The following is a 144,179-nucleotide window of genomic DNA, read 5'->3' as shown; positions in this document are numbered from 1 at the left end:
ACTAAACAAGGTCTAAACCAGAAACTAAACCAGGACTAACACAGAAACTAACCCAGGACTAAACCAGGACTAAACCAGGTCTAAACCAGGACTAAACCAGGACTGAACCTTTATTTAACCCATTGAGATCGAGACCTCTTCTCAAGGTGACCTGAGGCAAAGTAGAAAACATTTAGAAAAAGGAAAACACTTTTTTTTTTTTAAAGTTTCCTTTTTTGTCATTTAAAATCACAAGTTTCAAATTTGAATGGATAAATTCAGATTTTTGCACATATATCGGCCTTAAAATGTCCAAAATATCAAATAATGATCCACCTGTGTCCCAGATTAAAAGAAGAATATGTCTTCTTTAACTGTCTGCAAATACATGACAAACAAACAAACAAACAAACAAACAAACAAGCATAAATGAGTTTGTCTTTGTTTTTGACTCATCTGTGTGGACTGTCCGTTCAGGAGCTGCCGAAGGTCCCCGTCCCTCCTCTGGACCGGACCCTGGACACGTATCTGAAGTGTGTCCAGCACCTCGTCCCCGAAGAGCAGTTCAGGAAGACCAGAGCCGCCGTGGACACGTTCGGCGCCCCCGGTGGAGTGGGAGAGCTACTGCAGAAGAAACTGCTGGAGAGACGAGAGAAGACGGACAACTGGGTGAGAAAGTGTCTCAGAACGAGCACGAGCCGCTTATGGAACACGTATTTTAATAAGAAATGTCCAAATGCGATAATTAAGTTAAAATTTCTACGACACATTAAACGAGACATTTCACTAAAACACAGTGAAGACGATTATATTTCAGATTTGACCAAACATTTTGCCTGTTTGTCACAGTTTCACCATTGTGTGAAGTTTATAATTGTACTTCCTGTTTGGACGTAGGTAGAGGTGATTCCACAGCTGTTACCATAGCAATCAGACTGTAAACAAGAGCTAAACTCCACATAAATGACACAGTTCTGATCTGACACAATAAGACCATAAAACACCTTTATTTAGTCCAACTATGGTTTAAACTGTCAGAAAATGTCAGTGTAAACTGTCTCTGATCGTTGTGGTGTTTGAGGTGGAACTATTAAGCGTGGGCACGCCCCCGGACCATAATTAGCGCCTCGTTAGCTACGCATGTTGGTTTAAGACTGAGATAACATAAGCGCTATATTGTGGTGTGATGTACTTGGCATTTATTTACTTTATACATCTAACTAAATACTAAGTCAAAGTAAACAGATTAATTGCTGTATTCATTAACTGGAGCGTGTATTTTGTATTTGTATTTTATAGTTGTTAAATATGTCCTGGTGTCTAATAACCCCTTCAAGAGTGGGTAGACCCCCTTCAAGTGTGGGTAGACCTCCTTCAAGTGTGGGTAGACCCCCTTCAAGTGTGGGTAGACCTCCTTCAAGTGTGGGTAGACCTCCTTCAAGTGTGGGTAGACCTCCTTCAAGTGTGGGTAGACCTCCTTCAAGTGTGGGTAGACCTCCTTCAAGTGTGGGTAGACCCCCTTCAAGTGTGTGTAGACCCCCTTCAAGTGTGGGTAGACCTCCTTCAAGTTTGGGTAGACCTCCAAGTGTGTGTAGACCCCCTTCAAGTGTGGGTAGACCTCCCTCAAGTGTGGGTAGACTCCCTTAAAGTGTGGGTAGACCCTGTTCAAGTGTGGGTAGACCTCCTTCAAGTGTGGGTAGACCTCCTTCAAGTGTGGGTAGACCCCCTTCAAGTGTGGGTAGACCCCCTTCAAGTGTGCGTAGACCTCCTTCAAGTGTGGGTAGACCCTCTTCAAGTGTGGGTAGACCTCCTTCAAGTGTGGGTAGACCCTCTTCAAAAGTGTGGGTAGACCCCCTTCAAGTGTGGGTAGACCTCCTTCAAGTTTGGTTAGACCTCCAAGTGTGTGTAGACCCTCTTCAAGTGTGGGTAGACCCCCTTCAAGTGTGGGTAGACCTCCTTCAAGTGTGGGTAGACCTCCTTCAAGTGTGGGTAGACCTCCTTCAAGTGTGGGTAGACCTCCTTCAAGTGTGGGTAGACCTCCTTCAAGTTTGGGTAGACCTCCTTCAAGTGTGGGTAGACCTCCTTCAAGTGTGGGTAGACCCTCTTCAAGTGTGGGTAGACCTCCTTCAAGTGTGGGTAGACCCCCTTCAAGTGTGGGTAGACCTCCTTCTAGTGTGGGTAGACCTCCTTCTAGTGTGGGTAGACCTCCTTCAAGTGTGGGTAGACCTCCTTCAAGTGTGGGTAAACCCTTTTCAAGTGTGGGTAGACCCCCTTCAAGTGTGGGTAGACCCCCTTCAAGTGTGGGTAGACCTCCTTCAAGTTTGGGTAGACCTCCAAGTGTGTGTAGACCCCCTTCAAGTGTGGGTAGACCCCCTTCAAGTGTGTGTAGACCCCCTTCAAGTGTGGGTAGACCTCCTTCAAGTGTGTGTAGACCCCCTTCAAGTGTGGGTAGACCTCCTTCTAGTGTGGGTAGACCTCCTTCAAGTGTGGGTAGACCCCCTTCAAGTGTGTGTAGACCTCCTTCAAGTGTGGGTAGACCTCCCTCAAGTGTGGGTAGACCCCCTTCAAGTGTGGGTAGACCTCCTTCAAGTGTGGGTAGACCTCCTTCAAGTGTGGGTAGACCCCCTTCAAGTGTGGGTAGACCCCCTTCAAGTGTGGGTAGACCTCCTTCAAGTGTGGGTAGACCTCCTTCAAGTGTGGGTAGACCCCCTTCAAGTGTGGGTAGACCCCCTTCAAGTGTGGGTAGACCCTCTTCAAGTGTGGGTAGACCCCCTTAAAGTGTGGGTAGACCCCCTTCAAGTGTGTGTAGACCTCCTTCAAGTGTGGGTAGACCTCCTTCAAGTGTGGGTAGATCTCCTTCAAGTGTGGGTAGACCTCCTTCAAGTGTGGGTAGACCTCCCTCAAGTGTGGGTAGACCCTCTTCAAATGTGGGTTGACCTCCTTCAAGTGCGGGTAGACCTCCTTCAAGTGTGGGTAGACCTCCTTCAAGTGTGGGTAGACCTCCTTCAAGTGTGGGTAGACCCTTTTCAAGTGTGGGTAGACCCCCTTCAAGTGTGGGTAGACCCCCTTCAAGTGTGGGTAGACCTCCTTCAAGTTTGGGTAGACCTCCAAGTGTGTGTAGACCCCCTTCAAGTGTGGGTAGACCCCCTTCAAGTGTGGGTAGACCCCCTTCAAGTGTGCGTAGACCTCCTTCAAGTGTGGGTAGACCCTCTTCAAGTGTGGGTAGACCTCCTTCAAGTGTGGGTAGACCTCCTTCAAGTGTGGGTAGACCCCCTTCAAGTGTGGGTAGACCCCCTTCAAGTGTGGGTAGACCTCCTTCAAGTTTGGGTAGACCTCCAAGTGTGGGTAGACCCCCTTCAAGTGTGGGTAGACCCCCTTCAAGTGTGGGTAGACCCCCTTCAAGTGTGCGTAGACCTCCTTCAAGTGTGGGTAGACCATCTTCAAAAGTGTGGGTAGACCTCCTTCAAGTTTGGGTAGACCTCCTTCAAGTGTGGGTAGACCCCCTTCAAGTGTGGGTAGACCTCCTTCAAGTGTGGATAGACCTCCTTCAAGTGTGGGTAGACCTCCTTCAAGTGTGGGTAGACCTCCTTCAAGTGTGTGTAGACCCCCTTCAAGTGTGGGTAGACCCTCTTCAAGTGTGGGTAGACCCCCTTCAAGTGTGGGTAGACCTCCTTCAAGTGTGGGTAGACCTCCTTCAAGTGTGGGTAGACCCCCTTCAAGTGTGGGTAGACCTCCTTCAAGTGTGTGTAGACCCCCTTCAAGTGTGTGTAGACCTCCTTCAAGTGTGTGTAGACCTCCTTCAAGTGTGGGTAGACCTCCTTCAAGTGTGGGTAGACCTCCTTCAAGTGTGGGTAGACCTCCTTCAAGTGTGGGTAGACCCCCTTCAAGTGTGGGTAGACCCTCTTCAAGTGTGGGTAGACCCCCTTCAAGTGTGGGTAGACCTCCTTCAAGTGTGTGTAGACCCCCTTCAAGTGTGGGTAGACCTCCTTCAAGTGTGGGTAGACCCCCTTAAAGTGTGGGTAGACCTCCTTCAAGTGTGGGTAGACCCCCTTCAAGTGTGGGTAGACCTCCTTCAAGTGTGTGTAGACCCCCTTCAAGTGTGTGTAGACCTCCTTCAAGTGTGTGTAGACCCCCTTCAAGTGTGTGTAGACCCCCTTCAAGTGTGTGTAGACCTCCTTCAAGTGTGTGTAGACCCCCTTCAAGTGTGGGTAGACCTCCTTCAAGTGTGTGTAGACCCCCTTCAAGTGTGGGTAGACCTCCTTCAAGTGTGTGTAGACCTCCTTCAAGTGTGGGGGGCAGCGCAGTCAAACTAGTAATACACATCACAGAGGGATTCAGCTCTACTTCCTGTCATTTTGAACTTTCAAAATTTCTTCACAGACTGCAATTAAACTTATTAAACTAAATTATTCATACCATCAAACCAAGTCTTTAAGAATGTGTTTTAGTCTGTGTATGTGTTTATGATTATTTTTTTATAGTTCACATGTCACGATCAGTTGAATAATAATTGCCGTTACCAGGACTACAACGATTTAATCAGACTAGTCCATAAACGTGTATACAGGCTGTAAAATGAGGAGGAGGATGATGATGATGATGAGGATGAGGAGGATAATGATGATGAGGAGGATAATGATGATAATGAGGATGAGGAGGATAACGATGATGAGGAGGATAATGATAATGATGATAATGAGGATGAGGAGGATAACGATGATGAGGAGGATAATGATGATGAGGAGGATAATGATAATGATGATAATGAGGATGAGGAGGATAATGATGATGAGGAGGATAATGATGATAATGATGATAATGAGGATGAGGAGGATAATGATGATGAGGAGGATAATGATGATAATGAGGAAGAGGAGGATAATGATGATAATGAGGATGAGGAGGATAATGATGATGAGGAGGATAATGATGATAATGAGGATGAGGAGGATAATGATGATAATGATGATAATGAGGATGAGGAGGATAATGATGATTAGGAGGATAATGATGATAATGAGGATGAGGAGGATAATGATGATAATGACGATAATAAGATAAGATATTCCTTTATTGTCCCACATGGGGAAATTTCATAATGATTATAATGATGATAATGAGGATGAGGAGGATAATGATGATGAGGAGGATAATGATGATGAGGAGGATGAGGAGTATGATGATGAGGATGATAATTATATGATGATGATGTGGATGATAATGATGAGGAGTATGATGATGAGGATGATGATGAGGATGATAATGATGAGGAGGATGAGGAGGATAATGATGATGATGAGGATGATAATGATGAGGAGGATGAGGAGAATGAGGAGAATGATGAGGAGGATGAGGAGAATGAGGAGTATGATGATGAGGATGAGGAGGATAATGATGATGAGGAGGATGAGGAGGATAATGATGATGATGAGGATGAGGAGGATAATGATGATAATGAGGATGAGGAGGATAATGATGATGAGGAGGATGAGGAGGATAATGATGATGAGGAGGATGAGGAGTATGATGATGAGGATGAGGAGGATAATGATGATAATGAGGATGAGGAGGATAATGATGATAATGAGGATGAGGAGGATAATGATGATGAGGAGGATGAGGAGTATGATGATGAGGATGATAATTATGATGATGATGATAATGATGAGGAGGATGAGGAGGATAATGATGATAATGATGATGATGATTAGGATGATGATGATGAGGATGATAATGATGAGGAGAATGAGGAGTATGATGATGAGGATGAGGAGGATAATGATGATAATGAGGATGAGGAGGATAATGATGATGAGGAGGATGAGGAGGATAATGATGATGAGGAGGATGAGGAGTATGATGATGAGGATGAGGAGGATAATGATGATAATGAGGATGAGGAGGATAATGATGATAATGAGGATGAGGAGGATAATGATGATGAGGAGGATGAGGAGTATGATGATGAGGATGATAATTATGATGATGAGGATGATTAGGATGATGATGATGAGGATGATAATGATGAGGAGGATGAGGAGGATAATGATGATGATGAAGATGACGATGAGGATGATAATGATGAGGAGGATGAGGAGAATGAGGAGTTCGATGAGAATGAGGATGATGATGATGCTGAGGAGGAGGATGAGGAGGAGGTTGAGGAGGAGGATGATGATGATGTTGAGGAGGATGAGGATGAGGAAGATGATGATGAGGAGGATGATGAAGATGATATAATAAAATAATAATAATAATAACCTTTTATAACATGGACAGCAACATGATCCAACCAAAATGTCCAAAATAATACACATTTTCAGACTTTATTTGAATATATTCACCATATTTCAACCTTTATTTGCCCAAAAACCTTTAAAAAGTCTCAATAAACAGTATAAAAAAATCGTTTGACCACTAAAATAATCGTCCTTCTTGACCCTAAATTCACCCACAGCTCGAAAGTGTGAAGTCCGAGCGCCAGTTGTTTGTTCGTTTGTCTCAGTTTTGACAGCGTGTTTTCAGAGAGATTTACGACGGCGTCTGCGTCTCGCTCCGGGTCAGTCCAGCTCTGATCCATCACTGCCCACTCCGCCTCCACCCAGACTCCGCCTCCACCCACATGGGCTTCAGTCTGGTGCCCACATGCGGGGCCGGAGCGGGAGCGGTGCAGGTCGGGCCGGAGATAACGCCAGGTTCAGACAGAGATCCAGCAGCCCACATAATCAGAGCGAAGAGAAGAAAGCAGAGAGAGTGTAGTGGCCTCAGAACACCGGGGTATAGACCAGGACTAAAGCAAGACTAAAGCAGGTCTAGACCAGGACTAAAGCAGGATTAAAGCAGGACTAGACCAGGACTAAAGCAGGATTAAAGCAGGACTAGACCAGGACTAAAGCAGGACTAGACCTGGACTAAAGCAGGACTAAACCAGGTCTAAAGCAGGACTAGACCAGGACTAAAGCAGGACCAGACCTGGACTAAAGCAGTACTAAAGCAGGACTAGACCAGGACTAAAGCTTGACCAGACCAGGACTAAAGCAGGATTAAACCAGGTCTCAACCAGGACTAGACCAGGACTAAACCAGGACTAAAGCAGGACTAGACCAGGACTAAAGCGGGACTAAAGCAGGACTAAAGCAGGACTAAAGCAGGACTAAAGCAGGACTAAACCAGGACTAGACCAGGACTAAAGCAGGACTAAAACAGGACTAAAACAGGACTAAAACAGGACTAAAACAGGACTAAAGCAGGACTAAAACAGGACTAAAACAGGACTAAAGCAGGACTAAAACAGGACTAAAACAGGACTAAAACAGGACTAAAACAGGACTAAAGCAAGTCTAAAGCAGGACTAGACCAGGACTAAAACAGGACTAAACCAGGACTAAAGCAGGTCTAAAGCAGGAGAAGGAGGAGGAGAAGGAGAAGAATGCGGCGCAGAAGGAAAAACACACGTTGCTTTCCCTCTGTGGTGATTGTGATCTGGTCTGTTCTTCAGGTGTACGATTACTGGCTGGAGGACATGTACCTGAACAACCGTCTGGCTCTGCCCGTCAACTCCAGCCCGGCCATGGTGTTCCCCAAGCAGAACTTCAGAGACCTGAAGGACGCGCTCAGGTCAGCGTCCCACACACTGTCTGTACCTGTCATACACATACATCATAGTTTTCGTGTAGTCGAGCAGGCATTTGTGCAGAAAACGTGGACAAATCTGTAGAACATGACAGGAAGTGACATCACACAAGGGACACTCGTACAGGAAGTGACATCACACCAGGGACACTCATTCCAGTCAAAGTTTATGCAGAATTTACACAAAGAAACAACTTTTTTTGACTATTCAATGTACAGTATTTTATAATCGGAAACACCTGTAATTAAATAACTGCAAAAGACAAATGCGTTTAATCTGCTGCACTGTGAGCATCTCTATGGAAACAAGGAAACGACGGGCTGGAAAAGTTACACAGTGCAACTTTTTACCGCCGCATCTTATCGTTTTAAAGATGTCCAGGACGGAATTACGAGCTGACAAGCTGCAGGGCTCCTCCCACCTCTGACAAATCCCACCCAGTTAGTCCTGGTCTAGTTCCCGGTTAGTCCTGGTCCAGTTTTCCCGGTTAGTCCTGGTCCAGTTTTCCCGGTTAGTTCTGGTCCAGTTCCCTGTTAGTCCTGGTCCAGTTCCCAGTTAGTCCTGGTCCAGTTCCCAGTTAGTCCTGGTCCAGTTCCCGGTTAGTCCTGGTCCAGTTCCCGGTTAGTCCTGGTCCAGTTTTCCCGGTTAGTTCTGGTCCAGTTCCCGGTTAGTCCTGGTCCAGTTTTCCCGGTTAGTTCTGGTCCAGTTCCCTGTTAGTCCTGGTCCAGTTCCCAGTTAGTCCTGGTCCAGTTCCCGGTAAGTTCTGGTCCAGTTATCCCGGGTAGTCCTGGTCCAGTTCTCTTTTAGTCATGGTCCAGTTCCTGGTTAGTCCTAGTCAAGTTTTCCCGGTTAGTCCTGGTCCAGTTCCCCGTTAGTCCCGGTTAGTCCTGGTCCAGTTCCCGGTTCCTCTCGCGCTCCTCCTCCTGGTCTTTATCGATCGGATTCTTAAGTTAATAACCCCCCTGAGACAAACGAGCTGCCGCACTTTGACAGGAGCATCTTATCTGGCGAGCTCTAACACGATTATGGCGAGCTCCGAGGTCGCCGCACGGCTATTTATATATATATGGGACAGATGACATTAAAGGTGCACTGCGTCACTTTTCTGCTGAAGGTACAAACCATCCATCTGCTCGTCTCACAGTGTAACGTCCTTCAGTGTCTATCAAGCATCAAGCATTATAGCAAGAATGTCAAATCTGCTCCTGTAAAACACTCAAAGCGCAACAAAAAAAACAGTAAAAACACTGCTAAACGTCTACAGCTGCGTGATGTTTAATCGACCGCTGATGCTAAATACGTCTAAATGAAACGTTTCTGAGTCTGTTTTTTGAGGATAATGAGTTGTGGGCAAGTTGAAGCGTCCTTTACCTCCCCCGCTGTTGGCAAACAAGCTAGCTACAACGGAGAAACTACTTTATGTGGGAAAAATGGAAACCGAACGTGAACTTGAGCCACATGGACAAAAATGAGGCAAAACAACAACAATATATTAATAAAAAAATTAAAATACATAAAATAAAATAAATAATAAAAAAATGAATTAATAATAATAATAATAATAATAATACTGATAATGTGCATCCTGAGACTGACATGTTGTGTGAAGGAAACGCCGCTCTTCAGTGAATGTTCTTCCTGTGAGTCATACTTTTCCCGTGGTCCTCAGGTTTGCGACGCGCATCATCCGCGGCGTGCTGGACTACAAGACTCGCATCGACGCGTGAGTTCATCATGACCTCTGAGAACACAAAGCACACATTATATTAGCTTTGGTTTGATTGGAGGAAACACGACAGGATTATTACCAGTCTAAGGTCCTCGCCCCGTAGTTTTTCTCTCCCTTAAGAATTGATACGTTACACAGTAAACCGGGTCTAAACCAGGTCTAAACCCGGTCTAAACCTGGTCTAACCCTGCTCTCTCACTGGTCTAAACCCTGCTCTCACATTGGTCTCACACTGGTCTAAAGACAGTCTAAACCCTGATCCAAACCCGGTCTAAACCCAGTCTGAACCCGGTCCAAACCCTGGTCTCACACTGGTCTAAAGAAGGTCTAAAGATGGTCTAAAGACGGTCTAAACCCTGATCCAAACCTTGTCTAAACCCAGTCTAAACCAGGTCTAAACCTGGTCCAAACCCTGGTCTAAACCCGGTCTAAACCCGGTCTAAACCCGGTCTAAACCCGGTCTAAACCCTGTTCTCAACCTGGTCTCACCCTGGTCTAAACCCGGTCTAAACCCAGTTTAAACCCTGGTCTCACCCTGGTCTCACACTGGTATAAACCCTGCTCTCAGCCTGGTCTCACCCTGGTCTAAACCCGGTCTAAACCCAGTCTAAACCCGGTCTCACAGAAACGACCTGCCCGTGGACGTGGCGCGTGGGCAGCTGGCCGGGACCCCCATGTGCATGCAGCAGTACAGACGCCTCTTCAGCTCCTACAGGTTTCCAGCACCAAACTCGGACTCGCTCTCGGTCAAAGTGGACTGTGCCGGACCCGAGCACATGATCGTGGCCTGCAAGAACCAGGTACCAACCCGACTGCTTTCATTTGTTCAAACCAGACTTAAACTGAACAAGAGAAAGTTCAAAGAGTTTCAAATACAACAATTACTGTCAAAATGGAATTGCCGGGTAACGTAATGACCTCTTTATTCTCCCCAGTTTTTTGTTCTGGAGACGCTTGTCAACGGTGAAGCCATGACGGACGCAGAGATCTTTTCACAGCTGGACAAAGTCATGAAGATGGCAGAAAACCCAAAGGAGAGAGCGCCCCCTGTAGGCCTGCTGACGTCCGACGGCAGGAACGAGTGGGCTCAGGCCAGAGAGGCGCTGGTCAAAGGTGCGTTTGTTTTACACCAGAACAGGGCCAAACAAGGACTAGAACAGGACTAAACAAGGACTAGAACAGGGCCAAACAAGGACTAGAACAGGGCCAAACAAGGACTAGAACAGGACTAAACAAGGACTAGAACAGGGCCAAACAAGGACTAGAACAGGGCCAAACAAGGACTAGAACAGGACTAAACAAGGTCTAGAACAGGGCCAAACAAGGACTAGAACAGGGCCAAACAAGGACTAGAACAGGGCCAAACAAGGACTAGAACAGGGCCAAACAAGGACTAGAACAGGGCCAAACAAGGACTAGAACAGGACTAAACAAGGTCTAGAACAGGGCCAAACAAGGACTAGAACAGGACTAAACAAGGTCTAGAACAGGGCCAAACAAGGACTAGAACAGGACTAAACAAGGTCTAGAACAGGGCCAAACAAGGTCTAGAACAGGGCCAAACAAGGACTAGAACAGGACTAAACAAGGACTAGAACAGGACTAAACAAGGTCTAGAACAGGGCCAAACAAGGACTAGAACAGGGCTAAACAAGGACTAGAACAGGACTAAACAAGGACTAGAACAGGACTAAACAAGGACTAGAACAGGACTAAACAAGAACTAGAACAGGACCAAACAAGGACAAGAAAAGCACAGGTCCGGTTTCAGTCCCGGTTCAGTCCCGGTCCAGTCCCGGTCTAACCCGGTCTCCCTCTCTCCCTCAGACCCAGTGAACCGGGCCTCCTTGGACCTGCTTGAGTCCAGCTTGTGCCTGGTTTGCCTGGATGAGCCGTGCAGCCCTTTAGACCAGAGCGACTCCAGCCGAGCGGCCACGATGCTTCACGGGGGAGGAGCCGAGCGCAACGGCGCCAACCGCTGGTACGACAAGTCCATGCAGGTAAACAGAGGATGGTGAATCTGCCTCATGTCCCACCCTGCTCTCGCTCAAACGTGTCGGTGTTTCAGTGTGTGGTGGGTCTGAACGGCGTCTGTGGAGTGGTGTGTGAACACTCTCCATTTGAAGGGATCGTCCTGGTTCAGTGCTCCGAGTTCCTCCTCAAATACATGTGAGTGACAGATCCACACGTTCATCTGGTCGTCATGACGACACCACATGAGGTCTTGGTTTAGTCCTGGTTTAGTCTTGGTTTAGTCTTGTTTAGTCCTGGTTTAGTCCTGGTTTAGTCCTGGTTTAGTTTTGGTTTAGTCTTGTTTAGTCCTGGTTTAATCCTGGTTTAGTCTTGTTTAGTCCTGGTTTAATCCTGGTTTAGTCCTGGTTTAGTCTTGGTTTAGTCTCAGTTTAGTTCTGGTTTAGTTCTGGTTAAGTCCTGGTTTAGTCCTGGTTTAGTCTTGGTTTAGTCTTGGTTTAGTCCTGGTTTAGTCTTAGTTTAGTACTGGTTTAGACCTGGTTTAGACCTGGTTTAGTCCCGGTCCAGTCTTGGTCTAAAGATGTCCTTCCTGTGTCCAGCATTGGGAGTCCGTCGAAGATGTCCACAGCGGTCAGTGGTAAAACTCTTCCTGTTCCCAAACGACTCATGTGGAACGTTTCACCTCAAGTTCTCGGGTTCATCTCGGCCTCAGCCACCAGAATAAACAAGTAAGTTTACTTTACTTCACAAGTACTTTTACTTTACTTTAGAAGTACTTTTACTGCTCATACTATTTTTGTAGTCGAGTAGTAGTTGAACTGAACACGCACAGATGACTTAAACTGAAGTGGTTGAATTTGAGTGATTTGTTTCAAAGGAAATAAAATACTAACTTAAAAATGTCTAAAATGTCATATTAAAGCTTCTCTTGTTTTTCTAATTCTCACTTAGTTTAATGGTGCAGAACCTGTGGTCAATATTTATCATAGTTTTACTTCCGTTAAGTTGCAGTTTGTGAAGAAATGTTGAACAAAAGCGTTTAAAAAGACAGGAAGTGGAGCTGAATCCCTCTGTGATGTCATCAGTGTGCGACACAGAGACAGTTTAAACCCTGGTTGGACTAAATAAAGGTGTTTTATGGTGTTATTGTGTCAGATCAGAACTGTTGTGTCATTTATGTGGAGTTTGGCTCTTGTTTACAGTCTGGTTGCTATGGTAACGGCTGTGGCATCACCTCTACTTATGTCTTATCTGTGCTCACGTCCAACCAGGAAGTACAATTATGAACTTTACACAAACCGTCGAACAAATGGGCACATTTAAAGTCATTTATAATCAAGCAACACGATTAAACTGTAGTTTTTGTCCCATAAACAAGAGAAATGTTCCCAACTATTCACATAGTTTTATTTCCACCAGAGACATTGTTCTGAAGCTCAAACATCAAACTCATTCTTTATATTTGGTTTTCTTGCTTGTTGCAGATTGGTTAAGAATCTGGACATGGACGTTTTCACTTTCAGCGCTTACGGAAAAGAGTTCATCAAGAAGCAGAAGATGAGTCCAGACGCCTACATCCAAGTGGCCTTACAACTCGCCTTTTACACGTGAGCACTCGCCTTTTACACCTGAGCACTCGCCTTTTACACCTGAGCACTCGCCTTTTACACCTGAGCACTCGCCTTTTACACCTGAGCACTCGCCTTTTACACCTGAGCACTCGCCTTTTACACATGAGCACTCGCCTTTTACACCTGAGCACTCGCCTTTTACACGTGAGCACTCGCCTTTTACACGTGAGCACTCGCCTTTTACACGTGAGCACTCGCCTTTTACACCTGAGCACTCGCCTTTTACACCTGAGCACTCGCCTTTTACACGTGAGCACTCGCCTTTTACACATGAGCACTCGCCTTTTACACCTGAGCACTCGCCTTTTACACCTGAGCACTCGCCTTTTACACCTGAGCACTCGCCTTTTACACGTGAGCACTCGCCTTTTACACCTGAGCACTCGCCTTTTACACCTGAGCACTCGCCTTTTACACCTGAGCACTCGCCTTTTACACATGAGCACTCGCCTTTTACACCTGAGCACTCGCCTTTTACACGTGAGCACTCGCCTTTTACACCTGAGCACTCGCCTTTTACACCTGAGCACTCGCCTTTTACACCTGAGCACTCGCCTTTTACACCTGAGCACTCGCCTTTTACACCTGAGCACTCGCCTTTTACACCTGAGCACTCGCCTTTTACACATGAGCACTCGCCTTTTACACCTGAGCACTCGCCTTTTACACCTGAGCACTCGCCTTTTACACGTGAGCACTCGCCTTTTACACATGAGCACTCGCCTTTTACACCTGAGCACTCGCCTTTTACACGTGAGCACTCGCCTTTTACACCTGAGCACTCGCCTTTTACACCTGAGCACTCGCCTTTTACACGTGAGCACTCGCCTTTTACACATGAGAACAACTCGCCTTTTACACATGAGCACTCGCCTTTTACACCTGAGCACTCGCCTTTTACACATGAGCACTCGCCTTTTACACCTGAGCACTCGCCTTTTACACATGAGCACTCGCCTTTTACACGTGAGCACTCGCCTTTTACACGTGAGCACTCGCCTTTTACACATGAGCACTCGCCTTTTACACCTGAGCACTCGCCTTTTACACATGAGCACTCGCCTTTTACACATGAGCACTCGCCTTTTACACCTGAGCACTCGCCTTTTACACCTGAGCACTCGCCTTTTACACCTGAGCACTCGCCTTTTACACATGAGCACTCGCCTTTTACACCTGAGCACTCGCCTTTTACACGTGAGCACTCGCCTTTTACACGTGAGCACTCGCCTTTTACACGTGAGCACTCGCCTTTTACACCTGAGCACTCGCCTTTTACACGTGAGCACTCGCCTTTTACACGTGAGCACTCGCCTTTTACACGTGAGCACTCGCCTTTTACACATGAGAACAACTCGCCTTTTACACATGAGCACTCGCCTTTTACACCTGAGCACTCGCCTTTTACACATGAGCACTCGCCTTTTACACCTGAGCACTCGCCTTTTACACATGAGCACTCGCCTTTTACACGTGAGCACTCGCCTTTTACACGTGAGCACTCGCCTTTTACACATGAGCACTCGCCTTTTACACATGAGCACTCGCCTTTTACACCTGAGCACTCGCCTTTTACACCTGAGCACTCGCCTTTTACACCTGAGCACTCGCCTTTTACACATGAGCACTCGCCTTTTACACCTGAGCACTCGCCTTTTACACATGAGCACTCGCCTTTTACACGTGAGCACTCGCCTTTTACACCTGAGCACTCGCCTTTTACACATGAGCACTCGCCTTTTACACGTGAGCACTCGCCTTTTACACCTGAGCACTCGCCTTTTACACATGAGCACTCGCCTTTTACACCTGAGCACTCGCCTTTTACACATGAGCACTCGCCTTTTACACATGAGCACTCGCCTTTTACACGTGAGCACTCGCCTTTTACACCTGAGCACTCGCCTTTTACACGTGAGCACTCGCCTTTTACACCTGAGCACTCGCCTTTTACACCTGAGCACTCGCCTTTTACACCTGAGCACTCGCCTTTTACACATGAGCACTCGCCTTTTACACCTGAGCACTCGCCTTTTACACATGAGCACTCGCCTTTTACACCTGAGCACTCGCCTTTTACACGTGAGAACAACTCGCCTTTTACACCTGAGCACTCGCCTTTTACACCTGAGCACTCGCCTTTTACACATGAGCACTCGCCTTTTACACCTGAGCACTCGCCTTTTACACCTGAGCACTCGCCTTTTACACATGAGCACTCGCCTTTTACACCTGAGCACTCGCCTTTTACACGTGAGAACAACTCGCCTTTTACACCTGAGCACTCGCCTTTTACACCTGAGCACTCGCCTTTTACACCTGAGCACTCGCCTTTTACACCTGAGCACTCGCCTTTTACACATGAGCACTCGCCTTTTACACCTGAGCACTCGCCTTTTACACCTGAGCACTCGCCTTTTACACGTGAGCACTCGCCTTTTACACATGAGCACTCGCCTTTTACACATGAGCACTCGCCTTTTACACATGAGCACTCGCCTTTTACACCTGAGCACTCGCCTTTTACACATGAGCACTCGCCTTTTACACGTGAGCACTCGCCTTTTACACATGAGCACTCGCCTTTTACACCTGAGCACTCGCCTTTTACACCTGAGCACTCGCCTTTTACACATGAGCACTCGCCTTTTACACCTGAGCACTCGCCTTTTACACCTGAGCACTCGCCTTTTACACCTGAGCACTCGCCTTTTACACCTGAGCACTCGCCTTTTACACCTGAGCACTCGCCTTTTACACGTGAGCACTCGCCTTTTACACCTGAGCACTCGCCTTTTACACCTGAGCACTCGCCTTTTACACCTGAGCACTCGCCTTTTACACCTGAGCACTCGCCTTTTACACATGAGCACTCGCCTTTTACACCTGAGCACTCGCCTTTTACACATGAGCACTCGCCTTTTACACCTGAGCACTCGCCTTTTACACGTGAGCACTCGCCTTTTACACCTGAGCACTCGCCTTTTACACATGAGCACTCGCCTTTTACACCTGAGCACTCGCCTTTTACACGTGAGCACTCGCCTTTTACACCTGAGCACTCGCCTTTTACACATGAGCACTCGCCTTTTACACATGAGCACTCGCCTTTTACACCTGAGCACTCGCCTTTTACACATGAGCACTCGCCTTTTACACGTGAGCACTCGCCTTTTACACATGAGCACTCGCCTTTTACACGTGAGAACAACTCGCCTTTTACACCTGAGCACTCGCCTTTTACACCTGAGCACTCGCCTTTTACACCTGAGCACTCGCCTTTTACACCTGAGCACTCGCCTTTTACACGTGAGCACTCGCCTTTTACACCTGAGCACTCGCCTTTTACACATGAGCACTCGCCTTTTACACCTGAGCACTCGCCTTTTACACCTGAGCACTCGCCTTTTACACGTGAGCACTCGCCTTTTACACGTGAGCACTCGCCTTTTACACCTGAGCACTCGCCTTTTACACGTGAGCACTCGCCTTTTACACGTGAGCACTCGCCTTTTACACCTGAGCACTCGCCTTTTACACCTGAGCACTCGCCTTTTACACATGAGCACTCGCCTTTTACACCTGAGCACTCGCCTTTTACACATGAGCACTCGCCTTTTACACATGAGCACTCGCCTTTTACACCTGAGCACTCGCCTTTTACACCTGAGCACTCGCCTTTTACACCTGAGCACTCGCCTTTTACACCTGAGCACTCGCCTTTTACACGTGAGCACTCGCCTTTTACACCTGAGCACTCGCCTTTTACACCTGAGCACTCGCCTTTTACACCTGAGCACTCGCCTTTTACACATGAGCACTCGCCTTTTACACCTGAGCACTCGCCTTTTACACATGAGCACTCGCCTTTTACACCTGAGCACTCGCCTTTTACACGTGAGAACAACTCGCCTTTTACACCTGAGCACTCGCCTTTTACACCTGAGCACTCGCCTTTTACACATGAGCACTCGCCTTTTACACCTGAGCACTCGCCTTTTACACATGAGCACTCGCCTTTTACACCTGAGCACTCGCCTTTTACACGTGAGAACAACTCGCCTTTTACACCTGAGCACTCGCCTTTTACACCTGAGCACTCGCCTTTTACACATGAGCACTCGCCTTTTACACCTGAGCACTCGCCTTTTACACCTGAGCACTCGCCTTTTACACGAGAGCACTCGCCTTTTACACATGAGCACTCGCCTTTTACACATGAGCACTCGCCTTTTACACATGAGCACTCGCCTTTTACACCTGAGCACTCGCCTTTTACACATGAGCACTCGCCTTTTACACGTGAGCACTCGCCTTTTACACATGAGCACTCGCCTTTTACACCTGAGCACTCGCCTTTTACACATGAGCACTCGCCTTTTACACCTGAGCACTCGCCTTTTACACATGAGCACTCGCCTTTTACACCTGAGCACTCGCCTTTTACACGTGAGCACTCGCCTTTTACACCTGAGCACTCGCCTTTTACACCTGAGCACTCGCCTTTTACACGTGAGCACTCGCCTTTTACACCTGAGCACTCGCCTTTTACACATGAGCACTCGCCTTTTACACCTGAGCACTCGCCTTTTACACGTGAGCACTCGCCTTTTACACCTGAGCACTCGCCTTTTACACATGAGCACTCGCCTTTTACACATGAGCACTCGCCTTTTACACCTGAGCACTCGCCTTTTACACATGAGCACTCGCCTTTTACACGTGAGCACTCGCCTTTTACACATGAGCACTCGCCTTTTACACATGAGCACTCGCCTTTTACACCTGAGCACTCGCCTTTTACACCTGAGCACTCGCCTTTTACACCTGAGCACTCGCCTTTTACACATGAGCACTCGCCTTTTACACCTGAGCACTCGCCTTTTACACATGAGCACTCGCCTTTTACACCTGAGCACTCGCCTTTTACACATGAGCACTCGCCTTTTACACCTGAGCACTCGCCTTTTACACGTGAGACAACTCGCCTTTTACACCTGAGCACTCGCCTTTTACACCTGAGCACTCGCCTTTTACACATGAGCACTCGCCTTTTACACCTGAGCACTCGCCTTTTACACCTGAGCACTCGCCTTTTACACATGAGCACTCGCCTTTTACACCTGAGCACTCGCCTTTTACACGTGAGAACAACTCGCCTTTTACACCTGAGCACTCGCCTTTTACACCTGAGCACTCGCCTTTTACACCTGAGCACTCGCCTTTTACACCTGAGCACTCGCCTTTTACACATGAGCACTCGCCTTTTACACCTGAGCACTCGCCTTTTACACCTGAGCACTCGCCTTTTACACGTGAGCACTCGCCTTTTACACATGAGCACTCGCCTTTTACACATGAGCACTCGCCTTTTACACATGAGCACTCGCCTTTTACACCTGAGCACTCGCCTTTTACACATGAGCACTCGCCTTTTACACGTGAGCACTCGCCTTTTACACATGAGCACTCGCCTTTTACACCTGAGCACTCGCCTTTTACACCTGAGCACTCGCCTTTTACACATGAGCACTCGCCTTTTACACCTGAGCACTCGCCTTTTACACCTGAGCACTCGCCTTTTACACCTGAGCACTCGCCTTTTACACCTGAGCACTCGCCTTTTACACCTGAGCACTCGCCTTTTACACGTGAGCACTCGCCTTTTACACCTGAGCACTCGCCTTTTACACCTGAGCACTCGCCTTTTACACCTGAGCACTCGCCTTTTACACCTGAGCACTCGCCTTTTACACATGAGCACTCGCCTTTTACACCTGAGCACTCGCCTTTTACACATGAGCACTCGCCTTTTACACCTGAGCACTCGCCTTTTACACGTGAGCACTCGCCTTTTACACCTGAGCACTCGCCTTTTACACATGAGCACTCGCCTTTTACACCTGAGCACTCGCCTTTTACACGTGAGCACTCGCCTTTTACACCTGAGCACTCGCCTTTTACACATGAGCACTCGCCTTTTACACATGAGCACTCGCCTTTTACACCTGAGCACTCGCCTTTTACACATGAGCACTCGCCTTTTACACGTGAGCACTCGCCTTTTACACATGAGCACTCGCCTTTTACACGTGAGAACAACTCGCCTTTTACACCTGAGCACTCGCCTTTTACACCTGAGCACTCGCCTTTTACACCTGAGCACTCGCCTTTTACACCTGAGCACTCGCCTTTTACACGTGAGCACTCGCCTTTTACACCTGAGCACTCGCCTTTTACACATGAGCACTCGCCTTTTACACCTGAGCACTCGCCTTTTACACCTGAGCACTCGCCTTTTACACGTGAGCACTCGCCTTTTACACGTGAGCACTCGCCTTTTACACCTGAGCACTCGCCTTTTACACGTGAGCACTCGCCTTTTACACGTGAGCACTCGCCTTTTACACCTGAGCACTCGCCTTTTACACATGAGCACTCGCCTTTTACACCTGAGCACTCGCCTTTTACACATGAGCACTCGCCTTTTACACATGAGCACTCGCCTTTTACACCTGAGCACTCGCCTTTTACACCTGAGCACTCGCCTTTTACACCTGAGCACTCGCCTTTTACACCTGAGCACTCGCCTTTTACACGTGAGCACTCGCCTTTTACACCTGAGCACTCGCCTTTTACACCTGAGCACTCGCCTTTTACACCTGAGCACTCGCTTTTTACACATGAGCACTCGCCTTTTACACCTGAGCACTCGCCTTTTACACATGAGCACTCGCCTTTTACACCTGAGCACTCGCCTTTTACACGTGAGAACAACTCGCCTTTTACACCTGAGCACTCGCCTTTTACACCTGAGCACTCGCCTTTTACACATGAGCACTCGCCTTTTACACCTGAGCACTCGCCTTTTACACATGAGCACTCGCCTTTTACACCTGAGCACTCGCCTTTTACACGTGAGAACAACTCGCCTTTTACACCTGAGCACTCGCCTTTTACACCTGAGCACTCGCCTTTTACACATGAGCACTCGCCTTTTACACCTGAGCACTCGCCTTTTACACCTGAGCACTCGCCTTTTACACGAGAGCACTCGCCTTTTACACATGAGCACTCGCCTTTTACACATGAGCACTCGCCTTTTACACATGAGCACTCGCCTTTTACACCTGAGCACTCGCCTTTTACACATGAGCACTCGCCTTTTACACGTGAGCACTCGCCTTTTACACATGAGCACTCGCCTTTTACACCTGAGCACTCGCCTTTTACACATGAGCACTCGCCTTTTACACCTGAGCACTCGCCTTTTACACATGAGCACTCGCCTTTTACACCTGAGCACTCGCCTTTTACACGTGAGCACTCGCCTTTTACACCTGAGCACTCGCCTTTTACACATGAGCACTCGCCTTTTACACCTGAGCACTCGCCTTTTACACGTGAGCACTCGCCTTTTACACCTGAGCACTCGCCTTTTACACATGAGCACTCGCCTTTTACACATGAGCACTCGCCTTTTACACCTGAGCACTCGCCTTTTACACATGAGCACTCGCCTTTTACACGTGAGCACTCGCCTTTTACACGTGAGAACAACTCGCCTTTTACACCTGAGCACTCGCCTTTTACACCTGAGCACTCGCCTTTTACACCTGAGCACCCGCCTTTTACACCTGAGCACTCGCCTTTTACACATGAGCACTCGCCTTTTACACCTGAGCACTCGCCTTTTACACCTGAGCACTCGCCTTTTACACCTGAGCACCCGCCTTTTACACCTGAGCACTCGCCTTTTACACATGAGCACTCGCCTTTTACACCTGAGCACTCGCCTTTTACACATGAGCACTCGCCTTTTACACCTGAGCACTCGCCTTTTACACATGAGCACTCGCCTTTTACACGTGAGCACTCGCCTTTTACACCTGAGCACTCGCCTTTTACACATGAGCACTCGCCTTTTACACCTGAGCACTCGCCTTTTACACGTGAGCACTCGCCTTTTACACCTGAGCACTCGCCTTTTACACCTGAGCACTCGCCTTTTACACATGAGCACTCGCCTTTTACACCTGAGCACTCGCCTTTTACACCTGAGCACTCGCCTTTTACACATGAGCACTCGCCTTTTACACCTGAGCACTCGCCTTTTACACCTGAGCACTCGCCTTTTACACGTGAGCACTCGCCTTTTACACATGAGCACTCGCCTTTTACACATGAGCACTCGCCTTTTACACGTGAGAACAACTCGCCTTTTACACCTGAGCACTCGCCTTTTACACCTGAGCACTCGCCTTTTACACATGAGCACTCGCCTTTTACACCTGAGCACTGGCCTTTTACACCTGAGCACTCGCCTTTTACACATGAGCACTCGCCTTTTACACCTGAGCACTCGCCTTTTACACGTGAGAACAACTCGCCTTTTACACCTGAGCACTCGCCTTTTACACCTGAGCACTCGCCTTTTACACCTGAGCACTCGCCTTTTACACCTGAGCACTCGCCTTTTACACATGAGCACTCGCCTTTTACACCTGAGCACTCGCCTTTTACACCTGAGCACTCGCCTTTTACACGTGAGCACTCGCCTTTTACACATGAGCACTCGCCTTTTACACATGAGCACTCGCCTTTTACACATGAGCACTCGCCTTTTACACCTGAGCACTCGCCTTTTACACATGAGCACTCGCCTTTTACACGTGAGCACTCGCCTTTTACACATGAGCACTCGCCTTTTACACCTGAGCACTCGCCTTTTACACCTGAGCACTCGCCTTTTACACATGAGCACTCGCCTTTTACACCTGAGCACTCGCCTTTTACACCTGAGCACTCGCCTTTTACACCTGAGCACTCGCCTTTTACACCTGAGCACTCGCCTTTTACACCTGAGCACTCGCCTTTTACACGTGAGCACTCGCCTTTTACACCTGAGCACTCGCCTTTTACACCTGAGCACTCGCCTTTTACACCTGAGCACTCGCCTTTTACACCTGAGCACTCGCCTTTTACACATGAGCACTCGCCTTTTACACCTGAGCACTCGCCTTTTACACATGAGCACTCGCCTTTTACACCTGAGCACTCGCCTTTTACACGTGAGCACTCGCCTTTTACACCTGAGCACTCGCCTTTTACACATGAGCACTCGCCTTTTACACCTGAGCACTCGCCTTTTACACGTGAGCACTCGCCTTTTACACCTGAGCACTCGCCTTTTACACATGAGCACTCGCCTTTTACACATGAGCACTCGCCTTTTACACCTGAGCACTCGCCTTTTACACATGAGCACTCGCCTTTTACACGTGAGCACTCGCCTTTTACACATGAGCACTCGCCTTTTACACGTGAGAACAACTCGCCTTTTACACCTGAGCACTCGCCTTTTACACCTGAGCACTCGCCTTTTACACCTGAGCACTCGCCTTTTACACCTGAGCACTCGCCTTTTACACGTGAGCACTCGCCTTTTACACCTGAGCACTCGCCTTTTACACATGAGCACTCGCCTTTTACACCTGAGCACTCGCCTTTTACACCTGAGCACTCGCCTTTTACACGTGAGCACTCGCCTTTTACACGTGAGCACTCGCCTTTTACACCTGAGCACTCGCCTTTTACACGTGAGCACTCGCCTTTTACACGTGAGCACTCGCCTTTTACACCTGAGCACTCGCCTTTTACACATGAGCACTCGCCTTTTACACCTGAGCACTCGCCTTTTACACATGAGCACTCGCCTTTTACACATGAGCACTCGCCTTTTACACCTGAGCACTCGCCTTTTACACCTGAGCACTCGCCTTTTACACCTGAGCACTCGCCTTTTACACCTGAGCACTCGCCTTTTACACGTGAGCACTCGCCTTTTACACCTGAGCACTCGCCTTTTACACCTGAGCACTCGCCTTTTACACCTGAGCACTCGCCTTTTACACATGAGCACTCGCCTTTTACACCTGAGCACTCGCCTTTTACACGTGAGAACAACTCGCCTTTTACACCTGAGCACTCGCCTTTTACACCTGAGCACTCGCCTTTTACACATGAGCACTCGCCTTTTACACCTGAGCACTCGCCTTTTACACATGAGCACTCGCCTTTTACACCTGAGCACTCGCCTTTTACACGTGAGAACAACTCGCCTTTTACACCTGAGCACTCGCCTTTTACACCTGAGCACTCGCCTTTTACACCTGAGCACTCGCCTTTTACACCTGAGCACTCGCCTTTTACACATGAGCACTCGCCTTTTACACCTGAGCACTCGCCTTTTACACCTGAGCACTCGCCTTTTACACGAGAGCACTCGCCTTTTACACATGAGCACTCGCCTTTTACACATGAGCACTCGCCTTTTACACATGAGCACTCGCCTTTTACACCTGAGCACTCGCCTTTTACACATGAGCACTCGCCTTTTACACGTGAGCACTCGCCTTTTACACATGAGCACTCACCTTTTACACCTGAGCACTCGCCTTTTACACATGAGCACTCGCCTTTTACACCTGAGCACTCGCCTTTTACACATGAGCACTCGCCTTTTACACCTGAGCACTCGCCTTTTACACGTGAGCACTCGCCTTTTACACCTGAGCACTCGCCTTTTACACATGAGCACTCGCCTTTTACACCTGAGCACTCGCCTTTTACACGTGAGCACTCGCCTTTTACACCTGAGCACTCGCCTTTTACACATGAGCACTCGCCTTTTACACATGAGCACTCGCCTTTTACACCTGAGCACTCGCCTTTTACACATGAGCACTCGCCTTTTACACGTGAGCACTCGCCTTTTACACGTGAGAACAACTCGCCTTTTACACCTGAGCACTCGCCTTTTACACCTGAGCACTCGCCTTTTACACCTGAGCACCCGCCTTTTACACCTGAGCACTCGCCTTTTACACATGAGCACTCGCCTTTTACACCTGAGCACTCGCCTTTTACACATGAGCACTCGCCTTTTACACCTGAGCACTCGCCTTTTACACATGAGCACTCGCCTTTTACACGTGAGCACTCGCCTTTTACACCTGAGCACTCGCCTTTTACACATGAGCACTCGCCTTTTACACCTGAGCACTCGCCTTTTACACGTGAGCACTCGCCTTTTACACCTGAGCACTCGCCTTTTACACCTGAGCACTCGCCTTTTACACATGAGCACTCGCCTTTTACACCTGAGCACTCGCCTTTTACACCTGAGCACTCGCCTTTTACACATGAGCACTCGCCTTTTACACCTGAGCACTCGCCTTTTACACGTGAGCACTCGCCTTTTACACCTGAGCACTCGCCTTTTACACCTGAGCACTCGCCTTTTACACATGAGCACTCGCCTTTTACACCTGAGCACTCGCCTTTTACACCTGAGCACTCGCCTTTTACACGAGAGCACTCGCCTTTTACACATGAGCACTCGCCTTTTACACATGAGCACTCGCCTTTTACACATGAGCACTCGCCTTTTACACCTGAGCACTCGCCTTTTACACATGAGCACTCGCCTTTTACACGTGAGCACTCGCCTTTTACACATGAGCACTCGCCTTTTACACCTGAGCACTCGCCTTTTACACATGAGCACTCGCCTTTTACACCTGAGCACTCGCCTTTTACACATGAGCACTCGCCTTTTACACCTGAGCACTCGCCTTTTACACGTGAGCACTCGCCTTTTACACCTGAGCACTCGCCTTTTACACATGAGCACTCGCCTTTTACACCTGAGCACTCGCCTTTTACACGTGAGCACTCGCCTTTTACACCTGAGCACTCGCCTTTTACACATGAGCACTCGCCTTTTACACATGAGCACTCGCCTTTTACACCTGAGCACTCGCCTTTTACACATGAGCACTCGCCTTTTACACGTGAGCACTCGCCTTTTACACGTGAGAACAACTCGCCTTTTACACCTGAGCACTCGCCTTTTACACCTGAGCACTCGCCTTTTACACCTGAGCACTCGCCTTTTACACCTGAGCACTCGCCTTTTACACGTGAGCACTCGCCTTTTACACCTGAGCACTCGCCTTTTACACGTGAGCACTCGCCTTTTACACCTGAGCACTCGCCTTTTACACGTGAGCACTCGCCTTTTACACCTGAGCACTCGCCTTTTACACCTGAGCACTCGCCTTTTACACATGAGCACTCGCCTTTTACACGTGAGCACTCGCCTTTTACACCTGAGCACTCGCCTTTTACACGTGAGCACTCGCCTTTTACACCTGAGCACTCGCCTTTTACACATGAGCACTCGCCTTTTACACCTGAGCACTCGCCTTTTACACATGAGCACTCGCCTTTTACACCTGAGCACTCGCCTTTTACACGTGAGCACTCGCCTTTTACACATGAGAACATGCAATAAAACCACATTCACTAATCATTTACAGCCTTAAATTATAAACAAACAAAATATTAAACATATTTTAAAAAGCTGTTTTTTCCACCAACATGTGACAAAAACAAACTAAATTCAGAAAAAAGCAGTGGCTCAGTGGTAGAGCACGTGCCCTGTAACCCAGAGGTTCAGAATTTGAAGACTTTTTTTTCCCATTTATTTTTTACACATTAAAAAACAAAACCTATGCAAAGAAAGATAAAGAAAGAAAACAAATATGTGTAGATATAACTATAATAATGATAATAGTAATTACAATAACAACAACAGTAATAATGAGACACTTTTTATTGTCTCTCTTATGTGTTATTTCCTGATCATATATTAATCTTAACTCTCTTACGCTAACGCATATCAAACTATAGGTGGGTTTATTTTCTAGAATTTCATGTAAAAAAAAAAACTATTTCAGGGCCCTTGACCAGACCAATATAAAATGCCCAAAGACATTTAAAAAAATCATTTTAGAGGTTCACAGATTCTCCCTGTAATTCAGAGACAGAGAAGAGTCTTTGTTTCATGTAGATTCCAGAGATATGAACCACAAACCGGGTCAAAACCACCGCATTTTGACCATTTAAAGACACGTTGTCCTCGACATGTGACCCAGACCCGTCCCGTTTGACCCGTTCCAGGTGCAACCGCCGCCTGGTGCCCACGTACGAGAGCGCGTCCGTCCGGCGTTTCAGAGAAGGACGAGTGGACAACATCCGATCGGCCACGAGGCAGGCGCTGGCGTTTGTCCAGGCCATGACCCGGGACAAACCACCTGCACACGTGAGCCTCCCCCGCTCGCTCTGAGCTCCATTAGCCGCGAAATAGACTCTGACGGGTGCGGAGCAGGTGCACGGGCCCCGCGGGGTCCGGTCTGGTGCCGGCGCCGAGGCTTCTGGGTCCTTTCCCAAGCAATAACCAGAGCGCTAAATGCTCGTGAAGTGCAATAAACTAAGAACTAGTGCGTTTAAATGTGTGATGAAAAATAGGTTAGCTTGATTTAAGGCGTTAGCTAATTTGTTTTTAGCTAGCGCAGGTTGTTTTTAATGTTTGTCACATTTACCATCGATTTTCTATTCTTCTATTTTCCATCTTATAAAGTTCAATAATTAACGTATTTTCCGGAGTATAAGTCGCACCAGGCAAAAAATGCATAATAGAGAAGAAATAAAACATATATAAGCACTGGAGTATAAGAATATAAGTATAAATATAAGTATATAAGTCGCAACAAAACTATGACAAAAGGTGCGACTTATAGTCCGGAAAATACGGTGATATCAAATTTGTGGCGCTTGGTGAAACAAAACAAACTTTTTAAATTCTGAATATTGTGGCCCGCTGCGTTTTTGTTGCGATTTTGTAGCGTTTGTGCTAATTTGGGCGCTAATTGCTATGTCATACGAACAAAGCTAAACTCTACAATGTGCGGTAACGGTTGCTAACTCCGCTCAGGCGTTACTCACGTGCGCTCAAGTGTTTTTTTTCATGGTTTGTGAGGTTTTGGGGCTAACGCTGAGGCTAACGCTAACCCTGAGGCTAACGCTAACTCTCCCATTAAAAATACATTTGTTTTCGCATCCTGGTTTAAATGTGTAGTTGATGTTTGTATTTTTGTTTTGTGATTTGCTCTCTGATCGTGTTGTGTTTTTGGAAAAATAATTAAAAAAAAGAAAATACATTTGTTCTCATTGGGCAACTCATTTGTGGCTCGTGTCGCTCAAATGCAGAAGACACAGCCTCTTGAATATACTCAAAATCCAACTCGTTTTACCTCGAATTTAAGGGATTTTGCACTTCATTCGCTGATTTGTGATTTTTCCCTTTTTTAAATTTGCACGCCGCATTAAAAACTTTATATTCTTGTCCATTCAGATTAAAAAAACAATATATTCTTTACGGTTTTTGGCCCAGGTTTTGATCTTTATAACTGGTTAAATAAGGTTGATAAATAAATACATTAGCTTCATTTAACCAGTAAAGCTAATCTATGTTCAAGAGAAGTAGTTTGACAGTATTTGACGTTCTCTTGCAGGATGCGGAGAAGATGCAGAAGCTGAAGGAGGCCATACGCGCTCAGACCGACTACACGATAGCGGTGAGCGACGCTGAAACACCCACGTGACTGTAGGGGGCGCTCTAACCTTCCCAAAAACGCTCTTTCAGGCCATCACAGGGAACGGCATCGACAATCACCTCCTGGCTCTGCTGAAGCTCTCCAGAGACCTGAAGATGGAGAAACCCGAGATCTTCTGCGACCAGAGCTACGTGAGCAGCAACCAGTTCATCCTCTCCACCAGCCAGGTACTCGCCCCCGCTGAGGGTCATGGGGTCACTCTGGGGTCACTCTGGGGTCACTCTGGGGTTACTCTGGGGTTACTCTGGGGTTACTCTGGGGTTACTCTAGGGCTATTCTGGTGTTACTCTGGGGTTACTCTGGGGTTACTCTGGGGTCACTCTGGGGTCACTCTGGGGTTACTCTGGGGTTACTCTGGGGTTACTCTGGGGTCACTCTGGGGTTACTCTGGTGTTACTCTGGTGGTTACTCTAGGGCTGCTCTGGGGTTGGTCTGGGGTTGGTCTGGGGTTATTCTGGGGTTACTCTGGGGTTATTCTCGGGTCACTCTGGGGTCACTCTGGGGTTACTCTGGGGTTACTCTGGGGTCACTCTGGGGTCACTCTGGGGTTACTCTGGGGTTACTCTGGGGTTACTCTGGGGTCACTCTGGGGTTACTCTGGTGTTACTCTGGTGGTTACTCTAGGGCTGCTCTGGGGTTGGTCTGGGGTTGGTCTGGGGTTATTCTGGGGTTACTCTGGGGTTATTCTCGGGTCACTCTGGGGTCACTCTGGGGTCACTCTGGGGTCACTCTGGGGTTACTCTGGGGCTGCTCTGGTGTTACTCTGGTGGTTACTCTGGGGTTACTCTGGGGTCACTCTGGGGTTACTCTGGTGTTACTCTGGTGGTTACTCTGGGGTTACTCTGGGGTCACTCTGGGGTTACTCTGGGGTCACTCTGGGGTCACTCTGGGGTTACTCTGGGGTTACTCTGGGGTTATTCTGGGGTTATTCTGGGGTCACTCTGGGGTCACTCTGGGGTTACTCTGGGGTCACTCTGGGGTTACTCTGGGGTTACTCTGGGGTTATTCTGGGGTTATTCTGGGGTCACTCTGGGGTCACTCTGGGGTTACTCTGGGGTCACTCTGGGGTCACTCTGGGGTTACTCTGGGGTTATTCTGGGGTTACTCTGGGGTTACTCTGGGGTTATTCTGGGGTTATTCTGGGGTTACTCTGGGGTCACTCTGGGGTTACTCTGGGGTTACTCTGGGGTTATTCTGGGGTTATTCTGGGGTCACTCTGGGGTCACTCTGGGGTTACTCTGGGGTCACTCTGAGGTTACTCTGGGGTTACTCTGGGGTTATTCTGGGGTTACTCTGGGGTTACTCTGGGGTTACTCTGGGGTCACTCTGAGGTTACTCTGGGGTTACTCTGGGGTTATTCTGGGGTTACTCTGGGGTTACTCTGGGGTTACTCTGGGGTCACTCTGGGGTTACTCTGGGGTTACTCTGGGGTTATTCTGGGGTTATTCTGGGGTCACTCTGGGGTCACTCTGGGGTTACTCTGGGGTCACTCTGAGGTTACTCTGGGGTTACTCTGGGGTTATTCTGGGGTTACTCTGGGGTTACTCTGGGGTTATTCTGGGGTCACTCTGGGGTCACTCTGGGGTTACTCTGGGGTTACTCTGGGGTCACTCTGGGGTTACTCTGGGGTTACTCTGGGGTTACTCTCTGGTTATAGATAAAGCATGTATCAAACCTTTGGCATTTTAACTTTTTTTCCTGCTCATACCCATTTTATGAAGCCGATGAGGTCCATGCTGGGAAAATGCCCGTCTAAAATAAGATAAGTTAAAAAGTACTGGAAATAAGTAGTATTTCTCTGGTTTAGGGTATATCTGGACTACATGAAAGTATGATTGCCAATGGAACAAGCATAAAACTATTTCCTATTTTAAGAAAGTCAAAATATACTCAAATCAAGATAAATACTACTTAGTTTTCCAGTTTAGTAACATCTATTGAGAATGTTGTGTTGGATAAATCAAAACCAAACAAAGCAGCTTTGAGCCCGTCTCACCTCTCCAGAGTTTAGCGTCAGAAGCTGAAACGCTGATTCCCCTGGAGAGCTCATTATTACTCTTATCAGTTTTCATCAGCGCAGACGTAACCTTGGCGTGAACGTGCGTCTGACATCTCGTTCCGCTCGCAGGTGCCCACCACAGTGGAGATGTTCTGCTGCTACGGTCCAGTCGTTCCGAACGGATATGGCGCCTGCTACAATCCCCAAGCGGACCACGTGGTGTTCTGCGTGTCCAGCTTCAGAGAGAGCACCGAGACGTCCTCCGCCGTGTTCTCCAACGCCCTGCAGGAGGCGCTCTCGCAGATCAGGGAGCTGTGCATCCGGAGCAACAAACCCAGCCCGAGCCCGGCCCATAGCGCGGGGAAGTAAGCCATAAACGCCCGGACGATGTACATTCAGAGCCAAAATATTATCAGCTTTATTTATTTTTTTGTGGTTGGTTTTAGTGAAAAGTCTGAATTTTGTCCTTGATGTTCATGATGTTCAAGAAGAAGTTCAAACAACTTAAATTCAGAGAGATTTTAGAGGGAGATTGAGTGGTGCAGTGTTTGCCCTCAGACCGAGAAGTTGCGGTTCATAATCCTTCACCACGTTCGTCAGATTAAAGTTTTAGTGAAATTATTATTATTATTTTTTTTTTAAAGGTTTCAATATATTTTTCTTACTTCAAGCCAATTTACCTGCAGTTGAGAGTTGGAAAAATGACCCAGGACATAAGTTAAAATAACTTGGTTTAGTCCTGGTTTAGTCCTGGTTTAGCCCTGGTTTAGCCCTGGTTTAGCCCTGGTTTAGCCCTGGTTTAGTCCTGGTTTAGCCCTGGTTTTGTCCTGGTTTAGTCCTGGTTTAGCCCTGGTTTAGCCCTGGTTTAGTCCTGGTTTAGTCCTGGTTTAGTCCTGGTTTGGCCCTGGTTTAGCCCTGGTTTAGCCCTGGTTTAGTCCTGGTTTAGCCCTGGTTTAGCCCTGGTTTAGTCCTGGTTTAGTCCTGGTTTAGTCCAGGTTTAGGCCTGGTTTAGTCCTGGTTTGGTCCTGGTTTAGTCCAGGTTTAGGCCTGGTTTAGTCCTGGTTTGGTCCTGGTTTAGTCCTGTTTTAGTCCTGGTTTAGTCCTGGTTTAGTCCTGGTTAGGCCTGGTTTATAGTTATGGTTGTAATGTTTTGGCTCGTCTGTGTATGTGAATCTTTAGGTTAGAAAAGCCTCTGAACTCGTGGTGTTTCAAAGCCTTAATGTGATGATGAGAATATGAGAACAATGTTTTAGTGCAAATGTAAAGACAATGTTTGGTCACTGGTTATTCAGGTTCTTACTCTATTAAGCCATGACAAAAGCAACAAGACTGTCCAGATTTTATATATTTTAATTTATTGTATTTATTTGTGTAGCTATTTATTGCAGAGAAAAATAAACTATAGTGAAACATTTTAGGGTTAGGGTTATTTATTTTAATTCATCAAATTTTGTTTTATTTATTTTATTTTATCTATTTATTGTGTTTAATGTATTTAATGTATTTGTGTATTTAGTGCAGGAAAAAAATTACAGTGAAACATTTTATGAACTTGACTTGACCAGTGACCAAATATTTCTAAAACAGAAGTGTGCGTTTGCCTTAGGAGCCAAAGCCATGCATTTAATATAGAAGATATATATATATATATATATATATATATATATATATATATATATATATATATATATATATAAATAAGAATATTATTCAAATGTTACACAGTGAAATATCATTATGTTTATGTTATTAATGCACTTCTATGCCACTAAAAGAGTCGAGATGTCAACATATATTTACAATATTATGCAGCTGCTTTAAAATTCCGACTGCAAATATTTTTAGATCTAATTTTAGAGTTTAGCGAACAATCAATATAGCATAAATGATGTCATAATAAATAGATATGTACAGATTACTTATTGAAAAAGTCCAAAATATCATGCAACTTTATTGTATTTTCACCATTTATATTTTCTGCAAAATTATTTTCATATAGATTTATTCAGTGGGAAAAAATTGCAATTTTCAAAAACTTTACTTAATTTTGCAACATTAAGTGAAGTGCTTGAATTAAGTAGTGTTTATCTTTAAAATGCCAACGTTAAAATGCCAACGGAACAAGCATAAAATGTAATTGTTTTACTTAAAATAAGAAAAACACAAGCATTTTTTCACTTCAAATTCGCAAAAATTTGCCACTGGACTTGAAAAAATAAAAAAATAAAAAAATTGTTCCATTGGCAAATGAATTGTAAAAATCTGATCAAATTAAGATACATATAAATTAATTCAAGCACTGAGAAACTAGATCAATATTGTGCATCGGATCTATTTATAAACAATATAAAATAAAAGTTATACATTATATGAGTAGTGTTAAATATTTTATTGCATATATATTTTTGTTAATTTGCTCAATCTCTTTTGCCAAAGATGCAATTTTTTTTGTACATAAAATTACTATCATTTACTTAAATACTGAAAATGCACTTTAATTTATTTGTATTTATTGTAATGTGTTTTGAAGGTGAAAAGGTGGTTTCAGTCACAATGTTTTTATCATTAATTGAGCAATAGATATTAAACACAACTTTAGCTGAGGCAAAACACTGTGTCGGTGCCAAACGGTGCTTCTTATTTGCACTTTTAAATGTAGAAAATGTATAAAAACACATGAAATAAAGTTATATATTGTGATAATTATAGCTGTTGCAGTGAGGGTCAAAGTGCAATGTGCCAAATGCATGAGTTGTTTTGATGTGATTATGCATAATGTTGTCACGCATGAAGTTTGGTCCAATAAATGTTGTAAATCATTGGAGAAAAGCGAATTTTACGGCAAATGTTGTTTGTTTGTTGTCGTTAAAATCGCTGTGACGATGTGGAAACGTGTTTGATCCGTGGAATATATTGTCGTGCACTGATGCTTTTAATGCGACGATTCAGCGAGACACAAAAACAATTTCACGACAAAAATATGTATATTACACACATTAATAAATACAAAATTGTGCAAAAAGATTTTAAGTTTGAGGATTTTAATTTGGTGCAACTTTATCATAACTCTTCCTTAATTAGACCTATTAAAGCATAAAAAATCAATTAATTAATTAAAGCTGTTGTATCTGATTTTCACATTCACTCATTCCCTCTCGATTCCCTCTCACAAATATCGTTAATATTCATAGGCGTTTGTTTTCAGACGCGTGTACGGCTTTAAAACCCTTTAAAATCAACAAAGTGAAACTGGGGCGGACCACCCGAGCGCGCCCAATCAGAGCGCTGCTTTCAGCTCTTATTTCCCAGTCATTTGCCGCAGACAGCGCACAGCAGTCCAATGTTGTCCCAAAACAATACAGCACAATATTCTCTTAAAGGGAAAACACAAAACTGACTTACCGTATTTTGTGGACTATAAGTCGCACCTTTTTTCATTGTTTTGGCCCAGGGTGCGACTTATACTTATATACTTATACTCCGGAGCGACTTATACGTGATATTATTTGTTATTTTCACACTTGCAACCGCATTTCATACTCCAGTGTCACTTATATATGTTTTCTTTCTTCTCTATTATGCATTTTTTGGCTGGTGCGACTTATACTCCGGAAAATATGGTATTTACTTTAAAAAAAAAGAGTCAGGTACCCAAACTTCAAGTATGTTCAAACTTATAACTGCTTAATTCAAACGTTTATCATATTAAATTGATCTTTTTTAACTTGCTTACTTTCAGACTTTTTAGCGTTTCTTAACCTGCTTTATGTCCATTGTTTGTTGCTGTTGCCGTTTTGGATGTTCTTGCTCTGCACTTTGAGCTTTCCGACGCGTTCGTTTCCTGCAAAAGGCCAATAAACTCAACTAAACTCACACTAATTAGGAGGTCGGGTGTCAGGCTGTTAATGAGGTGTTCCGTTAGCGCTCTGGCCTCACAGCTACAGTCGCACATTTGGAAAACTCGCTGGATAAAGTGCAATAAATGGCATCGATGCACGATAATTCCCTTTTCCGTGTCGTGTTGTCAGAAAATGTCTAAAACGCATGTGTGTTTTGAGATGTTTGTGTTGAGTGTTTACGTCTGTTGCGTAAAAAGAATGACGTACATACAATTTGTACGTGAAACAAAATCAGAAAATCATTTTGCTTTTCTTTATTTGTGACGTTGAACTTTGTGCCAGTCTTCGTTTCATGTGAATGGGTCCAGTAATTAAACGGGTTAAACAGCAATTTCTACTATAAAATTCTCACTTTTCACATGAACTATTGCTATTTTTAAATGTCTCAATGGAAAAATATCAAGAATCCTTTAGAATCAATACTTATATTTACTATATCGACGCCTTAATGTAAAATAATGTAGTAAAACTGTGTGTATTGTACCCAATGTTTATGAAATGTATGCAAAAAATGTCTTGTGTGTGAAAAATGTCATGTTAATATTGTACGTTTTAGTGAGAAATATGGAAAAATGTGTTGTTTGGTGTCAAAATAGAGCTCATTTTGCCTTTACAAAGTCACGTAGAGTTTAAAAAATGAGCCTATAATCCGACCATTACTCCACGGAAACCAATCTAAACCATTTATCTAAACTTGTACCCAATTGTCCTTTAGTTTTGTGCGTCCATTGTCGCCGCTCCGAGCCGTAAATCCGCGGAGACGGGATTAAATTCTCGCTTTAAAACAGAAAAAAAAGCTATTAATTGTACTCGTTATCGATATCATAGCCTATTGTTTGAAGTAATTACTGTACTGTACAACGTAAAATAAAGTGTATTTAATGTCATGTGCTTTATCTGTGAGACTTATTCCTCAATGTTATTCCAATGTCGTGCATGTCTACGGGCGGTTAGCTGTGCCATAAATGTGCCATAAAAGTGAGCGAAATGTCCTCAACGTTACTGTCGAAATAAAATAAACTGCGTATCAAACAAACTGTGTGTTGTTTTTTGTGTAAATATGACATTCAGATACACAGGAAACACAAAATAATAATTATTACTCACCAAACGCTGACGTGATCTTGCGATGAACAAGTTTCCCTTTGACGCTAGCTTACATGTCGAACCCACACGGCTAGCAAAACAAAGCTAACTCCTGTTTGCGTCCGCCGTATCCCGTTTATCGACGCTCGTTTTGTCTCGGAACGTTATCCCGGTGCGTTACATAAAGAGAGGCTAAAACGCGACGCTAGCTTACATGACGAACCCACGCGGTTAGCAAAAGAAAGCTAGCTCACATTAGCGTCCGCCGTTTCCCGATTATCGACGTGCAGTGCTCGTTTTGTCTCGAACGTTATCCCGGCGCGTTACATAAACAGAGGCTAAAACGCAACGCAGAAACTTTGGAATAAATGAGGCCAAAGCTGTTCCCGTTTACTCTGTAGCTAGCTAGCTTTAGCCACATCTCTAAACTAAACGTCATGTTGTGAATGGCTCAGATCGGCCTCGTGGTTATAAAGTATGATTCGGTTTAGTTATGAAAATGCGTCCAGACACTGAACGTGGAAACACAGAACTGGTAATGCTAGCAAACATTAGCATGCTAACGCCGCACTCTCATTTTGACACTATTAGATGCTTTTACAATATCTGTACTGCGACAAAACAGATTTAACTTTATGAATTAGCCTTGATAAAGTATGTGCGACGACTTAAAGCTTCTTGAAGTTATTCACACTAAATAAAAGTGTCGCGTTTGTAAGAAGCGTCGACCAATGTGAGTTTTGTAATTGATTTTTTTAGACAAATTTCTGCACTTGAATGTCCTATTTGAGTGTACTATTCTTTTAACTCTTTGACACTATTTACGCTATTTTACGACATTAAACAGAATGCAGCCAGAGCGTTCATTTAAGGTGAAAAAACACGAACACGCGACTGAAACGAGAAAAACACTTGGCCGTCGTTTCCTCTTGAATCTAAATATTTATCCGTGAAGCTCTTAATTTCTGCCGGAAGTCTTGGACCTAATTTAAGAGTGCGTCTGTGTCCTTTGCCACTTTATTAATAAATCTACTTCCTCAGCATTTTCTGCCCAAAACGTCCAACGTCAGCGGATTTTCTCTGCAGCTTCTGGGCAAACCGTTCTCTCTCGAATAACGCACACGAAAATGGACTTCCTGTCGGTCGTATCGCCGCGGAAAGCTGATAATTACCTCCAGGTTCAGCTTCTTTACCTTCGACGCCCGCGACCGCTTGGCTTTTTTTGCGGTTAATTTGGCGTTTCGAACGGAGAGATCTGGTCCCGGAAAAAGGCGAGGAGAGATTCAGGTTTTAATTGCACACTTGTTGACGCTTTGCAGGAAACGCCATCTGGTCCGGGGTTCATTGCGGACCGATCAAAAAAACAGAGCGTTTCCTGGCCACGATTTCAAAGCGGGCTCGTTAGTAAAGTTATATCAACAATTATTTAGCGTTAACGTTATTTAAAACCTTAATATGGAGCTTAAAACCGGGGTCGGGCGACATAGATGCGACGATAAGTGGATTTTTGGGAGGTGTTTTCATTGGACGTTGCAGAGCCAGATGTGCAGCGAGTCTGAGCCCCGCCCGAAGCAGATGTTTTGGAGATTTCAAAGTTCATTGGCTTCTGCGGCTTTTGATTTGCCGGATATGATTAGGCTCGGCACATGTCGCTCTCCGGGGGGAAACAAAAAAGTTAGTTTGGAGGACACTCTTTGACTCCTTCCATGTCCCGAAGAAGCAGAGACCGACAGAAAGTTTAGCGCTTCAGCAAAAAAGCTCGAGTTTGGTCCCTCTTGAAGCACGTTTCCACTGGTCTGGATCCTCTTGAGGCACGTTTCCACAGGTCTGGATCCTCTTGAGGCACGTTTCCACAGGTCTGGTCCGTCTTGAGGCACGTTTCCACAGGTCTGGATCCTCTTGAGGCACGTTTCCACCGGTCTGGTCCGTCTTGAGGCACGTTTCCACCGGTCTGGATCCTCTGTAGGCACGTTTCCACAGGTCTGGTCCGTCTTGAGGCACGTTTCCACCGGTCTGGATCCTCTGTAGGCACGTTTCCACAGGTCTGGATCCTCTTGAGGCACGTTTCCACAGGTCTGGTCCGTCTTGAGGCACGTTTCCACAGGTCTGGATCCTCTTGAGGCACGTTTCCACCGGTCTGGTCCGTCTTGAGGCACGTTTCCACAGGTCTGGTCCATCTTGAGGCACGTTTCCACCGGTCTGGTCCGTCTTGAGGCACGTTTCCACAGGTCTGGATCCTCTTGAGGCACATTTCCACAGGTCTGGATCCTCTTGAGGCACGTTTCCACCGGTCTGGTCCATCTTGAGGCACGTTTCCACAGGTCTGGTCCGTCTTGAGGCACGTTTCCACCGGTCTGGATCCTCTGTAGGCACGTTTCCACAGGTCTGGTCCATCTTGAGGCACGTTTCCACCGGTCTGGTCCATCTTGAGGCACGTTTCCACCGGTCTGGTCCCTCTTGAGGCACGTTTCCACCGATCTTCTCCGTATTGAGGCACGATTCCACCGGTTCGCTTCAATTTAGATCGGCGTGTTCGATAGTGACACATTAAGACTATACCTACATTTTGCCAGTTTTTCCCCCAATTTGGGTGACGTTTACAATGTCACTTCCTGATTTGACACGGCCAGCAAATATGACACAACTGTTATTTAGCAACCGGATTGCAAACAGTGGTCAAAGTCCATTTAAATCATGCAATATTTTACGATTTTACAAATAATTACACCTGACAACAAAAAGGCGTAGTAGCAGATGCAATTTAACATTAAACTCACCTGTCACTATGGAGACAATCAGGTGCTTATGGGACTATGGGTTAGATCTGTGGAGAGGCGAGCATACTCACAATACATTTAAGGTGTTTTGTCGCATTAAAAACATGTGTAAGTGAATAAAAGCAAGATAAATAAGCTGAACATTAAAAAGCATTAAAATATCCAGATGAATGAATGTTTTAGTATTCCTTTTGTGGAGCGCGTCTTTGCATTGTCGAAACTCCACTCGATTGTGAAACGAGGAGTCTCAGGTGAATTGTGAGAAAACAGTCGAACCGTGAAGGAACAAGAGGTCAGCGCGCGCTGTACTTCCATAACCAGGTCACTAATGTACAGTAAGAATGTCGTAACCACGCTTCACATTCATCCGCTTTCAGGAAACTCGCACATGAAAACCTGAGGCTGAAAGACGGAAACGTGAAATCTGAACGACTCCGACCACACGTGGAGCCATCCATAACATTTTAGTGGACTATGACCTTATAAATTGAAGGCTTTAATTTTTTGTGTGGCTTTTTTGTAAATTTAAAATGAAATAACCCAATTTTAGTCACTCTGAAAAAAAAATGGCATTGAAAAAAGCTGTTTTAATTAGAGCTTAACATTTTTGTCATGTTGCTAGGCTAAGCTATAAAACATATATTCACACTTCTACACTCCTAAAGTATAATATAATATAACAAGATTTAACCAAGAAAGTCATTCTGTTTTATTTGTGTGAACAGTTAACGTTTGCAGTGAAACACGTCATTCTGGACTTTAAATGTTCAATTCAAAAAGCTCTACATCATCCTGGTGTTTTTATCTTGCCAACAGGTCTGATTGACAGCTAAGGGGCGAGTACCTTCTATAACCTGGCTCCTGATTGGCTCTGAGGTCGACCCAACAAACTGCGGCACAAACCCTCACGCGGTCGTAACAAAACTAAACTTGCCTTGAAGGAGCTGGCGACTGCGGTTCCCTCTCCTCTCCACGGGGGGCGCTGTTCCCCGCGCAGGCCCGTTTCGTCGAGCGTTAATTGCGTTTCATGTTTAACGCCCTACGGGTTTACGAGAGACTTCCTTTTATCACCATGATGATCTGGGACATCAAATCTCAGCGGGACTCAACCAGAGACGCTGCTTTTATCTGCTCCGTACATTTACATTAAAGACGTGGGGAAATGTATGGAAATAAAGGAAATGTACATGAAGATATGTGCATAACATTTGCATATTTATGAGATCGATGTATACACTTCGTATGGAGTAATTTAAAGTAAAAGTTTAAAGGGCCCGTGTGACAGGTTTTTATGATTGTCTAATTTTGACTTTATTTAGTGTGTTTATACCTGTTGTACATATAAATGATAGTTTTACACCAATCGAGCAGGTATTTGTGGAGAAAACATTGAAAAATCTGTAGGAAATGACAGGATGTGACATCACACCAGGAACACTCATTCCAGTCCAAGTTTATGCAGAATTTACACAAAGAAACAACTTTTTTGACTCTCTAAACATGAATTCAACAAAATAGTGGCTCTCATATATTTTTATTTGTCAAATAAAATAGTTTTGGCCCAGTGTTTGCTGGGTAATTTCCTAGTGTGATGTCATCAATTACAAACAGGAAGTGAATTTTCATACATTTTAGCTCAATTTAAAATATATTCATCTTAACAGAATTTTAGTTCAATGAATCGTCCGACCTGTAGGGGGGTTATTTGTAAAATCTTAATGGAATTGCCGTCAAGTCCATCCTGAGGCAGACCATCGGACACGTGACTGCCAATTTGTGCCAACAGCAGGTCATCTTTGAACTGGGAAATGCAGGCGTGTTATTGTCTATACTTCTGCCCTTCACATTTCTGTGAGGTTTTTGTCATTGTTTTCCGCGTAAATATAATAAATTAATCACTTTAAATTGTCGTTAAAATCATCTTTAAGTCTAAAATGCTTTGGACAAACATATTTAAAGCGACGTTATCGTTTTTGAGTGGCTGTTTATCCGTGACAAACACTGCCGGTGCCAGTAAACCTGTCGTCACACTGCCACACGTCTAGATGAATGGGTTTTGCACGCGGTACTTTCAGCTGTTCGTCTGCCCCTCCGTTGCCTGTACTATCCTCGTCTCTGCAGAGCGTTAATCTACTGCCACTTTAGTCGTTAGCCTCGTTAGTGCGGGGCTTGTTCACGGAGGGTCCGTGATGTGGCGTCGTGAGGGTAATGACAACCACAGTTCCATTCAATGCACTTCATAACTACAGCATATTCTACAAACACAAGTCGTTTCCAAACAGATAGTCATGAAAAACAGAGCATCAAAGTGAAAATGAAAAGGGTTCTGGGCTTTTGTGGACATTTCCTTTATTTTTTTTTGCCCTTAGACTTTATTGACAGGAAAGTACAGGGTGACATGGGGAATGAGAGCGAGAGAAGGGAGAGACATGCAGTAAATTGACTTCCTGGAGTCAGGATTCCAAATCAATATAATTTGTGTCTGATACTATGAAATGAGGCTCGTTAAAACTGTCTGCAAGTAGGCTAATGTTAATTAGCATAGCCAGGCAATAGCATGTAACTAGCATTAGCATTAGCTGCTAACGACCTGAAACAGCTCACCCTCAGTCTGGAGCGATCTCTAAGTCCACTGGTCACATTTATGGTCTTTGTGGACGTGACAGAAGAGAAAGAATCCTTTGTTTTTTCTCAGCTGTGACCACAGTGAGCATGCAGCTTTTGTCCTCAAGAGGGCAACGGCAGCGAGTGCGTCATGTCACTTCAGACACAGGAATGGTTAACACTGTGGGATTGTTAAGTGATGATGTTGTTTTTGCCCTTATAACCCTTATAAACTCATCAGGTGAATAATTAGGACGCTCGTAACAAAGTAGAAAAGTGAGCAGTGACTTTTGACCGCTGCAAACGGTGAAACAGTTTTTAATGAACTTGCTCTGTTTTTCATGTTTTTAAGAGGGTAAACATCACGTACAGCTCATTTACGGGCCGCTCATTAGACTAATTATTTATTTTTTATATAACAGTATTTATATCTACAACACTTCGGTATCCAGGCTTTTGTTTCAAGTGTAAAAAATCTGCTGGGATCTGGAGCTGGGGCTGGAGATGGAGATGGAGCTGGAGCAGGAGCAGGAGCTGGAGCTGGAGTAGGAGCAGGAGCTGGAGCTGGAGCTGGAGCAGGAGCAGGAGAAGGAGAAGGAACTGGAACTGGAACTGGAGATGGAGCTGGCACCGGACCCCAGAGAGAAAAGCACAAAACTTTTTCCCTCCACAAAACGCAAAAAGCTCTTCCCACTACACGGCTGCTTCTGAAAGTTCAGCATCAGGTCTTTGACTTGACACAACGCGACCGAACGACGCTGAAGAGCTGTTGAGTCAAGAAAGCAAACAAAACACTTAAATAAATCGTCACGTCGCGGAGTTGCTAGCGTTAGCCGCTTACCTTAGCTTAAGCGCACCGTCACAGGCAAAGAATTGAGCGATCCAGTCGGTTTGTGGTTTGATGCGAGATCCACGACTTATGCGGTGATTGTTAGTCCATAAATATGAGCGGGTCGGACGGATTTGACCACTATCTTTTACAGAAATACTTTTGAGTAGTGACCCGAGTCTGAATCGCACTACAAAGTTCGCTGAATAGTGCAGGACTGTGTAGCGAACGAGGGATCAGGGGCTGGGGAAGCTGTTCGGACGCAGACCACCATTTCTCTACATAAATGTCGTTCTCTTTGGTCTTCCTCTAGGCCTCCCGTGTCCTCCTCTAACTTCAGCACCCTTCCGCTCATAGATTCACTGGTCCTCATCTCATTCCATCTCAATCGGAAACTTAATCTCAGTAGAATATGGGCCGTAAACAGATAAATAATGCGATGTTCCTACACTTTGGACACAGCTCCGTTCCCCCCATCTGTTCTTTTATCGCTCTTCGGTCTCTGTGGTCTTCCGCAGTCACTGAACACGCTAAGTATTCCCAAATTGTTTTATTATATTTCTTCAGCAGCTGTTTCCTCTCCGTGCCTCCTCACTCCCCGTCTCCTCGCTCCTCGTCTCCTCGGGGACTTCCTCTGGCGCTCACCTCAGGTCGCCTGCGACGCGAGCGAGCTAAAGGCACAGCTGGAGAACAGGAGCCGAAAGTGTGTCATCGTAACAGTAGAAACTAAACAATGGGGCAGAAAGCGTGGCGAGCGTTATGCAAGTCTGTCGCGGGTTCTGGGCGCTCATTTCTCATTCATTTTTTTCCCGTAGACTTTTAGAAAAGAGTTTAAGAGGCTAGTCCTGTAGAAACGAGTCTGCACCTGATTTTCTACTGTCTTAAACGGCTTAAGCAGAACATTTTCAACTCTCAAACCGTATTCCTCGCTTTTCTCACGAGCCTCTTGAGTTCGTAAGCGCTTTTCGCAACGTTTAGAGGCCAGAGCGGACGTAAAGCTAGCAAACATTAGCATGCTAGCAGAGCAAGCCGTTTCGGAGAACACAACGGTCTGCGATTCGATGCAGACGGCACACAGCGGTCTCATTCTGACCCTGAAGCCCTTGCTCGAGGATCTTTTTTGCCCGATTTTCTTCTTCACGAGTTCCGGGAGGCGTGGCCCGAGCAGCGAGTCTCGTGCGTGATCACTTGTAGCGTCTCTCGTCATGTCCGTGAGGGTCAGTGTGATTCTGTTGCCGTCTGGTGTAATCCTCTATCCGGTTGTATTATTCTTACATACGGATCTCAATAGCAAACAAGTGTAAACAGTCCATATATTATTGTATTATAATTACACAAAATTCTTCTTCTTCTTCTTCTTCTTCTTCTTCTTCTTCTTCTTCTTCTTCTTCTTCTTCTTCTTCTTCTTCTTCTTCTTCTTCTTCTTCTTCTTCTTCTTCTTCTTCTTCTTCTTCTTCTTCTTCTTCTTCTTCTTCTTCTTCTTCTTCTTCTTCTTCTTCTTCTTCTTCTTCTTCTTCTTCTTCTTCTTCTTCTTCTTCTTCTTCTTCTTCTTCTTCTTCTTCTTCTTCTTCTTCTTCTTCTTCTTCTTCTTCTTCTTCTTCTTCTTCTTCTTCTTCTTCTTCTTCTTCTTCTTCTTCTTCTTCTTCTTCTTCTTCTTCTTCTACCAGAATAAACGGAGAGCGCCTCCAAAAGTGACTCTACGCGCCACAACCATAAAGATCACACAACGCTCACGCTCACACACGTTCTCCACAGACAAAGTGATTTTCAGGGCGCCAAAACAACAAACGGTTGCATTGTTGACTTGTTGCTCAAAGTAAAGTGGGGATAAGGTGAATCGTGTTCTACTGTGTCCTTAATAAACAGGTTTAACTGACACACGTTTCGAATATGGAAAAGCGGTTTGTGTTTGTGGTCTGCAAACTTTGTGTCACGTCTGTAAAATCGCAGACGATGCTAAAATCCTGCATAGTACGTGAAAAAGATCAAAGCCCCCGCTGCAGCCGCCGCCGCTCCGTTCAGACCTCGGGAGCCCATTTCTTCATATCCATTTCCGACAGCGTCTCCTTCATTTGCCGCCGGTTTATTTTCGCGTCGCGTCAAACTGGTTGAAAGCGAATCCGTCAGCGGCGTTAGCTCAGGGCCACGCGCGCATCTCCGCTCTTCATCAAACGGACAGGGACAGCGCTAGGCTAGGCTAATCGCTCCGCTCCATCTACATGTGAAGTCCTGTCTGCTCCTATCCAATCAGGTTCAACCAAAAAAATAAAAAACACGGAGAAATGACGCTCGCGCAAAGATGTCGAGGGTAAAGCGGTGTTTCTCTGACAGTTTTACGCCGTTTATGTCGGTGGAATTCTCTGGATCCGCGGCAAGAATGTTCCGTAGTGTCTCTCGAGCATTTGTTCAGATATACGGACAGGACCAGAGAAGGACCAGACTAAGACCGGACCAGGACCAGAGAAGGACCAGACTAAGACCAGGACCAGAGAAGAACCAGACTAAGACCGGACCAGGACCAGAGAAGGACCAGACTAAGACCAGGACCAGAGAAGGACCAGACTAAGACCAGGACCAGACTAAGACCGGGCTCAAACCAGGACGAGTGTGAGGGGCCGCGCGGCGAGGAGGGAACAGGAAGCTCGCCCTCGTTAGTCCGATGTGAGCGTTTACATCTCCTGTCGCTCCGGTTTGTGTTTGAGCGAGGAGAAGTCCAGACTAGAGCGCGAGCGCCGACTCACAGATCCGACTCACAGCGCCGCTCGCTCGGCCAGAACAGGTCTCAGACACAAACGACACTGAAATTATGATTTTATTTCTCCATTTGAAGATGCAAAAATGTAACCCACACTCATCAGTTGTGTATTTATTCAGTTGCATTCTCACTGGTACTTGGCCTGGTGTTGTCCGCTTCTCGTCTCCATGGAGATAGACGCGCTAATGCCATTCTGTGGAACATTTCAATCCAGGCAAAGCAATAGGATTTCCATGGAAACAAGCAGGAGGCGGAACATTTACATGCTCCACACTGTGTTTTAACGTCATGTATTTTGACATTATACACAGTTAGTTACACATCACCAGTTGCTTTAAAAAATGTAATAAAATATACTACTTAACTACTGCCTCAAGAAAGTAATTAAGAGTTACAATACTTTGGGGTTACTAAACTGAGCAAAATACGCTTTTGTGTTTCATTAATTCATTATGACATTTAAGCAAAGGTAAGCAACAAATGACATCATCAACAACAGAAAAGGTCAAGGATGCTTCTGGTTCTGACCCGAGTAACGTGACGTGAGCTTTTCACTTCGAGCACGTTCCAAGTGCTTCTTATCTTTGCAGGAAAAGGTTCTTTCTCTTCCTAAGCTTTGCTGTTGAGGTTGTAAGTAACTAAAGTATTTTGTTAGTAACAGTAATCTAGCTACAGTCAGCGTTTCACACAACTGTTACACACTTTATGCACTGTGAAGGTTATATTTTGGGTCTTGACAAAGCGAGTGCAGGAAACTGTTGGAAACACAGCGGTTCGTCTCAAGATCAAGTCAGCGTTTGTCCAATCGTCTGGCTGTGCTGCGGAGCTCGTCATCAGCTAAAGCCACTTTGGGAGGCAAAACGACGAACGACGGTCAAAGCGATAGTGCAACTTCAAGGGCTCCTGAAGCTCCTCCTTTTATGTCAGATTATTTACGGTTGTCGAACACTTCAAGAGAAACTACTTCTCGCCTTAAGCGGTGATAGAACCCTGAGGCGTGGCCTGGCGTGCCAGAACAGGACTCGAGCGCAGACTTTCGGGCTCGGGGGGGAAACGCACCCGCCGCGCCGCGTCGTTTTCCAGCTCCACAAAGATTAATGGCGCTCGTTACACGTGCGATAACCACCTCACCTCCGGACACCGTCGCCGACACCTAATCTCGCCCTTCAGATTCCTCCCGCCTCTCGCCGTCACTCTCTCCTCCCCGTCATCGTTTTAGCCAAACCGCCGGCATTAGCCCCGTTAGCGCGTCTCCCGCTCGCCGCGACGCTTTCGAAAAAAACATTCATCATTTGCGAGACGCGCCGCGGCCGCCTCCCCCGACTTCGTTCCTACCACTCTTGGGTCGTCTTCCAAATTGGTTATTGATCCCGAAACTATTTCAGAAATGACCGGCACGACGCCGCCGCGGACGTGTTTTCATGTGGACAGAGAGAATGGATTATTGTGACGGGGTCGAGAAAAATAAATAAATATAGGAATTAGGGAAAAAGTCCGGGAACGGTTGTTTTGCCGTCGGTGTCGTCCAATTAGAACGCGTCAAAACAAGAGTGTGACAGGGAAACTTCAGAATGGAAATAATTGCGTCGTCGGCGAGAGAAAAATAAGACTTAATGTTGTGTGATGTAAATAAAGGATATTCTTGATTTGAAGAAGCTGCAACTGTAGAAAAGATGTGATTAATGACTTTTTTCTCCTTTAAAACACAAAAGTACAAGGTGAAAAAGCTGCCACAGTCTAATAGATTGAAAACTATGATTAACAGTTTTAGAAAACCAGATAAACAAGAGGAATGCTGCAGTTACATCACATTTAGTGACGGTATAGACTTTGGGGTCAAACACACAGTTGAACTCATGACCTTTTTCTCGTTAATATTGATAATAACGATGGGTTTGTCGGGGAAAACCCGGAGAAATGTATTAAAATGTTTTTATAAAATATTAATAGGTGTTATTTTATCTCCAAGGCGTCATAGAATTGGTATTAACAGAAATGATCTACGTTGGAAATGGCACTTTGCCCGGAAGCCAAATGAGGCCCTCCAACCGATTTGAAGCGCCCCCTACAGGTCAGACGAACTAAAATGCTAAAGGTAAATATATTTTGAATTTTGCTAAAAACTATAAAAATGTTATGACAGATTATCAGTTTTTTAGGTTTATAATTTGACTTTGAATTTGATAAACTGATCTGGTTACTGGTCAGTCTTGTTCAAACCTGGTTCTGGTTTAGTTCTGGTTTAGTCCTGGTTTAGTCCTGGTTTAGTTCTGGTTTAGTTCTGGTTTAGTTCTGGTTTAGTCCTGGTTTAGTTCTGGTTTAGTTCTGGTTCAGTCCTGGTTCAGACCTGGTTCAGACCTGGTTTAGTCCTGGTTTAGTCCTGGTCTAATCCTAGTTTCATTCTGGATGGGCCATTTTGAAAAGCAAGGTTATTTCTCGAATGTAAATGTATTTATCAGCAGTTATTTCACAGAATGAACTCAGTTTATTGTCACAGGGCAAAAGAAATCTGGCCTTCTGGGAAATTAAGCTGAATATCCGCGCGTTAATACTCGCTTTAGGCTCTTTGGCGTTTCATGTCGGGTTGGTCACCATGGAATGTGGAGATTTCCCTTTGTGGGACAAATAAAGGTTCTCTCATCTCATCTCGTGTCATGTGAGCTGCCCATGTGTCTGTGGTGGGGGGAGGAGGGGCTTTTCTAACCAGTGTTCAGGGTAAGACTGGACTGTTGTCATGGTGAAGGAGCCCCACACTCCCATTTGCAATCGAAATGTTGGGAAGTTGAACAATTGGAACTGATTCTGTCTCTACATCTGTGTAAATGTTGTATATATGATTTCAGAGCTATGTATTTGGGCCTTAGAACTCCTGCCATGGACACAATAAATGGATACTTTTGGAATATACTTATGGCAGCAGAGAAAAGCCATCACACTGATGGCTTTCAAATCATAATGGATCGTGATTTTGTTTCCATAAATGCTTCGTGCTACTTGTGTTCTTTCGTTGTTCGTCTGTCGCTCTCTAGTCGTGTTCTGTGTTTTTATTATTTATTTATGTTTGCTTTGAAAATGTTGAGAAAAAAAAATACAAATAAATGAAAAAGAGCAGAATTACGGGCAGCACAACAGATTTTTTGCTTGAATTAACTTTAGACGTCAAACTATAAATTAAAAACATTTTCCCGGTTATTGCGACGACTGCAGAGCTTTTTTTCTTTGGAAACAGCACGTAGGAGATAAAGGACACTTCATCTCGAGCGGCAACGATTCGTCTCTCCGTCTCTTCGATGTCAGTTTGATTTCCTTACTCCGTCTTTAAAGCCTAACGCGACGAAAGATGTAATAATTGTTCAAAATGCCGACACCTTTATGGATATCAATTCCACCATTACGTTCCGTCATCGCTTCCATCCCTCAAGAGTTTTAACGATATCCGGCTCCACGTCTCCCCCGACGGCGACGTCTCCGTATCATTAAGAGCCTTCATGTTTTTTTTTTTTTCTTCTTCTTCTTGTCCAATTATCCTTCGGAGCTGGAGTGAGACGTTTCTTCTTCTTCTTCTTCTTCACAAATGCCAACGCGGCCATTAGAAGCGTCCCGATGTGTGCGGCGTCGGAAAAAGACTCTTCTTGGTACGTCATAAGGCGCTGGTACAGCTGGCAGCCCGGTGTAAACGCTCTCTCTTCTTTCTCACACTTATTGTGCTTTATCTCCTATATTTTGTAAATATAGTTAGTATATTTTTTTCTATTTTACTGCACGATAGGGACACGCGCTGGAATATTTTTTTAATTCAACTGATTTTGACTTTTTTCGGCTGGATTTGAGCGTTTTTCGTTGTGTTGTTGTGACGTGAGCTAGCTCCGAGCGAGCCCACCAGCCCCCCTCCGCGCCCTCCGGCCGCGCTAAAGTACGGCGTGTCGTCGGTACACGTTTATGTACACGTTTATATGAAAGAGGAACTTCACGAACGATCGGGACATGCACTGGAATCGCTTTAAATTAACTTGTTTTGACTTTATTCGGCTGGATTGAGTGTTTTCGTCGTGTCTTTGCGATGTGCCTTGGCTCTGAGTCCCCCGGCTCCGGCCCCGCCCCCCGCCCGGCGCCGTACCGCGTTTACACAAAGGAGGAACTCATGAAACTGCGGAGAACTGAGATCGTCACGTTATCCCGGCGGACATCCTAAGGAAAACGCAACGAAGCAGACGGGCTGGACGTAAACTCCGAGAGAAGAGAGGAGAAAACAGGAAGTCGGTTCGCGCCGTAGTCATGGGTAACATGAGGTCCCTTCAAAATAAAATGACGGAAATAGCGAGCCTCATGCGGTCCCAGAGGATTTATAGGGACAGCAGCGTCTTGATTTTCACAGAGACCTGGTTAACAGCAGAAATGCCAGACTCTATTGTAGGTTTGGACAATTTTCATCTGCTGCGGGCGGACAGAACGAGAGAATGCGGGAAGAAAAGAGGTGGAGGTCTGGCGGTGTATGTGAACACGAGCTGGTCCAAACCCGAACACTGCACAGTGAGGGAGCAGCTATGTAACAAGGATATTGAACTATTGGCTATTGGCATGAAGCCATATTATCTGCCCCGGGAGTTCTCACATGTGATTTTGATCGCAGTCTATGTGGCCCCGTCTGCCAATGCTGAAGATGCTTGTGAAGCACTGCTCTCCTGCACTTGTAGGCTGCAAACACAGCATCCACAGGCTCTCTTCCTCATCTCTGGTGACTTTAACCACGCTTCTCCCTCTTCTGTTCTACCAACATACACCCAGTATGTTACCTGCCCCACCAGAGAGAATAGAACATTGGACTTGTTTTTTGCCAACACCAAGGAGGCTTATTCCTCTTCCCCCCTCCCTCCCCTGGATAGCTCGGACCACAACCTTGTACATCTGAGACCTGTGTATGAACCCATCGTGCGCAGGCAGCCTGTGGTGTCACGTGAGGTGAGGATGTGGTCTGCTGAGAGCGAGGAGGCTCTGAGGGACTGTTTCAGCGCCACTGTCTGGACTGAGCTTTATAACCCACATGGAGAGGACATCAACACCATCACAGAGTGCATCACGGACTACATCAACTTCTGTTTTGAGAACATTGTTCCCTCCCGGACGGTGCGGTGTTTTCCAAACAACAAGCCATGGATTAACCGTGAACTGAAGGCTCTGTTGAAGGAGAAGAAGAGAGCCTTCAGGTCAGGGAACAAGGAGGAGCTGGGGACTGTGCAGAAGGAGCTGAGGAGGAAGATCAGGCAGGCTGAGGCCGGCTACAAGAGGAGGATGGAGGAGCAGCTGCAGCAAAAGAACATTCAGGGAGTGTGGAGGAGCCTGAAAACCATCTTGGGCTTCAAAATCCCCCCTGCCCAGACAGAGGGGGATCTACAGTGGGTGAATGATTTAAATGCTCACTTCTTGAGGTTTGATCGGTCACCCGCCCCTCCCCCTGCACAGCTGCATGCTCCCTCTTCCACAGCTGGACAATGCCCTGCATCTGTTCCTCTTCGCTTATCTGCCCCGGACCATCAGCTCCCCACTTCGCCTGGACTCACCCATCCCCCCAGCACACGGTCCCCCTGCCAACCACTGACTGTCACAGCAGCACAGGTGAGGAGTGAGCTGAAGAGGATTAAAGTGAGGAAGGCAGCAGGACCTGATGGCATCAGCCCCAGGCTCCTTAAGTCCTGCGCAGATGAACTGTGTGGAGTTATGGAGCATGTCTTCAACATGAGCCTGAAGCTGAGGGTGGTACCACAGGTCTGGAAGACCTCCTGTCTGGTACCTGTGCCTAAGACACCGCGCCCCAAAGACCTCAACAGCTTCAGGCCAGTGGCTCTCACGTCCCACCTGATGAAGACACTGGAGCGGCTGGTCCTGGACCACCTCCGCTCCACCGTGAGCTCAGCCATGGACCCGCTGCAGTTTGCATATCGGTCTGGCATCGGAGTGGAGGACGCCGTCATCTCCCTGCTGCACCGCTCTCTCTCTCACCTGGAAAAGCCTGGCAGCTCTGTGAGGATTCTGTTCTTCGATCTTTCCAGCGCCTTCAACACCATCCAGCCGCTGCTCCTGAGGGACAAGCTGGAGACGGCTGGTGTGGAGTATGACCTGGCAGAGTGGATCCTGGACTACCTCACAGACCGACCCCAGTTTGTGAGAGCCCGGAACTGTGTGTCTGACACTCGAACCTGCAGTGTGGGGGCGCCCCAGGGCACTGTCCTCGCGCCCTTTCTCTTCACCCTTTACACTGCAGACTTCAGACATGACACGGACAGCTGTGTCCTGCAGAAGTTCTCTGACGACTCTGCCATCATCGGACTCATCACGGACGACGATGACGAGGAGTACAGAGGACTGGCGCAGGACTTTGTGGACTGGTGTCAGCGGAACCACCTCCTCATCAACGCGGGGAAGACCAAGGAGATGGTGGTGGATTTCCGCAGACGCCACCCCACTGCCCCCTCACCAGTGAACATCCAGGGACGGGACATTGAGAGAGTGGACTCGTACAAGTACCTGGGTGTTCATCTGAACCACAAACTGGACTGGACTCATAACACAGACGCACTGTACAGGAAGAGTCGGCTCTACCTCCTGAGGAGACTCAGGTCTTTTGGAGTGACAGGGCCACTCCTGAAGACCTTCTACGACTCTGTGGTGGCATCAGCTCCTGTAGGTGTGTCCTGCTGGAGCAGCAGCATCACAGAGAGGGAGAGGAAGAGGCTGGACAGAGTCATCAAGAAGTCCAGCTCGGTCCTGGGCTGTGCTCTGGACTCGGTGCAGGAGGTGGAGGACAGAAGGGTCCTGGCTAGATTCACATCTATGCTGGACCATGAGTGTCACCCCCTGCAGGACACTCTGTCCGCTCTGGAGAGCAGCTTCAGTGAGAGACTGATCCACCCTCGCTGTGTGAAGGAAAGGTTCCGTAGGTCTTTCCTTCCTGCTGCTGTCAGACTTCATAACAAAAACTGTTAGTACTGAACACTCGCAATACTGACCTAACCATGTGCAATTCTGTCATATGTGCAATTGCTGTTGGAATTCATGTGCAATTCATGTGCAATTGCTGTGAAATTCATGTGCAATCTATGTGCTGTCGTGACACATATTCATGTGCAATTACTGTCGTGATCACATGCAATGGTATTTATTTATTTATTTATTTGTCTATGGGAGTTTTTATTTATTTATAGGAGATCTTCTACTGAAAGTGTTTTTCAGACTTCCTATAAGTGATCTGTTCTTCTGTATCTACCTCTGGATCTACCTGCGTTGCACCAATGAAATTTCCCCATGTGGGACAATAAAGGAATATCTTATCTTATCTTATCTTAAATGTTGATACATCTCCACGTGTGACGGAGTAAAACGCCAACGAGTCAGAGCGGCCGAGTCTAAATCGGCGCATGGAGTTTCGCAAACTTGATCCGTGGCGTTATTTAGTGGCGTTTTGATGACGTAATGGTTGTTAAGACTGCTAACCAATGCTAACAAATGCTAACCAATGCAATGTAAAGATTACAAGCCAAATTAAAGGGGCTGTACGTTGTTTTTGTCGTGTCATAAAGTCAAATGAGTCTTTTCTCAGAACAGATATATCGTAAAAGCAGCACTGAGGGTCAAAAGGAGTCTGCTGTGCGCTGTCTACGTCCAATCACAAAGCGTCTCCTTCAAATACGGTTTTGTGTTTGTCCAGGTTTTGGGATTCATTTTGTGTTTTGTTTGCAGTGGTGGAAAGTACAAAAGTCAAAAATAGGCAGTGCTTTTCTGAAGCTTTATGAGACAGTTGAGTGTGAAATGGGGGTGAGAGAGAAGGGAGGACATGCAGCGAATTGTCGGAGTCGGGGTTTGAACTTGCGAAACTGCGGCCGGCGGCACGTGGAGCCTTAACCACTCCACCACCGGGCAGCAAGAGGGTTTGAGTACAAGTCCAAGTCAGGTTCAAGTCAGGTTCAGGTCAGGTTCAAGTCAGGTTCAAGTTAAGTCCAAGTCAGGTTCAAGTCAGGTTCAGGTCAGGTTCAAGTCAGGTTCAAGTCAGGTTCAGGTCAGGTTCAAGTCAGGTTCAAGTCAGGTTCAGGTCAGGTTCAAGTCAGGTTCAAGTTAAGTCCAAGTCAGGTTCAAGTCAGGTTCAGGTCAGGTTCAAGTCAGGTTCAAGTCAGGTTCAGGTCAGGTTCAAGTCAGGTTCAAGTCAAGTCCAAGTCAGGTTCAAGTCAGGTTCAAGTCAGGTCCAAGTCAGGTTCAAGTCAGGTTCAAGTCAGGTCCAAGTCAGGTTCAGGTTCGAGTCAGGTTCAAGTCAGGTTCAAGTCAGGTCCAAGTCAAGTTCAGGTTCGAGTCAGGTTCAAGTCAAGTCCAAGTCAGGTTCAAGTCAGGTCCCGAGTCACACTTTAGAATCGTAGAATTTTCTATGCAATATTTTAAGTTTACTCGAGTAGTTACTTTGCTTCGCGGATATTTGTCCTTCCAACGACATCGACTTGAAATGATAAACCACATTACGTTACGTTCACACAGTTTCCCTAAATACTTCACGTCTCGGATCACTACCTTGTACTTCTACTTGAGCAGTATAATTTTGAAGTAACGCTCTTCTTTCTTCACTACCTTTTTTGTCTCCTTCTTGATCATCCGTTCAGGCTGCTGCTTCCCTTTTGCGTGGCCCCTAAATTGGCCCCGCCCCGTTCGACCGGGGCTCATTGACTCCAGATGTCTGACGTCCCCAGTATCGACCGCAGACCTGTTATAGTCCTGGACCTGCAGACCGGTTACAGTCCTGGACCTGCAGACCGGTTACAGTCCTGGACCTGCAGACCGGTTACAGTCCTGGACCTGCAGACCGGTTATAGTCCTGGACCTGCAGACCGGTTACAGTCCTGGACCTGCAGACCGGTTATAGTCCTGGACCTGCAGACCGGTTACAGTCCTGGACCTGCAGACCGGTTATAGTCCTGGACCGGTTATAGTCCTGGACCGGTTACAGTCCTGGACCGGTTACAGTCCTGGACCTGCAGACCGGTTACAGTCCTGGACCTGCAGACCGGTTACAGTCCTGGACCTGCAGACCGGTTATAGTCCTGGACCGGTTATAGTCCTGGACCGGTTACAGTCCTGGACCTGCAGACCGGTTACAGTCCTGGACCTGCAGACTGGTTATAGTCCTGGACCAGCAGACCGGTTATAGTCCTGGACCTGCAAACCGGTTATAGTCCTGGACCAGCAGACCGGTTATAGTCCTGGACCAGCAGACCGGTTATAGTCCTGGACCTGCAGACCGGTTACAGTCCTGGACCTGCAGACCGGTTACAGTCCTGGACCTGCAGACCGGTTACAGTCCTGGACCTGCAGACCGGTTATAGTCCTGGACCTGCAGACCTGTTATAGTCCTGGACCTACAGACCGGTTACAGTCCTGGACCTGCAGACCGGTTACAGTCCTGGACCTGCAGACCGGTTACAGTCCTGGACCTGCAGACCGGTTACAGTCCTGGACCTGCAGACCGGTTACAGTCCTGGACCTGCAGACCTGTTATAGTCCTGGACCTGCAGACCTGTTATAGTCCTGGACCTGCAGACCTGTTATAGTCCTGGACCTGCAGACCGGTTATAGTCCTGGACCTGCAGACCGGTTATAGACTGGGACTTGGGGGGGCTGAGGGGGGGGGGGACATAAGCAGTGACAGGTTCCTGGCCTGGATCAATCTGGAGTCCACCTGGAGAGAGGAAGAGCGAGAGAGAGAGAGAGAGAGAGAGAGAGAGAACTGGCAAAGAGGAAAAGAGGAGGAAACGAGAGAGAAAGGAAAGAAAGAAAGAACTGGCAGAAAGAGCTACAGGAGCATTAAAGGGCCAGTACCACTATAAGTCTTTAAGTGGAGTGTGATGAGACTCATTAAAGACGTATGAAGCACCTTGAATGAATCTGTCTAATGCTGAACCGTGGAACATTCCAGACAAAGCATCGTCATGGAAACCTTTCTCCAGAAACATGACTTTTATCCAGTATTTATCCATTCATTTGATGGGGCAGTGCATATTCATGTGTAAAAGCAGTGTACATTCTTGAGTTCTGTTGTCCTGGGCAACACAGAAAACAGTACAAAAAAGTTCAATTAAAACAATTCATCACGACTTATTGTCATCAATCTTTGACCATCGTTATCGTGATCTGGACCATTTATAACAGACAGCGACATTATTAAACCAAAATGTCAAAAAACATGTTTAATTTAATCATTAATACACTTTATTTGTAAATATTCTCTCTTTAAAAGCTGCAAAAATACACACAAAATAAATAAATAAAATGAATAAATACCCCGCCTAAGGCCCAAAGTCACTGGGATAGGCTCCAGTCACTGGCAACCCCGAAAGGGAACAAGCGGTATAAAATAAATAAAATAAAAATAAATAAAATTAATGAAATTAATAAAATGAATAAAATGAATAAAAATGAAATAAATAAATAAAATAACATTAAATAAATAGAATAAATAACAAAAATGGGTAAAATGGGTGGGGAAGGATAGAGGATTATGAACCATTTGGGTTTTTTGTTGCGGGGTGAGCGGCGGAGAGAGGCGGCGGAGGGGACGGAACGGTGGCGTAAGCAGGAAGCGTGGAAACGCCCCAAGCAGCGGAAGAGGGCTTAACCGTACAAGTGTGTGATTAATTCGACTGGACTAAAAGGAAGGAGACGGCGAGCGAACGGGGGATTCAGGTCAAAACGAGTTCAGTCAGATGAGGACAGAAAGAGACGCTTCACGCAATAGTCAGTATGGAACTAAAGAGTAGACCACGAACAACGCAAAACCCTCTTGACTCCAATATTTACCAAGGCATATCAATCAGAACAGAATCAAATCTAAATCATACAAACGCGTCAATAATCCGGACAATCATTCAACAAAATGTATTCAAAATAAAGGGGAAAGAGTGGGTATTTTTGTTTTGACGGATGAAGAACGGGAAAGTGCCTGTACGTCTCAGCGGAAGACCTCGGGATCGCGTGTTCGGAGTGAATCCTGTTAGAAAAATGTGTCTCGCTTCTTGACAACACCGTGCCAAAGCGCTCTCTCCTCACGGGGATCTGCTACGGCCGGAGAAACGGCGGATGTCGAGCTGCTTGTCATCACCGCGTGGACGTACCGGCGGTGTAGGACTCGGGCGATGGAGACGATCGGTGGATACCCGTGGTGTGGACGTTTGGCCGCGGCGAGAAAGGCAAAGAAAAGGACGACGGGAAGTGAGCTGAGAGCGAAGGGCTGAGATCAGGACAGACATACGCACAGTGGAAAAACATCACTCCTGGACTCAATTTGAAAAACGGACAAATTCAATAAACACAGACTTTTATTTTGGATTTAATAAGCTTTAACAGTCTGTCTTTTGGATGCCACTCATTTAATTTCTAATGTTATCCTTTAGTTTAGTTATTTTTTATTTTTACGTTTGTTTTTGTTGTTTTATGTAAAAAAAAAGAACAGTTTAAAAAAAGAAATGGATGACGGGAACTGAGCCAGATGGGACTTTTACTTCTGTTCTTTCTGGTCACGTCCGGCTTAGTTTAGTTTATTTTGTTTTATGTTTGCTTTAGTTGTTTCATGTTTAAAAAAAAGAAAAGAAAAGGACGACGGGAAGTGAGCCGAGTGCGAAGGGCTGAGATCAGGACAGACATACGCACAGTGGAAAAACATCACTCCTGGACTCAATTTGAAAAACTGACAAGTTCAATAAACAGACTTTTATTTTGGATTTAATAAGCTTTAACACGTCTTTTCTTTAGATGCTACACATTTGATTTCTAATTTTATCCTTGGGTTTAGTTATTTTAAATGTTTGTTTTTGTTGTTTTATGGGGAAAAAAAAGTTAGAAAAAAAGAAATGGATGACGGGAACTGAGCCAAATGGGACTTTTATTTTGGATTTAATAGGCTTTAACACGTCTTTTCTTTGGATGCCACTCATTTAATTTCTAATTCCATCCTTTAGTTTAGTTTAGTTGTTTTATGTAAAAAAAAAAAGAAAAAAAGAAATGGATGACAGGAACTAAGACAAATGGGACTTTTATTTTGGATTTCATTTCTTTTGAATTTAACTTCTCATTTGATCCTTTACTTCTGTTATTTCTGGTCGAGTTTAGTTTGTTTTATGTTTTCTTTAGTCGTTTAATGATTAAAAAAAGAAAAGAAATGGATGACGGGAACTGACTGGACTGAGATGACGACGAACAACAATAAAATGCAGAAAAATAAAAATACTTTTAACTTGAAATGGACCAACTTAACAAACGGGGCGATAAATCGAAAGACGTATTTCTCATTTCCTTGTGATTTTACGGCGTTCTCTCCGGTCTCCTCGTATCCATGACCACGGGATTCGTCTTTCCACAGAAGTCAGAAGCCACTCCGTGTATAAGTAATCTGTTTTTCACACACGGCACGTCATTAGACTTCGTTATCTCGTATTTATGAAGCGATTAAACAGTTTTTATGGCTGTAAAAATAGCAATAAAACCAACACAAACATGCATTCTTACAGCGGGACATAAAGCAAATAATAATCATAATTGTGTGTCGTTAATCTCGCAGCAAATACCACAGGACACGTGTAATTCCTGGGCTCCTGTTCAAACGCATCAATATTCACGGCGGCGCGCGTTCTTTAATGCGGCGCCAAAAACCCGGTCCAGACCCGGCCAGAACCCGGCCCAGGTCTCACTAATGAGCCCGTCTAATCAGGTCGGACATCTATTATTGCAAAAGAACACGCGATTTAGGCCCAAAAGTCTCATGAAAAGTTAATTGGGATTTTCTAATTATTTCAGACAAACACACTTTTCACGGTTGATTAAAAACTATGAAATATTCAGCAAAATGTGCTAAGAATAAACAAACTCGTTACGTTTCAGTCTTTCGAGGGCATAAAGCACAAGGCGGTTGTCTGAGGGCCGGACGACAAAATTGCACCACAATTGTATTATTTAGATTTACATTTTTATATCTAATATCTACAAACATAGTTTCAGTGAAGAAGTAAAACAATGTTGCTCTGTCGAAACAGGACTAAAGCAGGACTAAGGCAGGACTAAAGCAGGACTAAAGCAGGACTAAGGCAGGACTAAAGCAGGTCTAAGGCAGGACTAAACCAGGACTAAAGCAGGACTAAGGCAGGACTAAGGCAGGACTAAGGCAGGACTAAAGCAGGACTAAGGCAGGACTAAAGCAGGACTAAAGCAGGACTAAAGCAGGACTAAAGCAGGTCTAAGGCAGGACTAAGGCAGGACTAAAGCAGGACTAAAGCAGGGCTAAGGCAGGACTAAAGCAGGACTAAAGCAGGACTAAAGCAGGACTAAAGCAGGTCTAAACCAGGACTAAAGCAGGACTAAAGCAGGACTAAAGCAGGGCTAAGGCAGGACTAAAGCAGGACTAAAGCAGGACTAAAGCAGGTCTAAGGCAGGACTAAAGCAGGACTAAAGCAGGTCTAAGGCAGGACTAAAGCAGGTCTAAGGCAGGTCAAGGCAGGACTAAAGCAGGACTAAAGCAGGTCTAAGGCAGGACTAAAGCAGGACTAAAGCAGGTCTAAGGCAGGACTAAAGCAGGACTAAAGCAGGACTAAAGCAGGTCTAAGGCAGGACTAAAGCAGGACTAAAGCAGGTCTAAGGCAGGACTAAAGCAGGTCTAGGGCAGGTCAAGGCAGGACTAAAGCAGGACTAAAGCAGGTCTAAAGCAGGACTAAAGCAGGTCTAAGGCAGGTCAAGGCAGGACTAAAGCAGGACTAAAGCAGGTCTAAGGCAGGACTAAAGCAGGACTAAAGCAGGACTAAAGCAGGACTAAAGCAGGTCTAAACCAGGACTAAAGCAGGACTAAAGCAGGACTAAAGCAGGGCTAAGGCAGGACTAAAGCAGGACTAAAGCAGGTCTAAACCAGGACTAAAGCAGGACTAAAGCAGGACTAAAGCAGGTCTAAGGCAGGACTAAAGCAGGACTAAAGCAGGACTAAAGCAGGTCTAGGTGCTTTTTTGGTGTAATATTAGTTCCTATAAGGGCTGCCTGCTCACTGTCCCTAAATGTCCTTGCTCCGGCCCTGCTCCAGCGTCCCCCGAAGCCCTTCTGCAGAACAGATCGAAGCTCTAGAAACACTACAGGCTCAAACTAGTGATGCTTTCTTTTGCATTTATAAAAAACATGATTTAAGAAATGTGTAAGACGTTGAACCACTTTGGCTTTGATTGAATATGAACCCTTGGTCAATCACTGCTCACGTTGATTGCCCTGACCTGATTTTGTCTAAAGTGCTGCAAAATGTACACAAAAAACGGTACCGTAGCTTTAAAATATCAAAAACCCGATGGATCTGAAATGAAATACCGTGTGATATGACAATGCCACTGTAGACAAGTTCTGTTCCTCTTCTCACGTCTGTAAATGTCACAATCGACCCGTGGTTGATTTTAGATTCAGTTTGATCTCAGCACGTTTCACAGACCGCCCACCGTGCCGCCGCGCTCGCTCAGAACAGCGCCCCCTGTGGCCGCTCACTCCAAACACACGCAGTAAAGAGGGATTAGACACTGAATGAGTGGGAGAAGTGTCGAGGCGAAAACGACACCGACACACGGCAAATGATTCTGTGATGGTAACAAAACGTACTTGAATGATGCTTCTTCTTCTTCTTCGGGGCCGATCTCAGCGATTCGCAAAGAGACGTTTAGCACTTCCGTGTTTGTGCGAGACGTGGCTAAAGCTGCAGTGAACGGAAAACTGCGTCCGGTTTATCGTCAGCTTTTCTGCGTCCATTTCACGAGCATTCGGGGTCTCGACAAAGCGAGTGCCGTGTGTCGATAAACGGGAAACGGCCTTATGCTAACGCGCATCGCTAGCTTTGTTTCGCTACCGTCCCGATCTGCTCCTAAGTGAACCGGTCAAAACGTGCCTCAAGTCTCAAAGCTTCGACTAAATACAGTTAATTTCTCGTGATTATCTTCATTTTTGTCTATTTCACTTGTTTTCAGGTCTTGACAAAGGGAGTGCCGCGCGTCGATTAACGGGAAATGGTCTTATGCTAACGCACTTTGCTAGCTTTGTTCTGCTACCATCCTCAAGTCTCAAAGCTTTGACTAAATACAGTTAATTTTTCTAGATTATCTTCATTTTTGTCTATTTTACGAGCATTCGGGGTCTTAACAAAACGAGTGCAACACGTCGATAAACGGAAAATGACCTTATGCTAACGAGCTTCGCTAGCTTTGTTTCGCTACCGTCCCGATCTGCTCCTAAGTGAACCGGAAAAAATGTGCCTCAAGTCTCAAAGCTTGGACTAAATACAGTTAATTTCTCTTGATTATCTTCATTTTTGTCTATTTCACTTGTTTTCGGGTCTCGACAAAGCGAGTGCAGCGCAACGATAAACGGGAAAGGGCCTGATGCTAACACGCTTCGCTAGCTTTGTTCTGCTACCGTCCTTCGACTAAATACAGTTAATTTCTCAGTTAATTATCTTTATTTTTGATCGTTTTGGTTCAGTTTTGTACTTTTGGTCTTCGCCACGCTGAAATTTGCCTATTGCGGAACAAATCGAGGGTCTTTAATCAACACGTTCTTGCGCCGTTTATGCAACACGTTCGATTTCTTTATGTTATGATTCAATACCGTCTTTCAAATGCTACATACTACATATTACCGTCTGCCTTTTATAGTCTTTTATAGTCTTCTTTATGCATATTCGGCCGTGTTTCATGACGGAGACTGAAATTGAAGCCGTCCCGTCGCCCGAGTGTCCGCCTCCCCGTTTGAGACGCTCGCGCTCTGGAAGCTCGCGCTTAACGAGGCGGCGTGTACCGTTTACACGAAAGAAATGGCCTTATTAAACCGACGCTGAGGGCGAAGGCGAGAGACGGCGCGGACTTTCGACATGTCTTTTGATAAATGAGGCGAGCCACTCGACTCAATTCCAAACCAATTTATTCGGAAAGTTCATTCGCGTGCGGACATAAGAGGCAGCTCAGAGTATATCGAGCGCGACGCTACAAATTGTTGACGAAAATCTATCAAAACCGATTTCATTGAAACGACTGAAAAGCGAGATTATCGGTTTAAATGACTCGAATTCAACGATTATTTTAGCAGTCGACGAGTCAAACGGAGACTTTTTAAATACATTTTTAACCAAATAAAGGTAGAAATATGGCGACTGAAAGCTTCGAGAATATTTAGTGTATTATTGATAAAAAATCTGAATTTGTTTATTTGTTTTTGATTTAATAATGCTGTCGTCTTGGTTATAAATGTCTTTTCGCGTGCGCATTAGTAGTTTACGCCGGATAACGATCTAAATACAGTTACAATTGCAGCTCTAATTTATATTTACCGTATTTTCCGGACTATAAGTTGCACTGGAGTATAAGTCGCACCAGCCAAAAAATACATAATAGAGAAGAAAAAACAAGTCGCACTGGAGTGTGAAAATAACAAAATATCATATATAAGTCGCTCCGGAGTATTAGTATATGTATATAAGTATAAATATAAGCATAAGTCGCACCCAGGCCAAAACTATGAAAAAAGGTACGACTTATAGTTCTGAAAATACGGTATCTTGTTTTTAGTAGTAATAGTAACTGGAATGTTCCAAGCGTGGCATTAAACATATTTATTTCCATACTTAATGCACCTTTTCTGGCTGAACAATAAAGTATAATGATTTTAACCAACGCAATAATCAAACACTAAATACAATACAACTGAAATCCACAGTTTTTATAATGAAAAAATATATAAAATTACATAATTTAACACATTCAGTCCAAATTAGCCTTAATTAAGTCTCTGTTAAGGTTCTATTTTGGTTAATATCTTGAGGCATGAACACATTTCCCTTAACGTAACACAATTATATCGATATTGCAGTGAATAAGAGCCATATCGCAATCTGTACCGGTTTTGCTCAGCCCTAAACTTAGCATCTCAAGTCGTTCCAACTCCAACCACTTTGGGAACAAAAATCTATTTACGAAATGTGATTGAAAACATTAATAAGTGACGCACCTTCCTCTTTGAATCCGTCACGTCTCCTCATCATCCTCCTTCTTTCCAACGCGGCGCTTTCCGACAGCTACTTCGTTAAACCCGCTGTAAAAACATGACAAACTGCAGACGGACGGCAACCTTTAAGAATGCGACGCCGTATTTCGCCCGTAAATAAACGGCGAGAGCGCGGATTTTACAGATAATTGACACCGCTCGGGGGGAATACGGAAAAAACTTAAATTTGGAGAAATCAATTTGAAACTCGCGGTGTCGTTAACTCACATAAATGTGCGAAGAAAACGCATTCCAAGTTTTTTTTCTTGCGTTGTGTTTTTGTAGAGAAATAAGGCGTTTAATGTGTAAAAACGGCCAAAACTGCAAATATTTGTGACATTTAAATATGAAAAATTGACAGAAAAGGTTAAAAATGTTTGCATCATTTTGTTGACACATTAGTATTTTGTACCGTATTTTCCGGACAATAGGTTTTCATAGTTTTGGCCGGGGTGCGACTTATACTTACATTTACACTTATATACTTATACTCCGGAGCAACTTAAATATGATATTGTTATTTTTACGATTGCAACTGCATTTCATACTTATATATGTTTTTTCTTCCCTATTATGCATTTTTTGGCTTATAGTCCGGAAAATACAGTATTTAAGGAAACTAGACAGAAACTAACCCTTCAAAATTTGTTTAAAACTTCAATAAATCAGGCTTAGAATTAGATAAACTAATCCTAAAAACGGCCAAAACTGCACAAATCTGAAAAAATGGACAGAATTTTTTTTGCATCATTTTCTTGACACATTAGATATAAAACTAAATGTACAGAGAGGATTTTGTATTTTGTGTTTAGTATTTAAGGAAACTAAATTTGACAGAAATTTCTTGTAAAAATTCAAAATTTGCTTAATTTTTTTGGTTTAAAACTTTAATAAATCAGGCTTGGAATTAGATATAAACATATCCTTAAGTAAAATATAGTCAAATCTGTCCAAATATTGTTCAGGTCAACATTGTAACGTTTGGTGTGTTTCGGAGCTACTTTAAGGCCTAATCTTTCGAAATATCATATGTTGAGAGCGCAAACTGAGATAAAAAAACACAAATGTTGAAACTTACCGTTGTTTGTTTGTCTGCGATCGGCTCCACAAACTCGTCACATTCATCGCGCGGTTTAAAACGACAATCGCGACTCACGGTCTTGAATACAAAGTTACAAAAATGACCCAGGGTTTAATTATTCAAATTTTATTCTTTGAAATCACCGAGTAACAAAATATGAACCGATTAATATGAAATCTAGAGGCAAAAGTTTGATCCGCAGGACGAGGAACTTCTTCATCGGAACGTTCGATATTCCGACGGATGGAGGCGGAGCCAAGTCAACCGTGACGCATTTTCAACGAAGGAGTCTTTACGATCCGGAAATTAAGAGACGATTTTGAAAGTTTGTTTGCTTTTCCTTGATAAAGGATCGAAAGGACAATAATTTCCAGCCTCAAAATTGTATTCGAGCTTCACAAAAGGCTGTAAAAGTATGCAATACATCTGAATAAAAACAAAAAAATGATTCTGGGAGGAGCCTTTCTTTTAGTATTCGTCCAATTTGAGGCCGTAACTAACGATTATTTCAGTAGTCGACCAGGGAAACGATCATTAAGATGATTTTTAACACATTTTTGATAAGAAAAAGCTTCTTGACGGATAATATTTCAGAATAAAGTGTATTATTTTGGCAATTTGTTTTAATAACGATGCCGTCTCTGTTATAAACCGTCTTTTGGCGCGTGTTTTAGAGTCCGAATACTCAAAAAAACGACTATTAAAGTAGCCAGCGATCGTTTTAATGTCCGATTAGTCACGATTATTCCGATTAATCGCTTCACAGTTAAAAATCAACACTTTAAAATAAACAAATTAACATGTATCCATCCGGGTGGTTTTTACGTCATATTTTGTGTTCTCCGGTGGAATCGCGTCACGCTCCACGTAACCTTTGCCTCGGTTTCGTGACGAGTGATGGTTTTTTAAAGAGTCTTACAGTTTGGCGGCGCGAGGGGCGGAGCCGGGCGAGCGCAGGGTTCTGTAAATGAACGGGTAAAGGGCGAGTTCAGGGCGTCGCCCGGGGCAGCGCTGCACGTGGGCCACGTAGTACTGTTCCAGAAGAGAGTAGACCTCACCTGAGGAAGAGAGGGAGGAGAGAGGGAAGGAGGGATGATGGAGGAGAGGGAAGGAGGGATGATGGAGGGAGAGAGGGAGGAGAGAGGGAAGGAGGGATGATGGAGGAGAGAGGGAAGGAGGGATGATGGAGGGAGAGAGGGAGGAGAGAGGGAAGGAGGGATGATGGAGGAGAGAGGGAAGGAGGGATGATAGAGGGAGGGGGAGGAGGAGCGAGGGAAGGAGGGATGATGGAGGGAGAGAGGGAGGAGAGAGGGAAGGAGGGATGATGGAGGAGAGAGGGAAGGAGGGATGATAGAGGGAGGGGGAGGAGGAGCGAGGGAAGGAGGGATGATAGAGAGAGGGGGAGGAGAGAGGGAAGGAGGGATGATGGAGGGAGAGAGGGAGGAGAGAGGGAAGGAGGGATGATGGGAGAGAGGGGGAGGAGAGAGGGAAGGAGGGATGATGGAGGGAAGAAGAAGAAGGGGAGAGATGATGGAGGAAAAGAGAGCGGGGGAGGAAGAGTGAAAGAGACCGCGGTCAGAGATGGACAGAGAGGGAACAATGGATAAGATAAGAAAGAAGGAGCAATAAAGAGATGGTGATAAAGAGGGATAACAAGAGAAAGGGTGGAAGAGGATAGACAAAGACGGAAGGAGAAGAAAGGGAGAGAAAGGAGAGGGAGAAAAGGATGGAAAGGGCGAAGGTGAGAGAGAAAAAAGGAGGATTGAAGGGAGAGAGGGGGAAATGGAAAGGGAGAAAAAGATTGAAAGAAAGAAGGTGGAAGGGAGTGAAAGAAAGGAAAGGAAGGTTGGATGGAGAGGGAAGGGGAGAGAGGGGGGAGGGATATAAGGAAGGGTAGAAAGGAGAGAGTTAGACGTGACCTTAAAGGACACATATTATGCAAAATATACTTTTTTTCCTCTCTCTTTTGACCCTGTTCTCACACTGTCCCTCGTCACAAACTCAGCTGGAGCACATTCAGCTTCATTCACAGAAAGTCCTCTCCCTCCGAGCCTCAGAAACACTCCGTTCTGAGCATTTCTCCCGTCTAATCACGATCATGACGATGGCGTGGCTTCGTAGCATCCCCGAGGATGTTTATTATGTTATGTTGTTTATTATTAACCTGTGTAATTCCCTCTTCCCTTTTGAAGTTCTGAAACATGAGATGCCAAACTAAAGGTACTCCAGAGCATGTTTCAAGGCTGATAACGATACAAATGATGCATAATAGTTGTCCTTTAATACCAACACAGGTCTAATAAAGCATTTAAAGGACACATTATACTATTATACATTAGACGAATCCTGTGGTTATGGCGGGCAGAGAAAACATCCAAGCCACAGCTCTAAACAAAGCATTAGAAAGTGTGACTGTTGTTTTTTCTTGAACAGGCGGTGTATTTCTCATTGGTTTTATTGTTTGTGACCTTTTATTTGGCATTCCACGTTACTCTACTACTACTGGCAGCAGGGGGAATGACAAAGAAGCTAGCTTGCCCCGACAAGCCGAAGTAAACACACAGTTGTAATGAACGTGATTTGAAATGTATAATATAATAATGTATTTACAGAAAAGCACACATGACTTTCTCTCGGTCGGGCGTTCCCTCATGAGGATGTGTGTTTGCGCTCCATCTAGAGGCAGCAGAGGGAATGACTACGGGGAAATAAACAAAAGCATGTGGTCGTAATTAATGTGATTTGAAATGTATAATATAATACTGTATTGACTGAAAAGCACACACGACTTTCTCTCGGTCGGGCGTTCTCTCGTGAGGATGTGTATTTGCGCTCCATCTAGTGGCAGCGGGGGGAACGACAAAGCGCTCTTAAGCAAAAGCTAGCTTGCCTTGACACGCCGACGTAAACACGCAGTTGTAAAGAACGTGATTTGAGTGAGAAATGTATAATATAATAATGTATCTACTGAAAAGCACACACGACTTTTACTCGGTCGGGCGTTCCCTCGTGAGGATGTGTGTTTGCGCTCCATCTAGTGGCAGCAGAGGGAATGACTACAGGGAAATACACAAAAGGATGAGGTTGAAACGAAGGTGATTTGAGTCAGAGACGCTCAGAACGAGTCACAAATGAGGAAAAGTGTTTTTTGAGGCTCAGACAGAGAGGACTTACTGAACAGGAATCATCGTAAGCGTAAACGAAGCTCAACACACAACGTACGGCCCGTTTTGCCTGAAGGATACTCGGGGTTTTGACACGATTTCCAGCGAGTTCAGGGGAGAACGCCCGGGATGGCACGGCATGGCTTTGATCGTGCCGTTTCCAGTGGTTTCACCTCATTAACCCTTCACCTCAGCGGCGTTCGTGGCCCCGCGGTGCCCGAGGTCTCACGCTCCGTCACACTCCATCGTAGCACGAGCGCTTTACCTGACCCGGTTTTAGATGTCGCCTGGGCCTGAGCGGCTCTTACATCATTCGGCTCCAGGGATGTCACAGTATCACACGGGCGCCGCGATTATCGAGAGGAAACGTTGATCTAGAAACGGTCACGCGTGGTCTGACTTTGATTTGCACCGTTAACTATTTTTGGAGTTTGTATGAAATAAATAAACTGGATTCTAAATATTTTTGGTAATCGTTTGTCTTTCTGACTTTCACTTGACTCCTGTCTAACCCTGGTTTATTCCTGCTATAGACCCTGCTGTTTTAGTCCGGTTTAAGTCCGGTTTAAGTCCTGTTCAAGTCCTGTTTTAGTCCTGTTTTAGTCCGGTTTAAGTCCTGTTTAAGTCCTGTTCAAGTCCTGTTTAAGTCCTGTTTAAGTCCTGTTCAAGTCCTGTTCAAGTCCTGTTTAAGTCCTGTTTAAGTCCTGTTTTAGTCCGGTTTAGGTCCGGTTTAGGTCCGGTTTAAGTCCGGTTTAAGTCCGGTTTAAGTCCGGTTTAACTGCGGTTTAAGTGCGGTTTAAGTCCTGTTTCAGTCCGGTTTCAGTCCGGTTTCAAGTTGGTTTTAAGTCCGGTTTTAAGTCCAGTTAAAGTCCGGTTTCAGTCCGGTTTTAAGTCCGGTTTTAAGTCCGGTTTAAGTCCGGTTCAAGCCCAGTTTCAGTCTTGTTTCAGGCGTTATTTACTTGTGTTTTATTCCTGCTTTAGTCATAATTTAGTCCCGTTTTAGTCTTGTTTTTGTTGTCATTTAGTTTTATTTCAGTCTTGTTTTTAGTATCGTTTTAGTCTTGTTTTAGTGATAATTTTTAGTCTCGTTACTGTTGTGATTTAGTCTCATTTCAGTCCTGCTATAGACTTGTCCTTTTCCTGTTTTAGTCGCCTAATCCGGCTTCAGTCCCGCTTCAGTCCAGTTTCAGTCCGGTTTCAGTCCGGCTTCAGTCCGGCTTCAGTCCCGCTTCAGTCCAGGTTCAGTCCCTCTTCAGTCCAGGTTCAGTCCCTCTTCAGTCCCGCTTCAGTCACGGTTCAGTCCCGCTTCAGTCCAGGTTCAGTCCCGCTTCAGTCCAGGTTCAGTCCCTCTTCAGTCCAGGTTCAGTCCCTCTTCAGTCCCGCTTCAGTCACGGTTCAGTCCCGCTTCAGTCCAGGTTCAGTCCCTCTTCAGTCCAGGTTCAGTCCCTCTTCAGTCCAGGTTCAGTCCCGGTTCAGTCCCTCTTCAGTCCCTCTTTAGTCCCGCTTCAGTCCAGGTTCAGTCCCTCTTCAGTCCAGGTTCAGTCCCGGTTCAGTCCCTCTTCAGTCCCTCTTCAGTCCCGCTTCAGTCCAGGTTCAGTCCCGCTTCAGTCCAGGTTCAGTCCCTCTTCAGTCCCTCTTCAGTCCAGGTTCAGTCCCGGTTCAGTCCCGCTTCAGTCCAGGTTCAGTCCCTCTTCAGTCCCGCTTCAGTCCAGGTTCAGTCCCTCTTCAGTCCAGGTTCAGTCCCTCTTCAGTCCAGGTTCAGTCCCTCTTCAGTCCCGTTTCAGTCCCGGTTCAGTCCCGCTTCAGTCACGGTTCAGTCCCGGATCAGTCCCGGTTCAGTCCCGGATCAGTCCCGGTTCAGTCCTGCTTCAGTCCCGCTTCAGTCCCGCTTCAGTCCTTACCGACGGTGGCCCGTTGGCGACAGAGGAAGCCGTGGACTTTGTGCACGTCTGACATGAGCTGCGAGTCTCCGAAGGTGAAGTAGGCCACGTCTCGGCCCGCCTCTGCAGCGGCGCACATCTGGAGCAGAGCTGAGCACAAACACACAGCAAAATCAACAACAACAACAACAACAAGTCCAAGGCGCGTCACACGAGACAGATGTGGCTAACGTCCAAATACACCAGAGTTTGGCATGATACTCCTGGTGGAATATTCCGGTTAATTAAAGGACACAATATGTATTATTTGTGTTATTCGTGGCAGTTAAACCTTCTCCTGCACCTTTACTTTAGCGCACATTTTTTCAGAACGTAAAATAACGTATGTACTGAAAACCCCACACGACTTTCTCTCAGTCAGGCGTTCCCCGTGTTAGCACTCCAACTACTGGCGGCAGAGGGAACTACCACGGGAGAAATTGACAAAAACGATCGCTCAGAACGTGTTTAGTGACCGTTTATGGGCATCGAAACGGCACGGGCGACCTCCAGATCTCCATCGTTGACGTCACAAATCTGCAAAATCGTAAAGCGTGTTAGTGTTTTTGAGAGGCTCAGAGAAGACGAGCTCGTAAACCGGAGTGCTAACGGCGCCGAACGCGACTCCGGGTGCGCTTCTGATGAGGGAATGGCGGCTAAAAGCTCAAAAAATGTGTGTCCGAACCCCAAACCGCATGCTTTTGACTTCCCAAAGGTGGAACCACGGCAACGACGACGACAACAACGACAACAACAACGACTGAAGCATCAGCAAAAGTTAAAAGTTTGTGAGTTGTCGCGTAGAATTTGCGCGTTCGTACTCTCGGCCGGTGTTCTGTACAGCCGACCTCAGCAGAACCCGGTGACCAACGGCGACACGCCAACGTAATAGATCTTCGTCTCGCTCGCCGTAATTCAAAGAGAGGCCAGGAGCTCCCCGGGAGACGTATTAATATTTAAACGCTCTTTAAATACAAGCGGCTAATACGTGCGGGCTACGTTTACCGGCGATAACGCGGCGGCGCCTTTCGGAACGGGCCCAATGGGCGCATCCGGACCAGTTGTTTAGTGAGTTTTTACATGCGAGTTGATTGATTTCGCGGTTCGCACGGTGGAAATTACTCTTTCTGGGACGTGTCATTAGACAGACAGTGGGTGGCGGCTCCTATAGACGAGGATAATTAATATAATGTAATGGTCACTGGGTCATTGACAGTGCATTAGATTAGCCTGTTGCTCTGAACGAAAGGCGACACGCTCCAATCCAAGTCCAATTTTAGTCGTGAAGCGCGATTAAAAACAACAGACAACGATAAAACACAGAGACATAGTGGCGTTTCACCGCAACAAGCAGCGGATTTACGGTTTTTACATTTTTGTAAAGTGGCCGCGTGACCACAAACTGGACAATACAGGAATACTCAAACACGCCGGAATCAAGCTAAATTTGTAAGATTAAAAGCTCATGAAACTCCATTTAGCGTAATATGTTTTCAAATGGTGACAAACAGCGTTCAAATTCAGGCTCAAAACCACAACTTCTCTTTTAAAATCAATCTTCACAATGATTATTTACGTTTTTATTCACTTTAAACTGACTTTTTTGAGCTTTTAACGTCGTTCCCTTGTCAAAAACATACCCAGAGTTGTATCCAGCTTCATTCGCGGTTGTTTCGTTCATACTGTTCACGATGTCGTCTTTCGCCTCAGAAATCACTCCGTTTCAATTTTCCCAGCTTGTTACGTCACAGATGAGAAAAGATAAAGGTTTTTAAGTTTGTAAACCGTCGCCGGACTCATTCTGCGGTCAAACCGGTATAAGTCCGGTTTAAGTCCGAGTCCGGTTTGAGTCCGGTTTGAGTCCGGTTTAAGTCCGGTTTAAGTCCGGTTTAAGTCCGGTTTAAGTCCGGTTTAAGTCCGGTTTTATTCCGGTTTTATTCCGGTTTTATTCCGGTTTTTAGTCCTGTTTTTTAGTAGTTTTTTGTCTGTTTTTGTCATAATTTAGTCTTGTTTTAGTCCCGCTTTAGTCCTCTTTTAGTCTATTTTTAGTCCTGTTTTAGTCTCGTTTTAGTTGTGATTTAGTTTTGTTTTAGTCATAATTTAGTCTTGTTTTAGTCATAATTTAGTCTTGTTTTAGTCTCGTTTCAGTCCTGCTATAGACCCGTCCTTTCCCTTTTTTGGTTCCTTGTTTCAGTTGTAATTTAGTCTTATTTTAGTCATAATTTAGTCTTGTTTTAGTCATAATTTAGTCTTGTTTTAGTCTTGTTTCAGTCCTGCTATAGACCTGTCCTTTCCCTGTTTTAGTTTCATCACATAACATATTGTGCTACACCTTTTCCTTCTGGCGTAGTTTGTCTGGTTTAGAAAGCGTAAGTATTAGACATGACGGGGCCGTAGTAGACTCCAGACTTTATCATATTTCCAAACCTCGACTTTGCACCGAAATCCTGCTCTCGCTTCGCCCCGACGCCATTTTCCCACGTCGCATCCGATAATTGGCCCGATCTTTCCCATTACTCTGAGCCGTCAGCGCCGCTCAGGTGCGTGCCGCCGTAAAGCGCCGGACGATAAAGCGGGCGTGGGCACTTCCCCTCCTAGACCGATGGGACTCCGGCCGCCATCGATCCCGCCGCTAATGAAACGCGCGTCCACTTTGGCGCCTTATCAATGGGAGGGGAGGCGCCCGGAGCGGCTTAAGTAAATGTCCGCGCCGCCCGGAGATGAATGGAGCGGCGGCGGTTGGGTCAAGGGTGCTCCGTCTTCTTCGCCGCGCGGCGTTTTTCGGCGGATGGGTTAAAATGTCCGATAAAAAAAAGCGACGTGAAGGATGTTTGTGGCGTCGACCTGGCGCTACCTTCGACGAGATCGTGCGGTTTGTTCTACAGAAGATGATAACGTCCTGGTTTAGATCCAGTGGTACTCGGAACGCCAAATATTACCTTAGGTGCTACATGGCGTGAAAAAGTTTGAGAATCTAAACGATAAATCTCATAAGCTAGATTGATATTACAGCGCTAAAAAGGTCAGTTTAAGTTACATTTTTAGCTTTAGTTTGGGCCAATTGCAGCAGCCATTTGAACTGCTATGATGCTAACACGGCTACGTTGTTAGCAATTATTAAAGGAGACGTATTACGCTTTTGTCCAGGTGCTTATCGTTGAATTAGAACAAGTGGATCACCAATTTACATTGATCCAAAACGGCTTTGAAATGAAAACGGGTTCATCGACTTCCTGTTCTGAACTGATAAGCCCCGCCTCCTCATAGTGACATTTCACCGTAACAAGCAGCAGACAGTCGTTTACATGTTTCGACATTCTAGAACTCAATACGTGTCATTCTGAGTCTTATTTATAATAAGAGTCTTCAATGTAATAATCCCAACTAAGTACAAGGATGTGGGCGGGGATAGGGGGTAGGTGAAAACAGGAATATTCGGGGCACTCGAGCATCAGTTGCAGGACAAAAGGGATGCAGGAATCAAAAACACATTTTATGATGTGAAAACAAGGTTAAAAGATCATTAAAGTCGATTTTAGTGTAGGTACCGACGGTACCGACAGACTTCTTTCTTTTTGGTAAATTCCTTTCTCCTTTTGTTGTGAAAAAGATCACGTAGCCCAGCTTTGACGAAACGTTTTTGGAGCTTTTTTGCTCCGCGAGTTGGAAAGGGCGAGGTCACTCCATTTTACAACCATCATTTTATCAAAATCAACGTATTTGTTCAAACAGAATAGTTTATTTCACGTGGGCATATTTCTGTAACAATTCAAGACCCTCCAGTGCATTGATACGTGCTCGATATCTGCTGCTGGAGACGGAAACACTTATGTGAAGATGTGATATGTGTATTTATTGTATTGGGTGTCCTCGGTGTACTCTGTGTATTCAGTGTATTCAGTGTACTCAGTGTACTCAGTGTACTCAGTGTACTCGGTGTACTCGGTGTACTCGGTGTGTCCGGTGTACTTGGTGTGTTCGGTGAATACGGTGTACTCGGTGTATTCAGAGTACTCGTGTCCTCGGTGCACTCGTGTATTCGGTGTATTTGGTGTGTTCAGTGTACTCAATGTACTCGGTCAGTATTCGGTGTGTTCACCTTTGAGTCTGGCGTCGCCTCCAAACACGCCGCAGCCCCAGTTTCCAGTGGCAACAGCAGAGAGAGTCTCAGGGGGCTCCTCCGGCCGAGCGAAGCCACAATACGCCTGAAAGTTCAACAAGAAGACCAGAGAGGTCAGAGATGAGAGGTCAAAGTCGAGAAGTCAGAGACGAGAGGTCAGAGATGAGAGGTCCGAGAGGTCTGAGTCAAGAAGTCAGAGACGAGAGGTCAGAGGCGAGAGGTCAGAGGCGAGAGGTCAGAGACGAGAGGTCAGAGGCGAGAGGTCAGAGGCGAGAGGTCAGAGGCGAGAGGTCAGAGGCAAGAGGTCAGAGAAGTCAGAGTGGAGTGTCTGCTATTTAACAGAAATTATATTCAAATTTCTTCCTGCAAAGTCTGACCGAGGATCGTCTGTTGACCTCTCAAAAACCCATCCAAATAATGGCTTGGAGTTCACGTGGCTCGATCACGCGGCTCAATCTCGCTCTTTCGATTAGCTGTCCAGCACTAGACGATACCGACCGATTCAACGATCAAGGACAAAGTAATAGACGTTCAGGCTAAATCTGAAAATGCACCAATTTGACAGGAAGTGCGACTTTTGAGTTGGACAATTTTGTGTCATGTGATTTGATTTCATTGGATGTTTTGCTCGGTTTTAATTTATTTTGCGCTGTGTCATGTTAAATGTTCAGTTTTGATGTTTTATACATTAAAAAATTGTGAAAAGATCAAATAAATCCAGCCGAACAATACAAGCCGACACGTGGAAGCGAATATATGCAACAAGAACGATTTGTTTTTTTTATTATTAAACGCTGCGCTTTGTGGTGAGATATGAAGATTGAAGCACTCGTTGAACGGCTGCATGTTGATACGATTAAGGGCAGAGATGACAGCGTCCGGACGTGGATTGATCTGAAGATGGAGAATTACTCAAAACTGTCAAAAAAAACCTCCCTTCAGTTTGACGGAGACATGAACGCTTCCACGTCTTTATTTGGGATTGTACACTCCATTTATGGCTCTTACCTCGTCTCTCATAAGGTACTTTCTGTTTAACGGATTAAAAAAACTGCAATACATTTGGTACTAATCGAAGCAAAACAATGACAAAAACGGATTCATTTTCAACGAGTTCCAATTTGTCGTTACGTTTTGTCAAATGTTTTGCGATAAACACATTATTCAGTCAAAATAGCCAACATGAGTTCAAAGACGACACGTTGTAATTGACATATGATTAAGTACTTTAATCTAATCATTAATTTGATATTGTGAAAAGCAAAGATCAGTGTCTGTCTTTAAAAATGCTTTGTTGCCCTTTAGTTCCACTCTCATTCATAAAATATGCAATCAATTGTTGTCAAAAGTGTGAACAATTATGTCATTGTTTTGCCTAAAATGTTTCACAGTACGGCATTTACAACTTATCTATCTCCATGGAGACAAGTAGGTAACGTCACCGGGCCAAACTACAAGTCATATCTGCTCCATAAATCATCTTCAGAAACGTTGCATTGAGCATTTCTCAGTCTAATTTTAAAAAGGTGTAATTTCCTCTGCCGCCACCAGGTGGACCCAAAGCTCAGTCAGATCCGGGGAAACGTCAAAAAAACAAATGTAATTTTCTTTCTAGTACTAAAACAGAGAGATGCCAAACTAAAGGTACTCAAGAGCACGTTTAAAGGCTGATAACAATACACATAATGCATACCGTATTTTCTGGACTATGAGTCGCACCAGCCAAAAAATACATAATAGAAGAAAAAAACATATATAAGTTGCACTGGAGAATAAGTCGCATTTTTGGGGGAAATGTATTTGAGAAAGACCAAGAACAGACATTTCCTCTTGAAATGCAGTTTAAAATAATAACAGATGAGAGAACATGGTGAATAGGTGTACGTCAGGCACAGGCACAGACAGAACTGTGGTAAGTGTCTGGTATGTTAACGTAACATATGAACAGTTATTCAGATAACTATAGCATAAAGAACATGCTAACAAGTTTAGCAAAGCATCAGTTTTACCCCAAATCACTAAATCCATTGAATTCTTCTTCCTCTGAGTCACTTCTAAACAACTCCACAAACTCCAGAGGAAGAGGAAGTGCAGATTCTTCTTCTGCGTCGCTTTGAGCCTAGAGCGCCCTCTTGTGGTTGCCAGTGTGAAAATAACGAATAATGTCACATATAAGTCGCTCTGGAGTACAAGTCGCACCCTGGCCACAACTATGAAAAAAGGTGCGACTTATAGTCCGTAAATTACTTCATAGTCACCGTAGGCTCCACAACCTTCAGGGTAGTAGTCGTGGTAGTGGTAGTAGTAGTAGTGGTCGTAGTAGTAGTGGTAGTAGTAGTGGTAGTAGTAGTGGTAGTAGTAGTGGTAGTAGTGGTAGTAGTGGTCGTAGTAGTAGTAGTAGTGGTGGTAGTAGTAGTAGTAGTAGTAGTAGTAGTAGTAGTAGTAGTAGTAGTAGTAGTAGTAGTAGTAGTAGTAGTAGCAGCAGCAGCAGCAGTAGCAGCAGCAGTAGCAGCAGTAGCAGTAGCAGTAGCAGTAGCAGTAGCAGTAGCAGTAGTAGTAGCAGTAGCAGTAGCAGTAGCAGCAGCAGCAGCAGCAGCAGCAGCAGCAGCAGTAGCAGTAGCAGTAGCAGTAGCAGTAGTAGTAGTAGCAGTAGCAGTAGTGATAGTACAAACACCTTATTAAGTTCTCTGTTGACTTTGTCCAGTTTGAATTGCTCGATTGAAGTCTTGAACTGCAGAGCGTCGATGGCCACGATCTCCGAGCACCTTCTCTGCCACTCGTCTCTGATAAACACACAAAACATGACGATACATCATATTCAGACGATATCCATGTTTCCCCGATGTGTCGCTCTCTTGAAGTACCTCGGAGCAGTGTCGCAGTGTCTCCCGGCCCATTTGTACGTCTGAGAGTACCCGGTGTATTTGCTGAACTGCTGTGTTCCTGCAAGAGACAAACAGGACAAAATACTTATATATGTAGAGAAAAGTATTGATACGTTGAGAAATAAGGCGAGGCACTATAGGTGAAAAGGAAAAAAACTTAAATAGTTAAACGTTTAAAAAAAACTTAAACGTTTCGTGTCGTTTAATAAATGTAAGAAACTAATGTATTACAGGTTTTTCATCACGTCATGTTTTCAGATAGAAATAAAGCATTTTATGTGTAAAAACTCCACATATTTGGGACATTTGAATCTGAAAAATGTACAGAACCAAGTTTAAATGTCTTGGTTCTTTTTGCCGACACAGTAAATACAAAAAACGGAGATTTCTTTATTTCTTATTTTGTTTTTGGGTAAACTCGACCTGACTGAAAAACTGTCTGCTTTCTAAAATAAATAAAATAAATAAAATAAATAAAATAAATAAAATAAATAAAATAAATAAAATAAATAAAATAAATAAAATAAAATATTGGCAAACATAATTAAAGGCGGCCTCTGTTGCTTCTCTACAGGAAGAGCTTCCACCGGCTTGTCTTTATGAAGATACCGTTTTTCCGTGAACGTTGCACAGTATTTAGCCCCGCCTTATGTGTTCAATCAACCAATCACAGCATTCCTTCTTCCCAATCGTCGACAACACATTCGGGCCGACTTCTAATCAACAGAAACGCTTCTCCCAGAAGACATTTGGCTTTTTCTTTGCTGCGACAATTTGCGTAACGATTTGTGTAACGATTTGCTAACCTTTTCAGCTGGTAAACTGTTCTAATATTTTGAAAGTCAAACGTTTTAGGATGATAAAGTTCAATCACGACGAGAGTCATCGATGGTTGTGTCGCGTGTCTAATGGTAAATCGATGACAGTTACAGCAGAGGTTTAAGTGACAAGAACAAACTGCTGCTCAAGTTTAGGCACGATAAATGGACAAAATAACAATTACTCAATTATTCTTTCAGAGATTGTCTTTAACCTCGTTGTTTGCCTTTTCTGTATTTACTCATTGTGTAAGACGTTCTTCCATATATCCTCTGTTTAGTTTAACAAATCCAACAGTAACATTACCACAGCTCATGACAGCAACTAAAGATTATCTCAGAGATCGACTTGTTAGTGGTTATTTTATATTTTTTATTTGTTGACTGGTCAAACAAATACTTGTACTGCACACTGCAAGTTTTTATAAATGTTTAACTAAATAAAAGTTGAAATATCTTGATTGAAGGCATCTAGATAGAGACTATTTATGAATAAAATGAATTATTGGTGAAAAGAAATTGAAATATTTGACTCCTTTTAAACATTTTGATTGACTTTTTGTTATAAAAAGACTCATATCAGCACTTAATCTATTTGCATTGATTGTTTTGCACTGTTGTTCTCTCCATAATGCAGATTTTTGTATTTATTCTTATGTGAGTATTATTTATCTAACATTTTATTCATTTGTCAATATTTATCCATTTATTTGTATTGATATTTTTTAGAACCCTTTATCATAGTTTATATTGTACTATTATTATTAAATTAGTTTACAGCTTTCCTTCTGCATTACTTCAATACTCGCCAACCAAATAATAATAATAATAATCATGACAATTTTAAAGCAAAATAAAGCTTTTTGTTCAATCCATCGCATAAAAAAACTGACCTAAATGTCAATAACTTAATTTAATCTGGCTGTTTTTGTCACATTTAACTTTATTTTTGTCTTTCAGAAGGTTACGTTTCATAAAGTCGAGGAACAGTCACATGTCAGAGCTCGAGAATGAAAGAATATTAAAAGATTTGATGTTGTTTGACCATAGTCTCAATAATAATAATAATTGTTAAATAATCGTTAAATCGTGATGTTTTTTCTCACAATAACTCTCAAATCTGACACGGCGACGTCACCACTCGCTCTCGACTCCCCTTTAACCTCTCACTTTGCCGAGGCTTGAGCTCTTTGATTAAAATCGTGCCCGGTCGCCATGGTGACGTCAGGTTACGTTCAAACAATGAGCGGCGCCTACACCGGTTTCCATCGAGGTAAAAGCTGCGTAACCCGGGATTCAGCTATTCCATTGTCCCGCGGTGAAAGAAGTACGATCACGTTCAAACGAGCGTTCCATAAAACGTAAAGCGCTAAATACAGACGAATCACAACCATCGACATTCACGGCGCTCAACCTTTTGAATCCAGAGAAATCCCTTTGAGGATGAATTGTTTCAAGGCGACAAATGACTCAAAAGGAGGAAAAACAAAGTCTAAATATCACCGCCCGAATATAGGGTTTTGATTAACATCGATACGTGGAAAGGTTATTTAATTCATGTGTTAATTCATGAGGAATGTTTGTGTGAAATGTTATTTTTATATATTTTGTATTTATCCTACTCCTGATGAAAGACAAAAATAAAAACCTTTCATCCCTTTTAAAATTTTAAAAATAACGTTTTAAAATCTTAAATAATTAAAAAAACATTTGTAAATTGTGATTTTATTTATTTTGTAGCAAATAATAATAATTTACACTGCAAAATTAGTTAAATGAACTCTTAAGTAAGAGTAATAACGAGGACAACTTAATTAACAAATATTATTTCTAACTCTATATCGTGGTTTAATTCAAAATGACTCTGATTAGAGTGATTATTACCGTATTTTCCAGACTATAAGTTGCACCTTTTTTCATAGTTTTGGCCGGGGTGCGACTTATACTTATATACTTATACTCCGGAGCGACTTATATGTGATATTATTTGTTATTTTCACACTTGCAACCGCATTTCATACTCCAGTGACACTTAAATATGTTTTTTTCTTCTCTATTATGCATTTTATGGCTGGTGCGACTTATACTCTGGAAAATACGGTAGTAATGAACACTACTTTAAGTACGTTTGACTCTGTTTTAAGTAAATATCAGTGTCATTATTACACTCATTTAAGTAAATTTATCACTTCAAATGTTGACTCTAAACATGCACAACACGTGTTTATTGCGTGTTTATTACTTGTGCCTGTTTTGGGTTTGATGGAGCCCAGAGGAAACCCACTCGGACACGGGGAGAACATGCAAACCCCACACACCGACACGGGCCCAACGCTGCTTGGGAGACGAACCCGAGACCCCCGACCGGTCCGAGGAGAACGCTGCCACGCTAGCTCTTTGTTCATCTCCCCGACCATCTTGCTGACCATCTCCCCTTCATCCCACTTATACTCCTGACCGCTCGTCTGCCTGCAGCGTCCACCGATCAAACTCAATTCGATTACTCCGGGGCACTGTGGCTAATTCCCCTGCGGCGGCGGCACTGCTATCCATTAGCTTCCTGTCGCTATGCCAAGAATCTGATTTACCGCACGATCACGACGACAAAGCCTGCGTCGGACATTCCTCATTTCCTTAAAGACTGCGCCGTGGATGCGGTTTCATAGCGTGGATGGAGCGGGGGGATGACTGCATTAGCTTAAAAGGGTCCCGCGCAGGTCGTGATGGTGTAATTCATTTCAGGCGGAGTAATAGAGTTAAGTGCATTGGGGGAGAAGAGGGAGGAGCAAGATGGCCGCCAAGAAACGCGAAGGTGACTCGTGACGACGCGGGGACGACGGGGGAAGATGAGGTTACGCAACGGGAAACGGACCAGAAGCTTCGGCCGGCGTTAAAGTCGTCATGACAAAGAGAATCTACTGGTTCCATAATGACACGCAGAGAATATTATTAACTATTATTTTCACACTGGCAACCACAAGAGGGCGCTCTAGACTCTAAGCGACGCAGAAGAAGAATCTGCACTTCCTCTACCTCTGGAGTTTGTGGAGGTGTTTAGAAGTGACACAGAGGAAGAAGAATTCAGTGGATTTAGTGATTTGGGGTAAAACTGATGCTTTGCTAAACTTGTTAGCATGTTCTTTATGCTATAGTTATCTGAATAACTGTTCATATGTTACGTTAACATACCAGACACTTACCACAGTTCTGTCTGTGCCTCATGTAGCTGAAGGTGTTAGCGTTAGCATACGTACACCTATTCACCATGTTCTCTCATCTGTTATTATTTTAAACTGCATTTCAAGATGAAGTGTCTGTTCTTAGTCTTGGATTTTATCAAATAAAAGTCCCCCAAAAATGCGACTTATGTGTGTATTTTTCTTCTCTATTATGCATTTTTTGGCTGGTGCGATTTATACTCCGGAAAATACGGTACATTATTATATTAACACAAGTCTCAGGAACATTTGAACAGATCTATGTAACTCTAGAGCATTTCAGAAGGTCAATGAATCGTTTTCAGGGCAAAGATGGTTATGGTTTAACTTAACCATCCAATCACAGCACAGACTCAGGTTTGATAACTTCTCAGTAAAAATAACAAGCATAAATATTAGTTGTCGATTAAATGGACACGTTTAGTACCTTTTCTACCTTCAAAGCGCTGACAGATTCACACAGTTGTACACAGACCGGTGGATCTCGACCCCTCCAACACCGTTTATGTCAGAATCAGGCTTCAAAACCACCGACCTTCAGATCAGAGGACGAGCACGCTACCAACTGAGCTACTGTCGCCCATAAATAAAGAGAGTACTTTTACTGGCAGGTAGTAAGTACTGTATGAACTCCAATACTAGCCAACTGTATTAGCCCCTCCTCACAGTTGTACAAGGGCAGCGTCAGTGTTTACCGCGATACCGCCGCTTCATGTCGTTAAACATCGTTAATTACAGGAGGACAAAACGGTAAAGCGTCGCGGCGGTCTCGACTCTGTCCCGCCGAAGAGGACCTTAATCTGTCAGTGCGCAGACAGCCATCAGCATCCCGCAGCGTTCAGGCTCAAACCTCCGCTCCGAGCCTGAAGTGGCCCGTCACAATCAAGAGGAACCACATCTGGCGACGCCCAATCAGTGCAAACACCAGACAAGGACGGATACGGGGAGGCACAGGCACCCGCCGAGACCCCGCAGCCCCAAACGAGGCTCTGTCTGTGGGGCGGATTGGCAGAGCCGGCCCCCTGCGGCTGTGGAACTGGTGAGGTCGTATTCTCGCGTCAATATTGTGTGTTTTTCATTTGTTTTTCAATGTATAAACGTATAAACAGAGTGATAACGGGTCATGAACACACGTCGAAGTACAGCGGTAATCCAAAGAAGAGTCAAACGCTCGTTAGCATTTGTTAGCATTCGTTAGCAGCCGTTAAGCAGCCGTTAGCAGCCATGAGTAGGCGTTAGCATTTGTTAGCATTAGTAAGCATTTATTAGCAGCCGTGAGCAGCCGTGAGCAGCCGTTAGCAGCCATTAGCAGCCATTAGCAGCCGTTAGCATTCGTTAGCAGTCGTGAGCAGCCGTTAAGCAGCCGTGAGCAGCCGTTAAGCAGCCGTAAGCAGCCGTGAGCAGCCGTGAGCAGCCGTGAGCAGCCGTGAGCAGCCGTGAGCAGCCGTGAGCAGCCGTGAGCAGCCGTGAGCAGCCGTTAGCATAGCAGCCGCTTGACCCGCTTTGCTCTCCTCCCCCGTGTCTTTGAAAGTACCTGTGACGACGAGGCATTCGTTGTGGTCCAAGACCTCGGTGAAGAGTCGGGACACGATCAGCTCGGGGTTGATCAGGAACCGGATTTCCTCCTGGACCAGGCCCAAGCCGGTGACGCCGCCGCCCACAAACTGGTTGGCGAAGTCCACCTGCAGACGGGCACGGACATGAGCAGCGAGCCTAGCGCAGTGTTTTCAACATTTATTTGTACATATAACGTATTTTCCAGACTATAAGTTGCACCTTTTTTCATAGTTTTGACCTGGGTGCGACTTATACTTATATTTGTACTTAAATGTGATATTATTTGTTATTTTCACACTTGCAACTGCATTTCATACTCCAGTACAACTTACATATGTTTTTTTCTTCTCCATTATGCATTTTTTGGCTGGTGCGACTTATAGTTGGGAAAATACGGTAAATATACTAGGAGTGGGATAATTATTTGAGTTCCCAGACTTGATCCGCAGATTGGATGAGAGCTTTGTTTCTCTAAAAACAGTGTCCAGATAAAACAAATTAATATTTTTCTACAATTAAGGCACAAGAGTTTCAAAATAATTGTCCCGTTTAGTCCAGATTCTGTTAAATTTTTAAAAGCATTTTTAAATCAAAATTCAGCATTTTCATCAATTATACACTTTAATTGTAAATAATCTCCATCTTTTGTCTCTATTTTTCAGTCTTTATTTGGTTGAAAATCGGTTTAAAAAGTGTCAATGTGCAACAGAACTAAAATAATCTGCTGTACATCTGCCTTTTAGCACTGCGTCCACATTGCTTGGCCCTGGAAGGGACGCGACTCGTCCTCGTCCCGGTCGCGGACGTTAGCTTTAACCGCTAGCTCCGTCTCGACGCTCCAGCTCAAAGCGCGGCGTCTTTTTTTGAACGTGTGAAGCGAGCGGCCGGTGTCGACCTCGAGCCCTTTCGCCGCCGCGCTGTCAAAAATCTGTCAAAATAAAACAACAACAACACCAAGACCCCCGGACCCAATCGTGAACCGCTTTCCTCCCGGTGACAGGGCGATAAACTGTTCTGTGACGGGGATTGAAAGGGTTTGGGAGAGAAAAATATGAGTGTTAAGCAAGTGTTATGCTGTCGTTTGTGATTTGTTTTTGAGTTTTTAACCGCTTTAAACTGAAAGACAGACTTAGACGAGGGAAAAGCATTTGAAAAATATTAAAATCGCAATTGATGTTGTGGAAATTTGAAAAAAAAATTAAAATCATGTAAATTGACAGGACTAAAAGGCTGTAAAAAGAGACAGGAATACAAAAAATATAAATAAACGCGTAGTAGAGTCTTTCAAATAAGGATATTAAGTGACATTTTTAGTTGTTTATCTTAATTCACATTTGTGCAAAACTTTAACATCTTTTGAGTGATTACGTCGTCTGAATGTCACGTCGGGGTTATGTATCATTTTATATTGATCTGGAAAAAAATTGTATTCCACTTTTGATTAAATATATACATAAAATATATATATAAATAAGGCTTTCAAGCTTAAGTCCATGAAAATAAACAATACAGGCCCCTAAAGGTGTTTAAATCTATGCTCTAAACTGTTTTATTTTGTTTATTGAGAAGGAATTTAATCTGCTTTTACTCATTTAAATACATTTAAATGAGTTGTTATGCTTTTATTGATGTAATGTGTTGTGGTTTTAATGTATTTTTATGATTGTGACGCATTTTGAGTTGTTTTTTTGCACGATTTGCCCTGGTTTGAGCCCAGTTTTGTCCCCAGTTTTGTCCTGGTTCGAGCCCAGTTTTGTCCCCAGTTTTGTCCTTGTTTGAGCCCAGTTTTGTCCCCAGTTTTGTCCTGGTTCGAGCCCAGTTTTTTCCCCAGTTTTGTCCTTGTTTGAGCCCAGTTTTGTCCACAGTTTTGTCCCGGTTCGAGCCCAGTTTTGTCCACATTACATTCTGATTGATTGGAGACTTTACTTCCATTTTATTTCCTTTGACAGATTTTTTTGTGCGTCCGCTTCATAGAAAACGGGTCGAATAAAGGGTTTACGCCTGCGAAATCTGAACACGAAATCTGAGTTAAAAAGACCCAAAGCTGAGGAGAAGGCGTGTGTTTCCGGGGCCCTCGAGGCCGCGCCCCTCTAAACCAGTGTGCGCTTTGGGACGGTGTGGAGCCTGTGGTCCCTCTGACAGCCTGTCATCTCCACCTCCTCCTCCTCCTCTTCCTCTTCCTCTCCTCCGTCCATCAATCCAACTCTAACCCCCGGGACTCTGGGCTGTCAGGGCCACAAACAAAAGGGGACGGCGGGCGAGAGCGGGGCCCGCTGACAGGGAGGAGAGAGAGAGAATGAGAAAGGGAAAGAGAGAGAACGAGAGTGGGAAGGAGAGAGGGAAGGGCAGGAAAGAAGGGGTGAGGCGAAGAGAGAGAGAGAGGAGTAAGAGAGAAGGCAAGATGAGGGAGAAGGGAGAGGAAGAGAGGAAGAAAGAGAGAACAAGAGAGAAAGAAAGAGAGGACAAAGGAGGGAGAAAGAAAGAATGAAAGGGGATGAGGAGATGGAGAGTTGGGGAGGTAAAGTGAGCGAGAAGGTGAGCAAAGAAAAGGAGGAAGAGAGAAAAAAACAGAGAAAGCGAGAGGAGAGATTAGGTTGAGAGAGAGGAGGGTGAAGATACAGAAGAGAGAGTGAGAAAGAAAGAAAGGAGGGAGAAAGTTAGAAAGAGAGAAAGGAAATACAAGGAAGAGAAAAGGGATCGGGGGAATAGAAAGAGAAGAGCGGGAAGAGATAAAAGCAAGAGTAACAAAGAAAAGAGGGACAAGGAGAGCTAGGGGGAGAGAGAGTGAGTGTGTTGGGACGGGAAAGTGAGAGAGAGAAAGAGAGAGAGAGAAGATGAGATTAGAGAGAGAAAAGAAAAGAAAAGAAAAGGAGAGGAAGAGACATAAACAGATAGTGAAATAGAAAGAGACAAGAGAAGATGGAGAGAAAGGGGAAACAGAGAAGAGAGATTAAGAAAGAAAGAGAGGGAGGGAGAATAAGAGATGAGGAGCGAGAGAAAGAGGGAGGAGGGCATAGGAGAGAGAGAAAGAGTGACAAAAAGAAGGAAAGGGAGAAGAGTGGAAGACCTGGACTTTACCCTTAGATTTAGCGTCAGCGATTCATTTGTAAACCACATGACTACAGGCTCAATAGAGTTCACGAAAGAAAAGAAAGAAGAGGAAAAGAAGAAAGGAAGGAGGGAAGGAGGGAAGGAAGGAAGGAAGGAAGGAAGGAAGGGGGGAGAGTAGTGGAAACAAAGGGAGAAACCGGCTCAGAGGAGGCTCCTAAACCTCCCGAAGAGTCGACGCGGGACGGAAAATGCATGATTTCTAGCACGTCACACACACAAATACAGATACAAGTAGGCTAACGTTTATTAGCATAGCCGCGCAACAATGTGTCTCTATAAGTCCACTCCTGACCACAGTCACACACTTCTGGACACACGGGTTCTTTGGGGACGCGACAGAAGAGAAAGAACCCTTTGTTTTGAGACTTTTTGTCGGCAGTGCCCACAGTGAGCGTGCGGCTTTCGTCCTCAAGAGGGCAGCGGCGACGAAAACCGTTCAACTCGCGATTAGCTTATTCTCGACAGCCCTGAGCTTAAGTATGAGAAGACTTTTCCGAACCTGTAGCATCCCGTATCCGTCGTCTTCAATGGTTCCTTCACACGTGATGTGAAGCCTGGTCAGCTGCTTCTGGGAACTGAGTGGGGGAAAAACAGGGTTAAATAAACAAACGTATTAGCCGTAGCGCATGTTTAGCGACGCTATACCTTTTCCAGTCGACGGGATTCTCCAAACTGCGTCGCGTGAACGTTACGAGTCCGTTCGGCACTGGACGTATCGAGAAATGTACAATTGGAAAGCGTCAGAGCGGCAATTTCAAAGCTTTTCTGTGGTTCTTTACTGTATTATTTCACATGAAACACTAGCGCTGTCAGTTAAGAAAATATCCGGCGTTCAAAGTACCACAGGATCTAATACAGGTCTACTCTTGGACTAGTCTAGAGCTAAAAATGTGGCTAAAACAGGTCTAAAACAGGACTAACAAGTTCTAAACATGTGGACAACATTTACAGCGTCTCACAATCATTGGGCGTTTTAAAATGGCCGCCTCACCAAGTACTACCTGAGGAAATATCTGGCTTTCCAAGTACCACCAAATCTAATCCAGGTCTAGAGAAGGACTATTCTAGAGCTAAAAATGTGGCTAAAGCAGGTCTAAAACGGGACTAACAAGTTCTAAACGCGTGGACGTCATTTACAGCGTTTCACAAACATTGTGCGTTCTAAAATGGCCGCCTCGCTCACTCTGCTCGGTGACGGCGTTGAAGTAACACATCAGCGTCTTCAGCTTCTCGACCTTTTTCGGCGACGAGCCCTCGAACAACCTGAGGACAGAAGACGACGGCGGCGTTTAGTCCACTTCTGAGGAACTCTAACTCCCCCCGGCGCGCGTGGGCATCGAAATCACGCTCGAAACGTTAGCATCGCAACGACTCAACAGCGTGTGTGAAAATATCGCAAATATCAATATATAATATAATAATAATATAAAGTTTTGCGGTATTGTGACGATGTAGACAAGGCTTTTACGCATTTTAAATTGTGTATTGTTAGTCTACAATGTATTAACTGTGTGTAACGAATGTGGCTTAAGGTGCGTGAAGGCAATAGCTTAATAAATAAATTTAAAAAAAACAAGCTGGACTGGGATACAAACAACAGACCTTTGCGTAGATGGTCGAGCGCTCGATTTACGCATTTTAAATTGTGTATTGTTAGTCTGCGATGTATTAACTGTGTGTAACAAATGTGGTTTAAGGTGCGTCGAGACAATAGCTTAATAAATAAACAAACTGGACTGGGATTCAAATATCCAACCTTTGCGTAGATGGCAGAACGCTGATTTTATGCGTTTTAAATTGTGTATCGTTAGTCCGTGATGTATCAACTGTGTGTAACGAATGTGGTTTAAGGTGCGTCAAGACAATAGCTTCATAAATAACCAAACTGGACTGGGATTCAAACAGCCGAGCTCTCATTTTATGCATTTTAAATTGTGTATTGTTAGTCTGCGATGTATCAACTGTGTGTAACGAATGTGGTTTAAGGTGCGTCAAGACAATAGCTCAATAAATAAATAAATAAACTGGACTGGGATTCAAACAACTGACCTGTGTGTAGAAAGCCGAACGCTCATTTTATGCATTTTAAATTGTGTATTGTAAGTCTGCGATGTATCAACTGTGTGTAACGAATGTGGTTTAAGGTGCGTCGAGGCAATAGCTTCACAAATAACCAAACTGGACTGGGATTCAAACAGCCGAGCGCTCATTTGATGCGTTTTATTACGTCGGGAAACTACATTGTCCATGTTTTGAGCGTCAGGAGGAAACCTACGACCTCTTTCTTTTAGTTCTTGGTTCTGAAACGTCTCGCGGTCCCACGTGAGTTCAGTCATGCTATAAACTTTAGATCCGAATTAGTTCAGCCCTCGCTCACGTTCCCATTCACTCGATTATGACGGGCGCGGCGGCGGTGGTGGTGGTGGGGTCCATTTTCTAACGAGGGTTTGGCCCCCGGGCGCTCCATCCGCGGGTTTTACACTTGCACCACTTCACGGCGCTCGGATAAAGAAAGAGGAGGAAAAGAAGAGGAGGAGGAGAGGAGCATTAAGGAAACCAGCATTTTGAGAGAGTGGTCCTCGGGGCTTTAGGGCGACCTCTTTGGAAAGCAAGGGAACGTAACGGAACTATTGTAGCTGTCGACTCGTCAAACAACTTTTTATTACAGTATCCTTCAAAATAAAGGCTGAAACACGGCGACCGAAGCCTTCTAGATAAGAGAATACCTGGTTTAGTCCTGGTTTAGTCCTGGTTTAGTCCTGGTTTAGTCCCTGTTTAGTCCCGGTTTAGTCCTGGTTTAGTCCTGGTTTAGTCCTGGTTTAGATTTGGTTTAGATTTGGTTTAGTCCTGGTTCAGTCCTGGTTAGGACCTGGTTAGGACCTGGTTTGGACCTGGTTTGGACCTGGTTTAGTCCTGGTTTAGTCCTGGTTTAGTCCTGGTTTAGTCCTGGTTTAGTCCTGGTTTAGTCCTGGTTTAGTCCTGGTTTAGTCTTGATTTAGTCTTGGTTTAGACCTGGTTTAGACCTGGTTTGGACCAGGTTTAGATCTGGTTTAGTCCTGGTTTAGACCTGGTTTAGACCTGGTTTGGACCAGGTTTAGATCTGGTTTAGACCTGGTTTAGTCCTGGTTTAGACCTGGTTTAGACCCTTGATGAATAAAGCGTGTTATTAATAGGGCGGGGCAATAGCGTGACAAAAATCCAATTGTAATCTCATTCCCGTCTGGAAATGTCGTGACAAAACGGGAGTCGACCATAAAATTAACCCTAAAAGTGAAGAAATGTATAAGAAAAAGATTACACTAGATATTTTTTTAGAATACTATCTATTGTTGTTTTGACAGACGAAGGATGGGAAAATATGTGTCTCAGTGAAGCAGCACAAAATCACCGAGACTGACACAGTGACAGACATCAGGCAAATGGAAAAAATATACATTGCGACTTAATTTGGAAATGGGTAAATTTGAAATACTTTGGACCAAATGGGACTTTTATTTTCATATAAATGTGCAGTGACTTTGTTTAAAAATAAAATAAAATACTTTGTTTTGACAGACAAATACTGGGAAAATGAGATTCAAACGGAAGCAGCGGCTCAAGATGAACTCATACTAGCAGAAAAAAACAAATCAAATCAAATCAATCAAAATACAACTTTATGACAACTAATAACGAGGAAACAGTATGTGTGACATATATATATTATATATAATATATTAAAAAAAAATATTATCACAGAATAGCACATTTTTTAGGTTTATAATTTCACTTCCTGTTTGTAATTGAACCACTGGGCAAAAACTCATCTAATGTCACAGCTTTATTTATTTGACGAATAAAAATGTATGAGAACGACTTTATTTTTGCTAAATTAATGTTTAGAGAGTCAAAAAAGTTGTTTATTTTGTGTAAATTATGCAAAAACTGTCCGTAGTGTGATTTTCTACAGATTTTTCAAAGTTTTTCTCCACAAATACCTGCTCGATCGGTGTAAAACTATAATTCTTACATACAACAGGTACAAACACACCAAATAAAGTCATAATTAGAACATTGTAAAAACCTGTTGTACGTCACTTTAACGTTAACGCATCCGGACGCGTTTAACATGTGAAAATACATCGCACGCACATTTTGTCCCTACATCATTCAGCCTTACAAAAAGTTTTGCAGTAATCCTGTAAAAAGTGACTCTTGTTTTTCCTGTAAACACGTTTCTCCCCCGCATCACTGGAGGCCGGTGGAACGCGCACAAAACCCCCGCTCGGCGCTCGCACACGCTAAAAAAACACGGCTCGGCAAAGTGACTTGATGCACGGCTCCGCTCCGGGTCACGGTGGCCAATTCAGTTGGCTTTTATTGGAAGGATAAAGCTCAGAGTTTGCCCCCTGAGGCGCCGCGTCGTTAAGTGGACCGGACACTGGAGAGTCGGGACGGGCAAATGTACCGAGCGAGAGAACGATCCGGGCTTATGTAACCGCCGCAGAGGGAGGAGGCCCTGGGACACCGCGGGGACGGAAGAAGCTCCACGTTTGACTTCAAGACGTCAAAATGAATAACACCCGTTTGTTTTATGGATTGAGGTTCTGGCATTATTATTTTGCTTCACAGTTTTTCATTTTATTTACAGATTTATTACAGACTTCACCACAAATTATACGTTTTGGGAAGATCAAATATCGATTTTGAGGCAAGAAAAAGCTAATCAATTAGAGATTTGCACGTCGAAAATGGAAAATTCTTGTTTATTTTGTGTCATAAAGACTTTTTAGAGCAGTTTAGCATTAGATCTGATGTCAGTTAATCGTGACAAACGTGTTACGGAGTGAATTTAGAACATTCCGCGCCGTCCGGAGGAGTTTTAACTGCGTGTCTGACCGAAAGAGGTTTTTTTATGAACGTGCATGACATGAAAGAGCGGTCACGGAAACGTATACGCGCACCAAACATCGAATCGTCGTCCGATTTATGGAGTTATCGGAAAAGATCGACACAATTATGTTTTTTCATGGCCGATGTCCATATTTTTGGGCTGATATATTTGACCAAGCTTGATAATTTTACCCGAAAATATATGATTTGAACACAACAAAATCAATCACTCTCCAAACGGTGTGCAGCACTGTATAATAATAATAAGGAAACATATAACATATTAATACAGTATTTTTAGACATGCACAACCCTGTTTTACTGATGTCATCAGTTACAAACAGGAAGTGAAATTATAAACCTAGAAAATGTGATATTCTGTGACAATTTATTAAAGCTTGATCTGAGTACTTCATCTGCTGTAGTTGGGAGTTTTTGTGGTACCTGGTGAAGTTGATGTCGGGGTAGTTGTGGTACTCGGTTTTCCTGGAGTTTCTTCGGGGGAAAGTGCAGAAAAAGGCGTTTGCAAGAAGACATGAAATCTGCTCCTGCGACAGAGAGATGGAGTGGTTCATCCCACGCTTCAGCAACGGGACGGGCTGTGGAGACGAGAGAGGAGGGACTGGGTTAGACCTGGTTTAGTCCTGGTTTAAACCTGGTTTAGTCCTGCTTTAGTCCTGCTTTAGACCTACTTTAGACCTGCTTTAGACCTGCTTTAGATCTGCTTTAGACCTGGTTTAGTCCTGGTTTAGATCTGGTTGAGACCTGGTTTAGTCCTGGTTTAGACCTGCTTTAGTCCTCTTTAGTACTGGTTTAGTCCTGGTTTAGACTTGGTTTAGACCTGGTTTAGACCTGGTTTAGACCTGGTTCAGACCTGCTTTATTTCTGATTTAGTCCTAGTTTAGACCTGCTTTAGTCCTAGTTTAGTCCTGCTTTAGTCCTGGTTTAGACCTGGTTTAGACCTGGTTCAGACCTGGTTCAGACCTGGTTCAGACCTGGTTCAGACCTGGTTCAGACCTGATTTATTTCTGGTTTAGTCCTAGTTTGGTCCTGGTTTAGTCCAGGTTTAGTCCAGGTTTAGTCCCGGTTTAGAGCTGGTTTAGTCCAGGTTTAGAGTTGACAAAAACCTAATTTAGAACTCGTTTTGACCTGGTTTTGACCTGGTTTTGACCTGGTTTTGACCTGGTTTAGACCTGGTTCAGAAGGAACATTGGTCTGATTTATGTTGCATTACATCAAAGCAACAGACTCAGCAGAAAAGAGTCTGATTTAGTCTTGGTTTAGCGACACGGTACAGGCCTGGTTTAGTCCCAGTTTAGTCCTGGTTTTAATACTGGTTTAGACCCGATTACAGTTCTTTATTTTGAATTTCAACAAAGACAGACTGTAGAGGAGACCTGAGCGTTTAGTCTGGATTTACTCCAGATTTGAATTGCCTTAGGTCTGCTTTAGACTTTAGACTATCCGTATTTTAGTCCTGCTGAAGCCTTATTTAGACCAGTGTTTTCCAGACCAACAGCATTAAAACAAAAGGTCAAAACACCGCTATCTGCATCGCCTTTGAGAAAACGCCTTCTTTTCAGACGACCAGACGAAGGGTTACTTGGACCCACTTGAATTAGCCGTGATTACACCAAGGGTCTTTCCAAAACACTCAGGGAAACATCATTATTCTAATTGGAGGTCATGGCCGCGGTTTTCACATGTCGAACACCGATGGATCGTTCTGGTTTTCACATCGTATAGTACTGTACTCATTCATTTAGCCCATTTTTCTACATCATTTCGTCTTATTTATGAGTTTGCAAAGCCATTTTCCATTAAATCACTTTGTTTTTGCGTCATTTGTGTTGTTCTTGTGTTTTAAAAATGCTCCAGAGCAAATTTACCGCATTTTCCGGACTATAAGTTTTTTCATAGTTTTGGCCGGGGTGCGACTTATACTTATATTTATACTTATACTTATACTCGGGAGCGACCTTATTATTTATTTTCACACTTGCAACCGCATCTCATACTCCAGTGCGACGTATATATGTTTTTTTTCCTTCTCTATTATGCATTTTTTGGCTGGTGCGACTTATACTCAGGTGCGACTTATACTCCAGAAAATATGCTACTAAAAAAAACACATTACTTTCCCTCAGTCTGACGTTCCCTCATCAGGACTCGGCGTTATCGCTCCATCTACTGGCAGCAGTGGGAATTACTACGAACGCTAGCTTGCCCCGGCACGCTAACGTTGTAGCGGGCGTGATTTGAGGCGTAAGTGCTCCAAGCGAGTCTGGAGATGATTTAGAAACGGCACGGGATGTCGCGAATAATCTGGGACACTTGAAGCGGGGCGTTTTTGTGAGGCTCAGAGAAAGACGCGCTCGTAAACAGATGAATAAAAATAAGCACGAATAAAGCAAAACACAACTCTAGGTGTGTTTTTATGACGGATACATGTTAGAACAGGGTCACAAGCTAAAAAAAAAGCTTATTTTGCATAACGTTTGTGTTTTAATATGACACGATCCATGCTAAAAGTGTAAAAAAACGAAAAAATAAAGTTGCGATTCGACTTTTTTGGCACATCAGGATTTACTCCTTGGTCCTTTTTGGTCCTGGTTCAGCCGAAAATCCGCAGCACTTTGTTTGTATTTACATGTGTGTGTTTGTGGCAAAAAGAGAAGACACAAAAAAAGGACCCCGGACCCTTCACGGCCGCCGCGCTGAGACTGATGGTTCCGTATCAACCGCGCCGAGGTCAAGGCCCGGGCCCGTCGGGTGGTTTATGGTCTGTTTGCGGAGCTCGGCTCAATAGCGTCGACTTAAAACGGGGCGAATTTATGTTTTTCGGCGGTGCCGGTTCATAGCTCAAGTCATTAGACGCGCTCGCCTTTTCACTCTCCGTAACATACGAAGTGCCAGACAATCCTGGCCGTGTTTGTGGAGTAAATGTGTCACGTATTCTGCTTCTAATAATAAAAAAAAGTACTGCTTATGTAAAATCACGTCTATATATTTATGATAATATAACAGGGCTGCAACGACATCTATTAATAGCAACTAATCGGTTATTGAAACGGAGAAGCGGTTTAGCGAGTCGGAGCGGGAAATACATGAAAATTACACACGACACGAGCAAACTGTATTTTTTTTCTGTTTTATATCAAATTTCTGTTTTATATTAAAAATGGGTAAAAATCTCATTCACGGCTAAACGATTAATTGAAAGGATAACCGTTAGAAGAGTTGATTAGCCAAAGAGTTGGCGCACAGGTTGATGGTAACAGGTTAACCTGTTACCATCAACCTGTGCGCCGGCGCGCAGTTTCCAAATTAGAAAAGCATCATCACTTTTATTTCCGTGGTCAATACCAGCAAGCCATGCATCATTTTAAATTTTCTCAACAAAACGAATATGTCATTGATTGAATAATATGCCCCAATAAGCAATTGCCAATAGTTTGTGAGAAAGTCTCAACTTTTACAAACGCATGTCCTGTTTGCTGTTTATGACGGATGAAACGGCTTTAATTCTGTACATCCTTGTACTCAGTCTGTCCGTAATGAACCATTGAAAAACAATATCCACTTGTATTTTTCCTGAAGTTTTCCGATTTCGAGATATTGTCAAGTAAACAAAGTTTTGTTCAGTGAAAATATTCACATGAACGCTCGTCCGGCGCATTTCTCCCCACTCTTACTCCACTCTTACCCCACTCTTACCCCACTCTTACCCCACTCTTACCCCACTCTTACCCCACTCTTAGCCCACTCTTAGCCCACTCTTAGCCCACTCTTAGCCCACTCTTAGCCCACTCTTAGCCCACTCTTAGCCCACTCTTAGCCCACTCTTAGCCCACTCTTAGCCCACTCTTAGCCCACTCTTAGCCCACTCTTAGCCCACTCTTAGCCCACTCTTATTCCCACTCTTATTCCCACTCTTACTCCCACTCTTACTCCACTCTTACTTACTCCACTCTTACTTACTCCACTCTTACTTACTCCACTCTTATTCCCACTTTTACTCCACTCTTACTCCACTCTTACTTACTCCACTCTTACTTACTCCACTCTTACTTACTCCACTCTTATTCCCACTTTTACTCCACTATTACTTACCCCACTCTTACCCCACTCTTACCCCACTCTTACCCCACTCTTATTCCCACTCTTATTCCCACTCTTACTCTCACTCTTACTCCACTCTTACTTACTCCACTCTTACTTACTCCACTCTTACTTACTCCACTCTTATTCCCACTTTTACTCCACTTACTTACTCCACTCTTACTTACTCCACTCTTACTTACTCCACTCTTACTTACTCCCACTCTTATTCCCACTCTTATTCCCACTCTTATTCCCACTCTTATTCCCACTCTTATTCCCACTCTTATTCCCACTCTTATTCCCACTCTTATTCCCACTCTTATTCCCACTCTTATTCCCACTCTTATTCCCACTCTTACTCCACTCTTACTCCACTCTTACTCCACTCTTACTCCCACTCTTACTCCACTCTTACTCCACTCTTACTTACTCCACTCTTACTTACTCCACTCTTACTTACTCCACTCTTACTTACTCCACTCTTACTTACTCCACTCTTACTTACTCCACTCTTACTTACTCCACTCTTACTTACTCCACTCTTATTCCCACTTTTACTCCACTCTTACTTACTCCACTCTTACTTACTCCACTCTTACTTACTCCACTCTTACTTACTCCACTCTTACTTACTCCACTCTTATTCCCACTTTTACTCCACTCTTACTTACTCCACTCTTACTTACTCCACTCTTACTTACTCCACTCTTACTTACTCCACTCTTACTTACTCCACTCTTACTTACTCCACTCTTATTCCCACTTTTACTCCACTCTTACTTACTCCACTCTTACTTACTCCACTCTTACTTACTCCACACTTATTCCCACTTTTACTCCACTATTACTTACCCCACTCTTACCCCACTCTTACCCCACTCTTACCCCACTCTTACCCCACTCTTATTCCCACTCTTATTCCCACTCTTACTCTCACTCTTACTCCACTCTTACTTACTCCACTCTTACTTACTCCACTCTTACTTACTCCACTCTTATTCCCACTTTTACTCCACTTACTTACTCCACTCTTACTTACTCCACTCTTACTTACTCCACTCTTACTTACTCCACTCTTACTTATTCCCACTCTTATTCCCACTCTTATTCCCACTCTTATTCCCACTCTTATTCCCACTCTTATTCCCACTCTTATTCCCACTCTTATTCCCACTCTTATTCCCACTCTTACTTACTCCACTCTTACTTACTCCACTCTTACTTACTCCACTCTTACTTACTCCACTCTTACTTACTCCACTCTTACTTACTCCACTCTTACTTACTCCACTCTTACTTACTCCACTCTTATTCCCACTTTTACTCCACTCTTACTTACTCCACTCTTATTCCCACTTTTACTCCACTATTACTTACCCCACTCTTACCCCACTCTTATTCCCACTCTTATTCCCACTCTTATTCCCACTCTTACTCTCACTCTACTCTTACTTACTCCACTCTTACTTACTCCACTCTTACTTACTCCACTCTTACTTATTCCCACTCTTATTCCCACTCTTATTCCCACTCTTATTCCCACTCTTATTCCCACTCTTATTCCCACTCTTATTCCCACTCTTATTCCCACTCTTATTCCCACTCTTATTCCCACTCTTATTCCCACTCTTATTCCCACTCTTATTCCCACTCTTATTCCCACTCTTATTCCCACTCTTATTCCCACTCTTATTCCCACTCTTATTCCCACTCTTATTCCCACTCTTATTCCCACTCTTATTCCCACTCTTATTCCCACTCTTATTCCCACTCTTATTCCCACTCTTATTCCCACTCTTATTCCCACTCTTATTCCCACTCTTATTCCCACTCTTATTCCCACTCTTACTCCACTCTTACTCCACTCTTACTCCACTCTTACTCCACTCTTACTCCACTCTTACTCCACTCTTACTCCACTCTTACTCCACTCTTACTCCACTCTTACTCCACTCTTACTCCACTCTTATTCCCACTCTTGCGTCCTTACCTTGGTGAGCAGTTGGGGCGCCCTCAGAGCCAACTGGACCATCTCTGGCAGCACAGACTCGAACAGATGCTCTGCCGAGTCCGGGTCCAAAACCTGGGACCAAACAGCTGGAGGTTAATGCTGGTTTTTCCTGGCGCAGAATTAAAACTCTGAAATGATGCGTTCGTTTGGATCGAGAGGCGGATGCAAGTTTACAACACAGATGTCAATCAAACTAATGATAACAAACGCCAAGTGAAGACAATGACGACACGCGTACATAATTCATAATAACACATATCCACAAAGCATTTATTAATGTTTAATCATCCTTAACACGCACAAAAACAACAACACATCATTACCAATCATTAACACTAACTTAACCTAGTAACAACTAATATTAACCCTAGTAAATTATTATTAAACGTGTTAATTATTAGTTTATTTTAATAGTAAATGATTAAAAATGATGTATAAATACTTTGATATTAGTTAATTTTATGTCCATACAGTAAATTACTATTACACATGTGCTAACGATTAGATAAGTTTTTTATTAGTAATTAAAAACATTTGTATATACACAATGCTCTGTTTAAACCTTTTATTATAAAGTTTAACCAAAGTTTCTTTCATTTTGATTTAAATCTGCTCATTTTGCAGCTTTTATAATGATTTCATAATAGATTAATCAGACAATAAAGTTGATATTTAACTTATTTGATAATATTTTAATATTTCATCTATCTCCAAAACAAAAGTAATATATTTTCCATCTCTAAATAAAGACTTATACTCCATTTAAATGATTCTATGACTAAACTAAGTGTAAAACCCCCGTATCGTTCACAACACACGAGTCAAAGAACTGCACGACTCAAAAGAGATAGAGATATTTTAATTTCAAAATCCGATGAAACAAATAATCCGTTCCATTCAGTTTTGAGAAACTACTAAACCAAATCATCACCTTCTTTGTGTTTTGGCGAAGAAGCCTCAATTTTATGTTTCTATGAAGCTACTTGACTCTTGATCAAATTTGCTTCAGATCATTTTTGACAATTATTGACTATTATTGACCATTTTTGACCATTGACAATTTATGTAAATTTTTGAGCATTATTATTGACCGTTTTTGACCATTGACGAGTGTTGACCATTATTGACCATTTTTGACCATTATTGACGAGTGTTGACCGTTTTTGACCATTATTGATGAGTGTTGACCATTATTGACCATTATTGATGAGTGTTGACAGTTTTTGACCATTATTGACCATTATTGACCATTACTGACAATTTCTGCCCATTACTGACTGTTTTTGTCTTTTGTTTCCTTTCTACGTATCCAAATGTCAGAAAACCCAAGCAATGCTCAGTAACCGTGGCCGGAGCGTAACTCGGGAGGGGGGGAAGCCTTTTGTAACGGGCCTGATACGGTTTACCGCGTTGGCATGAATCCACGGCGACGTATGCGGTTCACATTTATGAATCGCCAAAGCAAATATTCGGCTCAAACACGTGTAATAACGATGTGACCGCGGCTGAGTCACGGCGCTCCCGATCACAGTCCACCATAAAGATGGAGTAGATTTAAATGCCAGTGTGATTAATTTCTCCTCTTAAACAATCATCTGGAGAGTAAACGTTTGTGGTGTGTCCCTGTGGTATTTAACTTAAGAATACCCACAAATGTTTTCCCCCGGATCATTTCTAATCAGTGACGAGCTCCATTATCTCGTTACGCGTCACTCGACCTCAGCACAGCATCTGCAGATTAATTAGAGACGTTTGAGCGGCGCCGTCTCAGTTAAAGAGCCGATGCCAGATACATTAAAAATATTTATTTACACAACAGCAGTCGCCTCGGTGGACGGTCCAGAGCGGTTGATTTGACCCGACAGAAAGTGTGAAAGTCATACTTTATAATAACTTGAACAAAGCATGAACAAAGACCCAATTCATGATGAACAGAGTTTATTAAGCATGATTCAGGCTTAGACACAAGTTAATTAAGGTTAGGAATCAGAGTTAGGGTATTAGTTAAGTATTCCCCTCTTATTCCTCGGGGATTCCCAGCGCATTCCTCTTATTCCCCTCGCAATGCTCTCGCATTCCCCTCGAATTCCCCTCGCATTCCCCTATTATTCCTCACGCTTTCCCCTCGCATCCCCCTCTTATTTATTCTCCTCGTATTCAACCTCGTATTCCCCTCTAATGTATTCCCCTCTTATTCCCCCCTTATTCCCCCCCATTCCCCTCGTATTACCCTTGTATTCCCCTCGTATTACCCTTGTATTCCCCTAGTATTCCCCTCGCATTCCCCTCGCATTCCCCGGTTACTCTGTGCCTAATTATTCATGATGTGATGAGTTCATAAGCGCCGGAGAGAATCACAATAGAGCTAACAACAACAAGCATGCAAACAGCGCACTTCCTGTTTCACGGATGATAAAAACGCTTTCTAATTAGCCGACGACCGACAGCACACGGCCGTCTCATTTCGACCCTAAAAGACAGGCGGAAAAACAAATCAGGTGCAGGCTCTAAACTCCAAATCAATCACTCGATCCGACACTTCTTCGAGACCATTTCAAGCGTGTGGCAGTCGTAAATACAGCAGCAGTCGGTGTATTAAGACTAGCGTGTCGTCCGCGTACATTTATACATTGCAGAGCGACAGCCCCGACTAAACGGCGCCATAAGTAATGGCTTCCCCGCGGTCATAAACCGTTCCCCGCGGGGTAATAGATGCCCGAGTCCGCCGAGCGCGACGCGGGAAGAGCCGAGCCGTACATCAAACCAAACGGGGCCCGACTGAGGGGGTGACGTCACGCGCGCCGCTACATCAAAACATGACAACGTAATCGGCACGGCGACGAGAAAGCGGGAGACGGCCGGGCGAAACGCGGATGTTTGGCGTGACCTTTGAACGAGGGAGGTAATCCGAGGGGCGAGAGGCGCATTGTTATTGTTCATCGTGTCGATAAAACGTGCGGCGAATAGTTTTGGGGATATCAAAGTCTGTTAAACGTTAATGGTGACTATGCAGGTCGTAAATGGAATCGTGAGAACAAAAAATGAGAATAATCGGAAAAAAATGTCAAATTGCAGGATGAAAAATGCAGGGAAACACGTGCTCTGGAAAATGTCGGGTGAATTTTCATTTTTAACGGACTATTTATTTGTTACACGTTTAAATTTGTTTCTGTTTTTAATTTTAGTTTTTGCAGGATACATTTTTCTTTATTTTTCTCCGTTTTTAAATGGGAATAAACAGAAGAAAACATGACAGAGAGAACAGGGATTAAAGGCAGACGAAAGACATCCAAAGAAACACATACTGAATATAAACAAAAGGTACATTTTAAAATGAAGTCTTAAGTTTTTTTGTTTTTTTCAATATTTAAAAGTCCAGTATCCGATTGTTGGTTCAGTTTGTGTTATACATTTTATTGTGATGGTCTTTTTACTCGTATATTGGAGATGTATACATTTACTGTGTGCATTGCAGGAGTTTTGAGACCCAAAGTCAACACATTTTCGTTTTTTCTATCAGTTTTATCAGTCAGTATCAGAAAATGTCACCTTATATAAATATGTATGGATTTTCAAAGAAAGAAGAAACATTTTTACACTTTTTTTTAAACTTGATCCAAGTGAGCGAATCCAGTCACGTTTTCATCACAAATTTTACACTCTGAATTTGAAAACCTATGCACTGAATATATAAAAGGGTCCATTTTCATTTTGGACTTTTTAATTCATTTTGGACCTTTTAAATTGTGTACACTGCAAAATTCAGCAGCTGAATTTGAGAATGAAAAAACAATTCAAACTTTTAAAATGTTTTTCGAGAGGGCTAAAAATTTGCCAGTATTTTAATTTCAAAATCCGATGAAACAAATAATCCGTTCAATTCTGTTTTGAGAAACTACTAAACCAAATCATCACCCTCTTTGTGTTTTGGCGAAGAAGCCTCAATTTTGTGTTTCTATGAAGCAACTGACTCTTGATCAAATTTGTTTCAGATCATTTTTGGCAATTATTGACCATTATTGTAAATTTTTAACCATTTTTGACCATTATTATTGACCATTATTGACAGTTTTTGACTAGTATTGACTATTACTGTTAATTTCTGCCTATTATTGACCATTATTAACCATTTTTTACCATTATTGACAATTTTTGTAATTTTTTGACCATTATTATTGACTATTATTGACCGTTTTTGACCATTATTGACCATTACAGACAATCTCTGCCCGTTATTGAAAATGTTTGTCTTTTTTTACCATTATTGACCATTAATGACCAGTATTGCCCAGTACTGACAATTTTTTTTTATTTTTTACCCATTATTACCCATTTTTGCCCATTGCAAATCCCCGCCTGGTTCAAAATCCTGACCCTTGTGTTGTTTTGGAGAAGCCGTGACCGTCCTGGACTCAGACGGAGCGCTGAATGGAGTGACTGACAGGTGCGGCGCCCTCATAGAATATTCATGTCTCTCCCTCTCGCCTTCGGACCGACGCCGGACGGTGATGGACAGTCCGAGTCTGTGTTCAGACCGAGCTGTATTTACTGACGCAGCCGTGGCTCAAATCAGCACTGGACAGAGCTCGAAAGATCTCAAAAAACGCTGTTGTTTTACTATTGTGTGTTGGTCAAAGCAGATGTTAGAGGTTCAGAGTCCAGGGGTTTAGACTCTTTTTGACTCTAAACTTTGTCTCACACCGTCAATTACTACTACATCAGTATCCTAAATGCTCCAAAACACTCCTAAGTCTGGAACATTTATCTAAAAAAACATTTTAATTGGATAACACTATAAAACTGACCAATAAAATCACAACCAAAAGAATAAAAACAGTGATTTTTCCGGTGTTTTTTACATTGACACTCACGAATACAACCGATTTTTACTATTTAATCAAGATCACGTCGTTTTAATTGTCAAAGTCAGTAAACGTTGCGTGTCCAGGGCTTTATGACGAAGTGTATCTCTCGCAAACATCTCCAGAGACACGTTTTGTCGACATTAGAAGGTGTAAAGTGACTCGTCCGTCCAGATTTATCAGATTTAAAGGCTCAGTCTGCACCGTGTTAACTCTGTAAAAGCCGCTCTGACCATTTTTGACCATTTGACTGTTTGACAGTTTTTGACCATTATTGATTTTTAAGTAAATTTTTTGACCATTATTATTGGCCGTTTTTGACCATTATTGATTTTTTTTTAAATTTTTGACCATTATTATTGGCCATTTTTGACTATTATTGATTTTTTTTTTATTTTTGACCATTATTATTGACCGTTTTTGACCATTATTGATCATTGTTCACGTCGCAGCCTTGACACGCCGCCCTTCGAGAACAAACGCTTTTTAAGTAAGATTACACAAGCTCACGGCGCGTTCCCGGGACCTTTAGCGACCGCGTCGAACCCGATCTCGCTTTCCCGCCGCTTAAACTCGCCCAAATCACCGCTAAACGCGTCGCCGTCGGGCACCAAACCCGTTGCACTTTCCATCAGGACTCACGCTTCGCCGCTTTGGGTTAACGCCTCCCGTCGCAATTTGTCATTTATTTCTTCCGTCGTTGACAACTTCCCGAATATCTGACCTTTCGGCGAGGAAACGATTGAATTGTTCCTTTGCGTGAGGCGAAAGCTATTACGGCGCGGGAAAACGACAGGAATCAATTTGTGAGAGGGGGGGAGGGGGGATGACGGCGGCGGGAAAAACTCTGCGCGTTTGTTTATACGGGAGGAAGCGCGAGCCGTAACAGAGTCGGGTGTCAGGCGGACGAGACAAGTCAGCAAATGGATTATTGTAGCGGGTTTATAAGGCAGACGGAGCGACGGCGAGGAAGAGCGACGGAGGAGGGAGCGGGGGGGCGATCGATGGAAGGGCGGGGCGAGTGGCAAGCGGTGGCGGCGGGGCGAAGGGGAAGAGCGGGAAGGGGGGGGGAGAAGGGGAGATTATTCGGGTTGATCCGCTGTAGATGAGGGCGGTTATGAGGGCGGAGTTCGGCACGTTTGGACAAAGTCGATCTGTTGAAGGTTTGTGACGTAACGAGCGTAAACTGCTTAAAATGGAGAGAAGAACAAGCGTTTTCTGACTCGGAATTTGAAAAGAAATGCAACGGCGCAGGAAATAAAGGCAAAACTTGAACTGTTTTACTGGAATATCCCATTTCAAGACAAAGTATAATCAAAACAAGATAAATACGAGTTAAATCAATCACCTTTTAATGTATCGTCTTATTTAAAGCGCCCCCTACAGGTCGGAGGACTCATTGAACTAAAATGCAGTTAAGAAATGTATTTTCAATTTTGCAGACATTTTTTTAAAATGTCATCACAGAATAGCAAATTTTTTAGGTTTATAATTTCACTTCCTGTTTGTATTAGATGACATCACAGTAGGAAATTACCCAGCAAACACTGACAAAACTCATCTAATGTCACTATTTTTTAAATTTGAGAAATAAAAATATATGAGAGCGACTTTATTTTGTTGAATTAATGATTAAAGAGTCAAAAAAGTAGTTGCATTCTCCATAAACTTTGACTGGAACGAGTGATATCACTTCCTGTCATTTTCTACAGATTTTTAAACGTTTTCTCCACAAATACCTGCTCGATCGGTGTAAAACTATCATTTATATGTACGACGGGTATAAACAAATCAAATAAAGTCAAAACAGAACGTCGTAAAAACCCGTCATCCGTCACTTTAAGATCATAACTTGCCTTTCGATGACGCGTTCCTTTAAAAACCATCCACACTTCACTTCAAATCAATCGTTCTTGAACTCGCGCTATCCTGACGCAGCCATCACAAATAAACACCTACCGTTTCCGTAAAACTAATTCTAAGGCCGAACAAACAGCTTTCCGTCGCTGATCGAGACCTGAAAGTGACAAACGACTGGACAACGGCGTTAGCGGCGGTTCGTTTACCTTGGAGCAGTACGCAGCCAGCGCGGTGAAGTCCCATTTCTTGGCGTACGAGGCGTTGTATCTCAAAATGGCGTTCTGTTAAAGCAAAGTGCAACAGGTTTAAGCGTGCGTCCGTCACTTTAACACGTTTTACAGCGGGTATTCGTCACTTTCGCTCTTCCCACGGTTTGTTTTTAGCGTTTATTCACGTCTGTACCGCGTCGCGACTGTGTTTCCGCGTCGTTTGGCTGACTCAAAGATGCATTTTGATTGATTCTTAGAGTTAATCCTGTATGGATGTGTCACGATGTTAAAGGTTATTTGTGATTATTGAGAGAAAAAACATCCCGATTTAATGATTATTCACGATTACACGGTGTGAAATCTCTTCTAGCACGTTACTATTTCTCAAATTTGCGACTAGCTTTACGAAATAACTGTCTCCTTTAGCGACGTCTCCTTTGGCGACGTCTCCTTTGGCGACGTCTCCTTTGGCGACGTCTCCTTTGGCGACGTCTCCTTTGGCGACGTCTCCTTTGGCGACGTCTCCTTTGGCGACGTCTCCTTTAGCGACGTCTCCTTTAGCGACGTCTCCTTTAACGACGTCTCCTTTAGCGACGTTTCCTTTAGCGACGTCTCCTTTAGCGACGTCTCCTTTAGCGACGTCTCCTTTAGCGACGTCTCCTTTAGCGACGTCTCCTTTAGCGACGTCTCCTTTAGCGACGTCTCCTTTAGCGACGTCTCCTTTAGCGACGTCTCCTTTAGCGACGTCTCCTTTAGCGACGTCTCCTTTAGCGACGTCTCCTTTAACGACGTCTCCTTTAGCGACGTCTCCTTTAGCGACGTCTCCTTTAGCGACGTCTCCTTTAGCGACGTCTCCTTTAGCGACGTCTCCTTTAGCGACGTCTCCTTTAACGACGTCTCCTTTAGCGACGTCTCCTTTAGCGACGTCTCCTTTAGCGACGTCTCCTTTAGCGACGTCTCCTTTAGCGACGTCTCCTTTAGCGACGTCTCCTTTAGCGACGTCTCCTTTAGCGACGTCTCCTTTAGCGACGTCTCTTTTAGCGACGTCTCCTTTAGCGACGTCTCCTTTAGCGACGTCTCCTTTAGCGACGTCTCCTTTAGCGACGTCTCCTTTAGCGACGTCTCCTTTAGCGACGTCTCTTTTAGCGACGTCTCCTTTAGCGACGTCTCTTTTAGCGACGTCTCTTTTAATGACATCTTCTTTAATCAAACCAAATCAATTTATTTGATTTGATTTGATTAAAGAAGAAGTCATTTAATGACGGGTGATTTAATGATGTCTCCTTTAGTGAAATCTCCTTTAATGACGTCTCTTTTAGTGACGTCTCCTTTAATGACGTCTCCTTTAATGACGTCTCCTTTAATGACGTCTCCTTTAATGACGTCTCCTTTAATGACGTCTCCTTTAATGACGTCTCTTTTAATGACGTCTCCTTTAATGACGTCTCTTTTAGTGACGTCTCTTTTAGTGACGTCTCCTTTAATGATGTCTCCTTTAATGACGTCTCCTTTAATGACGTCTCCTTTAATGACGTCTCTTTTAGTGACGTCTCCTTTAATGATGTCTCCTTTAATGACGTCTCTTTTAGTGACGTCTCCTTTAATGATGTCTCCTTTAATGACGTCTCCTTTAATGATGTCTCGGGTTAGGGTTTAATTTATATAATAATGTCCCGACGTCGAGGAAACAAAAATGTAAAGAATAAAAATGACAACGAAATCAAGACATTTTTTCAGACGTTTATGTGGTATTTTTATTTACTTTTACTTTTTTTTTAGGGTCGTTAGAGATGAAAAAAAAAATACTATACTCATATACTAATAATATTTGAACTGGTATCGAAAATAAACACTCATTTGAGAATTGTTCATTAAAAAGAAATGAAAATCACAACCAGCGCCAAATCTGAGGATGATTTTATTGTATTATTATTTTGTAATTTATTTGTTTTGTTACATTACCATTTATTTTTTAGCTATATTTTATTTCATGTATTTATTATTAATATTTATTTTAATTATCTTTTCCTTGGTCTGGAAATCCAAATCTTAGTCATTTTCCTTGTATTATCACTTTTACTTTACAAAACACTAGTACTTTATCCTCCACTGATGGTTAATAATGTACTAAATGTATAATACGGATTAAAGTGTAAAGAATATGAAGCAGATTATTAGTGCTGTGTCGCCCTCTTGTGGACGTTTCTGATAAACTACCTTCAGTTCAAAGGGATCTGAAAATTCACTGCTCAACGATTCTTCGATCAACTCCCAACGACTTTTATTCTGAAGCTCCTCAGTTTCCTGCAAACAAACAAACAAACACAAAAAACACAGACAAACACACACACAAACAAATATAAACAAACACACAAACAAACACAAACATACAAAAACAAACACAAACAAACATAAACAAACAAAAGAAACAAACACACAAACAAATACAAACACACAAACATACATAAACAAAAGCAAACATAAACAAACATAAACAAACACACACAGACACACAAACAAACACACACAAACAAACATACATAAACAAACACAAACAAACAAACATAAACAAACACACACAAACAGACAAACAAACATAAACAAACACACACAAACAGACACACAAACAAACAAACACAAACAAACACACAAACAAACACACAAACACAAACAAACACAAAGTGAGAAGGATTTAGAGGCTTTAAACACGTTTCATAAGGAGTGATAAACCTTCAGAGTGGTTTTACCTCGTCTCGGACCGGGAACAGGTTCTTGCTGGAGCAGGGCATCTTGACGTGCGCCTCGTCCCAAACGTCGTGGAAGGTGGACGGGTGAGGCACGGGCGGGTGATGCGGGGCGGGGAGCGAGCCGGGGCGCAGCAGGTCCGTCTGAAACGACACGGCCGACTATGAAAGGGAAGTTTCAAAAATGTGTCCCGAGAATATTAGCGAAGGAAAACTCTGTCAACGGCACGAAACAGGAAATGACTATAAGTCGCACCTTTTTTCATAGTTTTGGCCGGAGTGCAACTTATACATATATTTATACTTATATACTTATACTCGTTTGAGGATATTTTGTTTTAAATCAGAGTAAACAAACCTACACACGTGAATAAGACAATATGTTCATTTGATTTATTCTATGGATGCAGGATTTAATTTAAGCCCTTTTGGGGGGGTTTGCATCCATTTGTTTCTTATGTGAAATAAATAAATGGATCATATAATAAATAAGAATAGAATAAATAAAATAAATAAATGATAAAAAATAAATAAAAAACAAATAAATAAAATAAATAAAATAAATAAAATAAATAAAATAAATAAAATAAATAAAATAAATAAAATAAATAAAATAAATAAATAAAATAAATAAAATAAATACTGGCTCAACATAAAGCAGTCATATCTGAATGTGTTGTATAAACCTCACCCTGACCATGACCGTGTGCCGCTCCGGGTGGTTCCTGAGTTTAGGCAGCAGCGCTCCACACTCGGGCCGCCTCTTCAGCTCCTCGATGGGCGTCCCGAGCCACGTCACGTCACTCCCATCGTCTGGAGACTCCGCCTCTTCCCCAGAGCTGTCCGAGACGTCCGTCCGACTGCGCTTCGCCGACGCGCCGTGACGCGACGGGAACGACTCCGCCACGCCCACTCGCTCCAGCTCGGGCGGCGTCAAAAGCTGCGTTTGGCCCTCGTCGTCGACCATGCTTTGCTCCGTGTTCTGACTGCTTTCGCCCAGGTCGCTCTGGCTGGCGCTCTCTTCGCTCATTTCGACATCGTCCTGGCTCTGGGCGGCTCCGCTCGGACTCGCGGCTCTCTGCGGCTTCACCAACCAGCGATCCAGCGTGTTATCTAACTTCTTTTGCTGTTTATGCTTTGCCCCGGCTCCATTCTTCGCTTTCAAATCCATGGCATCGTCTGACAAAGAAGAAGAAGCAGACAAATAGAAGTCGAGAGATTCATATACGCAGTCGTAGAATCTATAGAAGAACGTCTTTTGAAGAAACGCTGGACCAGATGCAGCACGACATGTCTTTAAACCGACTAAACTCACACAAAAATCTTAAAAAAGTTATTTTCAGGTAGATAAGTTCAGTTACTCCTTCTGCCGACGGAGATACAGCAAACTGTAGGGATTCCAGAAAACTCTTCTGCAAACTTGAGCTGATTTGTTAATTTGATTTATTCTTTGGCTGAAGGCTTCAATTTAAGCCCTTTTGCCCTCTTTATTTTTTGTTATTGATGTTGTTTCATATGTGCAAAAACGTTATAAAATTAAATAAATAAACAAATAAAATTAATAGAATATAAATAAAATAAATATATATAATATAATTAAATATAATTAAATTAAATTAAAAACATAAAAATAAAAATTAAATTAAAATAAAATAAAAAATAATAAAATAAAAAAAAATAAAAAAAAACTCTTCTACAAACTGAGCTGGCCGTCAGAATTCTTGCGCTTTTTAACTTTCAAAATGTCGACGTTTTAATAGCTCTGCAATGGCCAAAAGCGGGCACAAGCGAGTTCAACAGTCGTGGGTCAAGAACTACAAGTAAACAGCAGCTTCATACATGAAAAAGAGAGATTAAACAGTTATATCTGCTGTTGTGTGTCTACAATCTGAACAAATGAGATGACATCGACCGACCAAATGACACCAGACATCATCCAAGACACCGTTTTCAGCTCTTACTTTTATGTGGCGCGGACGACGCAAAAGTCGGCGCGCTACAGCTCGTCTCCGCTGGCGATTTCTTGAACCAAGGTTCACGATCGGCGCGAGAGGCGATTCTGAAACGAAAAACATTGACGGTGTAAAAGACGGACAAAGGCACAACTGCAATTTCCTTAAAAGCAATAAAAACACTGCTTAGAAAGGTCCAAGTGTGGAGGTTCCACGTGTGGAGGTTCCATGTGTGGAGGTTCTATGTGTGGAGGGTCCATGTGTGGAGGTTCCATGTGTGTAGGTTCCATGTGTGGAGGTTCTATGTGTGGAGGTTCCATGTGTGTAGGTTCCATGTGTGGAGGTTCCGAGTGTGGAGGTTCCGAGTGTGGAGGTTCCATGTGTGTAGGTTCCATGTGTGTAGGTTCCATGTGTGGAGGTTCCATGTGTGTAGGTTCCATGTGTGTAGGTTCCATGTGTGGAGGTTCCATGTGTGGAGGTTCCATGTGTGTAGGTTCCATGTGTGGAGGTTCCATGTGTGTAGGTTCCATGTGTGTAGGTTCCATGTGTGGAGGTTCCATGTGTGGAGGTTCCATGTGTGGAGGTTCCATGTGTGGAGGTTCCATGTGTGAAGGTTCCATGTGTGTAGGTTCCATGTGTGTAGGTTCCAGAATGACTAAGAACACCTTGCTTGTGGACAGAGAGGATGTTGTGCTCTTGATGGTGGCTGTTATAAACGGAGCTGCTCAAACTCAAACAGGCTAAAGGCTCTAAACGGGAGTCAGAGTGAAGGAAGTCTACTTTTGGAGAGTCAGAGTAAAGACATGGAGGTCGGGGCGTCGCCGGTCTCCTGTCCACGCCCAATCCAGGAGATGCACGGCTGCCAAGCAACGACAACAATGGAAGTATCAAAGCCTAAAGAATGAAGCAGGATGAAGCTTCATCCTGGAGAGGAAGACGAAGAGTCGTGAGCTCTGGAATAAAGGTGTCACTCAAGCAACAACGCAACAGGTAATTGAAAATGGCAGTTTGCACGGACGAAGCAACAACGGGAGCGGAAGACGGGGAATAAAGTCTAAGAAATAAAGTCTAAAGAATAAAGTCTAAGCGGAATAAAGTCTAAGCGGAATAAAGTCTAAGCGGAATAAAGTCTAAGCGGAATAAAGTCTAAGCGGAATAAAGTCTAAGGAATAAAGTCTGGCGTTAATGTAACACTTGGGTACCATAAAACACCAAAGAAGAAAAAGAAGTCTATAGAATGAAGTCTATACGTACAACATCACATTAACGTCACTTTTCACTTTTGCTTCCATTCTGTCATTTAGCACGTATTTGTTTACACTCTGTACTTACAATAGAACCGGAAGTGTCACCACAGATGAGGTTCTCCCGCAGCTTTTACAATCATAACTCTTGGTCAAAACGTTCCCAAACTGACGCGCGACTTTGTATAAATGTTTCGCGGCCATAAACTGACACTCGACACAAAAAAAAGCCCGTTTGTGCGCGTTTTATGCTAAAAAAAATGCCTTCGGCGATTTCACAACAATAACAATGACAGCTAGCTAGCATCCCCGGCTAGCAACCGTGTAATTACAGTCGTGCGCGACATGCAAAAAGGGTTACATTAAAAGCGTGGATTATTAACGTGTTTGCGAGTGCGTGTGTTGCAATAAAACGCTTAAATTATCTGTGTTTTTCACGTAAAGTGGGTTAGAAAGTGCAGCGAGTCGCCTCCGGAATCACTGCCGCAAGTATCGCGAGATTTCGGTACTTTGTCCTCCCGGCGCAGCTGCTGTAAAAAACGCTAGAGCGACTGAAAGACTCTGTTTCCGTGGAGATCGCGGCGGCCATTTTGTGATTGTAAAAGAAGCAAAATTCGACAAGTAAAATGTAAATTAAAAAAGGCGCAAGACAAAAAAATAACTTTATGTGTTCCCGCAATTTCTAAAAATTATGAAGAAAAAAATTATATTGTATTCAGTCTTAAATCCATGGGTTTTAGAATAATGTATAAGTTGAACTGATTTAAAAGAAAAATAGCGTCTTTGAGCCTGTTGAAAAGCCCAAAATGATTATGATTTATTATTATCATTATTATTATCATTTTTATTATTATTATTATTATTATTATTATTATTATTATTATTATTATTATTATTATTATAGCAATTCATAAGTGTTTTTTGGGTTCTTAAAAATAATTCTACAGTCAGAACATGGGATCTTCGTTACCATGGAGATAGTCCTCTAGTGCTTTATTTACCAATTTTCATTCACGATCCAACACCGCCATCTTGCGGAATTTTAAAGAAATAAATTATGTATTTTTGTTTGTTTTTTAGCTCTTTTAAGATAAGATAAGATAAGATATTCCTTTATTGTCCCACATGGGGAAATTTCATTGGTGCAACGCAGGTAGATACAGAGGTAGATACAGAAGAACAGAACAGATCACTTATAGGAAGTCTGAAAAACACTTTCAGTAGAAGATCTCCTATAAATAAATAAAAACTCCCATAGACAAATAAATAAATAAATACCATTGCATGTGATCCCGACAGTAATTGCACATGAATATGTGTCACGACAGCACATAGATTGCACATGAATTTCACAGTAATTGCACAGTAATTGCACATGAATTCCAACAGCAATTGCACATATGACAGAATCAGACATCAGTATTAGGTTAGGTCAGTATTGCGGGTGTTCAGTATTAACAGTTTTTGTTATAAAGTCTGACAGCAGCAGGAAGGAAAGACCTACGGAACCTTTCCTTCACACAGCGAGGGTGGATCAGTCTCTCACTGAAGCTGCTCTCCAGAGCAGACAGAGTGTCCTGCAGGGGGTGACACTCATGGTCCAGCATAGATGTGAATCTAGCCAGGACCCTCCTGTCCCCCACCTCCTGCACCGAGTCCAGAGCGCAGCCCAGGACGGAGCTGGACTTCTTGATGACTCTGTCCAGCCTCTTCCTCTCCCTCTCTGTGATGCTGCTGCTCCAGCAGGCCACACCATACAGGAGGGCTGATGCCACCACAGAGTCGTAGAAGGTCTTCAGGAGTGGCCCTGTCACTCCAAAAGACCTGAGTCTCCTCAGGAGGTAGAGCCGACTCTGGCTCTTCCTGTACAGTGCGTCTGTGTTATGAGTCCAGTCCAGTTTGTGGTTCAGATGAACACCCAGGTACTTGTATGAGTCCACTCTCTCAATGTCCCGTCCCTGGATGTTCACTGGTGAGGGGGCAGTGGGGTGGCGTCTGCCGAAATCCACCACCATCTCCTTGGTCTTCCCCGCGTTGATGAGGAGGTGGTTCCGCTGACACCAGTCCACAAAGTCCTGCGCCAGTCCTCTGTACTCCGCGTCATCGTCGTCCGTGATGAGTCCGATGATGGCAGAGTCGTCAGAGAACTTCTGCAGGACACAGCTGCCCGTGTCATGTCTGAAGTCTGCAGTGTAAAGGGTGAAGAGAAAGGGCGCGAGGACAGTGCCCTGGGGCGCCCCCACACTGCAGGTCCGAGTGTCAGACACACAGTTCCGGGCTCTCACAAACTGGGGTCGGTCTGTGAGGTAGTCCAGGATCCACTCTGCCAGGTCATACTCCACACCAGCCGTCTCCAGCTTGTCCCTCAGGAGCAGCGGCTGGATGGTGTTGAAGGCGCTGGAGAGATCGAAGAACAGGATCCTCACAGAGCTGCCAGGCTTTTCCAGGTGAGAGAGAGAGCGGTGCAGCAGGGAGATGACGGCGTCCTCCACTCCGATGCCAGACCGATATGCAAACTGCAGCGGGTCCATGGCTGAGCTCACGGTGGAGCGGAGGTGGTCCAGGACCAGCCGCTCCAGTGTCTTCATCAGGTGGGACGTGAGAGCCACTGGCCTGAAGCTGTTGAGGTCTTTGGGGCGCGGTGTCTTAGGCACAGGTACCAGACAGGAGGTCTTCCAGACCTGTGGTACCACCCTCAGCTTCAGGCTCATGTTGAAGACATGCTCCATAACTCCACACAGTTCATCTGCGCAGGACTTAAGGAGCCTGGGGCTGATGCCATCAGGTCCTGCTGCCTTCCTCACTTTAATCCTCTTCAGCTCACTCCTCACCTGTGCTGCTGTGACAGTCAGTGGTTGGCAGGGGGACCGTGTGCTGGGGGGATGGGTGAGTCCAGGCGAAGTGGGGAGCTGATGGTCCGGGGCAGATAAGCGAAGAGGAACAGATGCAGGACATTGTCCAGCTGTGGAAGAGGGAGCATGCAGCTGTGCAGGGGGAGGGGCGGGTGACCGATCAAACCTCAAGAAATGAGCATTTAAATCATTCACCCACTGTAGATCCCCCTCTGTCTGGGCAGGGGAGATTTTGAAGCCCAAGATGGTTTTCAGGCTCCTCCACACTCCCTGAATGTTCTTTTGCTGCAGCTGCTCCTCCATCCTCCTCCTGTAGCCGGCCTCAGCCTGCCTGATCTTCCTCCTCAGCTCCTTCTGCACAGTCCCCAGCTCCTCCTTGTTCCCTGACCTGAAGGCTCTCTTCTTCTCCTTCAGCAGAGCCTTCAGTTCACGGTTAATCCATGGCTTGTTGTTTGGAAAACACTGCACCGTCCGGGAGGGAACAATGTTCTCAAAACAGAAGTTGATGTAGTCCGTGATGCACTCTGTGATGGTGTTGATGTCCTCCCCATGTGGGTCATAAAGCTCAGTCCAGACAGTGGTGCTGAAGCAGTCCCTCAGAGCCTCCTCGCTCTCAGCAGACCACATCCTCACCTCACGGGACACCACAGGCTGCCTGCGCACGATGGGTTCATAGACAGGCCTCAGATGTACAAGGTTGTGGTCCGAGCTGCCCAGGGGAGGGAGGGGGGAAGAAGAATAAGCCTCCTTGGTGTTGGCAAAAAACAAGTCCAATGTTCTATTCTCTCTGGTGGGGCAGGTAACATACTGGGTGTATGTTGGTAGAACAGAAGAGGGAGAAGCGTGGTTAAAGTCACCAGAGATGAGGAAGAGAGCCTGTGGATGCTGTGTTTGCAGCCTACAAGTGCAGGAGAGCAGTGCTTCACAAGCATTTTCAGCATTGGCAGACGGGGCCACATAGACTGCGATCAAAATCACATGTGAGAACTCCCGGGGCAGATAATATGGCTTCATGCCAATAGCCAATAGTTCAATATCCTTGTTACATAGCTGCTCCCTCACTGTGCAGTGTTCGGGTTTGGACCAGCTTGTGTTCACATACACCGCCAGACCTCCACCTGTTTTCTTCCCGGATTCTCTCGTTCTGTCCGCCCGCAGCAGATGAAAATTGTCCAAACCTACAATAGAGTCTGGCATTTCTGCTGTTAACCAGGTCTCTGTGAAAATCAAGACGCTGCTGTCCCTATACATCCTCTGGGACCGCATGAGGCTCGCTATTTCCGTCATTTTATTTTGAATCTCTCGGAGCTAGCTCACGTCACAACAACACAACGAACGCAACGAAAAACCCTCAAATCCAGCCGAAAAAAGTCAAAAACAGTTGAATTAAAAAACTATTCCAGCGCGTGTCCCTATCGTACAGTTAAATAGAAAAAATATACTAACTATATTTACAAAATATAGGAGATAAAGCACAATAAGTGTGAGAAAGAAGAGAGAGCGTTTACACCGGGCTGCCAGCTGTACCAGCGCCTTATGACGTAATCGTCATTGTATAAAAGTCATTGTATAAAAGTTTCGAGCTTTCCTATTACAAAAACATGTCTTTAATTATACCAGGTAAGTGTTTTATTGACCTGATGATAAAAAAAAGTGCATTATCCTTTGTTCTCTCCCACGTATTTAGTTTATTTTTGGCAGGACATTCAAGTTCTAAATCAAATTGCGTCCTTTTACATTGACCCACGTGATCTCAGAGCAGGTGATGAGAGAAAGGAAAGAAAAGAAGTAAAAAGCAGATGAAATTAAATGTTCTTTGTGTGTTTTGACCCCCAGAATTGACTTTTTTCACAAGCTTTACTTCAATTAGAACATCTTTGCGGGACTCGAACCCGCGTTTGCTGTGTTGACGCGAACAGGCATTATGGGTCTTTGTTGTGCAATACATTTATTGTAGAAAAGTGAGTTCGAAACCCACAAATAACTGCATTTCAGCTGATTTTATCTGATCAATTATTGTCATTGTCTCTTATACAACAGCTGGATTGTGGTTTAAGTGGATTTATGGTTTTAAAGTTTATGTATTATTATGTATATTGTTCTTAGTGTAGGAAATGTGTTTGCATAAAAAACAAATCATGGAACAAAATTTATTATTATTTAATTTATTAATAACTAACTGAAAAACGTCTGTTTTTGTACATTGATTACATTATATACAACAGATCAGTATATTTAATCAGCATTTTGTTTACCTTTTTGCATAGAAAAAAGTGGCGCGTTAAATTGAACGCTTGATTTTTGCAGCTCGACGCAAATAAAGATCAAAACTGAAACTGAAAAAGAAACTAAATGTGAGGTCAGTAGCACATTTGGATGACATTTTGCCAATATTGCGTCTTTATTTTACGTTCTTACACAACACTGGTTAGATTTTGTTTGCTTTGGTGTTAAATAACGAGCAATATTTGGCGCTGGCTCAACTCGAAGCGATTTTAACCGAATAAAACGAGCTTTATTCAATAATTCAAAAGTATTACGCTAGCCCAGCGTAACGTTTGCGCGCGCGCTTTACCCCGGAAGTGTAGTTTATATCCCGGATGTGCCGCGGTTTGACTTATGTGGTAGCGTGGCCGAGTGGTCTAAGGCGCTGGATTTAGGCTCCAGTCATTTCGATGGCGTGGGTTCGAATCCCACCGCTGCCATAACTTTATTCTTCCTCCCGCCAATTTTTTTCTGTTTCAACGTTTCATCGCAGCACAAGCAATAAAAAGAGTCTTTTTATTGTTTTATTGTTATTATTGTGTGACTGCAGTTGGTTTTGTGTTGTGTGTCTCCTCGTATCAAGGTTTGTCAACTAAAAGAATGTAAGTTCTGGAAAAGAGGAAAAAGTGAAGTGGAATAGAACATTATGTACGAAGGTTATTTTGTGTTTTTATTACAATTATTATTTTTGACATTGAATTTCATTTTTTTTGACATTGTATTTTTTTTTACATCGAATAAAAAAAATGTAATTGTATTTATATACAATGAATATTTTTTACTGGATTTGATGTAAAAAATGAATAAATTCGATGTAAAAAAAAAAAAATCTATGTAAAAAAAAAATCGGAAGAAAAACACAAAATAACCTTCATAATGATGGATCCTTAGAATATCACAAAATATGACAAATCTAGGTGGTTTTGGCAAAAAAAAAAGGTTTAAAGACATTTACAATTTAACAAATTTATTTATTTAAACATTATTTCTTTATTTAATAGGCGATTATTGGAACAATGAAGGCAAAATCCAGAATTTTAGGTTTCACTGGTGACTCTAAATTGGCCCTAGTGAATGAATGTGAGCGTGAACTGTCTGTAATGTCCATGTCTCTGTGTTTGCCCTGCGACAAGTTGGCCACTGTCCAGGGTGTACCCCGCCTAAGGCCCGAAGTCACTGGGATAGGCTCCAGTCACCCGCGACCCCAAAAGGGAACAAGCGGTAGAAAATGGATGGATGGATGGATCAACACAGTATTTCTTTCATTTTAGCTACAGATATATTACATATTTTACCATAAATTATCTGTTTTTATAAAGTAAAATTACAATTTTGCCCAGTATGTTCTAAAATATGACATTATTATGGCCTACGCTCTGTTCTATATGAACTGCACCACTACATATTATATCTTTTTCCTTTAAAGCCAGTAAATAAGAGTTACTATTGCTATTACTTTTATTAAGAGGTAAAGAGCTTTTCCATAAGATATTTTTTTATTTGTTATCTCTATTTAGTTCTGTACCTACTCCGTGTTGCAACCTTGGAATTTCCCCATTGTGGGACAAATATCTTATCTCGAAATGTAAAAAATATTTAGACATTTTGCCCAGAATTTTTAATATATGACTTTATTATGGCCTACGCTCTGTTCTCCATGAACTGTACCGCTACATATTATATATTTTTCTATTTCAGCCTTAAAATGTGAATAAATTGACAAAAGTTGCCCAGTATGTTCTAAAATATGACTTTATTCTGTCCTACGCTCTGTTCTCCTCCATGAGCTGCGCCGCCACACATTGCATCTTCTTTATGGCCCACTGCGTGTCCTCGGCGGAGACGTCCAGGTGCCACACGGCCCTCACCGAGTTCTCAAAGTGCGGGTACATCAGCACCTGGACGTCCTGCCCCGGCCCCGACGGCTCCCCCTGCTGGACGCGGGACATGCGCGCGCAGAACTCGGCCGGACTGACGCCGGGACCGAGCCTGAACCGCAAGATGTTGGTCTCCACCGCGGACATGTCGACAGAGAAGAGGCCGGGGGGGCAGTCGAGCAAGGCTGGAGGAAAGAAGGAGGAGGAAAGAAGGATGAATTTCAATTTAAATATTGCTCTTGTGAAGCCTGTGGTCGATGGTCCCGTTTTTAACATTAAAGGGTTTCTAGTTTTTCAGTTTCATCTGGAAAGGACCATTTTTTTGCCGAGATATGAACCAAAACGTCTGCATTTTCACAGTTTACGCAGCATATTCTACCTACAGGCCGCACGCTTTGGAGAAAACTTATCCCTTATAGTGTCCACTATAATTAAAGGATAAAAAAAATACTTCAAAAGGATGAATTTCAATTTAAGGTTTGACAGAAAAGCGGTGAAGAAAAGGAAGTCAGATTACAATCTTCCAAAACAGGTTTAACAGGTTAAAAAAAGAGGGCGCAGCTTAGTTAGTGTCAACTCTAGCTTCTCGGCGCAAGCTCTTTAGATTGAAAATGACTTCTGGATGAAACGTCTCGATTCTTAAAACACTACCCAGACCTTTTGAAACGTTATTCACGACACTAGAAGCAGACGACGCTTCCGCACGCTCCCGCACGCTTCTTCGCACGCTTCTTCCGCACGTTTCTTACGCACGCTCACGCACGCTCATGCACGCTTCCACACGCACGCTCACGCACGCACGCTCACGCACGCTGCTTCTGCACGCTTCCGCACACTCACGCACGCTTCTTCCGCACACTCACGCACGCTTCTTCCGCACACTCACGCACGCTTCTTCCGCACGCTCATGCACGCTTCTTCCGCACACTCACGCACGCTTCTTCCGCACGCTCATGCATGCTTCTTCCGCACGCTTCTTCTGCACGCTCACGCACGCTTCTTACGCACGCTTTCTTCCGCACGCTTCTTACGCACGCTCACGCACGCTTTCCGATGTTGTCGATCGGACGAGTACGAAGCACGGACCTCGGGCGAAGGTCCTGGCGTTGCGGTGGTCCTCCTCGAGCCGGTCCACCATCTTCAGCAGAGACACTTTTCCCGCCGCGGCCAGAATCCCGGCCTGCCTCATGCCTCCTCCCAGGGCCTTCCGACATCGCACGGCTCTGGAGATGAACTCGCTCGGGCCGGCCAAGATGGAGCCGACCGGCGACCCCAGACCCTGCGAAGGAGGACACGGCGGACCCTTTAATGTACACATAATGTTCAGAACCCCAGAATGAAGAAGACTGGAAGCTAATGTGAAGGTAATGTGAGTCAGATACCATGTTCTAGCCACTAAGTTGTGTTTAAGTAATAATTAGAAGTAAAGTATTGCCTGCCGTATTTTCCGGAGTATAAGTCGCACCAGCCAAAAAATGCATAATAGAGAAGAAAAAAACATATTTAAGTCGCATTTTTTGGGGGAAATATATTTGATAAAATCTAGGACCAAGAACAGATATTTCATCTGTAAATGCAGTTTAAAATAATAACAGATGAGAGAACATGGTGAATAGGTGTACGTATGCTAACGCTAACACCTTCAGCTACATGAGGCACAGACAGAACTGTGGTAAGTGTCTGGTATGTTAACGTAACATATGAACAGTTCTTCAGATAACTATAGCATAAAGAACATGCTAACAAGTTTAGCAAAGCATCAGTTTTACCCCAAATCTCTAAATCCACTGAATTCTTCTTCCTCTGTGTCACTTCTAAACAACTCCACAAACTCCAGAGGAAGAGGAAGTGCAGATTCTTCTTCTGCGTCGCTTAGAGCCTAGAGCGCCCTCTTGTGGTTGCCAGTGTGAAAATAACGAATAATGTCACATATAAGTCGCTCTGGAGTACAAGTCGCGCCCGGGGCAAAACTATGAAAAAAGGTGCGACTTATAGTCCAGAAAATATGGTATGTCATATGTTTGGAGAAAAAATAAATAGATAAACAATTGAGGGTCCATATTTTTGTATTTGTCCAGTAAAACCTAAAATGTTCATGTTTTTGAGCTTTGTTTTATAAAAGACTCAAGTTAGTGAGAGCTTCCTATATCACCGACAGTTCTTTATTTGATTTCATATTCAGTCATTCCAAAATGTCTTTCCGTTTGCTTTTCATGGACATAAACAGGAGCTTCAGTCAGTGGACCCCGCACTTTTACCGGCTGACGATTGGCCGTTGACCCCTCAGGATCACGGACTCTTTTCGCTCTACCTTGGACAGACACATGCTGGCCGTGTGCGTGTGTTGGAGGAGGGTTTTCGGGGACACGCCCAGAGCCACGGCGGAGTTCATCAGACGAGCGCCGTCCGTGTGAACCGCCAGGGCGTACTTGTCCGCCAGACTGCGCACCTGAAGAACAAAACAAAGGGATACTCGCCGAGGATACAGACAAAAGACTTACGAACACCCTTGCAGTGAGTGGTGTTCACGTTTGCTTTTTAAATGGGCGGAAAAGTCAATGAAAAACACATTTTTTATGAAGCCCGTGGTCGATGTAGGTGTTCATGGTCCCGTTTTTAACATTAAAGGGTTTCTAGTTTTTTAGTTTCATCTGGAAAGGCCCATTTTTTGCAGGGATATTAACCAAAACGTCTGCATTTTCACGGTTTACATGGCATATTCTACCTACAGGTCGCTGCTCTGGAGAAAATTTGAATATTCCTTGTATCGTCCGCTATAATTAAAGGATTAAAAAATACTTCAAAATAGAGAACATTTGAATAGAGACAGAATCGTCTAGCGTAATCTCCCAGTGGTTTAAAGTGATATTTTGGGACTTTTGTGGTTCATTTTATCCAATTGACTTTTGAAAAACGTTTTTTTTTAGTAAGAAAAATATATAAATATAAGGCAGAGCAAAGTAATATGTCTGTTTGCCGTAACCCAACCGAGCCGTCAAAATTATAGCCGCCTGAAAAAAAAATATCAGCATTTTGTCAAAATTATGCCAAATTCTTTTATTTTTCTTATATTTCGCCGACTCACCGACCGATTTTTCAAAAAAGCGCCGTGTTGAATAATTTTGTGTCACTGGAACTCGCTAAAAATATTACGAAGCCGAAAAAGAAATGAAAATGAAACACGAGCGGGGAACGTTCAACCCATAGTCTGTTGAAGCCTGACCCCTGGCGGTCACTGCGTGTCACTGGCAGAATAGAAAAAATGAGATTTGACAGTGGCTGAAATATGCAGAATTTGTCATATATGATGACAATATATCAATGATTCTACGACATGAAAGTGGCCAAAAAATAAAATAATTTGTCCTGTACAAAAATAGTTTATTGGGTGGACTTATTCATTTTTTTGTTTTGTACATTTACGGTAGCATCTCTTTTGATAAATGATAATATTAACTTAATTTCATAGGCAAATTATCATTAAATTCTATATACAAATTTTGATTTTTTATGTTTTAAAGTAAAAAAAATTAAAGATAATTTGATTTCCTACCTACCCACTTGAAAAGTTTTGGTAGGGTTACACCAAACATACAATTAATTTTGGATATTTTTTTGCCTTAAAAGGTTAAAAAAAAAAAGAATTTACCTACCTACTTGAAAAATGGTGGGTCGGGTTACAGCAAACAGACAATTTATTTGGGGCAGCCGAAGTAAAAATAAAGAAAAAACGCTTCATTGTGAAACTATCTTCTGGACGTTGTTATGGAGATAATGCAAAAACAACAACAACAGATATATATATTTATCCGTAGCGCCCACACGTAGACCGCCGAATACTTCCGTCGGTTCAAAGTACTACCTCGTGCAGGAAGCTCAGGGGAAGAACGCGTCCGCCCTGGATGTTGTGCGTGTTCTCGACACAGATGAGCCTGGAGCGCGGATAGTGCGGATCGGGAAAACCGTGTCGGATTTTGGACTCGAGCTGGTCCAGGTCGAAGGTGCCGTCGGGGAGATTGGTCACTGTGGTGGAGTGGACGCCCGCCAACTGGACATTGTGACAAAACAAGATCATCAAGAACCACGGCAAACAAAGTATTTTCCATGTATGTAATGAAAAAAGGAGATGGTTTTACTGGATTGATAAGGTTGGAAATAAAAGTATGTCACCACATTTTTAAGGCAATTAAATATGTTTTATTTTGGGTAAAGTAATATTACGTTTTTATTTAGACATAGTTCTGTGTCATTATTAAGTACTTTCCCTGATTTTTAGTAAGAGATGGTCATTGTAAAAGTAAAGTACATTCCTCCGTACTTTGACAGTTGACCCTCCGAGGCCTCCGTACATTGACAGTTGACCCTCTGCAGCCTCCGTACTTTGACAGTTGACCATCTGCGGCCTCTGTACTTTGACAGTTGACCCTCCGAGGCCTCCGTACATTGACAGTTGGCCCTCTGAGGCCTCTGTACTTTGACAGTTGACCCTCCGAGGCCTCCGTACATTGACAGTTGACCCTCTGAGGCCTCCGTACATAGACAGTTGACCCTCCGAGGGCTCCGTACTTTGACAGTTGACCCTCCGAGGCCTCCGTACATTGACAGTTGACCCTCCGAGGCCTCCGTACATTGACAGTTGGCCCTCTGAGGTCTCCGTACATTAACAGTTGACCCTCTGCGGCCTCCGTACTTTGACCCTCTGAGGCCTCCGTACATTGACAGTTGACCCTCTGTGGCCTCCGAACTTTGACAGTTGACCCTCCGAGGCCTCCGTACATTGACAGTTGACCCTCCGAGGCCTCCGAACTTTGACAGTTGACCCTCCGAGGCCTCCGTACATTGACAGTTGACCCTCCGAGGCCTCCGAACTTTGACAGTTGACCCTCTGAGGCCTCCGTACATAGACAGTTGACCCTCTGAGGCCTCCGTACATAGACAGTTGACCCTCCGAGGCCTCCGAACTTTGACAGTTGACCCTCCGAGGCCTCCGTACATTGATAGTTGACCCTCTGAGGCCTCCGTACATTGACAGTTGACCCTCTGCGGCCTCCGTACTTTGACCCTCTGAGGCCTCCGTACATTGACAGTTGACCCTCTGTGGCCTCCGAACTTTGACAGTTGACCCTCCGAGGCCTCCGTACATTGACAGTTGACCCTCCGAGGCCTCCGTACATTGACAGTTGACCCTCCGAGGCCTCCGAACTTTGACAGTTGACCCTCTGAGGCCTCCGTACATAGACAGTTGACCCTCCGAGGCCTCCGTACTTTGACAGTTGACCCTCCGAGGCCTCCGTACATTGACAGTTGACCCTCCGAGGCCTCTGAACTTTGACAGTTGACCCTCCGAGGCCTCCGTACATTGACAGTTGACCCTCCGAGGCCTCCGTACATTGACAGTTGACCCTCCGAGGCCTCCGTACATTGACAGTTGACCCTCCGAGGCCTCTGAACTTTGACAGTTGACCCTCCGAGGCCTCCGTACATTGACAGTTGACCCTCTGAGGCCTCCGTACATTGACAGTTGACCCTCTGAGGCCTCCGTACATTGACAGTTGACCCTCTGCGGCCTCCGTACTTTGACCCTCTGAGGCCTCCGTACATTGACAGTTGACCCTCTGCGGCCTCCGTACTTTGACCCTCTGAGGCCTCCGTACATTGACAGTTGACCCTCTGTGGCCTCCGAACTTTGACAGTTGACCCTCTGAGGCCTCCGTACATTGACAGTTGACCCTCTGAGGCCTCCGTACATTGACAGATGATCCTCTGAGGCCTCCGTACATTGACAGATGATCCTCTGAGGCCTCCGTACTTTGACTTTTCCCTTACCTGTGCACTTCCTCCTTGCTCGTAAATATGCAGATGCGACTTATCTCCCACGATCATCTCGTCCCCTCGCTCTCTGCAGTGCACCATCACTGTACGAGAAAGTGCAGTTTATGAGGCTGAAGATTACGTGTGATAAAGTCCTCGTGCGTAACCTTTTATCCCGTGTAATAAAGTCAGTCTTTGTCTTATGGAGCATCTTGTAAAATGAGCAATTACTAGAGTCAAACATTGACAGTTGCGTCGTAAACATAAAAGTATTGACTGGGATTTGTTGGTGTTTTTGTGATGGTAAACCTGACTTGATAGTATGAAAGTCATAAAACAAGCTCATACATTTGTGTGCTTAACGTGACCCGTCTATAGTTCATCATGTCAGGTTGTCATATGTCAATAAGGCGTTTCACTGTGTTAGACAGAACCAGGTTTAAAGGGTTTCACTTTGTTGACTTTTCAGGTACAAGAAAATATGATAACTAGATTAAAATGTACGTAATAATTTTATCGCTGTATTTGACTAAAGACACGCCCTGCCGATGGATTAGTCGACTAAAGACATTCTCATCCTCCTTTGTCCAGCAGTGTTCCGTTGTAGAAAAAGATTCAGTTGTATCATCTGGACTCAGTTTTTGAAAAAAACAATAGGTTTCGACTCTCATCCAAGAGTCATTCTCAATCTGCGAATTTAGACCGGGAACTCAGATATTTATCCTACTCTGGGTAGGCCCTGCCCACCGGGTATCCACAGGCTGAGAGAGCATTTGGGACATGTTTTTCCTCTTTCCTCTTGCCCTCTGAGCTGGTGCTCACCAGAATGAAGAGAACCAAAAAGCAGGACAAAAGGGACAAATGGGAAACAGAACAGAGAATTTTTAGACAACACGAAATCCCTGTTTATTTTAATCCAGGAAACACTTTAAGACAAAAATTGGTTCACTCTAAGGACAAGATGCCGACCCAAAAACAGAGCAATGTAGTTTATTCTGTCCAATGCAGTGAAGAAAATTGTAAAGAGCGTTACATAAGGGAGACTAAACAGCCACTGTGAGGAGAAGATTCTGAGCAGGAGAAAAGATGGTTTGAAAGAGAAGTTAAAGAGGCAAACTATGATAAAAAAGAAAAAACATCATTAAATAGGAACGGGGGATTAAGATCCAATCTTCCTGTTGTTTATAATGGAATTTTTAATCCCTGGTGAGGTCGACGCCCAGAGCATTCAGAGGCTAATCAGAGAGAGAGAGGAGAGAGTGTGAGCCAGGGACAATAGGAGGCTGATAGCCCATTAAAGGACTGATAGTAAACAAGAGGCTAGCTTAATAGAAAACAAAGAGGTGTAAGTTTCTGTTGAAACCAACAACTTTTTTCATCAGGAGGTCCCGCCCGGTGGGCAGGGCTTACCACAGAATTGGATAAATATTCTCAGTTCCCAGTCTAAATTTGCAGATTAAGAATGACTCTTGGATGAGAGTCGAAACTTGTAGTTTTTCCAGATGAAACAACTGAATCTCGTATTCCACTACAAATGAGAACGATGATGTTGTAAATGTGGCAGATCTGCATGAGAACGTGATGATTGTCCTTAATTACCTGCGATCAAGTTGCCCATGGTTCCCGTGGGCACGAACAGAGCCGACTCCATCCCGAACATTTCAGCTGCAAGTTTCTGTAACTCTGTGGAAACGGTAACAAAACAGGAAGAACTTGTTGATACTTTGATCATTTACAACATTCATCAAGAACGTGCAGTGATCTCATGGTGCTGCCAGTGTTCTCGCTGCGGGGTTGGTGCATGGCAGTGGTCAGCCGCGGCATGGCGGCGCGGCTGACCACCGCCATGCCCAAAAGATGCCGCCAGGTATTAAGATAATCGTGCCATCGAAAACAACACCCACATTTCTGAAGACGGAACTCAGCGGCTCCAGACAAGTTTTAGCATTTACCAAATACCACAATTTCTGTCTTTGAATCATTTAACTTCAAAAAGTTGAGAGCCGTCCTAAGCTCTCTTACATCCTTAAGACAGCTTGACGGGGGTTTGGCCCCATCTGTGCTGGTGTTAAGGACAAACCTGCACTTCATCTGTAAAACGATGAAAAGAAATGTTGTGTCTTTTAAAAATTGACCCAGCTGCAGTATTTACAGAGAAAACAGTAAAGGGCCTAAAATGGAACCCTGTGGAACTCCACAACTCAGTTGGGCCATATCTGAACTATGAGGGCCTAATTGACAGAGAAGGGTCAATCCTCCAGATATGACCCGAACCATTTTAGGGCTTCATTTGATGGAAACATAATTCTCCAGACGAGAAATCAAAATGTGATGATCAATGGTGAGAAGCCAGTTAGGGTCGTGGGTTAGGGTCGTGTTAGGGTGGTGGGTTAGGGTCGTGTTAGGGTCGTGGGTTAGGTTCGTGTTAGGGTGGTGTTAGGGTGGTGTTAGGGTCGTGGGTTAGGGTGGTGTTAGGGTCGTGGGTTAGGGTCGTGTTAGGGTCGTGGGTTAGGGTCGTGTTAGGGTCGTGTTAGGGTGGTGGGTTAGGGTGGTGGGTTAGGGTTGTGGGTTAGGGTGGTGGGTTAGGGTGGTGGGTTAGGGTGGTGGGTTAGGGTCTTGTGTTAGGGTGGTGGGTTAGGGTGGTGGGTTAGGGTAGTGGGTTAGGGTGGTGGGTTAGGGTCTTGTGTTAGGGTGGTGGGTTAGGGTGGTGGGTTAGGGTCGTGTTAGGGTGGTGGGTTAGGGTGGTGGGTTAGGGTGGTGGGTTAGGGTGGTGTGTTAGGGTGGTGGGTTAGGGTCGTGGGTTAGGGTGGTGGGTTAGGGTGGTGGGTTAGGGTCGTGTGTTAGGGTTGTGTTAGGGTGGTGGGTTAGGGTGGTGGGTTAGGGTCGTGTTAGGGTGGTGGGTTAGGGTGGTGGGTTAGGGTCTTGTGTTAGGGTGGTGGGTTAGGGTCGTGTGTTAGGGTGGTGTGTTAGGGTGGTGTGTTAGGGTGGTGTGTTAGGGTGGTGTGTTAGGGTGGTGTGTTAGGGTGGTGGGGCTGTTTGAAAAGCGCCCTGAGCCTCAGAGAAAAGCAATGGGAAACTTTAGCCAATCAAATAACAATAAAAAGTGACTTTCTCACTCTGGAAAAAGCCACAGGAAAAGTGTCTGAAATGGGGGGTTTCTCCAGCGCTCATTTCAACGTAGTGTTTACATCACGGAGCTACACAGTTTACCCTGAAGACACAGACATGTGACACAGACATGTGACACAGACATGTGACACAGACATGTGACACAGACATGTGACACAGACATGTGACACAGACATGTGACACAGACATGTGCGAACAAGCTGTTTGCTGTGAATATGAAACTATCATGATGAAGTGAGACGCTCCGTTACCATGACAACAAACACACTAAAGAGGAGTGTTTTATTTAGTTTATGACTTGCATTAGACTAACGCTAAGCATTAAGTATCAGTTAACTACTATTCATAAAAATATGCTTTTGTTATTATAAAACCCATGAAAGAATGTTATAAATGACACGTCTTTAACTTTCTATAAAGAAATAATGTTTATGATGATGAAATATAAAAATGTGAATGTTACACATGTAGTTCAGAGAAACTAATGTCACTGAAGCTGTTTTATCAAACACCAACATATATATCCTATACTATACTTATAGTCTATAAGTGACAGTTATAGTTATATACTATACTTATACTCTATAAGTGACAGTTATAGTTATATACTATACTTATACTCTATAAGTGACAGTTATAGTTATATACTATACTTATACTCTATAAGTGACAGTTATAGTTATATACTATACTTGTACTCTATAAGTGACAGTTATAGTTATATACTATACTTATGATACTTATGATAAATGTATTTTCAGCCTCTAAGTCATTGTATTAACATGACCAAAAGTGGAAATAAAGAGTGTTTACTGCATTAATTCAGTTGTAAATGTGTATTTAAAATATGTATTTATACAGTCAATGTTAAATATAAAATTTTGGACATTTAAAAAAACACTGTCATGTCAAACAGTATTTTGCATCATCAGCCGCCGCTGTCACAAGTCAAGTTCATGAATCAAAGAGCTTGTTTATCCAACGCACTTTATTGATTTATTCGTGTTTGTGTTACGTGTTTGTTACGTGTCTCTGCGGTGACACTTTGTTACTTTGAGTTACTTTGATTTGCCACGGCTCGAACCCGACGCGCCCCGCGACGCGACCCCCGGTGCGCTCCTCACCCTCCTCCTCCTCCTCCTCCACCCCCTCCTCCTCCTCACCCTCCTCCTCCTCATCCTCCTCACCCTCCTCCTCCTCACCCTCCTCCTCCTCCTCCTTCTCACCCTCCTTCTCACCCTCCTCCTCCTCCTCCTCCTCCTCACCCTCCTTCTCACCCTCCTCCTTCTCACCCTCCTTCTCACCCTCCTTCTCACCCTCCTCCTTCTCACCCTCCTTCTCACCCTCCTTCTCACCCTCCTTCTCACCCTCCTTCTCACCCACCTCCTCCTCCTGACCATCCTCCTCCTCCTCCACCTCCTCCTCACCCTCCTCCTCCTCCTCACCCTCCTCCTCCTGCTCACCCTCCTCCTCACTCCTCACCTCCTCCTCCTCACCTCCTCCTCCTCCTGACCATCCTCCTCCTCCTCCTCCACCTCCTCCTCCTGCTCACCCTCCTCCTCCTCACTCCTCACCTCCTCCTCCTCCTCCTCACCCTCCTCCTCCTCCTCCTCACCTCCTCCTCCTCCTGACCATCCACCTCCTCCTCCTCACCCTCCTCCTCCTGCTCACCCTCCTCCTCCTCACTCCTCACCTCCTCCTCCTCCTCCTCCTCACCTCCTCCTCCTCCTGACCATCCTCCTCCTCCTCCTCCTCCTCCTCCTCCTCCTCACCCTCCTCCTCCTCCTCACCTCCTCCTCCTCCTGACCATCCTCCTCCTCCTCCTCCTCCTCCTCCTCCTCCTCACCCTCCTCCTCCTCACCCTCCTCCTCCTCCTCCTCCTCCGGGCGCTCGTACCGTTCACCGCGGGGTCTTCTCCCATCACGTCGTCGCCCACCTGGGCCTCGCTCATGGCTCGGCGCATCTCCGGCCCGGGCCTCGTCACCGTGTCGCTGCGGAGGTCCACCACCCGGGCTGCGGCGCTCCTCTCGGGCTTGGCGGAGTCGTAGTAGCCCCGGGTGGTGGTGGTGGTCGCGGGGCCCCGGTGAGTCCCGGCGGCGGCCATGCGGAGCCCCCGGGCCGGGTCCGCGCGCTGGACGCACGTGCGCACGAGTGTTCTGAGGGACATAACGCGCGTCATGAGGGTTCTCCTGATTTTTAGAGCTCGGACCCGGACTTTGAAACGAGGGAACACGAGGAGAGCCACGTGACATAAACATGCAGTAACTACACGGAAACGCAAGGCGGCGCCACTGGACAATAAACCGAGAGGATACAATGTTATTTAGATCAAACGCGGCTTGGATTTACTTTCTTTTCGTTTTTTCTTATTTAAAAAACAAAAAATAAAACATCAAAACCTACGGAAGCTCATTGTATTCAGAGATTTTTTTTAAATCTCGAAATAACGAGATAATTTTAAAAAAAATATCTCGTTATTTTGAAATAATTATCTCGTTATTTCCCGATCATATCTCGTTATTTCGATATAATATCTCGTTATTTCGAGATTTTTTTTTTCTGAATACAATGAACCTCCGTAAAAACCAGAGCAAAACAAATGAGAAAATAAATTAAATTTGAGTCGCACAAGGTCCAAAATAAAAGTCTTACATTTGACAGTTAGTTGTTGTTGTTTGTTTGTTTGTTTTTGTGCGTTGATCATGATGTCGGTCCAGTCTTTAATCGTCCAGGGCAATTTGTGTCGTCCATTTTTTTTGTCACGGCCCTTTTCCTGCTGCCAGAAGTACATTCTAAAAGTATCCATCCATTGTGTCCACGGCTGGAGTTTTGAGGCCCAAATACTTCTAAAAACTGAGTGGGATGTAATGTCCAAAAATGATCACTACTGGTTTGAGTACCGATTAGTATTTAGTAGTTTTATTTTTGATTTTTCGGCCCTAAAAAAACCCTTGTTGTTAAACTGACCCGACCGCTCTGTTTACGTCCCGTTTAAACGCTTTTCATCCAAAGCCAGAGGAGCTGAGTCGGCGTTTGATTAAATCGTTGTTGATTGAATGTAAAGAAAAGTTTATCCCTCATCAAACAAGCCCCGCCTTCACCCTTTAACCCACAAATACCGAAGGGTTTTAGATTCTGCTTGTGTAAGTCGGAGGAACTCCCTGCTGCGTGCGCAGGGTCAGCCCAGCCTATAAGCGAACTAAGCAGCCGCGTAGGGCCCCGAGGCGTTAATAGGGCCCCCAATCTGGCAACCCGTCGTATGCGAAGTGCAAGCGCAGCATGCGCCACTGGTGTAGTAGCGCTGCTGGCGCGGCAGCGCACACAGCGGTAACATATAACGCACAAACCGCATTTATTTGTAATGACAATCTGGCAACCGAGACACCAAACCTGCGCTGATTGGTCAACTTCATTGTGCGCGAGCAGAACAAGAGCAAAACATAAACACAACAGAACGTGGTCCCTGCGTGGTCCTCATGTCCAGAAGAATATATCTCCTGGTGCCGAAAAACGAAAGAAGAAACTTCTTGACGATGTAAAGAAACTGCAAACTCAACAACACTCTCCAGGTATTGAACTTCTCTTACAAAGAGACGGTTAATGCTGCTGTTTGAAACAACACGATTCTGTCACGTTAGTTCGCTCAGGCTGGAGGAGACGAGAGCTCTGCCCCGAGCATAATATGTGTCTGAATGAAAGATAATGAGCTTCACATTTACACCAGCCCGGGAGTGTCAGCTGCAGGTGAGGCCGGTGAGGGGCGTCTATGCCCCGGGTCACTAAGAGGCGGAGATCCGGTCCGGACGAGCGCCGTCTCGTCCAGAACCTCTGATGTGAGACTTTGGAGTGAACAGTGTGCGGCCCCTGTCCCGGGCCCCTGTCCCGGGCCCCTGTCCCGGGCCCCTGTCCCGGGCCCCTGTCCCGGGCCCCTGTGCAGCCTCAGTCAGAGATGAGCGGTTTGAGTTTGCGTCCCTCTCTCTCACATCTCCATGTGTGAGATCAATCGTGACTCATGATGTCTGTTTTACTTTGACTTCTTAAAGTGCAATGAGAGGAACGTAAAGGTGCAGGAGTCCAGTGTGTGATGTTCTGATCAGAACAAACATTTATATTGTAATTAACTTTTAATAGAGCAATAAAACATTTAAATTTATTTAAAAAGCATCATTAGACTATTTGTTATAAATTATAATAAATTGATAGTGAAAAATAACCAGACATATTATGATTACGTCTGTTATAGAATAATACTATATATTTTTATACAAAAGTGGCAAAGTTGCAGAAACGCAGTCTCTTCACTATAGCTAGGTTTGGACCTTCACTTCTCGTTCTGTTCATTTTCTGGGAATAACATGTTTGCACTGTTTTATCAGTGTTAATTGTTAATCAAGCAATGCTTATGCCATTTGTTTAATTTAATATAACTTGTTTTGTCACTTTAGCAAGAAGGAACAGTTGGGAGCTGTAAAAGATAAATTAGTAAGGATAACTATTAATTTTACATTTTCAGTTAAAATGAATCAATTTGATCAAAATTATTTTTCATAGCCAATATTGTATTGAGTAATTAAGTACACTAATGTATTAATAACTGGCTTTAGTCATTTTCTCCTGGCACAGTTTCATCACATCATCATTTTATAGCATTACAACCTCAACATTTTACTCTTACTTTAGCCGGCTGGACCACATTAAAATGCACCAGACCCAAAAAAGGTCTGAAAATTTTTAAGTTAGCAATATTTGAGCTTGTGAGGTGTTGAGAATAAACTAACTGGCAAACGGATGCCCTGGAGTTTTGGTGCTTTGTTAGCGTTGAAGAAAGTTCCCATATGTGAATTGTTCACTGACAATGGCAATAAAACTGATTCTGATGACGTGGTGAGGGGCCCCCAAAAATGTTTTCGCTTAGGGCCCCCTGAAGGCTTGGGCCGGCCCTGTGCGTGCGACGCCCTTGACTCAGCGGCGAGGTCGTTATGACGCCGTGACTCAGCTAATTGTACAGTACGACTCGCAATAAACAGAGATGACTGAGCGACGCAAGTATTTTTACTCGTGATGTTCGTGCAAAAACGTGCGAGTCGTTTGGAAGTAACACCGACGAGTCAGAGTTCAAGTGTCAGCGGGACGTAAAGGCCGTACAGGGGTTTAAGGTCAGGATGAGGTTAAGTTTAGGGAGATACAGGTGTTTTTGTGAAGGTTAAAGTGAAGGGGATTTGGGACTGGTTTATGTCCTGCGCAATGACACCTTCGGCCCGTCGATGGCAAAAGAGAGGAATCAGGAGTTTCTCGGGAAAACCGCCAAGACCCCAATGTCCTGGTTTAGACCTGGTTTAGACCTGGACCATTTGCAGCCGGTCCGTCCTGCTTTAGTTCTGGTATAGACCTGATTTAGACCTGGTTTAGACCTGGTTTAGTCCTGGACCATTTGCAGCCGGTCCGTCCTGCTTTAGTTCTGGTATAGACCTGATTTAGACCTGGTTTAGACCTGGTTTAGTCCTGGTTTAGACCTGATTTAGACCTGGTTTAGACCTGGTTTAGACCTGGTTTAGACCTGGTTTAGTCCTGGTTTAGACCTGATTTAGACCTGGTTTAGACCTGGTTTAGACCTGGTTTAGTCCTGGTTTAGACCTGGTTTTGTCCTGGTTCGGACCTGGTTTTGTCCTGGTTCGGACCTGGTTTAGTCCTGGTTTAGACCTGGTTTAGACCTGGTTTAGTCCTGGTTCGGACCTGGTTTAGTCCTGGTTTAGACCTGGTTTTGTCCTGGTTCGGACCTGGTTTTGTCCAGGTTCGGACCTGGTTTAGTCCTGGTTTAGACCTGGTTTAGACCTGGTTTAGTCCTGGTTCGGACCTGGTTTAGTCCTGGTTTAGACCTGGTTTAGACCTGGTTTAGACCTGGTTTAGACCTGGTTTAGTCCTGGTTTAGTCCTGGTTTAGACCTGGTTTAGTCCTGGTTCGGACCTGGTTTAGTCCTGGTTTAGACCTGGTTTAGTCCTGGTTTAGACCTGGTTTAGTCCTGGTTCAGACCTGGTTTAGTCCTGGCTTCCTGGCACAGACACAGGGGGCGCTCTTGGACAATGCTTCTCTGATGGTAAAATCAGCTCTTTTGTGCATTTTGGGCTTTACTAAAATAAATTGAATTGAATTACTTATTTTATTGCGAGGCCCCCATGCTCCGCCCCTGATTGTCCTTGCTCCGCCCCTGATTGTCCTTTCTCCGCCCCTGATTGTCCTTGCTCCGCCCCTGATTGTCCTTGCTCCGCCCCTGCAGTACTTCTCACACACTCTGGGACTAACTCATATGTTCTTTACTCATAGTTCAACATTCTGTACCCACGTATCATCCGTTTCTCGCCCTCTTTCTGTGACCCCTGACCACATTCCCCTTCTCCGCGTCCCAACAACGACGTGTCTTGCTCGAGGGAACATCAGTGGCCACCGGAGAGTCGGATTGGCGCTCACTTTCGACGGACACAAATCGCATCACGAGGTCTATTCTGACCACATTTCTGAGCCACATTTGTCGGGTTTCCACAAGGCAATAACGAGCCGTGATTAAAACTCATTAGGCCTCATTATTAAGCATTACCGTCATAAACAGGCTGCGGCGCTCTCCTGAGGACAACTGCGAGGAGGCGGCGGCGAGGGCAGCGGCGCAGTCTGAGAGCCAGAGGAGAGAATTTACACCCCGATTTACACTCGTCAACGATGGTGTATCGCTTTTAACCAGAAAAGCAAGTTATTATACTTATTGTCTGTTAAAGGTGCGCAATGTACTTTACCTGAAATATTTGAACCAAGCTAAAGGTTAAAGGGCCTATGACGGGATTTTACGATTGTCTAATTTTGTATTTATTTGGTGTATTTATACCTGTCGTACATATACATGATAGTTTTACACCGATCGAGCAGGTATTTGTGGAGAAAATGTTGAAAAATCTGTAGAAAATGACAGGAAGTGACATCACACCAGGGACACTCATACAGGAAGTGACATCACACCAGGGACACTCATACAGGAAGTGACATCACACCAGGGACACTCATACAGGAATTGACATCACACCAGGGACACTCATACAGGAAGTGACATCACACCAGGGACACTCATACAGGAAGTGACATCACACCAGGGACACTCATTCCAGTCAAAGTTTATGCAGAATTTACACAAAGAAACAACTTTTTTTTTTTGACTTTCTGAACATTAATTCAACAAAATAGTCGCTTTCATATATTTTTATTTGACAAATAAAATAATTGTGACATCAGATGAGGCCCAGTGTTTGCTGGGGAATTTCCTATTGTGATGTCATCGATTACAAACAGGAAGTGAAATTATAAACATAAAAAATGTGCCATTCTGGGATTTTTTTTTTCTTCATATAATTTTAGCAGAATTCAAAAGATATTTCGCTGAACTGTATTTTAGTGCAGTGAGTCGTCCGACCTGTAGGGGGCGCTTTAAAGGTCCCATTAAGAATACACGTTTGTCAAGCTGGTTCTGAGTGATAAAAACACCAGTAAAACACCTTTGTAAATACAGATTCAGCTCAGTATTCAGTATTTAAACGCGTCTGAGAGAAGGAACTGCTAAACTAACGCAAGACTGTAGATATTATCCACGTCTAAACTTTATGGTTAGCAGGTTTTACGCAGATTAAGACGAGAGATTCATCAAAAACAGGATCATTTTGTGTTTTATTTAGAATACCGAGATTTACTCTTCAAAAAGGTAAAACATTTTCACGATTGCGTCATTTTTCACCTAAATAACTGCGATTAGCTTCGTTTGTTGATTAGCGCCTGACACTTTTCGCCGTTGTCGCTCCAAACGACGCTCTAAACGGAAAGCGGTCGTGTCCAGTGCGGTTTAAAGTGGCGTCATTTGGACCCCAGTCGCCTTTTTTCACTCCTCGCGCCGTCACATTCCCGTTTTCGTAGTAAAATATTGGATTAGTCGCGCGAAAGTCGAGCGAGGAAACGAAGCAGAGGCAGAGATATTGACTCCTTCTGGGAAAGAGCGGCGGCGACGGCGGCTGCGCTTTTCCAATAACCATAAACCCGCCGGGCTCGAAATAGACAAACAAATGCCTTGGTCCCGCCCACTTCGACTCTTTCACGGCCTGACCCCGCCCCGCCGCCGTCCATCGAGTTCTCTCCCTCTCTTCCTCGTCTCCCCCAGCCCTAAGTTTTGATTTGGACTTTTATTTTGTTGATAATGTAATAAAAAAATGAAAAAAACGATTGCTGATTCGTCGACTACTTAAATACCGTATTTCAGACTATAAATTGCACCTTCTTTCATAGTTTTGGCCGAGGTGCGACTTATACTTATATTTATACTTATATACTTATACTCCAGTGCGACTTATATATGTTTTTTTCTTTTTGGCTGGTGCGACTTATAGTCTGGAATATACGGTAATCACTCATTGCAGAGCTACAGTCAAAGCGTGTGTGAGTTCAGACTTCTTGTTGGGGTTAAATGTCAGTAAGTATTTGTTTTTAATTAGTTCTTAATAAAACTAAATAAATGAAATCGAAGTGAAAAGTGTGTTTGAGGAAAAACATCTGGAATGTCTCTTGTCTTTTTTTACCCAGACGCGTTTCCTCTCTTCCTCTCTCTTCTTCCTCTCTCTTTTCCTCCTCTCTTTTCCTCCATTCTTCCATCGCCTTTAGAAAGATAGAGACTTTATTCATCCGGCAGCGCGGTCAATGATTTAAGCGCTAAGGGGTTTTAATAAAGTGCAAGGAGTTAAAGGCCCAGTATTATTCCCTCTCTTCCTCTCTCCTTCTCTCTTCCTCTCCCTCGTCTTCCTCTCTCCCTCTCTTCCTCCTCTCCTCCTCCGTCATCTCTCATTCTCGCTCTTCCCATCGCTTTGTCCTGAGCAGAACAGGTGATTACAGGACGCTCTCTCAGGGCGTTTTCGTTTGACACTTATATTTGTATCACTGCGATTACATCACAAAGTCTTTCCTCCAGACGGATTAAAACAAAAACAATGTTTCCCATTTTTCAAATATCATAAACTATACATACCTCATGGTGTGGGTCCCTGGTCACTGACGAGTACTTTCGTTAATTTTGAGTGGGCTCCGCCCACTTTGTGTTTTTGGCTCTCTATTCAGTAATAGTTTTAATTTGAGTTTATTTGTACGAAACATGTAAGAGATGGAGAACGGATTCGTGAACTACTTAGCACAAGTAGCTCACGAATTACGACGTCTTCACGGTCGTCGTGCCCATGTGCACGGGGCGTGCAGGAGGGAGGAGTGCAGGAGGGAGGAGGGAGGAGTGCAGGAGGGAGGAGGGAGGAGTGCAGGAGGGAGGAGGGAGGAGTGCAGGAGGGAGGAGGGAGGAGGGAGGAGTGCAGGAGGGAGGAGGGAGGAGTGCAGGAGGGAGGAGGGAGGAGTGCAGGAGGGAGGAGGGAGGAGTGCAGGAGGGAGGAGGGAGGAGGGAGGAGTGCAGGAGGGAGGAGTGCAGGAGGGAGGAGAGCAGGAGGGAGGAGGGAGGAGGGAGGAGTGCAGGAGGGAGGAGTGCAGGAGGGAGGAGTGCAGGAGGGAGGAGGGAGGAGGGAGGAGTGCAGGAGGGAGGAGTGCAGGAGGGAGGAGGGAGGAGTGCAGGAGGGAGGAGTGCAGGAGGGAGGAGGGAGGAGTGCAGGAGGGAGGAGGGAGGAGGGAGGAGTGCAGGAGGGAGGAGTGCAGGAGGGAGGAGTGCAGGAGGGAGGAGGGAGGAGGGAGGAGTGCAGGAGGGAGGAGTGCAGGAGGGAGGAGGGAGGAGTGCAGGAGGGAGGAGTGCAGGAGGGAGGAGGGAGGAGTGCAGGAGGGAGGAGGGAGGAGGGAGGAGTGCAGGAGGGAGGAGTGCAGGAGGGAGGAGAGCAGGAGGGAGGAGGGAGGAGGGAGGAGTGCAGGAGGGAGGAGGGAGGAGGGAGGAGTGCAGGAGGGAGGAGTGCAGGAGGGAGGAGGGAGGAGTGCAGGAGGGAGGAGGGAGGAGTGCAGGAGGGAGGAGTGCAGGAGGGAGGAGGGAGGAGAGCAGGAGGGAGGAGTTTGGAAGTGGGCGTGTCCTCGCCCTTATGGAACTACGCCTCTCGCCAGTTTGTGGCGCTCGGGCCTAATAATAAAAATAATGAAAAATAGAGAATTTAATTGTAATTTTTCAAAAACCTTAAATGATTCTCTTGCTGCCTCGGTTCTGGAAACGTGATCAGAATTCAGTTGAGAAATTCTTAGAGTGGAAAATAGAGGGAAAATGTTAAAATGTAAAAATAATACGTGCACGTTTGAGGTCAAAGGTCAAGTGTGGAACGTGGAACAGATGGTTTCAGCTCCTGAGCCTGAACGCTCTTCTGCAACAAATAAAACCTTCTTTAGTCGGAGCGACTGTGGTTTCCAGCGAGAGAACGATGAATAATGTCAAAGTAAAACACTTTGGAGAAGAAAACGTGTGAAACTAAAACAACAACAACATGTGAACCACAAGATCCTCAGGTTCATAATGAGATGATTATGTAATAAACCATAGGCGGTCGTGCAGTGGACGTTAAGATCGACCGATTTATCGAGAATCGTCATTATTCATGTCACAATATTAATCGTAAGAAACAGCGACTTATTAGAATAAAAAAAAGATAAAGATTCGCGACTAATCATTAACTCGTGATAAAATCGTCTCGCAATAATCGTGACCGGTAACGTTCGATCTGGCGACGCCCCCCAGTGGACGCCCAGCTGCATCAGACGGTTTACTGCTCCGGACGTGCGTGTGGCCCGGGTCGTCTCTCCGCGGACCTGACTCGTGTCGTGGCCCACCCGTGACGCTCCATGCAGGGGGCGGGTCCTCCACCGGTAAAGTTACGTGGTGCGGCTTTAATGCTCGCGTCGTTTCAGCTGGAGACGATTAAACCTTCGCCAGGTCGAGCGCCTTTTGCACTTCCCAGAAACACTCCCCCAAAGTCTTTCCCCGATTCCTCCTCAGACCTCAAGTTCACCCTCCCCCCGTCTCCGCCCATCTCCCCCCGGTTCCGCCGACCCCAGCGCCCTTCTCCCCCTTCTCCCCCTTCTCCCCCCTTTTCCCACACAGAAACCCACATGGTGCATCCCCACAGCTCTGTCCTTTTTCTCCCTCTTGTCTTCTCTCCCCTCGCCCTCCATCCCGCTCCTTTCTTCCATCTGTTTCCACCCCTCCCCCCCTCTCTCCCCTCTCCCCTCCTCTTTCTCTCTCTCCCTCCCTCTCTTTCTCCCCCTCCTCTCTCTCTCTCTCCCACTCCCCCTCTCTCCCTCTCTCTCTCTCTCTCTCCCCTCTCTCTCTCTCTCCCACTCCCCCTCTCTCCCTCTCTCTCTCTCTCTCTCCCACTCCCCCTCTCTCCCTCTCTCTCTCTCTCCCTCTCTCCCTCTCTCTCTCTCTCTCCCCCTCCTCTCTCTCTCCCCTCTCTCTCTCTCCCGCTCCTCTCTCTCTCTCTCCCTCTCCCCCTCTCTCCCCCTCTCTCCCCTCTCTCTCTCTCTCTCTCTCCCTCTCTCCCCTCTCTCCCCCTCTCTCCCCCTCTCTCCCCTCCCTCTCTCTCTCTCTCTCCCCCTCCCCCCTCTCTCTGGGAACTCACGTGACTTCCCTGCAGTGGAGCCCTATAAACCAGCTCTGCTCTGGGGCTCGCTCTCATTGGCGACTGTGTTAAACACCGGTTAAAGTGACCACAGAGGAGCCCGCAGGGTAACCGTGGAAACCCTCGGCTTTAAACTAATGGACACATTTTTATCTGCATGAGTTTATGTCTTAATGCCGGAGCGATTCACTGGCGCGAGAGCAGAGCGTCCCGAGGATCGTGAGGAGAAACATCAAGATTTGACAATTAGTGACGGTTATTAACGCCACGACCCACAGCGCGCCTTTCAATCTAGAGCTTTGCAAAGTACTTCACATTTAGCTTTACGTTCTCTGAGCATAATCCTGCCATTCCGGGTTATTTGTAAATCCTGTGTCCCAGAAATGCACTTTTAAACAATAAATACTGTATATACATGATCACGATGACACATATTTCAAACCGTAATGTTGTAGTAACGTTTGAATTCATTTGGAGTGGGAAAGAATGGACCTTTTTCTAAATTATTTGAAGTATTCTCGATTGATCATCCTTCTTTGACATCAAATCAGGCACTTTATTGAACTGATGTGAAAATAAAGTTACTTAATCATGTTTTCTAATCAGACAGTATATGTTTTCATGGCCATTTTGATGGTTGTTTACCGTAACCCTGGAGCTTTGAGTTTTATGTGTCGATTCCCGGACTGTGGCAGAACTGAAGCTCATTGTCTGAAAAGGAAGGAATCATTTTTTTTCTTCTTCTTCTTCTTCTGTTGAATTAAATTAAACCTGAATGATGTGTCGCTCGTTTCCAGGAAGCGGCGTGCGTTCCCATTCACAAACTCTGGCTCTGGCTCTTACCGAAAAGCGCCGTAAATTTTCCCCCCGACGTCTGAAAAGTCAGGTTGTTGTTGCCGTTTGCGAGTTTTTTCGTGCCATTTCCGAGCAACGAAAAAACACCTGCGATGGAAAAAAACAAACCCTCGAGATGTGACGACAGGCGCTCACCGGGAAAAGTTACGCAGCGCAGCTTTAAAGCGGATGTGCTGCGCGTTCCTGTTGCTTTAAATGGGTTTTAAACATGATTTTGGTCATTTTGATGTAATATTTAGCATTATTTTACTCAAAATAATGTCTATGTTGGGAAAAAACACACTCTTAAAACTAGTACTTATGTTTTCAACTACGTATTTGGCGTTTTGCAGTAGCAATGAACAAAGAAAAAAGAAATAAATCCTGTTTTTAGGCAACATGACTATTTGTAGAGCGCGATTGTTACACAAAGTTACTCAATGTGGTTTACGGGGACAGGAAAAGAACGGCCAGAATCACAACGGAAAACGGATAAAAAACACAATTAATTATGCTTAAATTAACTTTAAAAGAGATGAGAGCAGATAAAATCCTTTCAGTCGCAGTCACGGCTGAACGTAACTAGAGGCGGGATTTGAACGTTGTCAGAGTAGAACCCGACTTGAACTGCGTGAAAAGATGAAACGCCGACCGCTTTGCTAACAGAGCCGCGCGTTTGTCGTTAACGTTTGATCGGTTCGATGGCAGAATGAGCCCGGTGATGTTTTTTGTTTTGATTTTTTAAAAAGAAAAAACAGGGTTAAAGTCTGGATTTTTGCGACGTTCAAACTTCGACCCTGTAAACAAGGCAAATGAAACAGGAGTGACTGAAGCTTAATAGTCCGGGTGTGATTTCGACATGGGAACAACAATATAACATGTTCAAAAGCGGAAAAAAAAGAGAATATTTTGCGTAATATGTGTCCTTTAAAAAGTTAAAGGGCACATATTATGCAAAATATTCTCTTTTTTTTATATTTTGCGTAATATGTGTCCTTTAAAAAGTTAAAGGACACATATAATGCAAAATACTCTCTTTTTTTTAATATGTGTCCTTTAACTTTTTAAAGGACACATATTACGCAAAAATATTCTCTATTATAGTGGTCGTTTGTTTATCGCATCACTGTGAACAAGGAAGTACATTGTTTACTCCGTTTAGTCCGTTCTACAAAGTGAGACAAAGCGTTTAAATAGCTTAAATGAACAGTTTCATCTTAATTTTTGTAGAAGTGACTTTTGTAGTAGTTTTATTTTTATATTTTATTCCATATCACGTGCAATCAGAAGTGTTTGAGTGGCAACGTTTGTACTCGAGTAAAAGCAACAACACTTTAAAATTATATAACTCACATTGGAGTAAAAGTGACCGAAGTAAGTTTGAAGTACTAAAGTATCTGTAGAACGAAATACTTGAAGTAACAGTTAAGACGAAAAAATGTATTTATGATCTGATTTATTCAAGTTTATGTAATTCCAAAGACAAAATGACAAAAAATAATAATAATATCTGAAGGAAAGTTGAATGAATTAATGAACAAAAGGACTCACAATATTAACGAGTTTGTTGTTGTTGTTGTTGTTGCTCATTATTGCGCCGTTTAAGGACGCAATTTCCTTAAAAAAAATACAAACTTTTCATAGTTTTTTAACGACTAAAACGCACTAAACACAAATATATTTCAGATTTTACTCAACATTTTGCCCGTTTGTCCCCAGTTTGAACCATTTTTGTCAAGTTTATAATTGTACTTCCTGGTCGGATATGAAGTGATTCCACAGCTGTTACCATAGCAACCAGGCTGTAAACAAGAGCCAAACTCCACATAAATGACACAACAGTTCTGATCTGACACAATAACACCATAAAACACCTTTATTTAGTCCAACCATGGTTTAAACTGTCTCTGTGTCGCACACTGATGACATCACAGAGGGATTCAGCTCCACTTCCTGTCATTTTAATCTTGTATTTTTCATCACAAACCTTTAACTTACGTAAAACTATGATAAATATTGACCACAGGTTCTACACCATTAAACTAAATCAGAACTACGCAGAACGCTCATGCTAAAAGGCTAAAAGGCTAAAATGTTAAACTGCTAAAATGTTAAAATGTTAAAATGTTAAAATGTTCAAATGCTAAAATGTTAAAATGTTAAAATGTTAAAATGTTAAAATGCTAAAATGCTAAACTGCTAAAATATTAAAATGCTAAAATGTTAAAATGCTAAAATGTTAAATGCTAAAATGCTAAAATGCTAAAATGTAAAAATGCTAAAATGTTAAAATGCTAAAATGCTAAACTGCTAAAATGCTAAACTGCTTAAATTTTCAAATGTTCAAATGTTCAAATGCTAAAATGTTCAAATGCTAAAATGTTAAAATGCTAAACTGCTAAAATATTAAAATGCTAAAATGTTAAAATGCTAAAATGTTAAATGCTAAAATGCTAAAATGCTAAAATGTAAAAATGCTAAAATGCTAAAATGCTAAAATGCTAAAATGTTAAAATGCTAAAATGCTAAACTGCTAAAATGCTAAACTGCTAAAATGTTCAAATGCTAAAATGTTCAAATGCTAAAATGCTAAAATGTTCAAATGCTAAAATGTTCAAATGCTAAAATGCTAAAATGTTTGATGTTTAGAGTGATGTTACTTCAAACTAAATATGAAGTAAATGTAAGTAGGTCTACATGGTACTTTTTAGCAGTACAAACGCAGTAATGGAAGTCATCACTGCAGTGGTGTTAACAATACTCTTAAGAATACTTTTCAGCGCAGTGATACGTGAGAAAGTCCTGGTTTGGATCCGCGGACTTACGGTACAGATGGTACAGATGATCCTCGCACAATGCATTCTGGGCTTTCCGGGACGAGCCGCAGGTAGGCCCTTTGTCCAGGGCGTAACGACATACACCGGCCACACCCACTTTGACGGGAATGTGGGTCGTCGATAGCGAGAAGAGCGACGGCGAACACAATGGAAACGTAAGCGGTTAAGGTTACATTTACGTCACTTACGGTGTTCCAAGTCATGCTGAAAAATGTGTTTTGTTCACGAGGACAAAACGACGTAAACATCACGTCTTTGTCGACTGGAAAGAACGAGAAAGAATGGAAAAGAATGGAAAAGAATGGAAAAGAATGGAAAAGAATGGAAAAGAACGGAAAAGAATGGAAAAGAGCGGAAAAGAATGGAAATGTACGAACGTAAAGGTCAAAACAAACTAAACCTTTGTGTGGACGGAGTGAACGTGAATATAGTCGAATATTTGCAGGTAATTTGAGTTTTGTTTCAGCAAAAACAGATGTAGAACTCGTAGGACTTGGACTCAACACAAGGACTGAAGACTCTGGACTGAAGAAGACTCTGGACTGAAGAAGACTCTGGACTGAAGACTCTGGACTGAAGAAGACTCTGGACTGAAGAAGACTCTGGACTGAAGACTCTGGACTGAAGAAGACTCTGGACTGAAGAAGACTCTGGACTGAAGACTCTGGACTGAAGAAGACTCTGGACTGAAGAAGACTCTGGACTGAAGACTCTGGACTAAAGACTCTGGACTGAAGAAGACTCTGGACTGAAGAAGACTCTGGACTGAAGAAGACTCTGGACTGAAGAAGACTCTGGACTGAAGACTCTGGACTGAAGAAGACTCTGGACTAAAGACTCTGGACTGAAGAAGACTCTGGACTGAAGAAGACTCTGGACTGAAGACTCTGGACTGAAGAAGACTCTGGACTGAAGAAGACTCTGGACTGAAGACTCTGGACTGAAGAAGACTCTGGACTGAAGAAGACTCTGGACTGAAGACTCTGGACTGAAGAAGACTCTGGACTGAAGAAGACTCTGGACTGAAGACTCTGGACTGAAGAAGACTCTGGACTGAAGAAGACTCTGGACTGAAGACTCTGGACTGAAGAAGACTCTGGACTGAAGAAGACTCTGGACTGAAGACTCTGGACTAAAGACTCTGGACTGAAGAAGACTCTGGACTAAAGACTCTGGACTGAAGAAGACTCTGGACTGAAGAAGACTCTGGACTGAAGAAGACTCTGGACTGAAGACTCTGGACTGAAGAAGACTCTGGACTAAAGACTCTGGACTGAAGAAGACTCTGGACTGAAGAAGACTCTGGACTGAAGACTCTGGACTGAAGAAGACTCTGGACTGAAGACTCTGGACTAAAGACTCTGGACTGAAGAAGACTCTGGACTGAAGAAGACTCTGGACTGAAGAAGACTCTGGACTGAAGACTCTGGACTGAAGAAGACTCTGGACTGAAGAAGACTCTGGACTGAAGACTCTGGACTGAAGAAGACTCTGGACTGAAGAAGACTCTGGACTGAAGACTCTGGACTGAAGAAGACTCTGGACTGAAGAAGACTCTGGACTGAAGACTCTGGACTGAAGAAGACTCTGGACTGAAGAAGACTCTGGACTGAAGACTCTGGACTAAAGACTCTGGACTGAAGAAGACTCTGGACTGAAGAAGACTCTGGACTAAAGACTCTGGACTGAAGAAGACTCTGGACTGAAGAAGACTCTGGACTAATGACTGAGTCGTGATTAAACTTGAAGCTCAGGCAAAAAGACTCAGACTCAAGGACCAATGACTGTGACTTTGACTCAGATTTGACTTTGTGCCTCTTTATTTTGAGTGAAATTGTCTTTGGAAAAGGACAAAATCTTCCTCATGTATAAAAGACACATTATACCTCCCCTTTAATTTAGACCAGTGTTTAGCAACTCGCCCACGTCTGCGTCAGTCGCCTCTGTATTTGTGTTCATCCATTTTCCTCCTCTCTCCCGCCTCTCTCCTTCCTCCTCCTCCCTCCTCTCTTTCCTCTTTCCCTCCTCTCTCCCTCCTCTCTCTCTCCTCCTCTCTCCTTCCTCCTCCTCTCTCTCCCTCCTCTCTCCCTCCTCCTCTCTCCTCACCTCCTCTCTCCCTCCTCCTCTCTCCTCTCTTCCTCTCTCCCTCCTCTCTCCTCCCTCCTCTCTCCTCCTCTCTCCCTCCTCTCTCCTCCCTCCTCTCTCCTCCCTCCTCTCTCCCTCCTCTCTCCTCTCTCCCTCCTCCTCTCTCCCTCCTCCTCTCTCCCTCCTGCTTCTGTAAATTTTTAAGGAATAATAAAACGCTCGGGGGCCAGATCTTGCCGTTTCCTGGAAGCTGCTTTGGACCAAACAGGCTGTTTTTTCCTCCGAGCAGCGTGTTGTTGTGCACTGCAAAAAAGAACAGAAAAGAAAAGAGGGCGAGGAATGACCGGAATTCAGAAACAGGGATCTCGATTCGAGCGCTTCCCGTCGCCGTTAAATGTCTGTCGTTCATAATCTGCCGATGGTTTGATGAATACGACGATGCAACGGTCACTAATGATCAGGGAAAACATGACATTTATTCTGTGTAAATGTAAACGCACATGTTAAAATGCTAAAATGCTAAACTGCTAAAATGTTAAAATGCTAAAATGTTAAAATGCTAAACTGCTAAAATGTTAAAATGCTAACATTTTTAAATGCTAAAATGCTAAAATGCTAATTGTATGTAAATACAGTAAATAGGGATAAGCTCCAGCTGCATCGAGAGAGCGACCGCAAACCACCGCAAGACCACAAGTTTCTGACGTAAAGACGGAGAATCGCTACAACAAAAGCGTATTAGTGATGAAAATCTGAACATATATGTTCTTTTTTTTACATTTTGAGCTAATAATGCTGCATTTTTTGTAACAAAAAGGGTCTTTTCGTGTGCGTTTTACAGTTTGTTTAGTCCAGAGACTGTACTTTATAAAGTCGATCGCTTTTTATAAGTCTTTTTATAAATTGTTGTTGATGTTTTTGCAAAAAGACAACGACTACAACGTATTTCCATGACAAACCACGCCCGACGTTGTGACTAAAGTCGTTCCCCTCGCAGATATTCCTTTTTACAGTGCAATAGAGAGCACGGGGTCATTCCTGGAAGACGCCGGCTCCTTCCTGGAACCTCTCGGGGCTGAATCGGCTTTAATATTATTCTTTCCACCTTTGCGACCGTTATTCTTGGCCGGCACTCAAAAAAATGAATTGACTTGAAATAACAGGTTTTAATCAGGGCACAGGCGCAAACCAAAACACGCACGGCCGCCGTCGTCGTGCTGTTTCCCGTAGTCCGGGGCGACGGCGTTCTGCAGGAATGTACACAATAATACTTACTCGACTCGGACTCGGAGCTAATAGTTGGATGTAGCTTCAGCGTTTGGCGTTCAACCGGGATCAAACTGGACCACGCCCACTTCTCTGTGACCGGCGTTTTGGACACTAACGAAATGTATATCAAACTGCGAAAGCTGCGTTGTCATTTACTTGAAATGAAAGTGCCTCTGACAGGTTGGACGACGTTTTGAACTGTAAGATAAATGTAGTCAAAATGTTGCTAAAAATGATCAAAATGTTATCCCAGAATAGCAATAGCAAATACTGTTTAAAAGAAAATTTTTAAAAATAACTGTGGTAATAATTGAGTTTGTGGAGTTGTTTAGAAGTGACGCAGAGGAAGGAGAATTCAGTGGATTTAGTGATTTGGGGTAAAACTGATGCTTTGCTAAACTTGTTAGCATGTTCTTTATGCTATAGTTATCTGAAGAACTGTTCATATGTTACGTTAACATACCAGACACTTACCACAGTTCTGTCTGTGCCTCATGTAGCTGAAGGTGTTAGCGTTAGCATACATCATGTAGCTGAAGGTGTTAGCATTAGCATACGTCATGTAGCTGAAGGTGTTAGCGTTAGCATACGTCATGTAGCTGAAGGTGTTAGCGTTAGCATACGTCATGTAGCTGAAGGTGTTAGCGTTAGCATACGTCATGTAGCTGAAGGTGTTAGCGTTAGCATACGTCATGTAGCTGAAGGTGTTAGCGTTAGCATACGTCATGTAGCTGAAGGTGTTAGCGTTAGCATACGTCATGTAGCTGAAGGTGTTAGCGTTAGCATACGTCATGTAGCTGAAGGTGTTAGCGTTAGCATACGTCATGTAGCTGAAGGTGTTAGCGTTAGCATACGTCATGTAGCTGAAGGTGTTAGCGTTAGCATACGTCATGTAGCTGAAGGTGTTAACGTTAGCATACGTCATGTAGCTGAAGGTGTTAGCGTTAGGATACGTCATGTAGCTGAAGGTGTTAGCGTTAGCATACGTCATGTAGCTGAAGGTGTTAGCGTTAGCATACGTCATGTAGCTGAAGGTGTTAACGTTAGCATACGTCATGTAGCTGAAGGTGTTAGCGTTAGCATACGTCATGTAGCTGAAGGTGTTATTGTTAGCATACGTCATGTAGCTGAAGGTGTTAGCGTTAGGATACGTCATGTAGCTGAAGGTGTTAGCGTTAGCATACGTCATGTAGCTGAAGGTGTTAGCGTTAGCATACGTCATGTAGCTGAAGGTGTTAACGTTAGCATACGTCATGTAGCTGAAGGTGTTAGCGTTAGCATACGTCATGTAGCTGAAGGTGTTATTGTTAGCATACGTCATGTAGCTGAAGGTGTTAGCGTTAGCATACGTCATGTAGCTGAAGGTGTTAGCGTTAGCATACGTCATGTAGCTGAAGGTGTTAGCGTTAGCATACGTACACCTATTCACCATGTTCTCTCATCTGTTATTATTTTAAACTGCATTTACAGATGAAATGTCTGTTCTTGGTCTTGGATTTGATCAAATACATTTCGGGGGGTCTTGTGTTTTATTGGGGGGTCTCGTTCAAGTCTCATTCTAACGGAATGACATGACACTCTTCAGGATCGGCTCCAGAAGTGCTTTGTTCCCGCAGGAGACGGCGACACATCTGGAGACGAGCCAGTGCCAGTCTACGGGAACGACGGGAACGACGGGAACGACGGGAACGACGGGAGCGTGTTGAGCTGAACGTGGATGACTCAAACGTGTACAAACGGGATGAAAATGGGATAAAACCCGATGATGTTGCAGGACTTTTGATCCTTAATCACGGTTCAGGCTTTTTCCTGGTTCAGTTCAGTTTTTGTCTCGGTTTTGTTCACTTGACTTTGTGGATTTGACTGCGTTTCAGCTTCACTCGGGTAAACAGGCCGAGTCGCGGATGCGGCGACGCCGTTTGTGAGCTGAAAACGGACGAATTGCGTCTTTTGTAAACAAACGGACAGAGGTTCTCCGAAAAACTGAAATTCCCAGAAAAACCGTCATCTGGACTGAATCGGTTGTTACACTTCACTTACTTGGCCTTTTAAAGCTTCTTATCTGGCAATTTATCTGCTTTTTATCTGGCAATTTCCGGGGCCAGACCGCGTAAGATTAATGTTACAAAAAGAAATTGAATTGAAATTGAATGAACAGATTTTGTTTTTTTATATTAAAATCACGGAACAAGACCAGAGAGAACAAGAGATAGAGAATAATAAAGAAATGATACAAATAAAACAAAAGCACTCGAGTCCAAACATCTCATTTAGTCCAAAGTGGCCAAATTTGTCAATTTAAGGCACACAAGTCCAAATTTGTTTGTTAATTTTTTTTTTTTTTTAATATATATATTTTTCTTCTTCTTCGGTGCAGTTGGTGTCGTCCAGTCTTTTGTGATGGTCTTTTCCCTGCAGTTCCAGAGGTATTCATCCATGTACTGTGTCCATGTACTGTGTCCATGTACTGCCATGTACTGTGTCCATGTACTGTGTCCATGTACTGTGTCCATATACTGTGTCCATGTACTGTGTCCATGTACTGTGTCCATGTACTGTGTCCATGTACTGTGTCCATGTACTGCCATGTACTGTGTCCATGTACTGTGTCCATGTACTGTGTCCATGTACTGTGTCCATGTACTGTGTCCATGTACTGTGTCCATGTACTGTGTCCATGTACTGCCATGTACTGTGTCCATGTACTGTGTCCATGTACTGTGTCCATGTACTGTGCCCATGTACTGTGTCCATGTACTGTGTCCATGTACTGTGTCCATGTACTGTGTCCATGGCAGGAGTTCTGAGGCCCAAGTACACCGCTCTGAAATGGAGCTGGAGGTCAAACACCGTCAGCGATGCTGGTCCCACATTTCACCGGTTGCGACGCCACCATTTTCTCCAACAGAACTCTCTCCAGACGTTCATGTCCCTCTCTTCGCCGGTCAGATTCTCGGGCATTTGCAGGGTGCCACCGCTTGGTTTCCTTGGTTACGTTAAATCAGGCCTATTCAACTTTACCATCCGAACCCGGCCCAGATCCGACTGCGGCTCAACTTTCAAATGTATCACAAAAAACTCCGTGTTAGTTCTATGTTCGTCCTGGTCCTGGTTTAGTCCTAATCTCGCTCTGGTGTAGACCTGGTTTAAGTTTAGTCCTGGTTTAATTCCACTTTAGACCTGGTTTAAGTTTAGTCCTGGTTTAATTCCACTTTAGACCTGGTTTAAGTTTAGTCCTGGTTTAATTCCACTTTAGACCTGGTTTAAGTTTAGTCCTGGTTTAATTCCACTTTAGACCTGGTTTAAACTTAATGCTGGTTTAATTCCACTTTAGACCTGGTTTAAGCTTAATGCTGGTTTAATTCCACTTTAGACCTGGTTTAAACTTAAAGGCGG

General features: G+C 44.2%; 3 protein-coding genes and 1 non-coding gene across 4 annotated transcripts in view; 2 read left to right on the top strand and 2 right to left on the bottom strand.

Annotated features, from left to right (window-relative positions):
• The window catches only part of LOC140369345 (choline O-acetyltransferase-like), a 34,616-nt gene extending 4,648 nt beyond the window's left edge, over positions 1-29,968 (top strand). Inside the window, exons 2-14 of the mRNA XM_072456645.1 lie at positions 457-648; positions 7,478-7,596; positions 9,282-9,335; positions 9,967-10,141; positions 10,277-10,454; positions 11,169-11,341; positions 11,410-11,510; positions 11,912-12,040; positions 12,797-12,919; positions 25,970-26,111; positions 27,364-27,426; positions 27,495-27,632; positions 29,594-29,968. Of these exons, the coding sequence (XP_072312746.1) occupies positions 457-648; positions 7,478-7,596; positions 9,282-9,335; positions 9,967-10,141; positions 10,277-10,454; positions 11,169-11,341; positions 11,410-11,510; positions 11,912-12,040; positions 12,797-12,919; positions 25,970-26,111; positions 27,364-27,426; positions 27,495-27,632; positions 29,594-29,833 (1,827 nt within the window). The 3' untranslated portion in view covers positions 29,834-29,968. The remainder of the gene's footprint in view (positions 1-456; positions 649-7,477; positions 7,597-9,281; positions 9,336-9,966; positions 10,142-10,276; positions 10,455-11,168; positions 11,342-11,409; positions 11,511-11,911; positions 12,041-12,796; positions 12,920-25,969; positions 26,112-27,363; positions 27,427-27,494; positions 27,633-29,593) is intronic.
• Positions 29,969-61,719: 31,751 nt separating this feature from the next.
• Positions 61,720-106,476, bottom strand: LOC140369236 (poly(ADP-ribose) glycohydrolase-like). The gene is made up of 17 exons (XM_072456511.1): positions 106,310-106,476; positions 104,987-105,084; positions 103,717-104,204; positions 103,029-103,169; positions 102,499-102,585; positions 100,279-100,353; positions 93,330-93,422; positions 87,680-87,834; positions 83,547-83,626; positions 83,009-83,069; positions 82,863-82,938; positions 79,230-79,377; positions 73,639-73,717; positions 73,449-73,557; positions 70,754-70,859; positions 66,637-66,765; positions 61,720-62,629 (listed from the first exon to the last, which is right to left on the bottom strand). The coding sequence occupies exons 1-17, from the start codon at positions 106,423-106,425 to the stop codon at positions 62,487-62,489; spliced, it is 2,184 nt and encodes a 727-aa protein (XP_072312612.1). The 5' UTR covers positions 106,426-106,476; the 3' UTR covers positions 61,720-62,486.
• A 5,220-nt stretch (positions 106,477-111,696) lies between these two features.
• On the top strand, positions 111,697-111,778 carry trnal-uag (transfer RNA leucine (anticodon UAG)). Its single transcript has one exon. It is a non-coding gene; the product is annotated as a tRNA-Leu (tRNA).
• Positions 111,779-113,072: 1,294 nt separating this feature from the next.
• tha1 (threonine aldolase 1) lies at positions 113,073-124,289 on the bottom strand. Its single transcript, XM_072456483.1, has 7 exons — positions 124,052-124,289; positions 120,626-120,709; positions 119,042-119,130; positions 117,078-117,263; positions 115,527-115,664; positions 114,302-114,494; positions 113,073-113,400 (listed from the first exon to the last, which is right to left on the bottom strand). Exons 1-7 carry the CDS (start codon positions 124,257-124,259, stop codon positions 113,102-113,104), a joined length of 1,197 nt encoding a protein of 398 aa, XP_072312584.1. The 5' UTR covers positions 124,260-124,289; the 3' UTR covers positions 113,073-113,101.
• Between the last annotated feature and the right edge of the window lie 19,890 nt (positions 124,290-144,179).

Source organism: Eucyclogobius newberryi, unplaced genomic scaffold (genome assembly GCF_026437365.1).
Source record: "Eucyclogobius newberryi isolate DKJ021-1_F unplaced genomic scaffold, fEucNew1.0.hap1 SCAF_20, whole genome shotgun sequence".
Classification (NCBI taxonomy): Eukaryota; Metazoa; Chordata; class Actinopteri; order Gobiiformes; family Gobiidae; genus Eucyclogobius; species Eucyclogobius newberryi.
This window is presented reverse-complemented; position numbering and strand designations above follow the sequence as displayed.

Coding starts and splice junctions, on each gene's coding strand:
- LOC140369236 (XM_072456511.1), bottom strand. CDS start 106,425: ATGGCCGCGAAACATTTATACAAAGTCGCGCGTCAGTTTGGGAACGTT. Junction 105,085..106,309: donor GTGACACTTCCGGTTCTATT/GTAAGTACAGAG, acceptor TTTTCGTTTCAG/AATCGCCTCTCGCGCCGATC. Junction 87,835..93,329: donor CGCCCCAACTGCTCACCAAG/GTAAGGACGCAA, acceptor TCGTCTCCACAG/CCCGTCCCGTTGCTGAAGCG.
- tha1 (XM_072456483.1), bottom strand. CDS start 124,259: ATGGCCGCCGCCGGGACTCACCGGGGCCCCGCGACCACCACCACCACC. Junction 120,710..124,051: donor AGAAGACCCCGCGGTGAACG/GTACGAGCGCCC, acceptor CCGTTTCCACAG/AGTTACAGAAACTTGCAGCT. Junction 114,495..115,526: donor CCAGCATGTGTCTGTCCAAG/GTAGAGCGAAAA, acceptor CCTCCTTCGCAG/GGTCTGGGGTCGCCGGTCGG.